Consider the following 144179-nt stretch of genomic DNA (forward strand, 5'->3'; position numbering starts at 1 on the left):
TGTTATTGTTTCCCCAGTACTTGTTACCTAAATCAGCCAAGTCTTATTAGAAGACAAAGATCTGATCTAAAACTTACTAAAGTTACTCTGCATATCCCCACTAATTTCAACTGGCTACAAGAAATTTAACTTTAAAAGTATTTGGCTAAATTTGTAACTTGAAAGGGATAGAACATTAATCCTGGGATCTCTGGGTCACATATGATGGCTAGGGCTCAGATTTCATTCCTAAAGGTCTTAGTTCAAAATTATAGTCTACTGCTTGCTTTTGGTAAATTGTCTTTACAAAGACTTTTTTTTTTCTTGTTTTGTTCATTGTTAATTTGTTCCATCAGAAATGACACTGAGTTTGCTTAGTCTCATTATTGAAGTTGGTGCTGTTTTAATAACCTTTCTCACAGTTCTTCCTCGGTCTTTTCCTAACAGTACAGAAAACAAATTTGCAAAGACAATGCCCCATTAATCAGATTGATTCTAAGTCATTAATGACCATTAATTACAAAGCAAGAATAAACAAATGTACCCCCTCAACCATTTTGTTTCCTTCCAGAGACCTCTTTACAGCCTTTTGAAAGTTAAATCATTTCTAACATAAATATGTTCCATCTCATCAGAAATATATAATTTAATTTTAATATAATATGTTTTGAGACCAAAGTTCCTATGAAACAATAACATAATTTTACCACGATAAATTATTTGTGTTTCTGTTATATTCATATTCAATTTGTATTATTTTGATTTTTATATGGTGCGAGCTAGATGATTGTTCACTGAAACACAAATTGTTATTCCAGTCAGAGAGTACAATTGCCCTACACATCAAAATATTCAAACCTTTTAATTATTTGACGGAAATAGGCAGCTGCCTTTCCCCAGCACTTCCTGAATGAAATAACATAAAATCTTTACTTCATATCAATGTTTCATATCAAATCATTAGAAATCTGTCAAAGAAATAAGGACATGTAATTTTGATAATGGTGACGCTGGCAAGTAAAAGCATTACCAAATTAGATATTATTGTTAAAGAAGGGGGAAAACAATAACTTCCACACAAATATCTTAGATACCTGTCTATCTATTAGAGTCCCCATGGTAACGAAAACTCAAGACGACTTACTGTCAAAATACTTGTTAACTTCAGTGTGTCAGGACGGGCTCAGAGAAAACTGAATCCATAATCCTTCTTTTCAGAAAGGAATAACACAATTTGCATTAGTAGGCTCTTCACACGTCTTCATTCATGTGTCCACAGTCTAACTTCAAGTCAAAGACTAGCACTTTATTATCAGTGAATTGAGCGGGAATGGTCCCCGGTCCTTATCAGAGATTTTTAATAGCACACTTCTCAATTTTTCCTTACTTAGGAATAAGCAAGAAAAAGTAGGGAACTTCTGAATGCAGGTTACTGCTGTGAATGGAAAAGGTATTACTTAATGCTATGAAGTATGCCAGTTTTCTTAATATGATGGATGGCAAAAAAGTGGATGTTTAATGAGAGAGAACTAGTTTTCTGAAAAGTAAAATAAAAAATGCTATAGGTTCTTGCATCAACAAATACAAAAAATCATGCATGGATTTTAAAAAAAGGCTACCTTTTTCATCTAAAATCATAGAAAAGAAAGCTGACAGGACATATGATGTGGGAGGAAGAGTTATTGACCGTGAGATGCAGATCACAAGGGGAAAGAGATGAAAGAAAAATTAAATGGAGAATTTTCCCTGATAGATGGGTAGTTGTCTATATTTTATATATGCATAAATAAATCGTGTGTGAAAAGAAGTGGTAGTCCGAATTGCACGTCCCTGTTAGAGTGATATGTTATCTTTTGTTTTAAAATATGGCTTACTCCTAAGGATATAGTTCAAAGATTATTCAGTCAAAGTTTAGTTCATGCATGATGGCAATTATAAATAGGGAAAAATAAGAACAGAGCATTGTAATTAAAATCTTTTGAAAAAATGCAAAGTTAGAAATAAATAAATAATGATAACCTTAAAGGGGCTGGATGGGGAATAGAGCGTATGTGGTGTTTATTTAGCAGAACATGTCTGTTGTAAGGACTGATGTGAGCACTGAACAGGAGGGAGCTCTGAGATGTGGCAATGAGACAGAGAAGAAATTGTGGGCAACGGAACCAAATTTAATTGCAGTACAGGTAATGGAAACCACACTGATCAAGAGCGTGGCGGAGAGAGAGCAGGGAGCAGCTCTGTAGAGGACCACACTTGCATGTCTTTGCACTCTAAAGGGTGAGTCCTACATTATTTCACATACTCGCATTCCAGTCTAAGCTGAAAAGAGGGAGAAGTCGATGGGAAAGTAGAAGGGAAGTAGATGCCACAAGTGGCACTGACAACTGTTTATAAAGACAATGATATACAGTTGCATTAAAACAATCCCCAAGATATATACTTTCTGGGCAGCATGAAAGAAAACATCTGTTGCAGAAAGCGCGGAGGCTTTGCATTCAGAAGGTGTTCAATCTTTTATGCGCAATTTGGTCTTCTATGCATATAAAATACATTTATAGACATTTAGAGTGGTGCCTCACATAAACTGTGTCTCCCTCGTGTAATCTCACATTGGGGTAGGTTATTGGAAGCCAGTAGCCATTACAGTGGTAATTTGAGCTGGGACAGAGTAATGGCACCACATTATGAACGAATAATGGGATACTAATGTTTGTAGTATGCTCTTGCAGTGCATAATAATGAAGGGGAAGTATAAGTTTAAAATCAATCCTTAATTAGGTGGATGACTTTCTGATTCTGACAAACACACTGCAACTTGCCCAGAACTTCAGCGCTGAATCATAGTGTTTGAAGTGTTTCTGCCTTAGGATGCACAGATCCCTACCAAGCCAAATTTCAGGACCTGTTTGCTTTAGCTTTTATTGAATAAAGCCACCTGAGCCTCTGAGTAGCTTTTCCAATCCCTTAGATTTGCATACAGTTTTATTCCTGTAGCGCAAGTGATCTTATGCCATTTGGCAGCACCCACTGCTGCAGTGAACACATGTCACGATTTCAGCAGAATGAGAAAGGCAACAAAAGGAAAACACTGGCATCTGGGGAGCAGTCGGCTTACTTTCGATCGGTGTGAGGAAACAGACACTTAGCTGCTGAAAACTATTTCAGTAAATATCCTCTAAGTGTGCTTCCAAATGTCATGGCTGGCTACCGGACACCTTGCATGGGGAGGGCAGCGTTTGAATCAACCTGTTTCGTTAGATCCAGTGTGAATGGCTCCCACAGGGTGCAGCTCTTTGGCACCCGAGGATGCAGCTCTTTTCATCTCCTGGAAGGCCTGAATATCATGAGTTAGTCATATGTGGGGGAAGAGTTGATGAAATAAACAAACATATGGAATGATTAAGTCTGCCACAGTACTTACACACTGGCCCAAATTCTGTTCTGCTGCACAGTGGCATCAGTCAGAGTTTGTGGTCACGTAAATGGAGAGTGAAGTTGGGTTCCTCAAAGCTAAACTGCAGAACCTCTTTTTTTTATTTCTACGTTTGTGGTTCTGTTTGAATAAACTTTTTGTTATTTAGGAACTTTTTTTTTTTTAAGAACAATGCGTAAGACTTCTGTGTGTGCCCTCAGGTTCAGCTGTACCAGCTTCATAGTCCATTAAGCTAAATGTCCCTGCCACCTTCGCCAATTTTATAGATGTGGTGTAAGGGTTACGGAACTCTGCTAAGTATCTAGGAAACACATTAAAATCTGAAGAGCACAAATACTGTATATAGAGCACGTTCATCAGTCCATGTCTTCAAACGTCTGCGAAAGCTAACAGACTGCTTGCCGGGCACTCTCAGCACAAAGGAGACGGGAGTTAAGTGAGGTAGGAAAACAGAGCAGCAGAAAGAAAACTGCCCATTCAGCATCTCCTTCATTAAATGCTTATATTGGAAGTCCTTCATTGAGAGTATTGTTTGAAGTTCCCCTGCGGAAGGCTTTGGGTCTTCCTAGAAATGACTGGAAACAGATTGAAAACGGTAATCTTCATGGGTCAGGAATTATTATATAAATGATTTGTCTTTTCCTATAGAGATGCATTCTCTTCCTCTGAGAATATACATTTATTACCAATCCCTCCTCAGTTTGTTATTTACTGCCTGCTCACAGGTCAGGTCAACCAATTAAATTTTATAATGTCCGATCATGATTTTAGGTCATTTAATTTAGGGCAATTAAGTAAGTTGCTAGAAATTTCAGCACATTCCAGGTCAATTCATTAAGTTTTATAATTCTTCTGAAGTTTAAATTTAACACTTTTCTGTTGAATTACAACTCTAATTAATTATCTTCTATGCTACGCATCAAAAGGACTCTTCTTCTCCTATCTTAACCTGCTAATAAACGGCAGTATTTATGAAGAGGAATGTGCCAGATTCTCATTTGCGCTAAGGTTCTTCACAAGAAATGACAGTAAAAGAGGCCTAATAGGGGTATAACATGCTTTGTCTCCCGTTTTAAAGACCCCTCTTTACTGATATAATAGATAGTTATTTTGACAATGTCTAAATAAGCAAAGATCTAAGATTTTGTGAGTAGAGAGGTGAATAAGCAATGAATGACAAATGCTAGTTCTAGGATTTAGAACCCATTATATGTATATACACAATTTTTTGTTTGATACACTGTTCATATATTACAATAGGAAGAGATATTTTCTCAGTATCCATAGGGACATGCCTAACTCTCTCCCTGTTCATAAGACTTTCTAAGGTTCGTACTTTTTCTTCTATGAGCTCCATTGTTTTTAAAAGTCAGTCTTAGCGGTTACATAAACTGCAGGGGGGAGGACAGAGAATGGGGTTATTTTCGTGTTTCTCTGACAAACAGGTATTTCCAGAAGGATGCTGACATTTCATCATCCTCTGGAATCTTCTGTTCTGGATGAAGGGTTATATTTTGTGGGTGATTGCTTCCAACACACAGAGTTACAACTTCATTCCTGTCCTGTATTGGTTTAAGCACATAACCATTCTGTCCTGAATGAAATTATTATAAGCAGTTTTGAATGCAAGGAAGGGGAGATGAGCAGTGAGCACAACTGTCCGAGGCAGGCATTTGCACAGCTTCTATTCCTTGACCTGAAAAATACAGAAGAATTACAGGAAAGTGATTACTTTTAATCAGCCACAATTGTACTATGACAGAGGATTGTTGCTGAGGATTGTTGCTGTTCCTGCATTTTTGTGACTATTCTTTTTTTTTCTTTTTTATATTCTTACTTTAGTATTCCAGTCTTATTTTTCTTCTTAAGAATGTATCTATCTAGTTGAACAGCTCCTGTATGCATATACATTGTCAGGGACAGTGGGGGCTCCCTGGGGAGCAGCAGGGCAGAAGCAGGGCAGCCAGGGCCGGTCCCACCACCGCAGCCAGGAGCAGGGCAGCCAGGGCACCAGGGGCAGCCCTGGCCCCGAGCATTGGGCTCCTCCCTGGGGATGGCGACGGACAGAGGCCAGGACGTCAGCCCGCGGATGGGGGTTCATAAAGAGGCAGACTGGAAGCTTTGCTTACAATCCAGGCATCCCAGACATTTTTTAAACTGTAACTCATCTGCCGCCTAAACCTTCAGGTATCTGCCCATCCATCATCACCTGACTACCCAAATGCGTGCAACCTCAGCACACACCAAATCGTTACACCCCACGCCTTGTATCCAGGAACAGTCTCCAGCTCATCCAGCAGAACATCTGCACAGTCACATCTGCCACCTCCTGGAACCCCTTTGTCGCTCCAGATTTCCCTGAAAGACTAATTTTTTTTTAATGAGGTGAGGGACACACCTGTCCTGCTGTCAGGGATGGCTCAGTCCATGGTGCTGGAGCTGAGCAGTCGTTCCCCATCACAGATCCGTGTCTGATATAGGCAGCACTGCTGCAATGCAATGGGTCAAAAGGCAGCTGGTGAAGAAAGCACCGTGAGCGGATGGGTAAGGAGGGGGAAGGGAAGGTCTGTGCTGAGGCAATTATCAGTTCAGTGAAAGGGTGGACTAATGAGAGAGAAAGTTTTCTGGGCCAGACAAGGTTGGCAGAACTCAGAAATGCCTCTCTTCATTTCCCTACGATTCAACTTAATTTCCTTCTGGAGGCATGTTTCTACCCTCTGCAGCTTGCAAGGGAAGAAATTGCAGTTTGTTTCCCATTCCACCCTCATCATCCACCCACTGAGCAGTCACTGCTTATTTTCATGCCCTTGATTCCAGACTCAAGCCCCCTCTCACAACCTCTCCCAAAGGGCACAGAGGTGCTGCTGGCTTCCCCCCAGGAAATCTGCTGATGATTCCCACTTCAGCCTAGGGAAATCATGCTCGCTGAGCACACTGCACCTGCTTCTGCTCCCTCCAGGACCCTCCAGGGCCACTTTCCCACCCGGGTGTCATGGCGGCGCAGGGAGAGCCCAGGCGCAGCTGGTGCGGCGGGGCTGTAAGCCCTCTCCTCCTGCAGCTCCGTGCCCTGCAAGTTCAGGAGAAGCTGAGATCAGCTTATTGGCATCACCACCTGGGTTCTGCTCAGCAAGGGGCCATGCATCTGCCCGCGCCTATGGGTCTATACGGGCATTGTTTAAGACTCCTCCTCTGGGGCAGCACCTCAGCAGCTTGCTGCAGTATGGGCAAGTGTCGCGTGGTTGATACAAGTGGCTGTGTGATCATCCGCTGCCCTCTCTGCACTTCCCACTAGCTCCGTCTTATTTTTATTCAAGGAGAGACAAAGTTGGCTGCTGGCCCAGATTTGCAGCTGCTGTCTCTAGAAGAAAGCTTACAGAGGGGAAAAAAACACAAACCAATAAACAAAACAACCCAAATTCCATGCTGAATCCGCAGACTATGCAGTTAGCATCATTCAGCCATGTAAGACATTGGAGACAGAGGAGGAGGTTAAGGCTATAACTACTTTCTGCTGTGGTGGGGAGAGTAGCAGTAGTCACTCTCTCTCCTCTAATGGTGTCCAATAAACTGAGAATCCCAGGCGGGAGTAATGCTTTTAGTTACATGGCTCTGCTGTGCAGTCCAGGAGTTACAGCCTGAAAAAGAAGGACGAAGAAAATAGGAATTTGCTGATGATGGCTTACAGAGAATACACTATGCCACTGCCAAAAAATATCCCCGCTGCCAGAAATAAATAGTGCATTCTTTCAAAAAAATGTCCAAAAAAGCAGCTTGTTTTCCCACCTGGATTGTATACAGAACAGCAGATCATAGAAGGTACAGAAAGGGTGATTCTGCACGGAGGATAATACACCTTTTCTACCATTCAGCGTTGCACTTGTGTAATATAAGCGGACTTGCAAATATTAAGTGTTGCAACAGTTAAAGGCAGTGATGGGCCAGCAAATTGTTTCAGACAAGTGCCTTCCACAGAGGCTGAGCAGCCCATTTTCAAGGTTCCCTTTGAGAAATGTTGGGTGGAATGTCCTATGCAGTCAGCAAGCAGAAAAGTGCCCTCCAGCCACCTACCCCAGTACTTCTGCCTGGTGGATGGGGTTACTTGGAGAATTCAGCTGTGTGGCATTAAGGTGGAGAGGCCCTGCCTTGAGTCTCTGGAAAGGTCTGGGTCTCCATTCTTACAGGTAGGTGAGCTTGCAAAACTGTTAAATGTTCATTTTTTAAATTGTTTAACCAGTCTTTCTGAGGAACATGATGCTCTTCCAGCTATCACTCTTCCATGAGGTAAGATCTCATGGCTACCAGCTGCATCAGAATATTGCTCTGCACTGCTAGGACTTGAACAGATGGGAAGTTTAAGGACTCAATTTTAAGGCATCAGTCCTGCAATTGGATACCCATGGGCACGAACCCCATTCATTCACAGACCTTTGCCCTTAAGCGTCTTGCTTAAACATCAGGTTGCAGGACTGGGGCCTGTGAAAAACCATCCTCATCCATTCAGGAGCCTTCCTGCTTAGTAACACATGACAAAATTTCTCAGCTATCACACACCAGTCAGACTGTTCAGGTTGGTACAACTGGATAGATTGTACGTAAGTGCTTTTTCCTCTACTTCGCAGTCGCATGATATGATTTGTAAGTTAGTTCATCACACAGTTGATGAGCAAACAATAGAGCAAAGTAATTTGATAAATCTTAAAAACATGAAAGTGTCAAAGAAGAAGATAGGTAATAAGGAAGATTTGGTGCAGAAAAGCATGGTCTAGACATGACTTGATTTAACTCACAAGGAGTCTCATTGATTTAAAAATGAAAGAGTATGAAGAGATTGTGATCTTACCCTACACTGTAATAAAGTTTAAACAGAACCATTCTAAGGAATACTAATAGAAATTACAGAGAATAATCAACCTCTTTGCATTTATGCTGCATTCATTTCAACGGTTCCAGTTCCTGTTTTGTCATTTTCAATTGTCTTGGGGCAGAAGATAAGTCTTTATGCTTAACTGTAAAGCACTAACCATGCATCTCATGCAAAATAAATAAAAAGTTCATCATGATAGGCATTCTGGGATATTAAGTAAATGAGCACATGTCTACTGCATCAATAATCATTCTTACTGAATATCCTTGGGTGTCTGAGGCACCAGCAGGGAAGAGGAAAAAGAAATAACACATCTTCAGAACTGGGAGGAAGCATCAACCAGATAATCGCATAACCATGTGTACAGCTTAAAAACCTGGCATCTTACCAGCTGAAAATAATCCTTTAGTAGTTGCAGTAAAAACAAGATATGATAATTCTGGACATGGGCCCTGCATAATATTGCAGTTTTGCTGAGATCTTCTGAAGTCAAGATCATGATGGGATGTGGCACACATCCCAAAACATAATTCCTGGGAATAGTATATGGCACTTGCACCATTGTTAAAGCATGATCTATGAAATTACAGCTGTGTTTTCTAAGGTGGGGTATTGATGGTATTTGGGAGATGAGGCCCGTGATGGTTCTATGAAGTCAAGCAGGATCTCAGCTCCTGAGCACCAGGTGGGAACTATTCAATAAGCTGGGAGCCCCAGCCCACAGGATGTCCATCAGCAGACAATCAAGATAATCATGTGAGGAGGATGAATTTAAAGCACCTAAAGATCTCACTGCTCCCCAGGTACTTGGAGACTGGAGAAAACCACTCAAATAATTTTCAAAGCCATGGAGAAACTTTTTGTCCTGTTCTTGACTTTTTTCCCCCTCACTTCCCCCCCATGACAGCTTCACTGTGTGTAGACTTACAGAGGGACACAGAAGCCTTCTGCAGATTTTCAGAAACACTGATGCACAGCTAATTTATTGGAAGCTCATATACATAAGAGTTCTCATTTCTGTACCCCACAGAGCAGCACCATTGCTTGCCTCCTACTGAGATGCCTATCACAGGCTGGCTCAGGCAATTGCTGTTTACGACAGTGTGAGAATGAGACAGACTCACAAGGAGCATTAAAACATAGCTCTTGTCAGACAAACTTGATTATTCTTTTGAGTAAGCACTACAGAATTAGTGGATGAAGGGAATGGGACAGTATAATAATTCCCGATTTCAATTTCAAGAATATTTACTTGTAAAATTAATTCAAATTGACTTGGAGTGCAAGTGGGAAGTTGCCATTAAAGATGATTGACAGGTCCTATTGAGATGAGGGGAAAGGCAAAGGGATCACTGTAGAGATATACATCAGTTTTTCAGAGACAGGAAAAAAAAGAGTTATGTGCCCAAGTTGGTGGGTTGGCCCTGGCTGGATGCCACTCTATCACTCCCCTCCTCAGCTGGACAGGGGAGAGAAAATATAATGAAAGGCTCGTGGGTCGAGATAAGGACAGGGAGAGATCGCTCACCTATTACTGTCACGGCCAAAACAGACTTGACTTGGGGAAATTAGTTTAATTTATTACCAATCAAATCAGAGTAGGGTAATGAGAAAATAAAAACAAATCTTAAAACATCTTCCCCCCACCCCTCCCTTCTTCCCAGGCTCAACTTCACTCCCGAATTCCCTACCTCCTCCCCCTGAGCGGCGCAGGGGGAATGGGGGTTGTGGTCAGTTCATCACATGTTGTCTCTGCTGCTCCTTCCTCCTCAGGGGGAGGACTCCTCACACTCTTCCCCTGCTCCAGTGTGGGGTCCCTCCCACGGGAGACAGCTCTCCACAAATTTCTCCAACGTGAGTCTTTCCCACGGGCTGCAGTTCTTCATGAACTGCTCCAACGTGGGTCCCTTCCACGGGGTGCAGTCCTTCAGCAACAGACTGCCCCAGGGTGGGTCCCCCACGGGGTCACAAGTCCTGCCACCAAACCTGCTCCAGCATGGGCTCCTCTCTCTCCATGGAGCCACAGGTCATGCCAGGAGCCTGCTCCAGCGAGGGCTTCCCACGGGGTCACAGCCTTCTTCGGGCACATCCAACTGCTCCAATGTGGGGTCCTCCATGGGCTGCAGGTGGATATCTGTTCCACCGTGGACCTCCATGGGCTGCAGGGCGACAGTCCTGGTCTTCACCAGGGGCTGCAGGGGAATCTCTGCTCTGGTGCCTGGAGCACCTCCTCCCCCTCCTTCTTCACTGACCCTGGTGTCTGCAGAGTTGTTTCTCTCACATATTCTCACTCCTCTCTCCGGCTGCCGTTGAGCAGTTTTCTCCCCCTTCTTTACTATGTTATCCCAGAGGTGCTACCACCGTCACTGACGGACTCAGCCTTGGCCAGTGGTGGGTCCGTCTTGGAGCCGGCTGGCACTGGCTCTGTGGGACACAGGGGAAGCTTCTGGCAGCTTCTCACAGGAGCCACCCCTGTAGCCCCGCTGCTACCAAAACCTTGCCAAGCAAACCCAATACAGCAACTTTCAGTAAATGCCACAGGGAATTGGGGGTCTCTCACCTGTGTGCCTTTGAAAATCTCTCACACAGGTTTTATTTGCCATCTTCTCTAATTATCTAAGACAAAGTAAGTGGGATGTTCATGAAATTCGGTTTGAAAAAAAAAAGAAAGACTCATGAGTAATTAGAAACATAGAGAAAGTTAAAATGTTTTTTGAAGAAAGTGGTCTGGTTAGAAATAATTGAAAATCTGTGCTGTGTATTTCCAGAGGGCTGACGTAACCAGGAGAAAGAGATGTTAAAAAAAAAACAAAGTAAGTCAAAAAAAGTGATTCAGACCAGGCATAAGTTTGCAATGTAAGGAGGCAGTAATAAAAGACCATACAATAATGAATTCTATATATGGAAACATCCCATCACAGTGCAGGAAGGGAATAACTTTTTTTTCTACCTCTGTCCTTCCATTACTGACCAAAACTAGAATATGTGCATTTGTGGGTGCCTCTTTCCCAAAAGAGTATTGAACAGTTGGAAGAGGTTCAAGGACAGTAACAAGACATGTTTGAAAAGACAGACCTGCACCCCGTATCAGTGGAGATACTTGTCAGGGAAATTCCAGGTAATTATTCACATAAATTTAGTGACTGAAGTCACAAAAATAGAAGCGAAGCCTACTTTCTCTTCAGGGACCAAGAGGGCGCTGCTTAATTTTTCCACAAGGATATTCTGGACTAGCATCATAAAACCTGTGAAAGACTGGGCTTAGGGAAACCGAGCTTTCCCTGGGGGAAGGGTACGCAAGGGCTTCCCGTCCCTCCCTGTCCAGAGATAGAAGCACCACATGCCGTGTCCTGGAGGGGCTTGGGGCTTCGGGATGCTTCCAAATCCACAGTGGCACGGAGGACTATTTTTAACCCTATCTTCTTTAAGCTCATTTCTCGACTGTACGTCAGGTGTTCAGTCACTCAGCAGTTACCTCCACTGCTGATGTCAGAAGCTTACTAATGTCACAGGTAGGTATAAATCAGAACAATTCAGGGCCAAAGTGTCAGTGACTGTTTTGTGCTGCATTGAATCTGATGCTTCCTTTGACAGAAAAATGACACCACGTGAAACACGTAATTCACCTAAATAGGAAGAGAAACAGAAAAAAAGCTTTTCAGGGTCATTGATTGATGGTTTCCACACTTCATCCTAGGCCAAACTAGCAATCTAGTAGGGATGAGAAATATTCCATCAGGTGTTGCCCGCTGTCAAAATTCACATTTATTATGTACAGTATACATTTATGAAGAAAACAATCTTTCAGAACTTTACCATGAGGAATCTAAGCTTTGGGCACATTATGAATTGATCAATATTAAATTAATTAATTGCATGCATGTGAAGCAGATAGTAGATAACGTGATAGTATTTCAGCATTAAATGTCGCTTTGGAATCTGGAAAGATTATTGCCTATTTGTGATCTCCCTTCCTTTTATGTTAATTTAATTTACTTCTTGCTACTGGTACTCATCTGTTCTGGGGTGACTTCTTGCTAAAAATTACACTGTATTGTAATTGAAACACTTAACATGCTCAATACTAGAACTTCATCTAATATGTGTATGAAAGATTATGCAATGTAGGATCTCAGAACTAATCCCATCAAGCTATTTCTACATTCCCTTTTTCTGTATATAAAGGAGCATAAAGTAACATTGTGAAGAAATATAGGAATTTTAAAAGGCAATGCAACACAGAGGCACAGAAATTCCCACTACCTCCATCTGGTCTATTATTGTTTTTCACAATCCCTTTTCCTTTCTTATTATCTGAGGAGAAGAGATGGCCCAGCAAGAAGAGGAGGAGTCCTTAGGGGAGGAGAAAATTCCCAAATACTTATTCTCTTATAGTCATCACTAACGGCACTGACTCCACTTGTGCTTTTCCCCAATGTGTCTTACACGATCTAATGCCTGCAGCTGGGGAGTGCCAGGGTGCCAGGCTCCAAACAGATGGGAGCACAGTCGGTGCTGAGTTTCTCTTCTGAGCACCACTGGTACTCTGTTTTCTCAGCACCCCATTTCACATTGTCACGAGCCCAGTTTCAAAGAAGGAGCAGTGTGCTAAAGCAGCAGAGATCGCCATCTTCTGCTGTGGAGCTACATGTAAGGATACCACGATTTGGTCCCACGGTCCCACAGTTTTCTGTGCAAACAGTGATAATCCAGCAGAATAAAACAATGGTCCCAATTCAGATAGAGTGGTGCGGGGTGTACCTCTGTGAAGGCTGGTATCCTGCATATGGTAGTATATCTCCATGAAGGGACATGCTGCGTGAGTACTACCTCTTACAGCTCTTACCTGCACCAGCCTCGTGCAGCCCAGCATCGCCATATCTGCACTGGGATGACCCAGTTAGCTGCAGTACCAACACACAGCAAGTGTGGATGGCAAAGTGGATGCTGACAGCATCAGCGCCTCATTTATCGGTGAATAATGTCTTTGTGGAGCTGCAGGGTGATGTTACTTTGCCTTCCAGCTTGTGCTTTATGGCGTCTTCTTGCTAGCAGTGCTGAAGGTTATTCAAATCAGCAACATTCCCAGTGTGCTCAGCTTCCCCCATCATTTTCCAGTGTGAAGACTAAGGTAGTCCCTTCTAAATTTGGATACATGTCTTCAAACAAGGAACAGCTAAGCTCTTAAATAAAAGTGATTGTGTGAGTGTCCAGAGTAACAATGGAAGAGAGGGGTAGAACGGAAAATATGAAACAGGTTGAAGATCACTTCTAGATAACAGATCCTGGAAAAGAAGAAACTACTTGACTGCCTGCAATATACAAGCTGAAGTAATGTGTGAATGCTATTTTTATGGTGAGCCATACCAGTTGTGTGATCCTGCAAAAAGCTAAAGGTTTCTTCAGAATTTCTGAGCATCGCAGAGAGCTTGGTTCAGGACATGAGTCACTCATAGAGGGAACCCAGTGTTGCCCTCTCGTTACCAAGTATACTAAATTGGGTTTTCCACCTCCAGTAGGAAGTATATTTTTGGATATCATTACTTGAACAAAGACAGCATTAGCAAGTCAAATGATTTTGCAGAAGCACTTTTTTTTTAAAGACGACCACAAAATGATGCTTTTAATACAATGTAGCATTTTTTAAAAGTTGTTCAAAGTGAATCAAAGTGAATTCTAAAATTGTATTTCAGAATTAATTTCAATTATTCTAAGACTTGTAAATTTTTATTAGTGGAAGAAGAGCTCAGAAATATTCCTTCAGCAATAGACTAATTATTCCACCGTGTAATTCTGATCTATGTTCACACATTTTAAAGGTGTAAACATCATTGTATGGCAAAACTGTATCTCTATTCCCCATCTGTTCAGTTAGAACAATAAAGTATATAAAAATTGGTGCACATAACATCCATTATGAGGTCTTAAAATTAACTTTTATAGTGAATAAATATGGCCAATGATAACAGTATTTTTGCAGCAGATTCTGATATGTTACTCTTGTGAAATATTAGCTTAACTAGGAGACTGCTTGCAAAGGAAGATTTGTTTTATTTTTGTCAGCTCCAAATCTTTAAACATAATCTAGAATATAGCATTCTATATTGCTGAACATGTTAAAAATTAAGAATTAAACTCAGCTGAAAAACATAAAGGGATATGTATTCCACGTTGAATTCCCAATACGACCATGGTTTAAGGGATTGTGTTGATTTAGAAAAATATTCTGAAAAGAAATAATTCAATTTTTTAATAAGAACTACTTTCCTTCCAGAAATATGCTTTATTTACATGTTATATTACTTCTTTGAATTTTATCTTCTTTTTTTTAAAAAAAATTATATATTTTATCAAAGCAATTATCAATTACGATTTATAGTAGCAACTGCTGACTAAAAACTACTTGGTCTTTAATGACAGTAAACTGAATATGTCATAACTGTAAAACATAACCCCATAAAACTTGAAATTAATATAAAAATCATAATTGAAATATTGAAAGACAAATACAAACTTTATTTATTATTTACATTCCTTTTTTAATTTAAGATTGACATTGTCAGTATTTTGATCTTTCTTTCCTTTCCAGGAAAACGTTATGTTTTAAAATCATAAACTTCATATGGAGCGGAATTTTAACGTACTGACCACCTCCACTGAAGTCCAGTAAAAGCCACAGATTCCCACGGTAGACTATTCCTGTGTGTAACAAAGTGAATAGCTGGAAAGAAGAGAAAAACAAGTCTGAAATGGAAAAAGAAAAAGCAGCTATCATAGAAAAGTAAGAAAAACAGAAGACAAAGGGAAGCATCAACCCCCCCATGTGCTTCTAATACACAATTCTCTTGTAACACCTGGGAATTTCCTACCAACCTTAGCCATCTAACCACCCACAAGCTCCTCTGTTCCACCAAATGTCTCAGCTTGCTTTCTCCCTAATTACAGGCTGGAATCTGAAAACTGTAGATTAATAACCATCTAGATAGGCTTGGAGCTGCAAGTGGGTGAACTGGATGAAAAGTGAGATGGGAATTAGAGAATATGACCGAAGGATTCACAGGAGCCGTTGTTTTCTCCCACTCTTTCTCTGACTATAACACATCCCAATTTTTCACTCTGAAAGAAGGAGGACAGTGTACACTGTGCAATTCCAAACCCAAAACACTTCATCTTAAGATGCCAGTGTGGTTGCTAAGTTACAGCAATGTAGTTTATCTGCCACATCAGTCACACGCCTCGTGAACACGTGGAAAGCAAAGTTATCATAAATCTTACGCTGCCCATGTATTAAGATATGTATTAAGATAATATTCTGTTCTCCTCAAGAATGAATTAAAAATGCTCTGAGGAATGTTAGGTAGTATGTTAAAAGAAAAATATTAAAAAGCTTATAAAACCATCTATATATGGACAAATGAAAATGGATGGACAGGTCAAACATACACCTAAGCATACCACGAGCAGGTACTGCCTGGAGTACTGAGAATAACTAAGAAGGGAAAACAAATCTCCAAACAAAATGGCAAAGTTTAACTGGAAGGTTCAAGATGCTGTCTGAACCTAAAAGGTATCATCCCGTATGGAAACTTAGCCTAAAAAAAAGTAACAGAAAACAGCATAAGGTGTGAGAAGTGCAATGAAGATAGATTCAAAAGGCCAGAAGAAAATTCAGTGTGATATTTTTAAAAGCTCTCAATAATAGTCTAACTTTAGACTAAATAAAACCAGAATTGTATCCACTGGAGGTTAGTAAGTCATGCTTAAACAGTTGGAAATTTCATCAAAAGACTAGGAGGCCAAATATTAAAAAAAAAGAGAGAGAAAGCAAATGCTAAACCTGTCTAAGAAGCAAGAAACTTTCAAAAGAAGGAATGGGTCTTTTGGACCTCAGAGAAAGAAGCAAGCAAGGAACATAAGGGCAGAGCTGAGAAGCCAAATGATTTCGCACTGGACTGCATCACTTCAGACTAGACTTAGCCCAGATATACTCTTTCAAGTTATAAAAAATGTTGTCAAAATCATGCCAGCTGATTAACTGAGTGGGAGAGTAACTAGCTTTAAATAGGTTAAGACAAAAAAAGTGAATGAAGTCGTCGAGCTGCTATCAGAAGTACGCAGTCTTTTTTTAAAGTGGCCTGTTAGAAGACTGAAAAGTAATACAGGCTTTAGGAATAACCCTGGAAATTACAACACAAGAAGTCCTCTTTCCTTTAGCTAAACAGTTAAAATTACCATCAGATGAAAAACATCTCTTCTGACACAATTGTACAGTTCCTGCTACAGAATACGTATGGGGATGAACCCTTCTAAATGTGTATGTGTATGTTTGTGTGTGTGCGTGCGCACAGTAATAATTTCAAGTCCGTAAGAACTCAGCAGCTCTGTTGCAAACTCCAGTGGTCCTTACCCATGGCAGCTCTGGCTGGCTGAACCACAGTCGTCTTCTTGGTGGTGTAATGAGAAAGGTATTGATTTTCCTGTATCTGGGCCGAGACGTTTGTCATGTAGAGTTGACTATTCATAGAAAACTTCTCATTTGTAAATGTAGTGCACTCTGCTGTGATATTTTAAATCTTCTATTTCTAAGCCGATTTTTGTGAACTTGTCAAATTGGAACTGCTTTCAGCTCTGTTAATAAAACCACTCAGTTTTTTTAGTTCATTCCCCGCTGCTTCTTAGCATAACTCTTTTCCTCTTGGAGAGTCTGTGCGGTGGTTCCAATTAAATGGCACTACCCTAAATATTTTTCACCCACTCTTGAAACGTGTTTTTGTTTTGGTTTTTTTTTCAGCAGAGTAGTTATGAAAACATTAAACAAAAAGTAACCATTTACTTGATTCTATTTTTAAAACAGAGAGGAGAGAACGATAGCCAAGAAAATCTACCAGATGGTTCTTTTAATAAATACATTAAAGTCTCTTTTATTTTTCTCCAATTTTAGCAACTAACATAACAGAAACTTTCAGACCATCGAATCAGTTTTCACAATCTGCCATAAGTTTGCATTTCACAGAAATAATCCTGACAAGCACTAATAGATGAACGTTGTTGGTGCAATAATAAAACAATATAAGGCATATTTACACCATCCTTACATACAGAACACTGTACACACAAAAGAATCACAGATCCAGAACAAAGTAAATTCAATCCCTTAGACGTTTTATGTTTAAAGGCTTGGAATCAAACAAATAATTCTCCAAGCAACAGACGACCTCTTGTTCTTGTGTGATTTACTTGTAACATTGTGCTCATGCAAAATAGGTATTTGCTTTATTGCATTAACATTGAAAGAACGTTGGGAATTAGTTCTGAAACCAGTTCAATTGAATTTTAAACCCTGTTTTTCTTCATCCATAGCAAGTCTGAGTAATTTTTATTGGTGACATAAAACGAGGAATTAACCGATGATTGAGATTTTTATTCAGTAAGTTCCAAAACAATAATGAAGCTCAACTGACTACAGTTTGAAAACCATCTTTCTTGCCCATGCATATTTTTCTTTGCTATTGTGAGGTGGTTTAGATGAGACGCCTTTTGTATTTTTTAAGTTTCTATCTTTTTATATATATTTTTAAAGAAACCATGTACTATCCAACATCCACTGTTCACAGAGAGAAATAAGCAGCAGGAATAGCTCTGGTGGCAGAGTTGGCCAGAAAAAGGACATCAGTAAGTTAGTGGCAACTTAATAAACATCAAATGCCCCAGAGATATGTCATGAAAGAGTTGATTACTATAACCCATATTTCTGTAAGAGTTCAGACTGCCAGGGACGTTTGCGCTCTGGAAAGTAGTCTGGAATGTGGATTTTTTTAAAATCTTGGATACATTTTCTCATTTCTTCCTCAACACTCAGCTTCTCACATACCTTCTTTTTGGAAAGATTTGTTTCTCTGGACTTGCTAATGAGAGTTTGAAAGAGTTCACTGTTCCTGCGTTTGTCTGGCGGTGGCATCCACTGCACCGGGGCCTTCTTAGACGGACGATCCAGAGTCAGAGTATTTGGCTGGTGGGCTGTGGATGGCTGAGTGCTGGTGGCATTTTCTTGAGGGGTGCTGGCTTCCGAGTGGCTGTCACAGCTTGAGGTGGACAACTCGTTACAGGAAGTCCCACTTTCACTGCCCTTGTCCAAGACTTTGTCGTGCTTCCTTCCTTCGTGGTCTTGTTTGGGGGAAACGGTTCGCTGAGGCGGTCCTAATACAAGGCGGGAAAGAGAAAGAAAAAGTATTAAGCAAGGGCTGGTTTACACAGGCATCTGATCAGCTACCATTTAGAATAAGGTGACCCAGAGTCTCGGCTGGGATAAATTGGTGGCATTTCCTTTCAGTCAAAAGACCTATACCAGACTGGTACACAGTTTGAAGGTCTGGTCCTACAGGTGTGTTCAGCTGTCAAAATCCTCACTCCTGAAAATGTTTATGGCAAGAATAACTTCACCGCCTGCCTAAGAATCCAGGTAATGAAACGTGCATAATGCTCACAGATTATCTGCAGCGGAAATCCCTGCAGGCAAGTTTAAATGAGCTCGTTTGCTATTCCACCCCAAAAAGTTTATTATGAGAAATTAGATTTTGTAGTATTATGAAAATACTACCATACAATTTGCAACCTCTTTGTTAAATAAAAATATTCCAAGGGCTTAGAAGCTCTTAACTCACCTTCCCAGAACAGTCTACTGATATTATGCTCAGCAGATGTCAAGTCTGCAGAAGCCCCGGACAGAAAAAGGAGTATTAATCTTAGAATAACAGAGAGATCGCTCACTACAGACAGAGTCTTTAGGTGTTTTGGTTTTTATTTTTTAGCCTACACTGATTTCACTGCGCTTCTTACTGTCAGTTATTATCCCAGACTTGCCTCCGTGCAAGCTCAGAATTCAGTTGTACACCTCTCACTGCACAAGCTGGCAGGGAAAAGGAGGTTATGAAGTTATTGGCAAAGAGGCGCTCTGCAACGGCTGGGAGAGCCATCCGATGGCCTGTCAGCAGGCACTGCTCAGCGCTTCACGCGCCTGAAATCGGATCTAGGCTGTTATCCTCTCCAGTATCAATTTTGCTTTGAAGTCTTAAGCAGGATATGAATGTGAAAATTAGGTGGTAGCCGCTAATTCTGTACAAGCGTTTTCATTTCTGAAGCCTTATTTCAAAACTCCAGCTGTGAAGTGAAATGATGCTATGCTGGCATCATATAAACGTCACAATCTTAATTTAGGACACTATCTAAAGCTCACAGAAATATCTACAGAGTTCAAGAGGCATTGGATCAGACCAAAGGGAAAAATTTCGAAGATGTTTAAATGTCTAAATGAAAATGAAGATTGGGACTTCAGTGGCAGTTGTGTGTCTGCTACAAATCCTGAAAGAGTCCAAACAGTTTAGGTACCTAGGTATCTTAGAAAATCTAGATTATCCTTACAGCTTACTGAAAACACCACCAGCATCAGTTAACCACTTTTGCCAGTACCAAAACTCAGGGTATGACAGTTGAACCTTGAGTTACTGAGACAGAGTTGCAAGGAAATTTTTGAGTCACTTAGTATTCTGTTTTTCAGAATTACAAATTAGAAATATAATTACAATTATAAAGAATGCAGGAGCAATATGAACACTCTAGTGTCTTTTTGACAGTGCAGTTCTATGATTCAAAGGAATCTAAGAAGACTGCAATATTTTATATGAGACACAGGGGAAAACAAAACAAAACACAAAAGGAAATAAATAATAATCTAATAACAGCAGCATTCAACAACCTGCTTTTCTTTTGCTTTAGCCAGCATCCCAGGATGAAGTGTAACATTTCTGTAGTTCACCTAGAGAAACCCATGAATAATCAAGATCCAGAGAGACAACAATCCATCAGGGCTTTATTCAGAGTAAAAAATGCAAGCGATTTTCTACTTCATTATATTTATCCCAAATATTTAGTACATGGCTGCAGCGATTTCCTTCCTCCTTCTCCTCCAGAAATACGTTCACCTTCTTAAATAGATTTACATGCCTTCCTTCTATTGTTGTATCTGGCATTTCATTTCATACCTCAAACACTATATGTATATGCTAAATTGAGAGTCAACTGGCATTATGGAATTATTCTGGCTTTGCAGCATGCGATTATAAAACTGAGTAGTTAATCAGATAGTGATTTCAGTATTGTTACTCTGATTTTCAATAACATGATTAACATCAATATCTAATCGAGTTTACTATTTTAGCTTCTCGAAATGTAACAGACTCTATGACTAAGAAACTAAAGTCTTCTGTTAACAACACCCTGTAGTCTTCAACTCTGTCTTTCCTGCCCAGTTTTTTGCTGTAACTTCATAAATCAAGATATTATTTCTAGTTGGTCTATTTATATTTATTTCTTCATTGGTACTCTTTGCTTCTCAAGGGCTCAAACGTGCAAAGTACTAAGAATCTATTTCAAAAAAGCACTGAAATACACCTTCAAGAATATCAAAAATTCCATTTCCTGCTACAAGATTACTCAGGAGCCTAACAATAGGCAGGTATTTAAATGCTTTTTTGGATCAGAGCCCTGAGGTTCAGTACCTTACAGCACTGAGCTCTGTATGCTTCACTGAATCGCCTAAATTCACGATGACTTTAATCCAAACAAAGGTTTCTCCCACACCTCTCCTTTTAAAAATTAACAAATCCTCCCTCACAAAGAATTCTTTATGTGCTCCTGCACTTCTTTCTCAATAGCGTGTTATTAACAGAAGCAACAGTTCTGCTGGGGGGGGGGGGGGGTTCTCACAATATTTTCCACCTGCTGAAACCCAAAAGAATTTATAAATACATAAGAAAGGATTCTCAAAAGATATTTGTTTAATTTTCAACATTAGGGATTATCAGCTAAATTTAGCTACATCTCTAATTCAGAAAACATGTCCTTATTGCTCTCTAAGCTGGCACACTCATTTGTGGCTGGGATTGTGTGATGGGATGCTGTCTCCACTGTACCTTCTCAGCCCTTCCAGAAAAACACCAAAATAGCTCAGTCTACCTGAAAAAGTATACTTGCTCCAATGTGCACATAAGACTAAAAAACTTCACTGATTTACAATCTGTCCCTCCTGCTCCTGCCCCTTCTAGGATCTCCCACCTGCTGCTGGTTCTCCAACTTCTCCTCCAGGCAGTTCCAGTAGACTCTGAACTTCCCACTTCTGCTTTTTCCTTTATTGCTCTTAAATGGCTTCCTTGCTCTCAGAAAGTTAGAAAGTGAGCTCGCGCTTTACCTGGACTTACTCACCACCTCTACCACGGCTGCTACTAGACTCCCAAGTCTAGTAGACCTGAGAGAATATCTCAAACACATTTCTCTGATCAGGAAAGCATATTACATTTACTTTGACTGTATTTATTCCTCACCTATGTTGTGCTCTGCACACATTTTAGCCAATATTTACTGGCAGAACTGACTGACAAAATAATCACTTGCAAGCAATTACTACAAAATATTGATGGAAAATGAACCAGAAACTTACAAACCTAATTCTCTGCAGTGAAAATCTGCTTCTGTCAGTTATGACAATCAAAACAGGAACCTGAAGAAGTTCTCCCTGGCTTCCCTGTTGAACAATAACTGAGCAACAGAGCTCCAGTCAGGAACAGAATATGACAAACTCAACAGCAAACCATCCATTGGCCAATAACTATTGGTTGAAAATTGTAACAAAGTACTTCTGGAAGCCAAATAAAGCTTAGATAGTCCTAAATTGCTTGTGGATATTCATAAAGTGCAATCTGAATAACTATTTGAAGATTTCTTTAGCTCTATCTCCTGCAACAGAGAAAAATATCACACTGGAAACATTAAAAGAAAAATAAGGATATTCTGCTTATCTTTTCAGTTTTTGTGTACACATATTTTCTTAAATATTAATACAACAGGCTTAAAATAAAGGAAATAATATTCTAATCCAATTAACCTGACTGCTCCATTCTCCTCTCTCTTTCTGTAAGTCAAATGGCCAGTTTATTACATGTGCAGTGGCAGATACACGAATAAACTTCTTCCTCACTCAGCTACTTTATTCCTACAGTGTTTCAAAGATCATTTGTTTGTTTATAAATCAGTTTATTTTTACTGCAGAATTAAAAGAAGTTGTGAACATATGCATAGATTGCTGAGGTCAGCTATCTTGGACTTCAGTAAAGCCTTTGACACTGTCTCCCACAGCATCCTCCTAGAGAAGCTGTCGGCTCACGGCCTAGACAGGTGCACTCTTCGCTGGGTAAAGAACTGGCTGGAAGGCCAAGCCCAGAGAGTTGTGGTCAACGGAGTTAAATCCAGTTGGCGGCCGGTCACGAGCGGTGTTCCCCAGGGCTCAGTACTGGGGCCGGTCTTGTTCAATATCTTCATCAATGATCTGGACGAGGGGATCGAGTGCTCCCTCAGTAAGTTTGCAGACGACACCAAGTGGGGTGGGAGTGTTGATCTGCTGGAGGGTAGGAAGGCTCTGCAGAGGGACCTGGACAGGCTGGATCGATGGGCCGAGGCCAACTGTATGAGGTTCAACAAGGCCAAGTGCCGGGTCCTGCACTTGGGTCACAACAACCCCATGCAACGCTACAGGCTTGGGGAAGAGTGGCTGGAAAGCTGCCCAGAGGAAAAGGACCTGGGGGTGCTGGTTGACAGCCGGCTGAACATGAGCCGGCAGTGTGCCCAGGTGGCCAAGAAGGCCAATGGCATCCTGGCCTGTATCAGAAACAGTGTGGCCAGCAGGAGTAGGGAGGTGATCGTGCCCCTGTACTTGGCACTGGTGAGGCCGCACCTCGAATACTGTGTTCAGTTTTGGGCCCCTCACTACAAGAAGGACATGGAGGTGCTGGAGCGTGTCCAGAGAAGGGCAACGAAGCTGGGGAAGGGCCTGGAGCACAAGTCTTATGAGGAGCGGCTGAGGGAACTGGGGTTGTTTAGCCTGGAGAAGAGGAGGCTGAGGGGAGACCTCATCGCGCTCTACAACTACCTGAAAGGAGGTTGTAGCGAGGTGGGTGTTGGTCTCTTCTCCCAAGTAACAAGTGATAGGACAAGAGGAAATGGCCTCAAGTTGCGCCAAGGGAAGTTTAGATTGGACATTAGGAGAAATTTCTTTACTGGAAGAGTGGTCAGGCCTTGGAACAGGCTGCCCAGGGAAGTGGTGGAGTCACCATCCCTGGAGGTATTTAAAAGACGTGTAGATGAGGCCCTTAGGGACATGGTTTAGTGGGCATGGTATGTTGGGTTGACGGTTGGACACGATGATCTTAGCGGTCTTTTCCAACCTGTATGATTCTATGATTCTATGATTCTATGATTCTATGATTCTATTTTAATAACAACTATATTGACATGAAGAATGGAAAATCTTAGCTCTGAAGTACAACAGTTATAGCTGGATGTAAGACATGTAGATAAGAGTTGAAGCTGATATAAAAATAGTCATTTGGAAACACAACTTAACCAACATTTAAAAAATGTTCAATATTAAGTACCTCAATCAGGAAGAATGGAATCTGTTAAAGAGATGCTACCTTTTACTGTTGGTCCAGAAAATATACATATTGGCAGTATGTGATTTGCACATGATTTTGCATGAAATGCCATTTTTTTCACATTGTTTTGCATAGGGGAAAAATCCTTGGTTTTATAGGCTACACAGGACCTTCAGTCTGGTACACAGCTATGTTAAATGCCTAAATGAACTTCTCTTCTACCTACTATCTCAAAATTACATTATATTCGGAGTGAATATATGATGAATCCTATTGTGTTTTATGATTGAATCTTAAGGATCTCCGTAAAATTAACTATAATTAATATACAATCATAGAAAAAAATTCTCATCAAATCTCACATTATGATGAACTTATCCATCTTACATAGGTAGGGTTTTTTATTACCTTTCACCAACATTCCAAGTATTACACTACACTGAATGCTTAGAGAGAAGTCACCTGTGAAATCTGATGACAGGTTATGGCTACTGTGGGAACATTTTCATTACCAGACTTTTGAGTACTTAATATCACACTTCAATGGTAAATGATTATCTTTTATGTCTAATTTCACTTTGCTTTTATTTTTAAAAAAGATTATTTTTAAGAGCTATAAAAGGATAGCTCTAAACCCTCTGACATTTTCTATGGCATATTAATGCTATTTTCAATTTTAGAAGAAAATCCTGTTCTTAGAGCCCAGCTCAACACATGAATTCACTCCCTGAGACCAGCAAGGCATTCAGCTTGCCTCTTACCACTAGAGCTGTAGGTTAAAACTAGCTTTACGGCAGGCAAATTTACAAGGGACTTCCTGACCACTGCACTCTGTCCGCTTTAATGCACTACAAAATCAAGCTAAATCCACTGCTTGGATTTAGCAGAGAGAGTTTATGTAGTTTTTTCAACTCCATACGGTTTGTCAAGGAAACTTTTCTACTTATTTTAGGTATTGCAATTTACAACTAACTTAGTCCTGTTGGGAGAGGGGAGAGAGGGAAGGCCATGCCGCACTTAATTTCTATTTTAAGGCTAATATGCAGGCCTACGCAGGAATTAAGTGGCACGCAGTCCTTAGCTGCCCCTCTGCCTATGGATGAATTTTATCCATTATGAACATCCCAAGCAAACAATATTAATAACTAAGTATGTAACGTGAGAAATATCTAAGTGCTCTTGACAAGCTCTGCTCTTGACAGCTTCCACTTACGGGAAAAATTGAAGAGTTCAGTGTAGAGATTTCAGTGGAACAATCTTTGTGTGTGAGTCTTTATGCTGTGTGGTTTCAAATCACTTCAAGTGAAAAAAACATATATTCAGTTTCCAATTTGGGTCTCATCTGGTAAAAAATTTCAAACCACTTTTTGGATTAAAGGCTAGATCCAAAGAATGCTTAGTATATAATAGTGAAGTATTTTTCAGAAAGGAGGATTGAAACTCAGCATTTCCTATTTTTCTTCCTCCTTTCAGATGAGTGATGAATTGCTGTGGATAGCCAAATGCTCACACTTTCATGTTCTTTGACCCAGCTGAGGCTTGGGTTTAGTCAATCAAAGTAGAATAGCTTCGATAAAATGAAGAGAATGTTCCCTTCGCCTTTGATTACTTCAGGGTAACGTATGCATTTGGAAGAAGTGAGTTAACTTCCCTCAGGCACAAGAGAGAATTAGTATCTGCGAGGCTTTGATTTATTTGTGTGCTAAGCCCTGAACTCTTGGGTAAAAGGCCAACACTGTTGACATATCAACTTCGGTACTTTGAGCAGAACCTGAATTTTATGTGATTTAAGAAAGCCAAGCAAGTCGGCTTGCAGATGAGACTGCCACAGAGAGATCTTACGAACCTCAGCAGGGCTTCCCTGACATGAAGAAGTAACCTAAGTTACGTTACTCACATTTTATTGAAACAGTTTTGTAAATAAGCCCTATGCTCTGGCAAAGCTTCAAATTCATATCTACAGGGCATGTAAATTGGTTTGGCTTGACTAACAAGCCGATTTTGAGCTGCGAGTCTGGGTCCAAAACTGCATTCATTTAAAAAAGTTTTAGACTTAAATGTTGACCCCATTCAAGTCAAAGACAACACACTCTGTGACCTTAAGTTACAAAAAAGTAATTCAAAAATAAAGCCTGTTCATTCTAGTGTGAATGCAAAAAAAGATCTTAGATGGAAAGCAATTTAATGGTGAAAGCAGAAAGAGTGAAAAAATCCTGTCTCTTCTTACAGAAAAAAAAAAGGAAATTAGAATGATTTCTTTAATTTTCACTACTTTACTCAGAAAGCATATTTTTACTGGCATCCCTAGAAAATTCACCTTTAGGTGAAACCAAGCAGAATTGTTGCAGATAATACTTTAGCCCCCAGATATTTGAGCAAGAACATGTGAAAATACTATGTTCTAAAGAAAACCTCACTGTAGACTTAATTATCATCTTTGCTAGAATATAGAACCTATAATAATAGGGTGTTCAATGAGTCATTGTAGACAAACTAAAGAAACGATGAGAATTTTTTAAAAAATCATGGCGATTATGAGAGATGAAGGCAAAACATACTCCTTGATTATTCTGAAATGTTTTACTACATTCAGAATTTAATAGGAAATGCAAATTTTCCCATAATATTTCCTGTCCTCTACTGCCAAGCCCATGAGGCATCTCACATGCTTTGATTCCAACACAAAATTTCAAAGTGGGAACTGCACACTGAAGTTTTCTTGGTAATGTTTAGGAGCATTAAGATTTTTAGGAGTGTTTATTTGCTGTTTCACGGGTATTTCAATAGGAAGAATATGTCTGTGATTGCGCTTTTGATGAAGCCTTTTATTTAAATCTCCTTACCTGCCATGGAAAGATAAAAAGACACCGTGTAGAGATTGCGGCTGTATTGGGCATAGCTCCCACAGGGGAAATTACCCTTTAATAGTGTTAAGCTCGATGGTGTGTGAATGGTTATGTGGTACTCGAAGTGAATGAACCAATTCATCTTTCAGATTAGGACCACATGCCTGTAAGTGATAAGTGCTTTGTCTCAAAAGAAAAAAAAAGCACACAACAACATAAAAATATTTTTCTGTCACATTTACTACCACCTGATGTTAAACTAACTTCTAGAAAGGGTACAGTAGAATGAGTCAAATAAATCAATGAGGAAAATTTCTTTGCTTATTTCCAGTCAGGCTGTATTTTAAATACAAACATTATTCACAATATAAAAAGACTAATTAATATATAGAAAGGGAACTAGATTTGTTATTTGGAATGACATTTGCAGATGACACCAAGCTGGGCAGGAGTGTTGATCTGCTCGAGGGTAGAAAGGCTCTGCAGAGGGACCTGGACAGGCTGGATCGATGTGCTGAGGCCAACTCTATGAGGTTCAACAAAGCCAAGTGCCGAGTCCTGCACTTGGGTCACAACAACCCCAGGCAACGCTACAGGCTTGGGGAAGAGTGGCTGGAAAGCTGCCCAGAGGAAAAGGACCTGGGGGTGCTGATTGACAGCTGGCTGAACATGAGCCGGCAGTGTGCCCAGGTGGCCAAGAAGGCCAATGGCATCCTGGCCTGTATCAGAAATAGTGTGGCCAGCAGGAGTAGGGAGGTGATCGTGCCCCTGTACTCGGCACTGGTGAGGCCGCACCTCCAACACTGTGTTCAGTTTTGGGCCCCCCACTACAAGAAGGACATGGAGGTGCTGGAGCGTGTCCAGAGAAGGGCAACGAAGCTGGGGAAGGGCCTGGAGCACAAGTCTTATGAGGAGCGGCTGAGGGAACTGGGGTTGTTTAGCCTGGAGAAGAGGAGGCTGAGGGGAGACCTCATCGCTCTCTACAACTACCTGAAAGGAGGTTGTAGTGAGGTGGGTGTTGGTCTCTTCTCCCAAGTAACTAGCGATAGGACGAGAGGAAATGGCCTCAAGTTGCGCCAAGGGAGGTTTAGATTGGACATTAGGAAAAATTTCTTTACTGGAAGAGTGGTCAGGCCTTGGAACAGGCTGCCCAGGGAAGTGGTTGAGTCACCATCCCTGGAAGTATTTGAAAGACGTGTAGATGAGGCGCTTAGGGACATGGTGTAGTGGGCATGGTGGTGTTGGGTTGACGGTTGGACTCGATGATCTTAGAGGTCTTTTCCAACCTGTATGATTCTATGATTCTATGAGTCTATGATTCTATGACAGAAGATATACAATAAACAATCCTGTGCCCAACTTGAATTTATTAGATACTTCACCCTAATCTTGTTTTGAACAAATAACAAAACCATACTCCTTCCATTTGTTACTTTTCCAAGTGGGTTCTGTGGTAAGGCAAAACAGTACTTAAATAGGAGAGAGCCAGTGAAATTCTGACATGGACAATTTGTTGCATTGCAGTAAAAATAATGCAAAGTCCACAGCTTTTTATTAAATATATTAATCTGAAAATTTTGAAGTCATTCTGAGAAGTGTCTTTTCTTGGAAGATGAGCTTCTTTCCTGGAAGATGATGGGAAAGATCAGTATTTTTTATATCCAACTACAAATAGAATCAAATATCGAAGATGATATTTTTATTTTGTGAAGTTAGAGATGGCTACCACATTAATGCTATGCTGGAGATGCAAGAAAATGAGATGCTTGGAATAGATAAGATACAAGCTGAATCAACATCAAAAGACTGAAAGTCAGGAAACCACCAATACTGCCAATATTCACCCACTGTGTATGATGCATGACAGATTTTATCCATTTCAGGACTATGTCACTTGGACAATACTTTGCAGCCAACGATGTCAACCCTCCTGATTATCCTTGAAGAGACCACTGTTTAGCAAACAGACTGCAAGACCTTCTGCAAAATCCCAGAAGCAAAATTTAAAAAGTCTATCCCAGCTAAAGGAATATTGTAAAGTTATCTAACAAGTTCCTAGCAGACAACACAAGCTTCCAGAGTCAACCAGATATTTCACATTTTGTGTGTAAGTTATTTGGAGAAATAGGGCTTACTGAAGCAGTACAGAATTTTCTTCCCGAAGCAACTCCGGATAAGTCATCGCATTTTTCATTGGTGGTCATAAGCTATATTAATCTCCACCAACAGCAGAGTAATAGCAATAATACAAACATTATACTAGTAGCAGCCAGACTGAGCTTGATCTTGAGATTGGAGAGTTTCGGTTATTTTACAACGAAAGCAATTGACAAATGCATTTTACATGTAGAATGGTTGAATTGTCTCTCCACCTGTAGAAATATTTTTCCCTTGCCCCAAATCTGAAAATGTAGGTACTTAAAATAATTTTGATACTTGAAGGAAATCTCAGAAATGAATGCATTCGTATACATGAAAAATGAGAACAACTTTCATAAAAAGCATGCCTTTTCCATAACTTCACTTGCTACAGTGAATAGCCCCGATGGCTTGTATTTCATTAACGTCTCGGCAACATCTGGTAGATGTGCTTGTCATTGATTTCCAAACTGTAAAGTAGGTTGATGCTCAGCTCTGTATGCTAATATTATTTGCCTTTTTTTGGCTGGTTATTTTTCAGTGGCTCACAGTTAGGAGTGAAAATCTTTTGTTCTGTCAATGAAAAATGCTTATTAGTTACTTACTAGATGCAATATTTTCCCTTATAGAAAGAGTTAATTGATACGAAAGTTCACCAAATTATCTTCAAATTATTAATTTGGTATCTGAAAGTTAATAAGACATACCTAGGGTGATATTCTCAACTTACCACAAAAAGGAGTCAGGAGAATGGTATCAAAAGCAGGACGTTTTATCATGTTGCTGTTATAAACTCCCTTAAGACTTCAGTGCTCCTTTGCCCTTACTGGTGCTGGCAGGAAGTTTGCTTCGTTAACGCTGACCACTGGAAGAGTGACCTAGACCCCAGCCCTTCCAGCTCCCACTCTAGCCCTTGCAGCTAAAAGGATGAGTACATCCTTATTCTTTCAACACCAGGATACTGAGCACTACTAGAGAATCTCATTGCCAAGGATGCAAATGGCTTTAAGTTGTTCTTTCTTAACCATTTCCTTGAAATCACCTCCAACACAAGCTTAAGGTTACATGGAAAAAAAAAAGCAAGACAACAACACACTTGCAATCACTTTATAAGGGCAGAAGTGACAAAAAAGAAAGACAATCACTCCATCTTCGCGTTGCAGAAACACATCCCAGATGAGTCTCCCTCCCAGGATTCATAGGACAAACTATAAGGACAGCTTAACCTGTGGGTTTAGATCTCAGTTCTATTTCCTATTGACTGTATTCAGAGAAAACAGCTGTCTGGCTGGGGAAGGACACTGACTCTGACTTATATCCCTGTTTTTCCCTGATATAGCCCCCTGATTCTTGGGGGTCCCTCTGAGGTTGCCAGATATTATAATTTCCCTTCCTCGCTCCCTTCCCCTTTCTTCTAAGGACATATTAATTTGTAAGTCAGTCAGGAATTTCAGTCTGTTGTCAACCACGTTGCTGGCAGCTGCCTTCTGCTTTGTAAATATTAATATTGGCTGGGCACCTGCTCAACTGTGAAATAGTCTTTTAGCCACCGGGTCTGTGTTTGGCAAAGCCCTAATCAGAGTTTTAGGCAACATGATGCTGAATCTCCTTCCACCCAGATAAGCAACGCTCTTCTTTGAACCACTCACATTTCATTTTTCCTAAATTAGTTTTAACTTCTCAGCTGTCAGATCTGGCTCTCTGTGTAGCCAAATAAATGCTTGTGCCAGAACAAAAGTCACCAGAGGGATGGGAAAGAGTATTCAAGGGAAGGGATTACACCTTTCGGTGATGGCTTATGGCAATTTGAAACATACATGAAGCAATCATTTGCCTTCTTGTGACACACACATACATTAAATATACTGATTTAATAATGTCCTTATCAAAATATGGTTTACTTTCAATAAAAGTACACATAGAATGTAAAACATGCCATCTCAAATAAGTCTACCAGTTAGAAATGTATTTCAGTGGGACTTCAGGGATTCAGTCACTTCCAAAATCACTGCTTCTCTCTTAGAAGCTCCAACATGAGTTAAAGCAGAGGGAGAGTGATTAACACAGCAATTTCAGGAATCTTTGTTTTGATATTTTCTTTTAAGAAAAGTTCAGTCACAACTCATTGGTAAGAACTCTCCTTTGGGCACTGTCGGTGGCCTCAGTCTTGGTGACTTTGTTCTAACAGCATGAGCAACAGCAAAAAAGCCAAACAATAAAAAAGGGACAGAATCAACCATCACCTTTGTGGCTTGCTTCCCCATTCTAATACTAACCAAAATTTTTTCTCGATAATTTTTATTTGTTTTCTAGCATCATCTCACATTTCTTTGTCAATTACTTTGTCAATCGCTTTAGATAAAATGTGTAATCTTCATTTCTTCCTTCCAGCTCTTTCAATTTTACAGGTTTGTTTCCTAATGGCACACAAAATAAATTAATGTTAATGTGAATTTACAGAACGTGTATACAACATGCTAGCAGAAAGTTGTCAAAATACAATGCACTGGCTTTGGCATTAGAAAAAGTCTCACATAAAGAAATATTTCAGACACCAGCAATCTTGGCAGGCTTACATGATAGTTATGATAGCACGTCAGGCAATAAGCATGTGCAAAACAATGGGAAATGCACACTTGAATCAAGTCTGCGTTTTACTTTTGATTACTGAGAACTAGCAGTGAGTTATATGAACTGGGTAAGAGTCCACAGTGAATTATCCTAAGGGTTCAAGCACTAAGAGGGAAGCAATTCAGAATATACTCAGATTATATTTGTATAGCTTTATGCCTTTCCTTGCTGGTCCCTGGGATAATAGAAATGTCTCAGTCTGCAAGAATTCTTTGAAAAGACCAGAAATGTTTGCTGAAAGCTTTCCCTAAGTAACAGTGATGGTCATCAATGAGGTCTTTCTCACTTCTGTGTACATAGCATGAAGTACATTTCAGACTAACATTTCAACTATAGCAGTGCCATTCATCTGTTTTATCATTAAGGTCTGGTACATGAAAAATAAAGTAAAACAATATGAAATTAATGGGCCATTGCATCCTAAACTATGTAAACACATGCCGATAATAACACACTACCTTTAGATCCAAATTCCTAGATCAGCCTTATGGAACATTCAAAGCATTCACTCCAAGTAAATAGCCACAGAAAATATGAAAACATATGCAGAAAACCAATATTTAAGTAAAATAAAAATTACTGAATATGTAAAGGATAATGAATTCACTCTACACACATCATCTTGTCCTCTGCAAAAAGCAAAATAGTTGCAAATCATGTAAAAATATTATATATCCATACAAACAAAATATTATGACTATACGACATAAACCCACAAATGAAGGTTGAATTCATTAAATGAACTCTTGGGAAACAGTGAAACCACACAGATTACAACTACAGTACAGTAAAGACAATGTGAAGTTCTTAACAGAAATCCTGAGTATTTGCAGAACTACATTTTTGACAAGACAGAACCAACAGCATTTAAGGGACAGGACGACACTGGTCACATTTAGAAATTCAAAGCATACAGGGATTCCTAACAGCAATATTTGAAATATTGCAAAATTTCTTCAGACACTTCTTAGATAATACTTCAAGATAAAAGTGATGTTATGTATCTTGAACTAACCTAAATGTTTCCTCATCGCTTAATCCTATAAAAGTAATAAAAAGGAAAGTCTAAAAAGGATTTACTGCTATTACTGATGTGGTTGTTGCTATTAATATTCATTTTATTTCCCTTGCAGATTATATATTCTAGTAACAGGCCACATTGTGCATAATGTAGTTGGGCTGCATCATCATTAATTAATAGATGACCTTTGCCCTTAACAGGTTAAAATCCAAGAACAAGACAAGAAACAACAGATGGGAAGAGGCAGACAGATGGGAAAGTACCAAAAAACGCAGTATTGGTCAGCACGATAGGCTAGTTGTCTCAGACCTCCAGCTGCCTAATCTTTTGTCAAAATTTATACAAGCAGCACAAAACCAAAGAGTTTTAAGGAGGATTTTGAAGGATAATAACACAATAGCTTTGCAGATGTTAGTGGTATCTTCTCCCTCAAGTAAGAAGCAGCATCAGAGGTGACATGAATGTGATCAATAGAGAAAGTCACCATGGTCTGGTTGGGGCTAAGAGTTACCATTGCAACAGCAAATGACAGGGGCTAGGTGAGGATAGGCAACCAAAGGCCTTAAGTGTGAGGACAAGCAATCCACGTCTGACATAAAAATGAGAGATTTAATGTAGGGACTGAGAAAAAAGGGTCAAGGCAATAAACTACAAAAATGATTTTTTTTAACAACACAAAGCAGATGTTCTGGAAGCAGATAAAGTAGTATTTTCCACAGCTAGATACTTAAAGTCTGGATGGAAGAGGTGGAAAACGAAGACCTTTTCTTAGAAATATAATTTAATTCTTCATATTTCTAAGCAAGCCCATTTAAGGCTTAAAATCCATGTTGCTTTTAATATAAACAAAAGCGCCCATAAGCAATTTCCATCCAAAAACAAGACCCTGCTTCTTCAGTGTATCTGAATTTAATTTTGGATATAACTCAAAATATCATTTGCCAGAAGAATTTCCTCTGCCTGGTGAAGCAGCTACATAGGTCTATGGAGCAGCTGGGTCCTGGTTGACTTTTCCATGCTTTCCTTAAGACTTTCTACAAGACTTTCTTGCCTCACCCTAGCTCTTCTCAATGAACTCCTCCCACCTTCTTGCAGCAGAATTTAAGGCATAAGCAGCATCAGACCTGTTTTGAGCAACTTTAGGCTTGTAAAATTGGTCCTACATAAATTATATACCCTTCTGATTCAAATTTGCTTATGTGTTCAACATGACGTGTAATTTGTTAGCGGAGAGATCTTGCCTGCAATATTTTTTTATTTCTTAAATCTCTCATCCCTTACAAAAATATTTTCTGTAAGGTGACTGTTAGTTGCATCCAATAGTTGCATTTACATGTGACGTTTCCATCCATGACTGAGTAACAAAGACTCTGATTACTAGTCCAGGTGAAACCAGTATTAGAAAGAGTAGGAAGACTTCATCCTCTTCTTATTCCAAATGTTTCAGATATTTATCAGGAAACACAATTAAGATACGTAACTGAGATATTTAATCACTTACTACAGTTTGCAATGAATAAATTATGCCCAGCTCAGACTGAAATGTGTTTGTTTAAACTCATTCTTTCTTGAAATATTAACTATATTTGCAAAGTTTTTAAATAATGAAAATGTTAAATAATAAAACATGGACTGATTTTTTACTATCCTGCAAATTGAATACCAAATGAGTACAGAAGGCTATTTAAAGAGAGTGACAGTGTTCTTTAGTGAACATTTCATTTCTTACATTATTCTTAGAATTTTTTTAATAAAATATACCAAATCTTGAGAGATTCACAAAACATGTCTTAGCAGTACTGAAATAGAGATACTATTAGTCGATATCTAATTTAGCCCTAATGGAGGCAAAGAAAACAACAAAAAAAGCCCTACAAGGAAAAGTATGAGAATTTCAGAGGAGAAACACACATTTATTTACACATTTTGCCCCAATCCTACATTCCAGTAAATTATCTGAAGAATGTCTCAATTAGGAGCTGAGTTGCTTTTGTAGCTTTGCATAGCAACAAAAAGAATGAGAGCAAGAAGGAAAAATACATTAAAAATCATCTTGGGAGAGTGAGCAGACAATACTATTGAAAATTTTTACATCAAATTTCATTTGCCAAACAAACCTGAGCAATTTTCATTTTATCATAGTAACCTACCTTATCGTAAAAACATTACACAGAAAATAATAACCTCATTCTGATTATCACTAATAGTTCTACCTCAGTTTGACCAAAGGCACAGTCAATAATTGTTTTACTAGAGCTTCATTAAAGCTAAACTAATTTACTTTGTCTTATTTTCTTTTCCCACTTTTGACTGAGGATTGTCAATCAGAGGATCCTCAACAGAGGATTGACCAGCAGATGGAATAATTACTTTGGACTATTATCACACACAAAAAAAGTCACTGAGTTAGAAAAGCAGCATTCGATGTATTTTAGTAAGCACTCATTTATAATGAATATAACCTTATTTTGTATTAATTGGCATTTTCATTGCATTCATGTAAGAACTATCATATCTTAGTTGTACAAAAAACCAAAACGCACAAAATGTGAAAATTAAGAAAAAGATAAATGGCAGTTGATATGAAAACACATTTCTTCTAATAGCCATAAGGCTTGGGAATATTTACTCTTTCAGAATACAAGACCCATTTGCTGCCTTACAGATGTTGACATGAGTCTGCAATAACAGTTGCAGTTCTGCATGCGGGTTTCCAACAGCAACCCAAACTGAAACCTGCTTCTGATGACAGCTGAGATGGTGCTTCTTTTCTGTCACCATCCAGAGCTGACAAAAAAGACCTCTCTATATGCATAAGGACTGGCAGGGGCCGATGATGTAGCTCTGGTGACTCAGATTTCCAAGTGCAAAGGGTACAGTTATTAATCAGGGAAAGGGCTATGTGTGCCCTTTCTTCTTACTTTTTCTATTCCCCAAAAAGGAACCCAGAATCAAAATACTCTTCTGCTGTCACATTCATTGGTCTTAGGCTTCTTATAGTGAAATATTTTGCTTCCTACATACTTGTTTCTCCTACTATTACTATTTTGATTCCCTTATAGGCTAGCTTAATTTAAGCAAGCTTGACCAATGATAGTGTATCTGTCCTATTCAGCTGAACTTTGAAGTTTCAAATACAACGAGGCAGTTACCCTGAACAAATTGTTTTGGTGTCTGAAAATGTAATTTTCTTTTGCTTTTCAACGTCAATATGAAGGTCAGGGTACTTCTGTCTCGGTGCCTGAGTTTCTCCATCTGTAAAATGTGAGTCGTCCCTTCTGTAAAATGCTTGAGGATCTACTGCTGAAAATATTATATGACAACTGGATACTAATAATATACTAGAATAAATCATACTGATTTCTTACAAAACAAATTCCAAATTTATTTTGGGGTTACAAAATAAAGTGCAGCTGGGGCAAGAGAAAGTAAAATCAAGATCATAAACTAGGTAACAGGTTTATCTCATGAAACTGTAGAAGCAGTCCCTCTCGTGCATTCTTACTAGTATTTCTGGTCTGCTAATGCATGGTATGCCACAGTATTACTGTGGCTTGACAAATTTATGAAAGCAAAGAAAGTCAATGTCCTTAGTGGAAAAGATGAATAAAAATCCAGTGATCGCAATGTTGGTTCTTCTGGCTGCTTCTGGTTGACCTTGTCTGACTTTCACTCTGCAGTCAGAAGTTTATGAAATTATCCCCTCCTACTTGTTTTTTATTAGCTTTCAAGAGCATAAACAAATGTGGAAAAGAGGAAGAAAAATATGCTGATATAGAGTCCCACATTCTTCACACAAGATATTGTAACTTACACACTTAAGATCTAGCTTTCCTGTTATCCTTAGTATGCCCGAATGGCAGAGCTTTAGAGCAAGGTCACACATGGGAGACGAACACTGGCAGGGGCTTTTATTGACAGAACAAAAACTTTGAGATTTCCTTTGAAAGAGACTGTCTGCATTTAAAACAAAACAAAACAAAAAAGGAAATGTGTAGAGAGAACTCCCTTTCCTGATACATCCTTCCATTTTCCCACAACCAAGCTCAGCGGCTTCACAAACTGGGAACGGTGACTGCAATATGGTGCTATTTCATCATTCTAGCTGGGTGTCTTCTTCATAATTATACTAACAGGAAGCAAGAGGCACAATCTTGCCTATATGTTCTATTTCTGTAGAGAAAGACTTTAAACCGGATTCATTAAACCAGTCATGAAATGCTTTCCGACACAAATACCCCCAACTGTTCCTTGTATAAAAAACAAAATAAAAGACCATTCTTCAAAGTAAGCTTAATAACTTCTTTGACTTTACTTTTCAACCTTCTGTCATTGATATATTGTTTGTTTATAATTCATCCTCCTCCGCAGATGTTCATAATAAGAAAACAGAAAACACGGGTATTTGTAATACCTAATCATAGTGGAGGTATTGCATTTTTTAAAATATGTAAGGGTCTAGAACAGAATTGTTTCTTCTCTTGCTCAGGGTGGTTTTTGACTTTTGTCTCTTGTTTTAAGAAATAAGTGTTTCCATTTCCGCAAGTAGGATGCTTGTTGTATTTTTATACAATAATGTAAAGAAAGTGGGGAAATCCACATAAGTAAAAAAAAGAATTCAAAGTTATTAAATTAACTTCCAACGCTTTTGGAAATCACCTTTTTTCTTCTTAAAATCACTTTCTCTAGGAAAAAAAATAATTTAAGTCCATGTGCTTAAAATATTTTAGCTTTTGATGAAACCCATATTTTTCACTGAAAAAATATTTCAGCAGATTTTTCTGAACACAACCAGTGCTATAAATATACCCTCCACATCTTACATCACCCTATGTCTGTGACACAACTGAACCAATAGTTCCACAGATCACTTTTATGATATTTGTCTGAAGCTATTTAATGTCTTTATACGAAAGAATAAAAGGGAGAAAGGGACAAAGAATAGGAATAATTTTAACATGTACGGTAAAGTAATTAGAATAAGAGTATCTCTGGATTATGCAGTATCTATGCATAATGCAGATACAGTACTACTAAAAATATAGATATAAAAATACATTTCTACAAAAAATGCCACTTTTTTCCTCAGCAGGTGGAGGCAGGCAATTATTTTACAATCATCATCTCCTTTGCTTCCTACTGCTATTGTTGTGCTCAATAATGAGAATTTCAATTCTGGCACACTCATGTGGATACATTTCTGGTAGCGTGGCTCAGATTCTGAATGGAGTTACACCGCTGTGAAGCCAGCTTCACGGGAGCAGTGCTGATGAAGGTGCTCTGGTCTTTCACCACGCTCACAACAGAACACAAGTTAGGTTCAGTGAGCTCGTCTCTTTTATTCTTATACATTCTTATACATTAACCTGAATGTGCGCAAGGGAGACAGCCTCTTATATTCAGCAATGTTACAGTTGGACCTGCAGGTTCTCAGCTCCTCCTCTTTTTAGCACTTTCTAAAACCTCTTGGTTTCCAAAAACTCAGAAATGTTTTCACGGTCATCTTCAAGCAGCACAGTTAGGATTATATTCTGTATTGGAACCATTGTGTTGCTCTTGCAGTTCATTTTTTATAGTTTCTGTATTTAGATTTTTTTTTAAAACATAGCTCCTAGGAAAGGATTCATCATTTTTAGATGATGAATTATTTTCTGCCTTGTGGAACAACCTCAGTAGGAGGTCCAGGCACATGCACATGGAAAGTTAAAAGCCTGGAAAGTGGGAAACTCTGCTAGGGATTGCAAGTGTTTCCAGAGTGAAGCGATAGCTGAGTCAGGTTTCTTAGGACGACATTTTGGACTTAGCTGCCTAAATCTTTTTTTTTTGATGTGCCTTTCAGTTTTCCCCTAACTGGAACACAGCTTAGAGATATTTGCTGCTCTCCTGTCATGTAAGCAATGAAAAATTTCAAGGTTCCCCCCCCCTCATGTTTCTTTGATAAAGACTTCGCTAAGCACATTGAGCGTTTCAGTTTAATGAAGCAAAAGCTTACAGCTGGGAAGTGAATGAGTGAGAGAGGTTTGGAAATGGTAGTATACGCAGTAGCTGATCAAAGACAAAGCTAACAAAAGTAACATGGGATGAAATCCATCGCAAGATCCTGCTTTACTGGGACACAAGTATGCACAGGAACGTGCGGTGCTCCTTTCCCGCCCTGCCTCCCACTGCCGGTTCCTAACGTCACTTGGTGGTGCCTGTCCATCCCTGCTTTGAAGCACCCATGTAGGAAAACGGGCGCCTGCCTCCCCGCAAAGAGGTCCACTGCAGCGCTGACCCTGAGGGTGGTGGGGCCAGGCGCCCTGCTCGGCGTGTTTGAGACGTGGCTGGATGCCCTAACGCTTGCCCAGCCTGGGTGTCGGGACACGGTCACCCAAGGCGAGAGCCCTCTCAGGGAAGAGCTGGGAGCTAACGCTCTCTAAGGAGCATCGGTGCTGACCTTCAAGACGTGCTGCAAGCCTGCTTCCCACTCATTTCTGCTCAGGGACACAAACTAGACAACCATTTCAGTTAAGTCTATTGTTTTTACTTGCGCTTTTCAGAAATAAATGAAACTCTTGCTTGCATCCAGGGACACCCTGAGAATGGGCTCAATTTATAGAGAAGCAAATATTGCCTGATGTGCACGATTTCAGACGTAAAAAACAGTGATAGTCACTGAACGGCAGTCCGCAGCATTAAACTAACCCCCTCTGTGAGCAGCATGTCTTTTCAGGATTAACAATTTATGAAGTTAATGCACATCTAAGTATGCAGCTGTCCTTTTCTATTTTTAATAACCAAAAAGAAAATGTCACCAAGTAAAGGGGAAAGAAGCTGCTTCTCAGTTGGGACTGTACATAAAACAGTGGCAGCATTGCTCTCTGTGCTGTAAAATGGTACTAACCAGTTTTGTCATGGAGCTTAAAAATACAAGATAGACCTAAAAGTTTAAACTCTCTTCATTTTCCCTTCATATTATTATTAAAGTGTTCTTCGAATAAACTTATTTTAACTGTGATCGTAAAATGAATATGACCTCACGTGTGTGGCTTGGTATAAACAAGCATTAAACGAAGCTACTTGAGATATTCCAGGATTTAATTGAATTTTCTTACTGTTTTACACAGGAATTAATATAAATAATCCCTTACTTTCCTTGGGCATTTAAGTATGAAGAATCCTCAAGTGCTTTGCAAAATTATATACGTGAAGGAAAAACTTTCAGTGTTTAAATGCAGCAGTCCTCTGAGTGGGCTTTGTGTAAATATGTATTTTTTTCTGCTTGCCATGGGTTTCTTGGACTTTGGTGATGGGTGTGCTATAAATACTTTGATAGGAATAGAATCTGCAGCTGCATGAAAAGATGAATTCTGAGCAATAAATATTTTGCTAAGACATCAGTACAACTTCTTACTCATTTGAGGAGTATTGTGAAACTTGTGCAGCAGTGATCTGCAAAAAGCCAGACAAGAAGAGGACTGATACAGGAATACAAAGGTGGCTACAGACTTGAATAATGGGGTACAAAAATAAGGGAGGTGAAGATGCACGGAAAATTGAATTTGTTAGGAATCATTCTTGAAACGAGTTTCATTTAATATTTGTAGTGATGACCTCTGCACAGAAGCATGCTGCTAAAACGTGGTGTTGACACAAAGCTGTAAGATATTACTGTTAAGAGGGAAGATCAGGATATAATACCGGAGAAATTAAGTGATGCTGAAGACCTAAATGATATAAACAGGATGAAATATGGTGGTACAAAATGCATCTTGGGCATTATTAACAAGAATTTCTTCTTTAAGCATCTGCATTGAAACAAAAGGAGAGGAAAGAATTGGTTATGCTAATTGATCACAGTTCGTCTGAACAAATACAGTCATTAAAGAAAAAGTTGTATGCGATTCCAGAACATGACAAGTGAGGCAGACCCAGAAAGAGATACTGTACTGCTCTACAAGGTAAAGGTAAGACCTGACCCAGAATACTGTGTTTAATTATGGCTTCCCACGCTTATGAAAGAAAATTTCAAACTAAAGAAATTGCTTCTAGATTTTTTTCTTCCTTTTTTTTTTTTAATTTGAAAGCCCGAAAGAAAAAAAGCAATGCAAACAGAAATTACAATGTTGGTACAAAAATAAGTTGATTTTAACCAATTATGAATTCAGAAGCTTTTTAACAAGCGAAACAAGGAGGTTTTGCAGTTTGATAAGTTTATAAACAGGATTGTATGTGGTTGCTTGTGATGGTACAAATTCAGTAAACTGGGAATTGTCTTCCAGCCACATCTCGATGAGACCCCCAAATCAGCTACAGCTTTGGAGGGAATCTGCCTATAATTTCCTTATAGGTACTTCTCAAAGGCTTTTGATAAATGAGAGGAGAAAAAAAAAAGAACAAAAACAAAACCAGGTTTTCCTTGAATTGCTTGTGCTGTGGGCTACCACATTTTTTTCTGGGAATCGCACACCTAGCAGCTTTGCAGACCTTTTGCGCTCTCAGTACACACACTGAGGGCAGCGGGCAGAAGCAATCTTTTCTCCCTTCTCGCAGCCTATGTAAAAGAGTGCCAGCTTAAGGACAAATAAATGCAACATTGTCCTGGTTTCGGCTGGGATAGGGTTAAATTTCTTCCTAGTGCTGTGTTTTGGATTTAGTACGAGGAGAATGTTGATAACACACTGATGTTTTCAGTTGTTGCTAAGTGCCCTCCTAGTCCAAGGACAGCTCCCGTGCCTACTGACTGAGCTAGGTACACAAGATGGGAGGGAACATAATCAGGACAGCCAGCCCAGCTGGCTAATGGGGTATTCCATACCATGTGACGTCATGCTCAGTATATGAAGGGTAGGCGTGATCCAGGAAGTACCGATCGCTACTTGGTTATCGGTCAGCGCGGGTGGTGAGCAATTGCATTGTGCATCACTAATTTTGTATATTTTATCATTATCATTATTATTTTCCTTTTCTTTCCCTGTTCTATTAAACTGTCTTTATCTCAACCCACGAGTTTTTTCTCACTCTTACCCTTCCGATTCTCTCCCCGTCCCGCTGGGGGTGGGGGGAGTGAGTGAGCGGCTGCGTGGTATTTGGCTGCCTGCCAGGTTAAACCGCGACAAACATGCATTCTGTCATGCCTCACAATGAAGATGGTCAGTTATATACAAAATAATTTTTGTAAATCCTGCGTTCTGCTCAGAAAAAAACAAACAAAAAAACAAACCCCCTACCCAACAGGTCTTCCTGAGAATTTGCTCTGCGGTTGGCAGTAGCACACGTATTCCAGATGTGGTGTTACCAACACCGTGATATCAGCCAAGCTCTTGGTACAGCCTGTGGGACCAAGACAATGTGCCACTCCTGACAAGAAGGGGCAACAAAATATTTTGAAGCCAGATGACAATAATAATCCAAACCCAGAATGGAAAAAATATTTCACCATTCAAACTTCATTCTGATAGGAGGCAGTTAGAAGAGCTGTGTTAGAAGAGTGTTAGAAGAGCTGCTGGATTCAACCAACTTTTATTATCTATTTATAACTATATATGCTGCTCTTGATCTTTTGGAAACTGTCTTAACATCTCTGTTTGGATGTAATGATAGCGGGTCCACCTTTTAGTGAAACCCTGTCATCATAATTGGTGAATATGTATCTGTATTTAACTCTATCCCAGCCAAAACCAGGACAGGATCCTACATGCTGTTGATTTCATAAGACTTCATCACTTCCATGGCTGTCAATCTCAGCACTCGCAATGTTATATTTCTTCCTCCCACACTAATTTCTTTAGCACAGGGCAGGCAGTGGAGCATGATGTTTATGCTGCTATCTCTGCTGATGTTGCTACTTCATCTAACGCATCTGTGATACAAGTTGTTAAATCATCACGAGAATAATAATACATTATGAAGCAGGCTACTTTATTATATAAGAACTATTCAGTAACGGTATTTTTAATGTACAGTTAATTTTCCATCATCACTACAATCTGCATAGAGCCACCTGTAAGTTTAGAAAAAAAATAAATAGTTGTATTCCAGTGTCATCAGTGCTACAGGTTATGAAGTAAATTCATAAACACAGAAACACATATTCTTGTAATTCAGTAAAGTAACTCTTTTGGGGTTATGTTAATAACCTGTACATTTCCCTAGTTTATCTGCATTAGGTATCAGTTACTCTGTTTAGAAAAAACAGTATACTATGTCCCCTTCTGGGGCAAAATGTAACATACTTTGCTTCTTTGAAGGTCCCAGCAGCAACTGAGTAGAATACAATATTCACTGCCACTGGACCCTAAATATCTGTTCATGGGAGAGGAACCTTAAAGGTTTCTTCCATATCCATCCTGAAAACCCTAAATTTATCCACCAGTGCTATGATTCCGGGGGGGGGGGAACTTAGACTTTCTAATCCCTCTGGAAGCCAAAGCAATTTATCTCTTCTTTGTAGTATATTTGTAGGGCAGATACCAGCATACATCAACACAAGTGGTCATCAACAGGGGCAGAATTCAAGGGACATATAAAAGTAGCAAGGACAGACATCCTCTGGTAGATCTTGCTGAAGGGGGACAGAGATCTAAAGCTTAAACTCTCTCTTGTTCTCTATGCACCTCTGGAAGAGGTTATTGCCCCTTGAAACAGTAAAGAAAATAATGTGCTGGCACCTCAATGGCCTCAGATCACAGCCCAGTAACCAAATCTATTAATAAAAAACAATTTCAGTGTTGGTTTAAAGTAATAATCACTAATAATATCATTCTTGTTTGGTTCCATCATAGTACATCAGAAATGTTTCTCGTATCACTGAGATACCATGTATTTCTAATGTAAACAACAGTGCAGCCTGTTAATTTATATCCTCTATTTTTTACAGGTTGTTTTGTTCAATAATCCTGTAGTCCATAGATAACATTCTTGGTGAGCAAGTCTCCTGATATGTAGCAAATACTTTACCCATTACAGAATATATTTAATATAATGGGCTTCATATTATCTATAATTTCATCATTAACACTTGCTGAAAATTAAGAGAACATGTATATAGGTATAGCACCTCATTAATTAGCATCACAGTGTGTGCAAAAAGCCCCACATAGATACTGTACATTATGGAAAGATACTGTGAAGATTATCTATTATGACTTGTATCGGGACACTAAATATTGGATAGTGCCTATGTAAAATAGTTCAATTTTACTGATATCAGTGCTGTTATAACTGCTTGCTGCAGAAATCCATTTGGCCTTGTTTTTCTTTTTCAAATTTTTATGTAGCGCAGTCCCACTTTTATTATTCTGCACAGACATTTCTGTGTTGATTTTCTTCACCCTATAGCCTAAATTAATGAAATACAATGAAATCTTTGGGTTGTAGCATAAGGCTGAATTGTGCAAAGAAAACCTCTACAGATAAATACATACTAGTAAATACATGAAAACTCAGCTACTGGTCAAGGATTGGCCAGACTGTATAACTGCTAGTAATCTTCTTTGAACAGTTACACCCAATGCCAACAAGCTCTTTTCCAGACAATGCTTGGACACGGCTTTGGAAAGAGCGTGGGTCAGGGTCTGTTCCCACTAAGGCGGTTGCACATGGCCACAGTGTTTTTGGGCGAAGAGACTTTTGGTGTCTAAATGGGGACTTTTGGTCTCAGGCACAGCTGCTTTTTTTTTTGGTTGGTACGATGAACACCGTCCAGATGTCCAAAATTGACTTAGCACTCACTTTTGCTTAGCTTTCTTCCATTCCTTCGCATGAAGAAATACTTCATGAGGGATCAAAACCATACAATCTAAATGGTGTTGCACAAGCACATCTGCCTACGTCTGCTTTGCTGCTGTTTTTATCTAATGACCAGCTGCAGAGACAGATAGTTAACGGGCATTAAGTAACCCTACAGCAGCTCTGACACTCACAACAGTTGCTTTGGGTTAAGCTTCCCACAACAGCCCCCTGTGCCTCTAATGCTGCAGCGTGCCACAGTCACTCTCCTGAAGTCTAAAGATACCTACGGGTACAAGACACTCAGGTCGAGAAGTGAGGGCACAGTCTTTTCTGCAGCGCTATCTCCAAAGGAAACGAGTGTTCATTACAGCTTAGCAAGACGTTACAGTTGAAATCGTTAGAAGTTTCTTGTTGCAAAATGTTTTGGAAAAAAGAATGCAATTCTAGCTTGAAAGAAGATTTGCATACAGGAGCTTAATTTATCAACCTGTGGGATAAATTTTGGAAAAAGAGAGAATACAGGTGGAGAAAAAGAGAAGGATATTTAAGACAATTATGCCTTCCAGTTACATACATGTTCATGCCCTGTGTACTTATCTTCTGACACGTAAAGCTTCTATTTTCCAAATAAAAAACCTCAACACCTTAATTGAAAACAAATATGTTGAAAAACAGAGGAAGTAGCATTTCCTAATCCTATAAGGTAAAGTGATATAAAGCCAGCTGACAGGATAATAAGATAAGGAATACAGTCTAATTGGTGATAAAATGTCAATATTCCAATAGATGTATACCAGCAGTCCATTAGATTTAATTAGGCTCTCTCAGCAAGCAATAAATCATGTAAAAGACAAACTGAAAAGGAAATCAGCTGACCGCTGTGAAACACTCATGGGTTGGTTTACCAAAGCTAATCTTTGGGTAAATTAAAAACTAGCACAGACATGTTAAACAGAGGATTTGAAAAAAAGACCAATGTCTAATATTAGTAGGGGATTAAGAGATTTTACATGAAAATCTAAAGGCACTGTTGATCTGCTCAGGTTTTAATTATGATCTCATTTATTGATATCATAAAAAAGTATTAAGAAAGATTCGAATGAAGGGAAGCACTAGACTGGAAAACTGGGCTTACACACAGCCCCATTCTGGAACCCGAGAATAATTAGCGTGCAGCACGCGGACGCTGAAGCTTCACCCTGTGTTCAGCAGGGCTCCGTGTAGCTGCCTCTGTACACACTATCAACTGGATTAAAACCTATAGTTCACAGGGCATGAATGGAAAATGAAATTCAAATGAATCAGCGGCCGCATTTGCAGAATTAGGGCAGAAGAGTAGCAAGTGCTGAACACACATAACCAGGTAGACAGAGGGGATATGACTATGAGAAAATAAAAGCAGTATTTCTTGGACTACTGCAACACTGAAGAGTGAAAAGCCAATAGAATTTAATACATCCGTCTGAATTAAAATTACACTTTTAGGTTGAGATCAATGATGGGATTTTATATTTCCATGGCCCTTCTCAGCTCTTCATTAAAAAGATGTCTGATAAGGAGCACATGACATTTTAAAAAGCTTTAAAAGCAAATGAAACACAGAGCACGTGGAAGCAAAAGAAGGGGAGATTTTGTGTTACTATTTGGTGGAGGCCAAGGCATGACAGGAATAAGAGGATACAAGAAAACACCCTTTCTGATCAAATCTGAAAATAAACACTGATTTTTATTTTTTTGTTTTTGCAAACTAATCACAATAGTTGCCATTTCTACTCTATTTAAAATGGATCTGATGAAACTGGGATAGGAGAGAACTGACACAGAGTGCCATTTCCCACAAGCTAGACCTGCTCTAGTCATGTGCAAAGTGCAATAAATAGTCTTCATTTATTCAAAAGTGATGCTATGACAGTTTGCTTTAACCACTGAGACAGGCATTTAGTCTGCATGTTACAAATAGAACGGGACTGGTGAGACAGGGAGGTTGAAGAGAAGTTTCTGGGGTTTTTGGCTTTTAGGAAAAATTCTATATTCTTTTAAACTTCTGGTCCTAATCTGCCCTCTGTGAAATTACAGGGAGGAGAGAAAGTGAGACGCAAAGTTCTACAAGTGTTTGTGGATTTAACTATTACTTTGTGTTTGCCTTTTTTTAACTGTATATTAATATTCCATAAAATTAGCTCAGTGCTAAAAACACTATCTGGAACAGTGATTAGCAGTGAATAATGGAGAACAGCAGCAGCAAATAAGCTTTTCATTTGTAATCCTGTAAACTCCCAGTTTGTGTCTCTCTGTGTGAGATTGCCTTAATGTCATATGAAAAATATTTAAAACTGAAGGTTAATAACCCCTCTCTATTAACTTTCTTCAGCTGCCGTAAAAATAAGTTGAATATTTGCCTTTTTAATAGTTGTGCTTGAGGTCTGCATAAAATCAATTAAGGATGAGAAATTTTGTGCTCTGTTTTTAAAATAATTAACTGATATTCATCAGTGTGATTTCCTCTGCGAAACTCCGACCTCTCAAGAGAAGCCGTATTTACTGAGGAAAAAGTGGTCCTGGAGAGTTCAGTATAGATGTGGATTGGGTACCCTGTACATTAAGCAGAGGTCTGGACTGCTAACTCCATGCTTTACAAAGTATATGCTCTGTCCGCTCAGAAGAACTAAGCATCCCGTGGATGCTGGCTTCCCAGACGTGCTTCTTTCCTTCACATAGTGAGTGCCATACCTCAAACCCAGAAGCCAAAACCACATGGATCACTAAGTCTACAACACTACTTTTAGAACAAAAGCTTAATGTAATGTGCTCCAGCTAGGAGTAGGGATTTATTTTCTTAGGTTATATACAAAACTCTTTCACCATTATAACAACCACTGGCTCAGTGCTACGCTTCAGTTTGAGACTATCCAAGTTACCGACAGCTAACACATTACACCGAGAATTATCTATGGCATATTTTCAGTGCTACACCTGAGCACCAGGGCAGTGCTAACATGCATCAAGTGTATTGCTTCTGGCATTGGACAAGCTTCATCAGCACTTGCCTGGAGATGTGCTCCACTGCACTGTGTAGACCTGTCCTATGGGAGGGAAAGAGTGTCCAAGCTCCACTATGCCTGAAGCAGCTCATTCTTCTTCATTTTCTTTTTATTAATTTGGAGATGTCCTTTATATTTTCAATTTATAGAAATGGAAGTGTGTCCATGCAACCTCTGCATGGTTACTATGCTTTATATGCATTACTATTATGTCAGCAACCAGCGAGTCCACCCAGAGAGGGAAAATTTGCTCAATGATTACTTTGGTATTGTGCAGTTTTTTGGAAGACTGGAGCTTGTCACCTGGCTCTTTCTGATAAATAAGGTCTGCTAAACTTCAGTAAGTTTCCTGATGAAGTTGATGTTTTTTCCTATTGGACAAATATATGGGAAAGGTTTCAATCTCCACGTAAATTTATTTGTTGGATCATTTTATTATTACTTTTAAGAATGAATTTTGGATGTTAGAGCATAGCCTTCCGGCAGTATTAAAGCACTTACCTATTCAAATTATTCAGTGAAACAACTCTGGGAAAATTCTTTAGTTAGGATCTGCAACCCACACATGCAGCCACTTCCTTAGACTCACTTAGAACACATATAAACACAGGATATTTTTGGTATTAACTTAAGGATTTAATTAGTTTGATTATCTAATTCCAGTTCAGTAGAGAATAATTAGCTGATTTGACCTTGCTGCGATAGTGCTTTATATTTGCTCAGTTTAAAATTATGTACAGTAGCCTAGGTTTGGTGATGTGTTTTCATAAGTGTTTTATTAAAACCTATTAATACTGTAACATTTTGTGAAATAAATAATTTGGTTTATAAATTTTGAGAGATAAAAAGACATTAAACTCTCACCTAAATCAGTCTTTGTTTCTCGCAAAAACCTTGCACTGAACTTTTCTTGACGAAGTTACAGAACAAGAATTAAGTATAATTTAATGCTTGCCAACCATCCTGTACATTAATTAAATAAATTAATCATTACAAATTATTTGCCTAGCGGGAATTGACTATTTAAGGGAGAATTTGGCATTTAAATTCTGTTTCAAGCTGTTTACGTAGAAGAAAAAAATGAAAACAAACAGCACCATTGGACCTGATCAATACATGATAGAGTAACCCAGCTGAGGAAGCACTTTGGTGACGGTTACTGAAAATTGCTCATACATTTCTGTTGATGCATATATTAAGTCTTTTAATAACCATAGAAACTACCCCAAAGGAAAGCCTATTTGGCGTTTTCTGAAACTGAGTCTGTATTCAGACAATGAATAGCATATACCACCCAAATCACCTCTGGTGGTACCTCTGAAGCATTTGCTGGTAATGGAAGAAAAGCTACTTACGTTACAAAAACTAGAGACTGAATGTGAAGTGTGCCTGTATGATCCAGAGCTGTTTAGCTTAAAGGTTACCTTCATAATCCTCAGTAAGACTGAAGCAAATTTACAGGATTGCTGAGGTTGGAAGGGATCTCTGGGCATCATCTAGTCCAAACATCCGCTCAAAGCAAGGTCAACTACAGCAGGTTGCCCCAGGCTGTGTCCAGTCAGGTTTTGTATATCTCCCAGGATGGAGACTCCACAACCTCTCTAGGCAACCTGTACCAGTGTTCAACCATCCCCACAGTAAAAAGGGTTTTTTTGTATGTTTAAACAGAATTCCGTATATTCCCAATTGTGCTCATTGCCCTTATCCCGTCATTGGGCACCACTTGGAAGGGTCTGGCTCCATCTTGTTTACGCTCTCCCACCAGGTATTTCTACACATTGATAAGATCCCCCCTCAGCCTTTTCTTTTCCAGGCTAAAGAGTCCCAGCTCTCTCTGACTCTTCCTATGTGACAGATGCTCTAAGCCTTTAATCATCTTTGTGGCTGGACTCTCTCCAGTATGCCCATGTCTGTCTTGTACTGGGAAGCCCACCACAGGAGACAGCACCCCAGATGTGTCTCATGAAAGAAGTTTGCTACTTGGGGATATTCTTGAATCTCTTGATATTAGAGGTGACAATACGTGGTTCATGGGAGACTGTGAAACTATGCTTAACATGGAAGTATGAAGATGCAATCATTAATAGATTTTATTATTAATTCCTGCTCTGTCATTAGTTTTATGCAGTTTGATTTAATTAATTTCAAACTAAATAGTTGAAAAGCGTATGATACTGCTTTTACTCATGTTACCACAATTCTGTATCACACTGGCAGGAAACTTTAGATTCTCTGAACTAAGCAGTAAAGGCCCAAGGGGGCACTACTTTTCCTACTCAGAATGGGAATCATCTAAAAGTAGCATGCAAACAACTTCTCCTAATTGATAAATAACTTCTAATTACATTTTCTCTATCAAGAGTTTTGCACAGGATCCTTATGGAGAGAACCATGTGGAAAACCAGAAGGGACTCAAGTATCACCTGGAATACACAATCTCAGTTAATGCTTCCCCATCACCTCCTGGATCAGAATGTGACTTACTGAAATTCTTAAAAAAGAGAGCTGCTTTGCTATGAGAGGAAGGTGCACACTCCTGCTGTGTCTCACCTGATCTTTTGAATCCGGTACTGAGGATTATTGCCTCAGCTTTTCTCCACTGCTTTTGCGTAGGCTACATCAACAACAGCACTAGGTTGAATGCCTATTACACTTAGAGACCATCCGCTGGAGTAGCTCTAAACATCCCGTTCTCCACAGTCTGCTCACCTTCTGTTCAGAGGCTGCCTCAGGAGAAGATGAACAAGCACATGTGTGTCCTGGTTCCAGCTGGGATAGAGTTAAATTTCTTCCTAGTGCTGTGTTTTGGATTTAGTATGAGGAGAATGTTGATAACACACTACGGTTTTCAGTTGTTGCTAAGTACCCTGCTAGTCAAGGACATTCAGCTTAAGAAAACAAAACAAAACAAAACAAGCATTGGGAGGGAGCACAGCCAGAACAGCTGGCCCAGCTGGCCAACGGGGTATTCCATACCATCTGACGTCATGTTCAGTATATGAAGGGTAAGCATGTTCCAGGAAGTACCAATCGCTACTCCGTTATCGGTCAGCGCGGGTGGTGAGCAATTGCATTGTGCATCACTCATTTTGTATATTCTATCATTATCATTATTATTTTCCCTTTTCTGTTCTATTAAACTGTCTTTATCTCAACCCACGAGTTTTTCTCACTCTTATCCTTCCGATTATCTCCCCGTCCCACTTGGGAGGAGAGGGGGGAGTGATCGAGCGGCTGAGTGGTATTTGGCTGCCTGCCAGGTTAAACCACGACAATGTGCCATCAAGCCAATGCACTCAGGCAAGGCTTACAGGCTTGTAGTGGTTTCCACAGGCTTGTAGTGAAAACCAGTGGCATACACTGGTTTCAGTCAGCATCGGGGCCACCCTTAGCAGACAGCATGCACACAGATACAGAGCCTTTGTATTTCCAGTGCAGAAGCTGCACCCAAAGCTGACATTAATGTAAGAGCTGGGATGGGGGAGAGAAGCAAGAGCTTTCTCTTGACAACTTTCTCATGGAGATTCACGACAGAGGTGGCCACCAAAGCAGCTGCTTCTTACCATTTGTTGGGCTGCTGGCAATTCATCAAAATTTACAAACCATGTATGTTAGCTTTGGGGAGAGCAGGGAGGAGCAGATTATTCTAGTCTCCATTTCTAATACAGAACATGGGAAAGGGCAGGAGATACAGGAGTTGTCCTAACAGGTTATTACATTATTTATCTCAGGAAACTTTACAACTTAATATATTGTCACAGTTACTGTGTTTGCTTCAAAGCTTTCTATTCTTCTTTCCTCAACCTCTCTTTCAGATAAAGAAGTAAAATGCTTTGATATTTTTAAAAACTAATAGTTGTAAGGAAGGAAAACTTCTGTCAAATTGCCATTTCTGTCAAAATATTAAACCATTTTTAACAGCCATACCTGATAAATACACAGATGAGGAAGAGTGTGTGCATGCGAACAGCCTTCATACCTAGCACTATTTCTTTCAAAACATTATATATTTCTCTAACCCTACAGGTGTTCATCAGAAATGTGAGCTTCAGAAAAGAGTTCAAAGAATCCCTGGTTTAGGTATCTTTTTTTGCTATCTATGGTACCCATGTGTCACTGTATCAGTGCTTATATGGCATAACTACTGTACTGTAAAAAGAAGTGTTTTATCTACTAATAGAGGAACATGGGCAATAAACATCTATTTAGAAAATGGAAAATAAGTGACTGAATTCAGTGCCTGTTGGAAGTATTTTGAATGTTACACATAACAGTTCATTTCTTTTATTCATCGACTGTTCATCCAAATAATATGAATGAGTATGTTCTAATAAAACTAAATTTAACACCTATAAATATTCAGAAGGAAAATGCTTTTCCTTTGGGGCACATATTCATTCATTTGTTCTACCTAACTAGTATCAGCATCCAGACAAATTCCATAATGAGAAATTGATATTATCCATGCGTGGTGTAAAGTTTGTAATTTATGACTGAATACTGTTTTTTATAGATATGAGGCATCAATTTCCCAGCAGTGATCCTTCTATAAGAAGCTGAAGAATTCTAAAGGTTGTACTTTCTGAAGTTCTGAAGGCTTTAAATCTTAAAGAAATTTTTAATAAAAAATTGCAGGGTACAGGAAGCCTGAAGGAGTTTTTTTAGGCTGGATGACATGAAGTAGGCTGCAGACCATGACTGCAAAGTTATATATACAAGGTACAGTGTAATATTTTGAAATCTTTGAGGTTTGCTTTTTATACTTCTCATTTTTTAATTTTAATTGAGTCACACAAACATATATGCATAAAAAAGGTTGATAACTATACCCTTTGAAGATAAATCATTACAGATTGGGGATATTTTCATTTAATCTGTTCATCAAATACCGACTTTATAAAAGTCTTGATTTCTCAAGTCTTTTAAATAAATGAGAAAGCATTAAGAATAAGAATGTAATCAAGTGCACAAACTCAATATATAGATATAGGTATATTTTCCCAGACATAATAAACTGAATTCTATAGAGAAAGTTACAAGTAAAAAGGGCAACAAGGTTAATGAGAAAATAGTTTTATAGAATCATAGAATCCTATAGGTTGGAAAAGACCTCTAAGATCATCGAGTCCAACCGTCAACCTAGCACTGTCAAGTCCACCACTAAACCATGTCCCTAAGTGCCACATCTACATGTCTTTTAAATACTTCCAGGGATGGTGACTCCACCACTTCCCTGGGCAGCCTGTTCCAAGGCCTGATAACCCTTTCGGTGAAGAAATTTTTCCTAATATCCAATCTAAAACTCCCCTGGAGCAACTTGAGGCCATTTCCTCTTGTCCTATCACTTGTTACTTGGGAGAAGAGACCAACACCCACCTCGCTACAACCTCCTTTCAGGTAGTTGTAGAGAGCAATAAGGTCTCCCTCAGCCTCTTTTTCTCCAGGCTAAGCAACCCCAGTTCCCTCAGCCGCTCTCATAAGACTTGTGCTCCAGGCCCTTCACCAGCTTCGCTGCCCTTCTTTGGACATGCAAAATATTTAAATTTCTAAATATTTAGAAATACTTAGAAAGCCCCTTCTTGAAGGAAGAAGGCTACTTACCAAACACCTTCCAGTTTACAGAATTTACCCCAGTGACTATGGAGTGAAGGAGTTACAGGACAAGGGTATCAACACTCTGACTTTCAGGACCTCAATCCAAATTTGATCAACAACTAATGCAGAATAAACACCACAAAATGAGCACTGTTTTGGTGAAATGGGTGTTTATTTCCTCCTTACTAATTATCCATGGACAGGCTGACTGGTTCATTATTAACTCAATTGTGTGGAAAAATATGAGCTGGAGTTTCTCTGCTGTGGATAAACTCCTTTGACTATTCAAAGTCAAACAGCTACACGCTTTGCTATATCAACCAAATTGTACAGGCTATGTCCTGCCTAAACATCCTAACCTTTGAAAAGTGAAAATGTAACACACAAAGAATGCTTATAGATTTTACAGAAAATTAATTATAATTGTTTATTGAGCCAAATGCCACCCTTCCCAATTTTGATGGGTAGGACCATACTGCACAGGTAGTCCTTAGATCTCTGTTGCAGTCTGTTTGTTTAAAAAACTGCTGAACTGAAGAAATAAGAAATCTCCATCCCCACAGTGGAGACCAAGAAAAACTAATACTCCAAAAAGATGTGTTAAACTTTTTTTTTTTAAATTTCAAACAATACTTAATAATACTAATAACTGAATCTCCTCTAAGGGGTTGACAAACTGTCTGATAATAGAAACTTATAGAAAGACTGGTAGTTAACTTAAATGACTGAATTTTACAGTGAATATTAACTATGAAAAAATCTAGTGTCTAGTAATAATAACCCGGTATCCTCCTCATGAATTTTACAGTTACTATGGTTATATTCTGGATGCTGAAAATAGCAAAATAATATGATATAATTGGACTGAAAGGCAAGAATGCTAAGTCCTTTATTATAACACCTGAACTCAGTAGCATGAGAAGCTACCAGCATATCCTAAAGACATATTTTGGAAAGAATTATTTCTCTTTTATATAAAACAGAGCAATTAAAAATCCTGTTCAAGTGATCTCACTTATACACACTTATCTACTTCATGCCTGCCACCATATTGTGCCAGTAATCAGCAGCAGCAATCATATTTTCTGTTCCCATTTAGATGCAGAAGTATTTTAAGCCTGTATGATGAGATTGTTTGAAATACAACCCTTTTCTCACCCGACAACCATGTCATCCAAACAGAGGTGAAGCTTTTCTGCCCTCTTAAGAAAAAGAAGCATTGTTTGTCCTTGAAAGCACATGGACACAAAAGGCTTTATTAATGAAGAGTCAGAGAATACCAGTCACCTGCTAGACCAGAGCAGTGATGGGGAACTGAAGCACAATAATCTTATGCTTTTCACAGTCACCAAAATGCTTAATCCTAGATACCCCATTTCTCCCCACTATCCCACCAGTTGCCACAGTTCACTCACCTGCAGCAGGTAAGCTAAGACATCAGGAGACAAGAACACAAATGGAAAAAACCAGCTGAAATGGATTATTTGAGTACTGAATCTCTTCGGGAACAGTGGCTAGAAGTGAGACCGAAAAGTATTTTGCCTCCTTCAAAATCAGGTTACAAATGCAGTCCCTGAGAGAGTGTGAATTTTCTGCACGTAGCTTCAAATTCTCAGTGCCCTGTTTTGTGAATCCCATGAACTCCAGTCATGGAACATTCTCTCCAGAATAGGAGAAAACACGCTTCCTTAACTACATTTGTAACTATACATCCATCAGATCAAAAAAATAAATAGCTTTCTACCTTATGTAACCTATTAGCAAACGTGTGACCCAGACTGAGCTATCAGGCTGACCGAGCAACTCTGCGTAATATACAACTGATGCTAAACATTGCAAGGGTATGGAAAAGCTGCCGTTAGAGATCAATACAAAAGTCAATGGTGACTGCACTGTAGTGTAGAAACACATAGCTTATCTTCAGTTAACTTTAAGCTACCGAGATCATATTCCATTAGACATCTAATTACATTAGCACAGAGCTCAGCCCAGCCTCACACCAAGGAATTTATTCTGTTCCTTTAGCGATGCAGTGAACTTCAGCTACAAACCCTGTATCGCAGTCAGGGCAAGGAATAGCAAAGACTGCAAAAGAAATAAACCCTATTCCTGGAAGAAGGCACTGAAGGTGTTAAGTTTACTAGAGCAATGAAGAGGTATATAAACCTTGCAGCATCATCTCAACATCTTCCGTTTGAGAGGAAAGGAAAAAATATTAATTCACCCTGAAATTCCTCCTATTCTCCTGTCTGGTACATAGGAAGTGAATTCCAACCTGTGTTGCAGTCAGAAGAAAAATAGCTGTCAAAGAGATTTAACTCTCAAGGAACAGTGTTTGGTAGGAGGATATGTTAAGTTTTATATTCTTATCAAAACATAGTGATTCAAAACAGATTTACACTTTAGGAATGAAAACTGATAGATCAAGAATGTTTAAATTATCATAAGTAAATAAAAACCATAAAGGAGGAGTAATTCACTTTCATTAATGCTTCAGGCTGTCCTTCTCTTGAGAATTGATTCAGGAAGAATAGTTATTTGTTCACTCCATCCCAGTACTACTGAAATTGGCTCTTGCTATTCAAGCAATAAGGAAGCATCCTCTCAGATCAGGCAGTATAATAAACCATCTTATGAAAGAAATATATTTGATTACTTTTAGTTTAGACTGGCAGGTCTTGAAGAGCACGATAGATTGATTTTTTCTTTTCTATATAATATGCTAAATAAAGGAATTACAAAGTATAATTTATAACCCAAAATGATCAAGTACTTGGTAGACAGCTCTGAAACAGTGTTCCCAGGGTTTCTCTCTCAACTTCTTTTTCCTGTTCCCCACTGTACCTCAGCCCCAAACACAGGACAGTCTTTCAGCAACAGGTTGCTGACACATTTCTTTCCTAAACCAGAGGCTTTGTGAATGCTTACTGCTGTCATTTCCACTTTAAGAAAACAGTCAATACATATTCAAATTATAAAAAAATTTCTGAATTCCAAGCCAATACTGATATAACCAAGCAATTATGTCATTTTACCAGCACAAGAAATGTATCTTAACTTATATCTTTCTATAACCCATTTTATTATTATTATGTTTCTTTAAAGAAAGTATAATAATATATAATAACCCTTTTGGATCTATCACCAAAAAATATTCTGTTAGTCTTCTGGCCACTTCATTGTAAGGAGGAAGATTAACATAGTATGATTTTGTTAAAACTGGTGAGTCTATGGAGTCTGTCCGAAAATAATCTGTACTTCAAGTGGAATGAGAAATATTTCACATCCTCTGCTGCAGCACGAGATGCAAAAACATTTTAAAGGAACAATATACAATACACACAAGGAAAGAATTTGCTGGAGAGAAGGAGCAAAAACTCAAACAAAAAAACCCAAACCAAACCAACAACATAAAACAGGCATCAAAGCGGAACTTGGACAGGATTATATTCATAACTCTTAAATAGATGATTCTGGAGTTTATTGCCTGTAAAGGAGGCAAAAACCTATTGGTATGTTATTATTCAAGTGTTGGCTAAACTCAACCGACATATAGTAAGCAGGCCTCCAGCAAAGTCAAAGCATTATAAATTGCTAGATATAGAAATATAGTATTAGATATTGATTTCCAATGTACTATATGACTTTCCAACTTTCTCATGTGAAGCCTCCCTGTAAGAGATCAAGAACCACAAATGGTAGACTGGCAGATTTCCTACTGATACACACAGGCGCACACACACACTGCACTTGTCACCCGTGTTTTGAGCCAAAACCAGATGGGAAACTGTGGCGTGAGAGGAACACATGTCCAAGATAATGAGCTTTGCTGAGAGAGCGCGCATTTCTGTTAAACCAGATTCAGCACATGTTGCATTGCCAAACGCTGAGTAATGTTTGGATCGGAGCTTGTTCAGAATTGAGGCAGGTTTCATCTGCATCAGCCTGAAATCTACCACCTCTGGTCTAAGAGGGAAAATTACCCTGGAACAGAGACCACCTGCAATAGGGATGCGCAGACTAGGGGCTCTTTAGTGCACCTCCCAGGGGCCCCAAGCTTACTCATCTCAAAGTACCCCAGATTCACCACCCCCTGCCTTTAAACGACTTCTGAAAATCAGCAACTCTACCTGTGCAATTTTCAGTACCAAAATACATCCTGGTAAAGATTCTTCTGCCAGAACAGTTATGCAAGTATTTCTTCATAGAAGATTAAGAAAAAGTCCAACTGAACAGCAGCAAAATCTACAGAAGGAGCCCAAGTGGCTAACCCTGAAGTCTTCACATGTTTTATTTCACTAAAGTCTTAATACGTTTCGTTTTATTTTATAAGAAGATTTATGAGCACCCTTGAAGAAACAATATCATTTTCAGATAAATTCTACCTTTATCTATTGCAACCAGAAGACAAATCAATTTTAGAATCCTAATTACAAGAGGAGACATACAAGTCTAGACACTCAATCAAAACCAAAAAAGCAATAGGGGCAGATGGCCTGAAATAAGAATTCTTTCATGCAGTGCAAAATCTCTTAATCCTTAAGACGGAAAAAAAATCAGTGTTTCTAAAAGTATTTGGCCTAAAGATTTATATTTTTAATGTGATAACTACTTCTGATGTTTTTCTTTATACAGTGTTCTGTGTAGGCTGTAATGCCAAGTATTTCCATGTTAAAGCAGGAGAATATTTTGCTTAGAACATTTCTGCAGGATGAGGATTAACAATACTTCATTGCATTAAAAAAACCCACCTCTGATAGCCTTTGTTAGAATTGCATTTCCTTTTTGGTAAGATTTCCTATAGTTTCTGTTGCGGCATACATGCACAGCCTTTATCATAACAGGGCAGCCCTCCCACCTCTCTCTCCATTCATTGTACCTCTCTCCTCTGTCTCTCTCCATTGCCTCTCTTATATCTTCCTTCCGGCAATGATCACATGCTCACAATTCCCTTCACCGGTTTCTGTTCTTGAATCAGCTGGTACTCATTAGGCCACCTCTTAATTCTTCTCCACAGTTTCTTTTCAACCTCTTCCATTTGGTGATGTCATATTAAAATCACAAAATATTTCACGAAGACAAGGCAAGATGCATCCTTGAAAATTCAGGATTTTCCCTGGGAAATCTAGACATTAGCTGATGGAGGCAAAAGATAAAACAGGGCAGCAGTTTTCTGTGTCCAGCTGTAAGCTTGAGAGAGGTGAATGATCCTTAACATAACGGAATACAACTGTGTAATAATTTTTAAAAAAAGCTATATGCTGCTTGAAAATCACGGCCTAAAGATTTTCAAGCTTTTCAATCCCTACCATTTGGCTCTGGATTTCCATAAACTTCCAAGAAAGTTTTAGGTGAATTCAAGTTCTTACCAGGGTCTGAAGTTAATGATAGCAAAATCCTCATAAATAAACTCCAATTTTCAAGCCCTGTTATACTAGCCAAATAATGAGAGTAGTAATTAACAACTGCTTCCTCAGCTAGGAACTGCTCTATACAGTCCATACAATCTCTTGAGACAAATGGCCATGGCGTGCTAATTACGATTCAAATAGATAGATGACCATTTCAGATGAGTAGAGGGTGTAAGTGCCTAAAAAACTGAATTGATCCTATGACCTTAGTTATATGTCTTTGCATGGCTGAATCTAGCGTGTTTGGAAAAGACTGATTCAACTCCTACCACCATCGATTGGTAGGATTAGGTGGAAATGAAAGCCTGGCAGAGATGTTTAGTTTGTTTGATGTTATTTCCTTAAACATATATATATGAAATAAACAATTCCTTCTAATTGCTACGATAATCTCAGCTCTTTAGCAGATAGAAGGTTTCATTATTGGGCTCAGAAGTTGACTTCTTTGACTTCTTATTTTGTAGGGAACAACCCAGATGGTCTAACCTTGCTGTTGGCAGCATTAGAGATGAAGCTGATCTTAATTCCAGTTAAAGCCTTGCTTGCTCTTTGATCACACTAAACAAGGTTGAATTTATTTTACCTGAAGGTGTACCCTGTAAAACTCAAAAGAGAAAGTGCTACAAAGAAGCAATAGAAGCATTCATAATTTAAATGACAGCATGTTTTATACAAAGGACTGTCAAGGAATATGACAAGACTATGAAGTAAATTGAATAGAATTTAAGGAATCTAATGCAGTTGGTAGAGCTAAATGAGAAGGATTAAAAAGGTAAAAAGGTAAAAGAAAGGGCAATGGAAATGAAAGTAGTTAGAGATAGATGTAAAATCACTTTAGTGATTGCCTAGTGCATTTCTAGTATTTTACAAATAAAAAATAATTGCCAATTAGGAGAAAATAGTTATTAAGAGCATAATAAAAAAGAGAATTGAAAGATAGAAACTCGAAGAACTAAAACACTTAGGAAAGAAGATGGAGCAACCTTCAAAAAATATTTCAGTTATAAGCTGAGGTTCTTTTAGTGGTTGAAGTTCTCTTACTGATGAAAACATGTAGGGAGTCTTACACAGCTAACATGGTCTTGTATAAGTGTCAGCAAAAAGATGCTATATGAAGATATCATGCAAGTGAAAATGGAGTAGCTAAAATTCTGTTTTTCCCACTAATTTCTTCAGGTTTTTTGTGCAATACTATGGAATATTGTCTCAGGTGTTTTATTTGATTTGTTAATGGTAAATAAATCGAGTTCTTTTCCTCTCTCCAGTGCATGCACATGCACACAGCAGTCTTATAAAACATTGGAACAGCAGAAGGAATATCAAAATGCTGCAAAATTGTTTATCTAAATATAAAGCTTTATGCTATAATTACCAGCAAGCTCACAAGAGATGAAACTAGAGTAGGGAAAATGAGAAGAGCCACTGAAATGAATGAAGCCATGAGACATCCCAGGGATGGTTTCTATCTGTACCCATGTCCCTAAGATGTTCTCATTTGCCTGGCAGTATCTCATTAAGATGAATGGGCCACTTCACAAGTCTTCGGAGAGTTTCTGAAAGGGCACAGACACATGAAAGAGAGAAATGATAGCATTTACCTTCTGCACCAAATGGATATTTACTGGCATGGGGATCAAGTGCTTTACATTTTAAAAAATGACAGAGAGAACCACTCAGGTTCTTTGAGATTTTTCACCTTTCTTGCCCAAACCTTCACAAGCACTTTCACTGAGAGTTTTTTTGTTTTGTTTTATTTCTTCTAATTAACTAGTTTAATGTTTCAAATTCTAGGCAGTAACAACAGGAGAACTATATAAATTTTCTAGTAATATTAGTAACTTTCAAATATAGCTTCACAACAGCTAAGTGTTAACCTAAATACCTTCAGTATGTATAGGTTTCTTTGAAAGCCCGTTAAAGCAGCTCGCTTCCTTTTTAGTACAGATACAGATGATCTGAAAGTTGTTAGTTTATCTTCAGAGTTCACTAACTGAAATGCAAGCAGTCCTTAAAGCAGCAGGATAAACCTACTATTAGACTAGCTTAACGGAAATTTCAGCCTGTTTATTAAAAAAGAAACGGTGGTAGGTAGAAAGAAATGGTGATAGGTGAAGTTCTGGTACAGCTCTAATTAGGCCAATGCAATTTCCCAGGGAGCTGTAAGGGCTTAGAAAATTTCCAGTCAATCTCCTGTTCAAAATAAGCACAGATGGTACACTCCATCCACCGCATGGTGAGATGTAACCATGCTCCTTCCCTTCTGAACCAAACTGTCTCTGGATGAAGGTGAAGATTTCCTTGCTGCCTGGGACAAATGAATTTTTCCTGATGGAAAAAAAAGGACATCCCACAAAACCAGCATCACTACTGCATCTTCTGCTAATTCTGTACGGATTCCTCCTCCGGATTCCTACAAGGAATTATAAAAGTAAGTCATGGTGCTATGCCTTCACTGCTAGTTTGAGGAGATAAAGGATTTTAGCAATACCTCCCATTTCCTGCAACACCTGTAAAGGAGAAGAGATTGATTGACCCCACAGCTATTTGATGGTTAAGTCTACACGTGATGGAACAAAAGTCTTCCTGATAGAGACAGATAATATAACAAGATGATGTTGCCTTGCAGCAACATGTTGCAGTTTGGGAGGTTCAGATTGCACGTTAGGAAAAACTTTGGCACCAGGAGGGCAGTGCAACACTGGCACACATTGCTCAGAGAAGCTGTGAAACCCTTTCCTTTGCAGTTTTCAAGACAGCTAGACAAAGCTAGGCTTATATGAGGTTGGCGACAGTCCTGCTTCAGGCAGCAGGTTGAGCTAGATGACCTTGGAGGTTCCTTCCAATCAATACTTCTAACATTCTGTGAGCATTATACACTTCCAGAGGCCAAGTTGGATGCCTTAAGGCAACAAGCGAAACCATATTTGTGGAACTGTCAGACGGTACAGAGGCATTTGAATTTGCTCCTTACGTGTGGGATCTTTGGGATTATGGATTTATTTCTAACTAGGTCCTTTAACTATGTCCTGATATTCATCAAACAGTCAAAATGGACTATTAAGTTTGTTAGCATAATAAAGCTTTAGCTTTAAGGAATCTGTAGCTCCCTTAGTGAGTTAGTGGTTTTTAAAACCATTGTCAATGGCAGCGTGTGTTACAATGCAAAAACGTAACAGACAATTTTTTTTCCTGAATTGGAATTTCTCATACCCATATTTTAACAACTACTAGATATAATATGGCAGTCAAAGCCTCAGCTGATGATATAACACACCCATCTTATGGAACATTTAAGATTTATCACTATTTTAAATTTGCATAAAGACAATTATTTATACAGCTGTATAAATAATAGCTTCATTGAATAGCCTAGCTGAAATTTATCTATACTACTGAACATACATGATTTTCAGCATTTTCAGTCTCTTGCTCTGGAGGATGAAGACTTTAGCACCACAAGATATTTTGGCACACATTGCAAACGTAAGAGTAAGGAAAATGCAGAAGACATATATATTAGCAAGTATTTAAAAGATTCAGACTTTTCTAAAGCATTTTCAGTTAAGTAGTAGGAATTTTTAAATATCCTGAAGTGTGTTTAATAAGTTGTGAAGTTACAAGCTTCATAGAATTCCATTCCAAAAAGAACAATAATCCAGAAGATCACTTCTCTTATGCTAATATTTTTCTTCACTAATTTATATTTTCCTTTGGAAATCTAGAATCATTTTTGAAAGTAAGTAATGTTTAAAAAATATTTTGAAGTTGATTCTTTCTAGTAAACAAATTTTAAACTGACTTTTATTGAAAGATTGTTTTTGCAAGCAATTTTCCAACTAAATCTATTCAAAATATCACTTGCTTTTGCATACTTTTCTAGGCTCTTATGAAAAAAATGCTATCCCCAAATATGACAAGCCTATGTTCTAACAGTTTTATAAGTGTAAATTCACCCTAAGCGGACATAAATTCCAACAAAATATTTTAAGAAATACATTTAAAGTAGATTTTACATTGAACTTTTTCAAGAAGTGGGTTTTTTTTCTCACCCCCCCCAAATTTGATAAAATATTTGTAATACCCAAGTATCAATTTTCTATTAAAAATACATATTACCTGAAGATTGCTCAATAGATGTGTTCATTTTTTAATCACTGCTTCTAATGTTTCAGTCTTTTCTGTTTAAGAACTGAAATGAAAAAATAAAAATATGCACTTTAAGCCAGTTGGGTTTAAGTCAAATTTGCATGACTAACTGTTAGAATAGAGAAATTAGCACGCTTGTAAGAAACTGAATAAACATTCAGTCTTCATGCAAAAGAGCCATATATCTATGGGCATTAATTCTGTAATTAACATAAGTGACAATAACAATGTAGAGTAGCCGAAGGACACTATTTACCAAAAGAGTGATTTTAATAGCTCACAGAGAAAGGAAGCAAAGTTGGGATTATCTCTTCTTCCCGTCTTTTAAAAATTCTAGTGAAAAGAACAGCTCATGTGGAGCCATTTAACTTTTCTTTTCCTATGTTGATGTCAGCTTTGCAGTTATACTTGGCATAACAGCTTTGATTAAACATTTTATGTAATTGTAAGCTTCCTGAGGGGACTCAGAATGGAACTATCAGGTGCTTGGGTTACATTCCAGATGGCAAGAGATTTGCTCAGCTTCACACTCCTCTTCCCACTGATGAAACTAAACCACAGTGGAATTCATTTGCAAGTAATTCCGGGAACCATCAGGTTGAATTTCAAAGAATTAAAAAAATCAGCAACTCTGCTTTTAAAACAAAGCAGATGATTTGTAGTCATTTTTTAAACAATTCCCAGGCTTTCCCTTGAGTAATTTTTAAACCCGTGTCTGCAAGCATTACACTCTAAAAGCACTGCTGTTGCATTAAGGTTACAGGTGAACTGAAATGGCCTTCTACAGTTAATCCTTTCCCACTCCTGATTTAATGTGTAGCTAAATGGATACCAGAGTCAACAACATTTAGAAGCAGATAGGTATGGTAAGGGAATGTGGAGAAGGCAGCCCATAATCAAATTCCTTTGGGCTACCATCACACCTAGCCACTATCTAGATAAACTTTCTTTACCATAGAAAGTTAGCTTCTGCAAGAGAAGGGTAGCTAGGAGGGATCTAATCTCATCTGCAGAAATAGCAATGCCAAGGTACAACTTAAGGACGTTTAGGAACAAACCTGGGCACACTGCTGCTCTATATTCCAGAGCGTGTCAGATGTGGAGGGCTCAGAGGACAATTACAATAATCGTTCTCAGAAATCCCTAATAAGCCTGTTCCGCTGTTTGCCATTTCCCTGGTTCTAGTGGGTTGTTGATTGGTCATACTTGTCTCTGACTTGCAAATAGAACATTTTAACGTGTGCTTATACACGCATAATGATACAGCTGGACTGGCTTCTGGAGTTTTCCTATCCCATGAAAATGGGCATCTGGAATGGGACTTGAGCACAGTGAAGTGGGACTTCCACCCAAAGCTTCATCCCAAAAATTCTCTTTGGCGACTGAAGATTCCTAAACTCACTGTTCTGAGTTCAGGTCCACAGCTTCTCATCATGCACAAAACTGAACCAGGCTGAGCTAAGTACCTGTTTAGCCTGAATTGGACATTCTTTTATTTTAGTACCCTAAAAGTCTTCATCTGCTGGATTTCAGGCTCAACACACAGCAACAGACTGGCTTTCCCCTTCCCATGCTCAGTAACACATGGCTGTGACAGCTTGAGGATGCCTGAGGAAGAGCAAGCAGCCGTGGAGGACTGAGTACTGTTTTTGCATTTCATCAAAAGACCGATAATAATAATGTGATTGTCCTGCAAGAACTCTTTGAAAGAGTGGCTATAGATATATATATAGACAGAGGAGAGGAGTTTGAAAAGATATTTTTTTCCTCACCCAGAACCAAAGTTTTGTCCTGCATGCTGAACAAAATTGTAATGCAGAATGAGAACTGAACTAATGCTAACAATTACAAAGAGGTTACTGGCTAAAAGTGAAGGCTCATCAGAGCTACTGCTATGTGCGGATTCACTCAAAGTCATTGCAACAGGTAACAGTGGAAGTGGTGACTGCAGTGAAATTAATGCCTGATAACCAGGACAGAGAACAACAAAACCAACTTTGTTCACCCCAATTCCTTTTGTTCACTTTGTATTATCAACTTTTTTACTGGTAACAAGGGAAGATGGAAGAGCAAATACTTATACAAAATTTAGACTGACTTGATTCTTATGTCAAAAGCTACAGCGGGAATGGGACACCTCTGAATGGACTTCCCTGTTATGCCAGTAGACTGTGGTTTTCAACTGAAGATTCATCAAAATATTGTCTGACAGAATTCATTATCCTCTGTAAAACAATCAAGGAATTTAACTATGGGAAGTAATTTGAAAAATTAACATCAGTAATCTAATGTCAGACTGTCTTACCAAAGTAAGATAAGACTGAGCAACTCTTGGATCTCAGGTTATTTCAGGACACAGCTATTTCAAAACCCAACTTCACTCTGCATAAGCAGAATAGAGAACCATTGCACTGGAGCATCTTAACATAATAACAGTATGAACATGAACAGATTAATTCTGTGAAAGACCGCTGCTTTCTTATCAATATAGTTTGCAGATATTACCTTTGACTGACAAGAGAAGAAAAAGTTAAAGCAGTATTTCACATATGGGATCCTTTGAATCAAAGAATTAAAGTAATGTTAAACACAGTAAAGGTCAGATGAATCTGATCTTGGAAGATTAGGATGATGAACTGCAACTCTTTAAAGCTTCTGAAATCTCAAAAAAAATTTAAAAAGAAAGGTCAATAAAGGATTTAGTCAATTTGCTGATGAGTAACACTTTAATGAAAAATAAATCTTATGTTTTATCAGATGATTAAAATGTCATGCCTGAACTATATTACAGATCTAGCAACATAAATGAGAATTTGAAAGAACGTTCTTTCATCTCAAATATATATAATATTATGGGACAAGTATTAGAAGTTTTAAACAGTAATGGGTAGGTTTAAAGATTTTTTCATAAAAATAATGCTTAGAAAATAACATTGTAATAATAGGAAAAGTCACCATAAAGTTAAGTTAAAAAATTAATACATACCCAAAAGGATATAACTTCAATTAAATTTTAAGTTTGAACTCTATTTTGAAATTACCATGACAGGCATTTAAAGGTATTTGTATACAGTACTGATATTTTTTGTGTACTTAAGAGCTAAACCTTAGTTCTAAGATTTTGATCCATCAGTTTGGATTTTTAAAATATGAAAATAGCAGTCCTGAATTTAAATAGAGTAAAGTCTTCACGACATAAGCATCCATTATAACCCACTGTTCTGATTGTCTTATTGATTAATAAAAAAAAAAATAGAAAAAACATTCAAGTAATCTTATGGGACAGGAAGCAACCCAACAGACAGAGCTACAAAAATGGATATTTTATGCCACTTTGGAGACTTGGACATGTAGAAGATTCTGAATTCATTCAAGGAACAACTACCTGAATTTAAAGAATAAAGGATTACCTCTTCTGTAGTTCTTACAGAAATCTTTGTTCAAGAGAAGAGTCAAAAATGGACAGAGCTTCTTTAGCCTGAAAGGAAATCTTCAGTAACACTATCAGACAGGACGGTGGACTTCAGATGATTTTCCTTGCAACTCAGCTGATTTCAATTCATTAATTTCCTCTTCTCTTATCTACTTAGAAAATTCTCTACAAGAGAAATATTTTCAAAAGAATCTCTGAAATTATTCTCTTTCCATAAATAAAACTGCCAATAAATATCTCATCCCTTCTAGAAACCACTGTGTAATTATGTAACATCCAAAAGTTCGGAAAGTTACATTTCAATGTAATAATTACTGAGACTTCATTGAATGTCCATGGACTTTTAATTTGTCAATGATATATTAGAAAAAGTAACTATGATTACTCTGTTTATGCAAAATATTATTATCTATTCCTATTAGAAGTGTATAAAGCACAGACAATAAACAAATCATTTTAAGTTACACTAATTCTTCATATAAAGCTGTTTTGGAACCTATGCATTATATATTTATTCATACTCATGTTTTGTCTCTGCCAAGACTTGTCAGAAACACCTAGGAGAGATCGTATTCTTAGCTCACCTCAGAGCAATCTTTATATTGTTAAGAATTTGTGTTTTATGAGTCCTTCTGAAACACTGTAATGGAACATAGGAAAAGTTTGCCTGTTGTGGATATGTTGATATCTTGAATTGATAAACCAATAGGTATTTGGAGAGGTTTGGGGGCATGCAAAATGCCAAGATGTTATGAAGACAGGTTAAAATTATTTGATGCTACCACACTGATGTCTACTCAAGAAACAGCTTTGTCATGCTACCCTGTTAACAGTACTTATTTAAATAATAAATAGCTGAAACTCGATTAATTTTTAAAAACTTAGGCACCATTTGGGTGTCTTCTGCATTTTCCATCTGGCAAGGTCTTCTCTGTTCAGTTTTGCAACATTTTCCCTACCTCTGAAGCAGAAAAGAGGACTATTACCTACAGTGAGATAAAATGGAAAGTCCCATGAAGAAATTGTTAATCACGTGAATAATTTCATAGTTAGATAAGAAAGATTCCTCCTTTTTTTAAGAACTATGATCAATCTGAGGCCAACACTGCCTGACTGACTTGCTAGTCATTACAAGTAATGAGAAAATTTGTGGGGAAAGATGTATTGATCATGAAACCATCTTAATGCTTATAGTTTTTTCTTTTCTTTTAATGCAGACTTGTATTGTCCATTGCTTTTAGATGTTTCAGGAGACACACGTGAACATTTCAAATAAAAATGTGGCAGCTTCTTAGAATTTTACATTACACATATATTTCAAAGAGCAATTATGGGTCAGATGGTGCCTGGCTTCTGTGAAGCTGCATAGAGCTGCAGAAAGGAATAAATCCTCCATATCTTCTCCTGTGCACCTATCTGGGAAGAACAGCAGCTCCAATACTGAATAACACAGCTGTTCTTTCTGCATTTTTGCACTGAGAGAAGTCTCTGGACTGCTTGGACAATCCTTGGGAAGGCAGAAGGAAGTGAATTTTCTGGTCTCTTTTTAACAGACGTTGCTTGAGGTGCACGTTATCTTCATGCTGTGCCTTTGGGAGGTCATTGAAAGGACATGGATTTTTCTGAAGGATTCAAAAGAAGAAAGGGAAGTAAACTGGCACACTGGGTTTGCTAAAATACTGTTTCTTGTAACAGTCACCTGTAAATATACCTGACCTTCCCCCTTTTGGATGTTCCTGTGTAAAGGAATCTGGGAGAAAAGTAAATCTCCAGCTACACTAAAAAAGAGAAAGAAAATTGGGAAGATAAAGAAAGAGGCAATTTTTTGTTCCATGACTAAGTGAAAGAAAGGACAACTCATCACTTCTAAGAAGTTACAAATATTAACATAGTCTTTACCCTCAAAGCAAATGAGGCAGCTCAGATTGAGAATGAAAACCTCCCACAGCAACCAGTAAATACAGGTTCAGCATTTTTAGGACAGAAGTTCTGGGACTGCCTACCCAAAAGAGCCATCAAAAATTTACTGAAGCTGGCAGTAGGGCAGCTTTTTTCCTCAAATAGGACTACAATGAAAACTCACAAATGCTCAAATCTTTCTAAGAAAAGCAACAATGTACATTCATTTTTTCTTAATGGACCCGTGCATCTATATCATCTTCTTATGTCAAAAACAATTTTGTGATAAGAACTTTTACAATGAAGAGAAAGACTTCAAAGACAATGAGAAAATATAGCAAAATATGTAATACAGCAAGCAAAGGGAGAGCAAGTCACTTTTGGATGCTATTTTAGGGCAATGTTTTTATTAATTAAGCTCACAGTCACAGAACATCTGTCAGCTATGGCAAAGCGTTAAGGAAGAATGAATGAAAGATTGTACTGTAGAGAAAAAAAGAGTTCATAATGAGCCGAGTACAAAATTATCTTCTGTAGACCCTCAGAAGAATAGTAGATTGTATCATATGAGGAACAAACTAAATGTGTTCATACACCCTGTATTGGAAATGAACACAGCCACACCTGGCTGAGCCAAGGGAAAAAAGCTACCTTGTGCTTTTATTCTCATGGGCAGTAGGATTGACACTTTTGGGTGGCTGAAACCACAGAGATAAATATTCATTAGAGAATATATGCATTATAAATGTAGGTAAGCCCTTTCTGAGACAACGAAGCATTTGTAGGTATACACCTTCCAAACGTGTTCATTTTTTCATGCTTCAGACAATTTAGCTGAATGTATTTTTGCTGGAAAAAATCATGCACAGCCTACCTGCACTGCTTTTGTTGCTTATTTTTGGCATATTTCTTGGAATTATTTGTCAATCATGAAACCAAGGAGCAGAAAATAGAGAATGAGACTAGGTAAATGTTTTTCAAGAAGTACCTACCAAAATGCACACATCCTGAAATTGAGGTTTAAGATGTGCATTTTTCCCTGTACAGGCCTCGTATAGTGAATAACAGATACAAGTAACGTGATTTTGATATGAATTGTAAGCAACTAATAATCTAAAAAATATTCTTAAGCCCCAAGAATTTTCACATGCAACTGGAAAGTTTCTGTGTAATCACAGTTAATGAATATTTTAACATAGAAATCACAACAGTCTAGCTTTAACTTTTATTCATGGAGGTGTTTTAAACTTTACTTATATCTCTAACCATATAACTATTCCCAGAGCTCCCTATGTAGCACCCTTTAATCATTTCTCATTTGTTATGAACTACAAGAAAGGTTAACGCTGCCCTTTCATATTCTATGCACCTCTTTTGCCAGAATAGCCACATAGCAATTTCCTTGAGCTGAGTCCCTAGCCATATTTCCTTGGTATGTGTGTATTCATGGTACAGCGCCAGACAGATTTTCACTGTCAGTTATATCACAGGTTGATGCTATACCACCAAAAATATACAGCACCACTGCTTATTGAAGAAGACAAGAAACTGAAAAGCTCCAATGCATTCTTAAAAAAGAGTTGCAGTAAAGCAGCTCTAAGTCTGAGTAGCTGCTATGTGGCTGCTGCTATAACCAGGAAAATTCTTACTTCCGCAGACTAAGCCTGCAGCGATAGAGTGGTGAATTGGGACTGCAGAGCTCACTCATCTTTTCCTTTCCACTCGTTAAGAACAGCTATTTTATTTTCATATTTCTACTCAGTATCTTTATCCTCTAATACAATTATACATTGGAGATCAAAACATGGGGAAAAAATATTTCCTTAACAATATCAAACCAATTATTAAAACTGAAGCTGGTTTTTTTGTCTTGGCCTCAAATACTTACCAAGCTTATGAATTTCCCCTAATTGTGCTCAAGGAATTAAAAATGTGATGCTAATGTGCAATTCTGCTATTAACACACTTCATCTAATGACATTTAAATTAAATATTTTGTGTGCATTTTATCCCTAAAAGTCAGGTTTATTTTTTATTTTCCAGGATAAAGCAATACTAGTTTTACATTCCAATTAAAAGCAATCATTGTATCGGACAGTTTCCAGTTGAATATTTCCCTCTCTTCCTAGTGTTTATGTGTCCCTTGGCACATGCTCCTTTCTTGTAGCAGCTCAACATTTCTCCAGTCAACTGTATAAGTCAAAGCAGGTTATCAAGTGCTGTGACTGAAGCTATGAAGGCAAGGAAGTAAAAGGTGAGGAGGTTCTCACATGTCTTTACATTTCTTCTTATTACTTCCTTTCTATATTTCCTCTTTCCCATCTTACAAAATCATTACACACTCATCAGCCATCCTGGGCCCACAGATGCTAGGAAGCAGGTACCAGCAAATCGCCGTGTCTCAGGAGAGGCTGTGCCCAGAAACATGATCACTGTGTTTGCCCAACAGGCCAACGCTGCTCAGTACAAAATGCTTCTTAGCTGCATCTGCCACAGGATAAAGCTATAATCAAAATGCCTCCCATGAGCTCTCATGTAGTATTCACTGAGATGCAGGACAAAATAAAAAGGAGTCTGACTTAAAAATTACTCATGCAAGCAACTTGTAACTATGTACAATGCTCTTCTCCCGCCCAAACAAGCTTTCTCTCCTGATCTTTTTTCCTTACAGATGAAACATCTTGCAGTTCTAGCATGACTCATTTTGTTGAATAACATAATATATATGATTAAAAGTTTAATGATGTTTTGATACAAAAGAGCATTTGCATAATTACAACAGAAAGACATGAGGCTAATACTAAATATAAAATTTTGTCACTCATTCTATACATTAAATCCAGCTAAGCTTTCACAGAGCATCTGCAAAGGTTTCCTCGAACTCTCCCAGTGTTTGCTTTGGTGTGAACTGGGTTCATCCCTCTAAATTATGATAGCTGTCAGCAACTTTAAATTATTCACAGTTAATGAGGTATAGGAAAGCCCCCAGCACTCCTGAGGTTAGAAGCACAGACGTGGTGTTAGACTGGTATTCTGTCCCCTGTGGAGGCATGATGCCTGCACGGCCGCTAAAACAGCCTTAAACTGTTCATGTGCCACGCCAGCACTGAATAGTAACGGCTCTGAAACCCATGGTTCAGACCATACTGTTCTGGGTATCCCGTAAACAGAGAAGTGGATATAGTTCCTGCTACAGAGATAACAATCTAATACACTAATAAACTAACAGATTATTAAATGCACTATTTTAAAAAATCTTATGATCAGTTTATGACCTCAGTTATACTGGTACCAATCTACTGTAACTTCTCTGTAATTCATTAACCAGTATTTTTTTCTACAAGGTTCCAGAGTAAGTATGAAATACATTTTTATAGTGCATTATATAAAAAGCAAATATCATTGTTCCCATTACTTTCTAATACAACTATTTACTTTCCTACCAAAACTGGTTTAAACAGAACATAATAATTCATATATTTTGACAAATAACTGACATATCCACTTTTACCTCAATCAGTTCAGTCTTCTGGATTCCAGCATGCTGAAAAGACATCTAGACCTCGACAACAGGAAAAAAAGTACTCATTTCTAGACATGACTGCTCAGGTAACTGATGCTTCATCTGTCACGACCGACTGGAGATGGTGATCAACCATAGCTGTGGGCAGCAGACTCAGCTGTTCCAACTCATGTAAAAACATTGCATTGTAACACAAGACTATGAAGATACTATGATAATTATCTGCTCCCTGTGTGTTGTCTTCACTGAACACTGTCTCAGTCATCTGCTGTCTCCTGGCATTTAAGCACTCCTGTGGGACTTTTCTTACCTTTCCCAAGCATGGTGATTTTCTGCAATAGCTCTGTTCCACGGAAATGGTGAAACTGTACACTAAGAGGGGAAGTCTTCTGAACACAAGACACTACACATTCACTGGAACTAGAAAAAGATATATGAACTCACTATCTGAAAAAACAGAAAATGATTGTGGGTCATAGTGACAAGAAAGTGCAAAATCAGCTGTTTTCCTTGGTTCATTCTCATTGTCTCCAGAAGAGACACCTGCTGAAATACATATATATGAAAGTACAAACACAAAGGATTGTTTTCGGTCTCTTGTAGATGAATACAAATATTTGCAATGCATTCTAAAAAAAATAAGGAAAAAAGAGAAAGTACATATGATTTTATAGTTAATTCTTTTTTACAACACTTGCGATTTAATTCTTAGCTGTACCACAGTCATGTCTTTGCCAGATTGGAATCTCTGTTAAGAAGAATCCTTAGTTTCCTACTTAGGATACCTTGACTATCTGAAATGGATACAAACTTCACCTTCTGCAATTAGGGTTGTTACAAGTTCTTTGCAGTATTTCTATAAATCACGAAATTACAAGCATGCATTAGAAAAAGTTTGTAAGAAAGAATATACATTTTCCCATAACAGATCATTCCATTGAAACAGTCTTTTGTGCAGTTTTGTAAGGCAGAAAGCAAGGTTTGGCAACAACTAGCAGTTCTCTTCCAAAGATAGAAAGCTTACAATTAAGAAGAAATTGAAAAAACATATGTAACAGTACCAGCCAGTAATGCCTATCCAGCCATGTCCCACTGACAGCAACCTTACTGCAGAATTCCTCAACGCAAGCCAAACATTTTGTTGATAGTTCCAAATGACAAATCTCATATCTCGTTTAATCTTATTACATTTACTGTTATTATTAACATTGTTTTCTGCTAATAAAGCCATTTCCTTTTGCTATAATTTTTCTAAAGAAGTGAATGATGCTTCTTTATGATACATTAAAGTAGATACATGCACTGTATTTTCGTTGTCCATTAGGCTAATATTTTATTCTGCAATAAATCCCAAAGGCCTGCTGTCAGTGGACAGCAGATGGAACTGATGAACGCATACATACCTAAGCATGGCTGCCTTCATTCTTTTTAGTGGCTGGAAAACTTCCCAAAGTAATATATGTCTTGTTCATGTATTCATCACTCATTTCTGATGTACTCTGAGTAGTTCTAAAGTTAGAAACAAACCTACACAGAAATGGAACTGAATGTATATTCCCTTTCCAGGGAAGACTTATTCTTCTGAGGTTCAACAGAAGCCTTGGGACCACTCATTAAGCACTGCTGAACGCTGCCTGTGAGGATGTGAACTTCTTTGACTTTGTGGAAAGTCAGTGACTATGTAGATACTCAGGACTTTGATGCTAAAACTGACCTTTGATAATTAGTTAGAAGGAAAAAAAGCAATCTGCTGCATGCATGAATAACCTTATCTTAATTGCCAGCAAATGAAACCAGCCTTTTTTTTAATGCCTCAGACTTCCACATACTTGCCATAAAAAGTTGTATTTGTGGTACTTGCAGGCAACAGAAGCTCAGAAGAGCCAATTAAGATGAGCAGAGCCAAATGGACACATTTTGACACAGGCAAGGACAGACTGTGAAAGAGTAAACGCTTTGATCTGAACTCCAGCCCGAGTAAGAGGGCACATATAATGAAACCTCATTACAAAGCACTGAATCTAGCACGAAAGAGTTGCCAAGAAAAGGAGACTGGGTTCCACCTCGGTAAAAATGTGAGCATCAGCACTGTGCGAGTTCAAGATTTTGGGTTATTTTCACATCTCTTTCTAGAATGAAATGAGCCGATATTGTGACATTAATGGAATATTCAAATAAATTTTATTAAATTTGGAAAAGACCTCTTTTGACCTCAGAACCTGCTATTTGTACTGCAAATTTCACTCATCATAGGAGTTTGTGACAACTGATGGGGCTCTGGAACTTGAGGGCCAGACAAACGAGGATGCAGATGAAGGCCCATCCAGGGGGTTTGCCCGAGGTGAGGCAGTCAGCCCCACGCATTACGACTGCCTCTGCTAAGAAAAAAAGGAGGGTAATTGTCATAGGTGATTCCCTTCTGAGGGGGACGGAGGGCCCAATTTGCCGGCCAGATCCATCCCACAGGGAAGTCTGCTGCCTCCCTGGGGCCCGGGTGAAGGACATTACTAGGAAGCTCCCTAGTCTCGTGCAGGCCTCCGATTACTGCCCGCTACTGGTTATACAGGCTGGCAGTGAGGAGGTTGCAGAGAGAAGGGATCAAAAGGGACTTCAGGGCACTGGGGCGACTGGTGGGAGGATCGGGAGCACAGGTGGTATTTTCCTCGATCCTTTCAGTGGCAGGGAGGAACACTGAAGGGAACAGGAAAACTCATCGGATCAACACGTGGCTTAGGGGCTGGTGCCATCGCCAGAATTTTGGCTTCTTTGACCACGGGGAGGTTTACACGGCACCGGGCCTGCTGGCGATGGACGGAGTTCAGCTGTCTCGCAGGGGGAAAAGGATTCTTGCGTATGAGTTGGCCGGGCTCATCGAGAGGGCTTTAAACTAGATTTGAAGGGGGAAGGCGATAAAACCAGGCTCACTAGAGAAGAGCCTAGGGACCGCACGCCAATGTCGGGGGAGAAATCGGCAGCCCAGCTCAAGTGCATCTACACCAATGCACGCAGCATGGGCGGCAAACAGGAGGAGCTGGAAGCCATTGTGCAGCGGGGTAGCTATGACTTAGTCGCCATCACGGAAACATGGTGGGATGAGTCTCGCGGTTGGAGTGCTGCAATGGATGGCTATAAGCCCTTCAGAAGGGACAGGCGAGGAAGGAGAGGTGGTGGGGTAGCCCTGTATGTTAGGGAGTGCTTCGACTGTCTAGAGCTCAATGGTAGTGATGATGAGGTCGAGTGCTTGTGGGTAAGGATGAGGGGGAAGGCCAACAAGGCAGATATCCTGCTGGGAGTCTGTTACAGACCACCTAGCCAGGATGAGGAGGCAGACGAAATATTCTACCAGAGGCTGGCAGGAGTCTCCCTGTCACTAGCCCTTGTTCTCGTGGGGGACTTCAACTTTCCGGACGTCTGCTAGAAATACCACACGGCAGAGAGGAAACAGTTGAGGAGGTTCCTGGAGTGTGTGGAAGAGAACTTCCTGACGCAGCTGGTAAGCGAGCCCACTAGGGGAGGTGCCTCGCTTGACCTGCTGTTCACGAACAGAGAAGGACTGGTGGGAGATGTGGTGGTCGGAGGCCGGCTTGGGCTTAGCGACCATGAAATGGTAGAATACTCAATACTTAGTGAAGTAAGGAGGGGAGTCAGCAAAACCGCTACCATGGACTTCCGGAGGGCGGACTTTGGCCTGCTCAGGACACTGGTCGAGAGGGTCCCTTGGGAGACAGTCCTGAAGGGCAAAGGAGTCCAGGAAGGCTGGACATTCTTCAAGAAGGAAGTCTTAAAGGCGCAAGAGCGGGCTGTCCCCATGTGCCGCAAGAAGAACGGGCGGGGAAGACGACCGGCCTGGTTGAATGGGGAGCTCTGGCTGGGACTCAGGAAAAAAAGGAGAGTTTATCACCTTTGGAAGAAGGGGCAGGCAACTCAAGAAGAGTACAGGGATCTCGTTAGGTCATGCAGAGTGGAAATTAGAAAGGCAAAAGCCCAGCTAGAACTCGACCTGGCCACTGTCGTGAGAGACAACAAAAAATGCTTTTACAAGTATATTAATGACAAAAGGAGAGCCAAGGAGAATCTCCATCCTCTATCGGATGTGGGGGGGAACGTTGCCACCAAGGACAAGGATAAGGCTGAGGTACTCAACACCGCCTTTGCCTCAGTCTTTAGTAGTCAGAGCGGTTATCCTCAGGGTATTCAGCCCCTGAGCTGGAAGACAAGGACGACGAGCAGGATAAACCGCCCATAAACCAAGAGGAAGCAGTTAACGACCTGCTACGCCACCTGGACGTTCACAAGTCTATGGGGCCGAATGGGATCCGCCCGAGGGTACTGAGGGACCTGGTGGAGGAGCTTGCCGAGCCGCTCTCCATCATTTACCAGCAGTCCTGGTTAACTGGGGAGGTCCCGGACGACTGGAGGCTTGCCTATGTGACGCCCATCTACAAGAAGGGTCGGAAGGAGGATCTGGGGAACTACAGGCCGGTCAGCCTGACCTCGGTGCCGGGGAAGATCATGGAGCAGTTCGTTTTGAGGGCGCTCACGAGCCATGTCCGGGACAACCAGGGGATCAGGCCCAGCCAGCACGGGTTCATGGAAGGCAGGTCCTGCTTGACCAACCTGATCTCCTTCTATGACCAGGTGACCCGCCTAGTGGATGAGGGAAACGCTGTGGATGTGGTCTACCTGGACTTCAGTAAAGCCTTTGACACTGTCTCCCACAGCATTCTCCTAGAGAAGCTGGCGGCTCACGGCCTAGACAGGTGCACTCTTCGCTGGGTAAAAAACTGGCTGGACGGCCGAGCCCAGAGAGTTGTGGTCAACAGAGTTAAATCCAGTTGGCGGCCAGTCACGAGCGGTGTTCCCCAGGGCTCAGTACTGGGGCCGGTCCTGTTCAATATCTTTATCAATGATGTGGACGAGGGGATCGAGTGCTCCCTCAGTAAGTTTGCAGATGACACCAAGCTGGGCAGGAGTGTTGATCTGCTCGAGGGTAGGAAGGCTCTGCAGAGGGACCTGGACAGGCTGGATCGATGGGCCGAGGCCAACTGTATGAGGTTCAACAAGGCCAAGTGCCGGGTCCTGCACTTCGGCCACAACAACCCCAGGCAACGCTACAGGCTTGGGCAAGAATGGCTGGAAAGCTGCCCAGAGGAAAAGGACCTGGGGGTGCTGTTTGACAGCCGGCTGAACATGAGCCGGCAGTGTGCCCAGGTGGCCAAGAAGGCCAACGGCATCCTGGCCTGTATCAGAAATAGTGTGGCCAGCAGGAGTAGGGAGGTGATCGTGCCCCTGTCCCCGGCACTGGTGAGGCCGCACCTTGAACACTGTGTTCAGTTTTGGGCCCCTCACTACAAGAAGGACATGAAGGTGCTGGAGCGTGTCCAGAGAAGGGCAATGAAGCTGGTGAAGGGCCTGGAGCACAAGTCTTAAGAGGAGCGGCTGAGGGAACTGGGACTGTTTAGTCTGGAGAAGAGGAGGCTGAGGGGAGACCTCATAGCACTCTACAACTACCTGAAAGGAGGTTGTAGCGAGGTGGGTGTTGGTCTCTTCTCCCAAGTAACTAGCGATAGGATAAGAGGAAATGGCCTCAAGTTGTGCCAAGGGAGGTTTAGATTGGACATTAGGAGAAATTTCTTTACTGGAAGAGTGGTCAGGCCTTGGAACAGGCTGCCCAGGGAAGTGGTTGAGTCACCATCCCTGGAGGTATTTAAAAGACATGTAGATGAGGCGCTTAGGGACATGGTTTAGTGGGCATGGTGTGTTGGGTTGATGGTTAGACTCGATGATCTTAGAGGTCTTTTCCAACCTTAATGATTCTATGATTCTATGACTTGGTGTCATAGAATTGTGTGTAATGGCCTTGATTTTGAGTAGGGTTTCTGGAATGCCATTTTTCAGTTTCAGATTTCCTTTTCAAGAACTTTTTTTCATATCATTTTTCTCTCTCTCAGTATATGTATCCGCTTCTGTTTCCATGCACACGCAGGGCTTCCTGAAACCCCAGAGTTTCAGAAGTTGTATGAATATGGTTGCTTTTCAAGTAAGTTTCAGTTCAGTAATAATTACAAAATTTCATAGTAGGGTTTGCTGTTTCAGCGTGGGGCAGGCTGCTTGAAGTTTTCGATATTGGCCTCCTGGACAAATACTAAACCACAATTAGGGTCCCCCACCCCCTCAGTGAGTGAAAGCCAGAAGCAAAAAGAGAAGGAAGAGAAATAAAGGAAAACCAAATGCCTGCAGCTGAATTTTGCCTCTTGTTGCATTGAAGCAAACACACTGAAGTAACTCAGCACAATTTCACCAAGGTTTGCAGTGAGCAGCAGGTAGCTGATACCGCTCACAGCTCACCGCATTGCCAAAAAAAGGGGGTGAGGCTGACAGCCACAGAACTGTAGCACCCAGAAAGGTTAATTACCTGACACTTTTTTGGAAACAATGAAAACACAGCTCTGAGTTATTATGACCTTTTTTACAATTTAATGCAGAATTTGTCAATTCTGCAGAAAGACACATGACTGAATACATAATATAACATGAAACATATAGATCCTTATTAGTCCTAGTAGTCTGAAAGCGTCTTTCTCCCTAAAAGTGTATTTACTGTTCTTCCACAGTGGTGTGATCATTTTGGATTATGAAAATATTATGGAATATTTCAACTCTCAATACAGTGTCCATACATGATGGAGCTATTCTGCTATATTTTAACAGATAGAATTACTCAATAGGTGAACTTTTAGGTTCTGCTCTCATGAGGCATTAAGGAGACACAAGTTCACAAAAGTAAACCATGCTCGGGAATCAGGTACTTAATGACTAGTCTGGGTAGACAAAGGATTTTTAAATAAATAATACTAATTCATAGAAGCATAGAATCATAGAATATCTCAAATCGGAAGGGACCCATAAGGATCATTGAGTCCAACTCCCTGCTCCTCGCAGGACTACCTAAAACTAAACCATATGACTACAAGCGTCGCCCAGACACTCCTTGAACTCTGACAGGCTTGGTGCCGTGACAACTTCCCCAGGGAGCCGGTTCCAGTGACCGACCACTCTCAGTGAAGAATTAGAATTCCAAGCATCCAAATTCAAAAGGTAAGTCTACAGTCATAACATTGGCTTTAAAGTCTTGACAGGAAGAAAGGAATAGGATTTGATTTCTTTTTTTCATCCTACTGAGGTGCACTTGTTAATCTTTTCTTTGTAACCAGTACTCATTTTAAAATATAATAAACAAGGCTTAACTTCTGAGTAATCAGATTAATCCAGAAGCTTGGTTTTGATTTTTGGAGGAACAGGACCAAGATGGGGGCAGGGGGAACATGTCTCGGTAAATCAATCATGGGACGTGTCATGAAATCTGGGGTGGGTAAAATGTTACTTTATTTATTTTTTTTATAAAAAGACATATATTCATGAATGGTATACTAATAGTGTACTAATTGTACTAATGTGTCTCTTCAAGACATCGACGTATAAATAGATATCAAAACTTCATGAAAGTAATCAGAATCCGTACAACTACTTTACAGACAGAAAAATTGGGACACAAAGGACTGAAACCACTTGACAAAGGGAGCATCCAGCAATACCCTCACATTGACCTTATATCTCAAAAATCCCACAGAAGTATTCCCTACCCAATACTGTCCCAAAAGTGGCATCTCTACGCTTACGGATTTTACACATAAACTGTCCAAGTTAAATAAAAGGCAGCTTGTTATTATCTGCAGTGTCTTGCCATTTGTTCATACATTTTTTCTAAAAACCTTGTTTCAATGCTTAGCATAATCACCTGATAAGAATCATTTTCAGCAAGCTTTAGATCGGATATAAAAATAAATACCTGTTCATATTGTCTTTCTGATTATGTAAAACTTTCAGGACTTAAATTAGAGAGAAAACACACCAAACAAATTCTAATTGCTTTGACTCTGTGTCTGTGACATCCAACAAATTAAGTAAGGGCAAAGTACAAAAAGAGAAGCGAAAAGTAGAAAGGATAATTTCAAGGTAATGATTAGATTCATTATTTACTTGTCACAAGACAGAGTAAAACTTTAAATCATCAGAAGACCCGGACATAGCACATTTGTTGTTAGTTTAGCAATGCAATACACCAAGATCTCCCTTTCAGTAACATTTCATTGTCTTTGCCCTAAGCAATGGAAAAAATCAAGGGGTGGCATAACATTAAAGCGAGTTTATCAAGCAGAACGTTTTGTTGGTATTTAGTATAAATATTTGGCAATCAGCATCTAAATTTTATGATGCAATCCTGGGAAGATTTATGTGCAAGCTTAAATTTACTCAAATGCTTACAGTTTATAGAGTGCATAAATCTTTGGGATCATGTCTGAGTCATCTATTTAATCCTTGTGATATAAAACAATGTGTCACTATATAAAGTAATGTATCATTGTCATTATTTTTGGAGTAGGAACTTTGTCTTGGAAGCTCACTCTGACCACATGGGCTGACAAGGCAACATTTCCAAAACCTCACAAGAACACTTCACACGGGAAAAGCTGGCCATGAGAATAATCAGAATTTCAGAATTACAGCTCAAGGTTTACAAATCTTAGTGATTTGGGAATATAAAATCATTTGGCTGATTATTTACAGGTTACAACTCTTGCCTAGCTATGATCTGTCACATATGACAAGAGGTTAAGTTCTGAAAGTGAAAAAACATTTGAATGGAAGCATGGCCCTAAAAAAAAACAAAGCATAAAAATCAGCCTATACTTTTAAAGGCTCAACTGTACTTTAAAAAAACAGTATTCACAGACAGCTTCCGTTCATTATGGAGCGTGTTTCTAATTTCTTACTGCTGACTCACAGCAATTAAGCTAGGAAACATAGTCGGGATACAAAGACTCTGGCAGACAACTCACCATTGGCAGATAAGCTTCTTCACAGCGGTGAATTTGGCTCTAGGGGCAAGAAATGAGGTGTCATGAAATCCTACAAAAGGAAAGTTTTCATGTGCTTTCATTTGCAAATTACAGAAAATGGAAAGAGGTGTATGGAATAATTACGCTGACAACACTATGCTTTTAGTTATAGCAGGCAAAGCCATAATAAAAACAAGCAGTTGAAAACAGAAGCAAGGTATAAAAAGCACTGGGTTTCTTTCCACCCTGAACATTTCTTTAGTGATGGAATAATCTCTGTCACCTTCAGTAAAGAAAAGGTTTGGGTAAAAAAAATGCATTGTTCTGCTAATATTAAAGCAGCATATGCAAACAAACAAACAAACAAACAAAGTGTAAAGTTGCAATGGTGCAAAGCACCACAGAATTCAAGTCATAAGTGGGGCTTCTGCATATGATCTTATGAGATAAATCATAGAATAGAATAGAATAGTTTGGGTTGGAAGAGACCCTTAAAGGTCATCTAGTCCAACCCCTCTGCTGTGGGTAGGGACACCTTCAACTACATCAGGTTGCTCAGAGCCCCGTCCAACCTGACCTTGAAGTTTCCAGGGATGGGGCGTCTACCACCTCTCTGGGCAACCTGTGCCAGTGTTTCGCCACCCTCATTGTGGTGTCCTGCAGGGGTCCGTATTGGGACAGGTACTATTTAATATCTTCATCAATGACATAGACAGTGGGATCGAGTGCACCCTCAGCAGATGACACCAAGCAGAGTGGTGTAGTCAACACACCTGAGGGACAGGATGCCATCCAGAGGGACCTGGACAAGCTCGAGAAGTGGGCCCATGTGAACCTCATGAGGTTCAACAAGGCCAAGTGCAAGGTACTGCATTGATACTCCTGTATCAATACAGGCTGGGGGATGAATGGATTGAGAGCAGCTCTCCCAAGAAGGACTTGGGGGTACTTGGTGGATGAAAAGCTGGACATGAGCTGACAATGGGCGCTCACAGCCCAGAAGGCCAACCGTATCCTGGGCTGCATCAAAAGACGCGTGGCCAGCAGGTCGAGGGAGGTGATTCTGCCCCTCGACTCTGCTCTGATGAGACCCCACCTGCAGTTCTGTGTCCAGCGCTGGAGCCCTCAGCACAGGAAAGACATGGACCTGTTGGAGCGGGTCCAGAGGAGGGTCACAAAAATGATCAGGGGGATGGAACACCTCTCCTATGAAGAAAGTCTGAGAGAGTTGGGGTTATTCAGCCTGGAGAAGAGAAGGCTATAGGGAGACCTTATTGCAGCCTTTCAGTACTTAAAGGAGGCTTAAAAGAAAGATGGCGGAAAACTTTTTAGCAGGGCCTGTTGCGACAGGACAAGGGGGAATGTTTTAAACTAAAAGAGGGTAGATTTAGACTAGCTATAAGGAAGAAATTTTTTACAATGAGGGTGGTGAAACACTGGAACAAGTTGCCCAGCGAGGTGGTGGATGCCCCATCCCTGAAAACATTCAAGGTCAGGTTGGAGGGGCTCTGAGCAACCTGATCTAGTTGAAGATGTCCCTGCTTATTGCAGGGGGGTTGGACTAGATGACCTTTAAAGGTCCCTTCCAACCCAAACTATTCTATGATTCTATGATAAATAAATGTCTGATTGGTATGAAGTGAAGAAAGAAATACTCAATGCTAGTGGAAACACTGCATAGGAACAAACACTATGTGCCTAGTTTTCTAAGTAAAAGTAGGTGTCTGAAAAAAGATACGTTCAATTTAAGTAACTATATATGTAAGGCTAGAGAGCTTACAAATATTCTACAATCAAATGCAGAAAGGGATGTAATTTTTTTTCTTATGCAGACTATGTTAATATCCTTCACCATCTTATTGCCATTTAAAACTTTGAAGCACAGAGCAATATTATTTAGAACTAGGAGACTATCATTCTCAAGGTCAGATGCTTACCTACAACCAACTAGACTTTAATCAGTGCCACTGTTCTGTGAGAATAAACTTCTCAGACTGTGAATTCTCTTTCATACTATGAAGAAAACATGAGGGTGGGAAACTCCATCTCTCCTGAATTCTATAAAAGCACTTTTCGTTCCCTGTTACTGGTCTCTATTGTTTGATTATAGTTTTTTCTCTTCTCCTACTTTTCATGTTGTCATTGATCCCATAACAAACTTCTTGCAAGTTAATAAACATCTACACTTAACACTCTTTTTCATTGTCACAAACATTATAGTGTTTACTCATTTTTAGGGGAAATGATATTATATTCTATTTTTAATAAACATTCTCCAGTGAAGGAATTTCAATATCATTGGTCATGGACCTCAGAAACCCAGACAGGAAATCACAGAGACATCTGAAGCCTGAAATGCTAATGTCTACATAAAAAATCATTATTTATTCTCATTTCTACTAGAAGAGTGGTGTAAAGTTACAGCTAAGGGACAAAAATATCCTATCAGTCCAAACATGTCAAATGTTTGTAAATTCAATGACTGTTGACAAAAAAAACTATTGACTAAAAATTATGAATTTAACTTAAAACTAACCCAGTTCAACACCTAAAAATTTGATACTGGGAAACTGTTCTATGTGAAGTATTAATGAAGGAGAGAAAAAAACCTGAAATCCTGCAAATAAATTATGAATTATTTTCTCAGCTCTTTTCAGGACACCAAGTGATGTGCTTTGGTGTCTCAAAGTTTTCTCTCCTTTAAACATAAAACATTATCATATTTTAAAATTTAATGAACAAGACATAAAGGTATTACAAAGGATCTGTGAATAATAGTTACTTCAAAAGTATTTTAAGAAGGTAAAGCTTAATGTCGGCTTTAAAATAAGTAGTTTATCATTTGCCAACAAAATCGACTACTTTTTGTTGGTGAAATTTTATTTTGGGCAAAATGTATTAAATTCTAGGGAAAATACATAGTTTATTTCCCAAAGTGTACCTAGACATCTATTTGCAGGCCTCATGCTTTGGTGCGCCAGCATCTACATTTCAAATATTAACAGCAAAATATTTTTCTATCTTTATCTATAAGTAAAGGAAGTATCACTATAGGATCACCAGTATTCATACACTTTTCTGGGCATTTGCTATTTGACATTGATCTTACCTGTTCTTCATGCCTCTCCCTAACTAAACACCTGCGTCATCCATATGCATCTCTGACTAAATACCCACTCCATGCACAAAAAAGGATTACTGACTGCTGCTCTGGACAGATATTTTGGCCTACACAGACATTTGGTTTGATGCAGCACAGCCACTATGCTCTTTTGTAGCATAAACTTCAAGGCAAAGCGCACTTCATTTTCCTACATGACACTTTCCACCAGCAGATCTTCTCCCTTTTGATACTTTCAAACACTATTTCTTCTAAATGGCTAAACAGCTCATTTTGTATTACAACGTTATGACTAGTTTCATATCACCTCTTAAAAATACTTAAGACCTATCTAAAAAATTACAGTTTTATTCAGACGAAGTTTTACACTTGAGAGCATGAACTTAGCCCCAGTTGAAATCAAGTTAACACTAAAGGAGGTAATCTCATTATCTTAAAATAGGTGTGCAACTTCAATCCTTCCAGGTTCCTCTGGAGGTATCTCTCTCCATCGACTATACAAAACTAAACACAGATGCTTTAAACCTTACCTAGATTAGATACTTAAAGGTAGCCTAAAGTTTGCAGTGTGAAGCTTCACCATGTACACATTCAAGCCATAAGCATATCTTTGAACGTCACTCCAGATACAGTTGTTGGTATTTAGCAAAAATTGAGGAATGGACAAGCTCATATACAACAAAAAGGTTTTTAAACCCAAATTAAAATAGGATAGCCAACTTTCAATGGCTTGAATTTACTAGTGAAGAAGGCCTTATTTGAACGGTGACCTAAATGCAACAATATCATAGCACCAAAGCCACCAATTCTCACTAGCAAGCCTTTATTTCAGATCATTAAAATTATATCCGTGTACATAAAAAACAAAATATTGGGATGTGCTTGAAAAATTGCTTCTAGATAAATATTTTAGATATTAATAATATATTATGACTGTTGTTTAAATTTTGTATATTGCACTATTCATCATTATTTCTTAATTATGTTTTAGCACCAGCAAGTAATTAATTTTCATCATACTTTTCTACTTGAAAGACTTCAAGAACCTGAAGGCATTCTGTGAAAGCTTTGAACTTTTGATTTCTTTGTACTTTCCATTTTTCTCCCTGTTCTGCTGGTTCACACTTGCATATTGAAAGATATAGCAAAAAGCTCACAAGTAAAAAAGACAGCTCTAGCAGTGCTAAAAACAATACAATATTGGAGTAAACAGAATGAAAAGTAAATCTTTATAAACATAGTTCATGAAGGCAACAGAGACTGTTGTTGAAACAATTTTGTAAATTGCTCTATAGAGACATTGTTGTCACTAAAGCTTGTGTATCATCTCCAAAGCTACTAAACTGAATGTCTTTGGCATTCCAGTTTTCTAAACCACGAGTTAAATTAATTCTCGAGTGGACCTAAATTACTAAGCCCTGATGTATTGCAAATTTCCCCAAGAACCTCATACTTTTCATATGAGAACCTTTCCTTTTATTCATTATAGACTTTTTGGAAGTGGAAACCATTAACTACTCCCAGCTAGGACTGTCATTTTGTATATAAACAAGTAAAATCACCCAAGCATCTTAAATTTTAGTCTTCTAAAAGGAAAAAGCCACTGAATTTATTTCATAGCATTTCCAAACAGCCATGACTACATGATACCCAGGTGAATAATCAGCTTTCTGTAGCAACAATTCAACAAAGCATGTGTAATATCTTCCAGAAATATTGTTATTTAAGAACAGGGTGTAGTTTTCAATCACCAATGGCAAGACTTGACATCTACATACTCTACTATGGATCACTGTTGGTGATATACTTATGGTGACATAGTGCACTATCTTGGCTATATTTGGTATATTGTTTAATTTAATAGTGTTACTTTTAATGTAGAGCATGTGCCCAGCTATAGTAATGATCTACTGGTGTTGCTAGCTAAGCATTTCAAAAAAGCAGCATCAATAATATTAACAGCACTACTATAAATTTTTTCATGAATTTATAAAAAAACAGTCAAGTTTCAAAGAATTAGAAAAGGCAATTAGTAAGCAGCAAATATATCTATTGCCAACAGTTTGCTTTTTCTATGCCAGTCAAGAAATGACATATGGACAAAACCAGACAGGCTGCTAGCTGGCAACTGGGTAAGTCACCAATGAAGAAGACAACGTTATAACAATCAAAGTCAGCATTTGCCATGTCAGGCTGTTGATGGGTTCCTGAAGAGATGCAAGGACTAAAGAAGGAAAGGTGAAGAGAAATCTTGGTATTGATAAATGCAAAGAAAGAGGCAATAGTAATAGTGGTAATCTTGGACTTGCTCATTTTTCCCTCTGAAAAAGACAGCAGGCAGCGAAATTAAAACAGGAGGCAGAAAATGTGATGTATGCATAAAAGGCCACTTTAAATTATTTGAGGTATGAATATCCAGATGAGATGTCACTGCTCTCTATGCAGAACATTGTTTCTGGCCTATGAGGAATAACGTCACGCACAGTTGCTCCTTGTGAAGGTGCAGCTGGTATGGTTTTGTTCATATTGCTAACCACAAAAAGTCACACTTGTTTGCTGCTGGCTTCTTCTGCAAGACATGTCCCACTCCACAAACACAACCCCGGGGCTCTGACAGAAAGGGTGTAATCCTGCGGAAGAACGAGCAGAACCAGCAGGAGCATGGCACTGCTCCTCAGAGAAGGAAGCTGTGCTCCTCAGGACAAGCAACAAGCACTCACAGCATAAAGGGCTGCCGCAGTCACTGAAATAGCGTGCTTGCCTGGAAATTAGATCAGCACAGCTGGGATGCATTGAGCAACTCAACATAAGTGCTTCTGCATCATGGGATTCGGTTTCAGAATTCTCTGAATTCAAGAATAATTTTGAAAAAAGAGAGAATATTCCCAAACCAAAACATGCTGTTCTTTCAACTGCCCATGTTTGCCATTATAGGCGCTTATTGTGCCTGCTGTGCTGAAGAACAAGGCATAAGATGATATCACAGCCAGTTACATTTCTGCCTACATCATCCATCATTGACTGGGTATTTCAGTTCCACAAATTCAGCAAACTGATGAGGGTACTGCTGCCCCCACCGTTGAGCTCTGATGAATCACTGAATGCTACAACATTGGCCATTCCTTCAATGACATGTTGTGAAGTCCGTGCTTCATCTGTGCAGTACTTCATCGCCATCCTCGTGATGCACCACCACAACACGCTGCCAGATCGTGCCATTCTACCTGTAGCAAGTCTGGATATTCACTTCCGTCCTTGGTCAACCAAGTTCTAGAAATGACCGCCACATATCCACCATCAGAACATGTTCTCCCTGAACTTTAAGAGGAAAAACTTTTGAAAAATTACTCAGAGGGGAAAAATCATATTGCTATTCCTGAAGAAGATTGTTGAGCAATCTTAGCCATGTTGCAGCATATCCAAAAAATTCTGAGTTTGAAAGCATATCCAGAAGGAAGTGATAAATGTCACTAGACAGATTATTCTGTGTGACATGCAAGATGCCATCCAAGAAGCTGTTGTCTCGAATCTGCGTTGATGCCCTTGTGTTTTTCAAAAAAGAACGCCCAGACTGTGGCAGACTCTTACTTGAAATGAGTCAAGATCACAAACACCTATTGTAGCAGTTTCTACTCTTTGTCAGGTGTGACTAATGAGTTACCAGGTCCTGTCATATCCAGCAACAGACCTGCATTTCTAATGAATTTGAGGACTTTGCCAAAAACCTCACTCATTTAAGCCATCAAATGATCAGGCTGAATAAATGATGCAGACAACTGAAAGTGCCTTATAAAGAACTCCCGAGGGATACTGGCCAACAAGGCTTGTCAGATCCCTCACCCACAGCAGGTCATGTCCACAGCTGGGCAAGGACAATCTCTGAGCAGCAGTGCTAAAACGTGGACTCCACCAGCATCTCTGTTGAACGTATGGGGTTTTATTCCACCACAGAGTGGCCTCAATTCACAGCCTGACTCTCCTTATTCTTGTTACTTAAGAAAGACAAATTGCTGCTGTGCTTGGGGTACATAGGGAGTTGCAGTCTCCCAAGAAACATGTCCAGCTGAGGGAGGTAGAAGTATTGCAGATATGTGCTGCATGTCCATGGGTATTTCATATAAGGAGAAGGAATATTTATGCACAAGGCAGACTACAATTTTGGTTGATAGAATGAAAGTTTACACAGCATGTAGGGAGATAATAAAAATGCAGGTGGAAGAGGTAAAACTGGATTTAAAGATTGTCCCAGAAACCTCCCAGATAGACCAGGCAGTAGAGGCAGGAAATAGGAAGTTATACGTACCTAGTATGTATAGTTTTGCATGCTGTGAACAATTGTACAACTGCTGACCATCTCAGTGGTGGTGTAGAGTTGGCTATGCATGGAATTACCCTGTGCAGATGTTTGAGCTTCAATGCATGTGGGTTAACCACCAAGTTGCTCTCGTAAAGCAGCTCTGCAGCAGAGCAGAGCTCCTGTCATCAATGGCCAAGGTCCTGGCTAAGATACGAGAAACTGGAGATGAGGAGGTTTTGTTCACACTACTGAGGAAATGTGTCAGCGTGTGCACAACAGGTTTCAAAGAATCTGGGAGCACAGGACAAAAATTTTAGAAAAGAGAGGTTGTGGTTCTTTCACATGATCTGGTTTAGAGGAACCAAAGACTGCCAAATGATTTATATTCTTCTGTGCTTATGGTGTTGAGCATGGGAATACTTGGGGCAAGTGAGGAGAGAACGCCATCTCTTCCAATTCCCACCCACTTTTTCTTTCAGTAAGGGGCCTCTGCCAAACGTGTGCTGATGAGAGATGAACACCTTTCAGCCCCATATAGTTTCAGAGCCAGCAGGGATGAGTAGAGTTCAATGCATGCCTGTTTACCAGCTGTTGGCAGGCGTTGCAGGAGTAAGTAGACAGAAACAACAGACTTAAGAGCAAATCAAGATACCTGTGCAGAACCCTGTAGCAGGCATGAGGAGTTCCAGCTAAAAGTGAAGATACAAGTATTGAGAGTGAGTACAAGAAAGAAGGAATAAAAGTCATTGTTTAGAAGGTTTGTTATTGATAGAAACTTTTGATAAGATTTCTCTCTCTAACAATTTTATTTGGGCTGCTTCTAAAAACTGGGAAAGAAAGTGAGGATCATGGTGCAGGGTCCTTCAGAGCTCTTATTCAACCTCTGCCTTCTCCCTCCTCTTTCTCCACCCTGCCTCTCCTATTCCTGTCAGCTTGGCCATGCCTTGTACACTCCTGGTGACACCTTCATGGTGTGGAGCTAAATCCGCTGGGGCAGCATCCATGAGGTGAAGCTGATCATTAAGAACACAGTAACTGCTGAGACAGAGAGCTGCATCTCTGCTTTCTGTGTGTTTTGTGCACACTTTACAGGCTTGTAGCTGCTTACACATTTTGGTGAGCCTAAAGGAAGCGGTATTACTTGAGGTGGATGCCTAGGTCTCTCAAGTACATCTTGTGTACAGTGAAATTAGCCCGTCTGGTCTCAAGCAGCTGCATAATGATCAAATGTAGGCACTTAGCTTGCATGAGGTGTTTTAATTGCATCTTAGACAGCGAATTTCCCATCTTTCTGTCTTTGGACTGAAGCAACTTAAACGTTCTTAAAATCAACATAGAGGGAGACTTACAACACACAGCCAACAAGAAGCTGCAAATACATATGCTGGATGGACTCTGTTGAGGACAGTGACAGTAGATTGACCTTAATGGGAGGGCGGGGCACAGGAAGGCGTAAAATGTAGTAAAACAATTATTTTTACCAACAGTGCATGGGAATGGGAAGGCTGAGGTTGGAAGAGTAGTCAGTCATGCTGTCAGGCTGTAAGTAGGGATGGAAGAGAAAAGGCAGATTAAACAAATGGGCATAGATGAAAGGCAGCTGGTTATGGTTGGAAAGATCAATGATTCAACAACTGAGAGCTACTCAGCAAGAGACAATCTTTGTGAACACACAGCTTAGATGAACTTATTATTTGTACAAAAGCTGCTTGAAACAAGTGTGAAAATAGGTCACAACCGCAACAGCCCGAAGTAGCATGGGAAAGATGAGCAGAGCACGTTCTGCTGTGAGGCAAAGAGTCAGAAGTCTAAAATCTGAGCAGATGTATGAGTGTGAATTACCAGTGAAGTGCTCTCATAACAGAAATAAGTATATATATCCTCCCTCCATTCTTCTTTTATATAAAAACAAAGATTACAATGAAAGTGTCTAGGAAGTTGAAGACAAATAGTTCATTTTAAGAGCAGAAACTTTACTGTCTTCACTGGTGGTTGTGTGCTGGTAATGAGGAATTCTGAAAACTAAAGATTTAAATATGAAACACTTTCTTATCTTTATTGCCATATGTTCCAAAACCAAATGCTACCTATGGTCTTACTAGCAACATCAAAGCTTTTGAAATTTTTGTGGAAGTCTTACATTTTCCATTTGGCTCAAAGACACAGAGGAAGGCTCTTCAAAGCCTTTGGGAATATATCACAAGCACATATATTAATAAGAAAATGGCCTGGCCTTGTAACAAAAAGACGAGCTTGCACATTATAGCCAAGTCCAGAGGGGACATATGCAGGTGGGCTGAATTACAGGTGGACTAATAAGCAAAAATACTGATACCAGCTTGTTTCCATTTCAAGAGGAGCCTGATACTACATATTAGATGAAAAAGTTGGAAATCTTTCAAAGAAAAATTTGCTTGGTATTTTAAAAGCAACTATCATTTTAGCATATTATGTGGAACTAAAGGGCAGAGGAAAAGATTTCTATTCAAAATACTCTTCTTTTTTTTTCTTACTCAGATACTGCCTGGCAGAAATGGTGAAAATGTAGATTTTAACCTTTCAGGTATCTACTTCACATGATTTCACTGAGTGTAATATTATACTGTCATATTTCTCTGTGAGGCAGTTGATGAAACAAATGGCATCTTATGATTACAGCGGTAATGCCATTGATTGACCAAGAATTCAATTATAGATGTTTCACAGAGAGAATCTGAAAGATTTCAAAGCTTTAACCTGTTAGGTAAAGTCATCTGGGCAGAGTGTTTTGACACACTGTTATTTCCATCATGGAAGTAACCAAAAAACTTTTAAGCTTTTTACATGAAGTGGAAGCTTGGTTAGATCTTACACCCTGGAAGTATAAATGACATCCTCAAGTATAAATGACTATGCTAAGCATTTTAAATGTTGTTGTGTTTTTTTTAAAAAAAGTAGTTCAAAATCTACGTATTAGTAGTACAATTTACAATTTAATTTAATGTAAAAGCAACATGAGTACTTCTCATAAGCGGATTTCCATTATACTATTCCCAAATGACTGTATCTAATATAGTCTAAAATAGAAAGCCAACTCACAAGACACAGATTGGGCTTTGAGAATCAATGGGTCTGACAGTGCCAATGATGCCTTCTGTTAGAATAAAATATAGTTTCACAGCCAAAAATTACATATGCGAATATACGTGTATAACTGCCACTCCAAAACTCATGGCATGTTACAGTAAAGCACTGAAAACAACTGACGAAAATTTTAAAATTCTGAATGTAGATGTGAAAATATCATAAAGTGGAACTTAATTAATACTTGTTGTGAAAGGAATCTGAAATGAAACAGTGTGAAATTTAAATCTCATGCTCGTTCCTATTTATTGCAGAGTGCATCTACTGAACATAAAATTCTGAAGTGGACGGTCTTAACAATTTTGTGCAGAAGAATTACATTGCAGGAATGGTTTAAATGCACTTTTCACTAAAAGCCCAAGGTGAGCAAAATGTCCAAGTTGGTAGTAGGAATGTCTTTTTGCCACTGGAAGAGATAATGATACCTATTACTAAAACACAGCACTAAGCGTAATTTTGAAGTCACATATAAGTTATAACTTTAAAATTAGCATTTTTAATTTTATTCCTACTTTTAATATAGTTTCCTAGCAAATTGGTACATAAAAAATGTAAAGAGGAAACAGCAGGCAACAATCAACTCTTGATTATATGCTCTCAGACTCTGAAGGAGTTGGATAACCTGGGTAACATGAAACCCCATATAATACAAGATACATGTGAAATTCGGCCATAAGAACACACAGCAAGGGTGCCGCGGGAAAAGGGCAGCGTTGCTGATGAGTGTGGAGCGGGGAGATCCCCCAGCTGGCACCCGGCAAGCAGTCAAGAACATATTGTGCGCTCAGCCTGGGCATGCCTGCCCTCCTCCTGAAATGAAACCAGCTCATGCCGAGCCAGCTCCGGTGTCTCTGCATCAGCGGCACGCTTAACCTGAGACTGAATAATTCATCCTCGGCTAATCAAGAGTTGACTGTATCTGGATGAGCTGAGTCCATGTATTAAACATGTCACCTGTAACTGTGGCTACAGGTGAAGGGAAGTTTTCCCTTGCCATATGCTGTCTATTGAATGGGGTTAAAATGTTCAGATCTTCAGGGCATTACCTGCTTATTCAATGTAAAGACTAAGTTAACATTTCTCATAACAAACTTTCACCAAGTATTATGGATGTTGCTTTAGCCTGCCATTTTGCTACTGATTAGGTATTAATTTTTTTAAATAAGCTCAGCATGGAGAATTAGTTTGTGCTGAACTGACTAAAAGCATTTTCTTTCTACTCTCTTTTTCTTCCTTTCTATTTCAAACACTTAAATTTATTCATGTAATTCCTCACCTTAGTTTTAATTCTGCAATGCACTACAATCTCCAGTTACTCACATGCTTGTATAGCCCTTATAAATGCCTTGCAGATTCATATTTTCTTTGATTGCATTACACTATATTTAAAGGAAATGGTAATCCCATATGTCCTAGCAGTAGATGTGAGCAGTAAATCAGATATTTAAAGTGCACTAAAATCTTCAGGTATGAGGGACTATAGAAGTTTAAAATATTACTACTAATACTTACCAAGAGAATAAGACTAATTGCTGTTATACCTCCTCATAATGTTATACTGCTGTTGCCTCTGGTGGAGACCAAACCATGCTGGCAACCCATCTGTTTAGCCTCAGTTAAAGGATCTAGAAACATTGTTACTACAAACTTTGCGAACAGCTATCAAACATACAATATGACTGAAGGATGCTGCTGAATTTACTGCCTAGTTGACATAATATTGACTGAGTATGTTTGTTCCTTTTTATTTACTCCTGCAAAATGTAGAATTCTGACAGACTACAACCAAGAATGCGCTCTTCACTCTAGCACATGCTAAATTTGTAACTTCCCCTTAAAATTACTAATATTTAATAAATAATATAATTAGTACCATCCTTTAACACACAAAAAAATATACTTTGCTTTTAAAACATTCAAATGTTTAAGAATTCTATGCAGCTAATTTTCTTGAATCACTACATTAAAGTTCAGTAATGATAAAATTCAAAAACAAGGCAACAAGCTACTGTGTAAAAATTTACAAATATATTTTAAAAACAGGATAATTTAGGGCCAAATGTACAATGCAAAGTCATTTTAACCCTAATGTATGTAGCTTTATGGCTACCGTAGTTAGTAGCACAGTTAAAAACATAATTAGACCAATACTTTTGTACAAAGAAATATGCTGCTATTATCTCAGTGGGAGATAACCCTGGCCTTTAACTTGAAATAACTCAGCAAGTTACCTTCCTGATAAACAATGCAATATTAATATCACAGTTGGGAGCAGTCCTCTGAACACTCACAGCAGGTATCAAATTTGTTGCTCAATTTTTGTTGGAAATGTAGCATTCCTTTCTAACGAGTATCTTTAATTTCAAGTAAAAGGAACAAGTAGAGCTCAAGATATAATTAAAGCAATTTTATATTAAGCTAAAGGACAAAACAATCCACAGAACAGCAAATATTAAATCACAAAAAGCATAAATGTTACAAATTATTCAAGCCACATGTAATAGTATGATGCAAGATTCTTAGTTATCAGTTATATACAACTAAGCACAGAAAATTGAAAAAAAACTCGCAAAGCCTTGGGGAAACGCTTGTGTATGAGTTCAGCTTATGCTGACATTTTAAGTCAAATTTCATGATATATTATGGTCTCGTGGAAAACCCACTTTTAAAAAAAGAAAAAGTCCTCTGTAAAAAAATATATCAGTGACAATCTTGAGCACTTTCTAGATTTTTAAAGTACAAGAAACAACGATGTTTTGAATAGGAAAGGGTGTCTGACATGGCTATTTCTTCCACTTTTGAACATCACCGGTCCTAACATGACCACTCTACACCTTTTAGTACACAACAAGATGAGAGGTTTTCTTTCTGACAATGCACGTTATTTGGTAACAGACTGAAAATCAAATGTAATGCAGATGCATAGTAGGCCACTCTACTCAATTTCTAGATTATTCCAAACTGTATAACCAAGGAATTCTCTTAGAAAAACAATTAAGTGTTCTTATCATGAGATTTCCATATCTAATATAATTTTCAATTAGCAAGTTGTGATAAATGTGACTAAGTGTTATGCTGTTCTTTTATTCTCAGCCTAATTTTACCCATACCTCATTTTGGCACTCATCATGGCTCCTCTTTCCCTTCTGTTAACACCTGAGACACAAGATCAGGGATTTAGTGCACTGAAAAACTCAAAAATGGAAAACAATGTTTCCTGAGGAAAAACAAAATTGCACTCAGAATTTGGAAACTGCTGATATTGTCTCTGACGTTTATGATGATCACGTTGTAAGGAATTTTTAGATTTTTTTTTTTAAAAGCGCCTTTTATATTGTTTCTAAAGTACCTTCGGCAATTTCAAAGAGCAAGGAGATTTTATAGCTACAGTGCTCAGCAATTTATGCACCAGAACAGTCAAAAAGAAACTTCTAAAATCCCACAGTCAGCTGCTCTTATCTACAATTGCTTTTAATTCTACATAAAATAAAGTGAGATTAATCAGAATGTCAGCTGTCCCGCCTGCCAGTATTATCTGCTGATGGAATAAACACACCACAGAAAGTAGAGCCTGTGTATTGTAACATATCCATGTTTTGCTGCACAACAAAAAAACCCCACAGTCAGGGATTTTGTGTTGCCTTTTGTGGAATCCTTCCTCCCAAAATTGCTTTTGTAATCTTAGCAGGTGTTGAGATCAGCTATATAATACATATATAAAAGATGTCCAAAAGTTATTGTTAAAGGCCTCTACTCCCTGATATATTCCCTATATTTTTCAAAAATGTCTGGTTTATATTCTTATAAAAATAATGCCAAGAAACCAATGAAGACTGACTGTCGAAGCATCTGCACAGTATGACAAACAAGACAGGATCTAAAGCAATATGTAAGTAACCACTAGAACCACATGTCAAAGAAATAGTGTATAGAAAGGAAATTTAAAAAAAAAAAGCAGCTTTGCATTCAGTCTGGCCATATTATCCTGGATCTCTAGGCTGTGAGGGCTGCAGTGTGGTTGCAACATGGTTGCAAAAAGACACGACACCTTATAGACAAAAAAGAAAAAAAAAAAAAGCAGAAACAGAAGAGGTCAAGAAAAACTTTCCAGACAATAGAGGGTTCAGACAAGTCAATAAGGTAAGATCAGAATATCATAAAAGAACTGAAGTAGTGTGAAATGTAATGGGGTGAAATGTAATACTACCAAGTGAACTGATTGCTAGGCTAATGACAAGAAATTTCTCAATTGGAGACAACAAAGGAAGAGAAAGATATGACTATCTTAATCTGGTAAACTAATATCTGCGTGATATGGCTTTGTGAAAATAATGAATGTTATCCTAAAATGTGTAAATGCCACAGCAACAATAAAATCTCATCGAATGTACTCTATACAATTCTATCCTTCTTCAGAAAATGTACAGTTAAACAGGATCAGATGTAGAAAATAAAGCTACTAGAAAGATCAGAGGAATGGCAACACTATCAAATAATAGTACCTGACAAAATCATATCTTGTTCATCCTAGCAAACCAACACACAGAAAAAATATGATTGTTCTTTATAATGGAACAAGAAGACCTATTTAAACTGAAGCAGTATCAGCACGTAACAAAAAGAATAAATTGACTCTGACTAAAGCTAAGGCTGGACATTTTAAAGTGGTTTCTAGCCAACAAAAGTAGTGATAGTGAACAAAGTGATAGGTTTTAAATGATGTACTTTTACTTATTAAGGCAAAGAACTGGATCATTAGCATCTGGAATGTCACTCCCAGGGTTACGTCCTACTTTCCTACAAGCCAACCAGTATGGATGGAAGTAGCACAGAGAGCGCAATAAAACAGAAAGCTAAAAATGTCTCAGTGAGTTATGAGAGGAAATCTGTTATTTTGTCTTTACCCTTGGTCTTAAGATACACAATGTATTCCTAAATGAAGACTAAGAGAGCAAATAATCCACCTCATCCAATTCTTTGTGATATTTGATTACTAATTATATTTTTTTCTTTATGAAATGTTTGGATAATATTTGGGTTACATTACCTTTCCTACAAAAGGACATGCAGGATTATATACAAAAATTAAGGTTCACTACTAACCTTCCTGCGGAAGACTGATCCTGTGACAAGAAGAAATAAAGGCACTGTCACTCCACTCCCTCGCAGCCGCACAAGAAAGAACTGAGAATCTCTAATCTCTGCAGACCACATCATAACGAGTGTGATCAACTGTATTTTAGCTCACAGAAATAAAATTATTATTGTATCCCACTAATTTACAAATACTTTAAAGTATTTAAAAGATGCATCAGACTGCAACTGATTCCTTGTCAGACCTTAGCTGGATCCAATCCTTCATACTCCTCCTCAGCGGAACTACTTAAGCAATTACAAATGTGCAGGTTTGGGGCCCACTGCTGTCTTTCCAGGAATTACACCAGCCTCACAGGTATTACTTTTCAGAGATTTCACTCCCAGAGAACAGAACATCAATAAGGTGTATCCATATGTCGCCAAACAGGCAACATACATTGGCAATTTTGAAACATAAAGATATGCAACCCCAATAGTTAAGTAAAAGAAATAGGATTTCAAACCTTACCTATTATGCTATATTTTTCATAACAAAACAAAGCTAAAGGTTGCAGCTTTCTTCACTGGGCTCTTCCATTCAATAAATATAGTAGATGAATACAACTTTTATGGCAATAAGTTAAATTGTCTATGCAGACTACCACGGAACACTACTGCCTTCATCTGCACGTCACACTGATTGATGTTTATATTGCCATGACGAGTCAGAACCCAGTAAAACGTGAAGCATAACTCATGATGCCAAACTGATCTATTCATGCCAGACAACAGAACTATGTAATAAAATCAAACTTTTGCAAATATTCTATACATGTTACTATGGAAATCTAATAAGCAGTCCTTTTTTTTCTTTTTCTTTTCAGGCAGTCCATTTCATTTGCTAGAAAATCGTATTTTTAAGTCCTTCAGGAAGATCCAAAATCTTTTGTAAGCTGGAAGGAGGAGTGAGGTAACGTTTCTGATTTCCTTTTCCAAAACCCATCATACTCGGAAATAAGTTCCACCCTCCAGGCAGGGAAAGGAGAATTACAAACTCAGAGTACTGACCAGATCTGAGATTCAGCAACCTCTGCCTAAAGATTTTTGGCAAATACTTCAAATACAAATTAACATCACTCCCCCATCCAAATGATGTAAAAAATGTTAACAGAAAGAAGGAAAAATATATGATACATGGTTTGCAAATGGAGGGAAAACTGTGATGAGGTTTGGAAAGAATATGGGAAAATTAGGATTTTGTCTCTTGTATCATACAAAAATCTGTTGCTGTTTTGAGGGATTTTCAATCGGTCTCTCTGATACAGTAAATAAATAGCAATTAGTACTAAAAGGTATGGATTGAAGCTAATGGAACAGAACGTTTTAGGGCAGATCTTCCATTTTGCAAGATTTAATTCAACCGATACGTTAAATGTCAAATAGTAAAGCGAGTACACTAAGAACCAAAATGACAAAATATTAGGCATGTCCATCAAGTCCAAAAAATGTGTGAATACATTGTTCTGTGGTTTGTACTACCAATTGATCAATTAAATCATCCTTAGCCACTTAGAAAACGGAAAAGCTTTCTCTCACCTCACCTTGCTCTTGTTTTCAGCCTCCTACACCTGCTCTGACATTTTGTCTCTAGAAAGTATCTCAGCTCCCTTCCTGCAGACACCAGCTCGCTTTGCCCACGCCAGCCCCAGGAGAAACAGAGCCGCCGCAAGCTATCCCGATGTATCAGAAATGGAGGAGTTGGGGCGAGGCGTGAGCTGTGCAGCCGACGACAACATTCGGCATCCCAAACTGAAGACTGTCAGTAATAAGCTTCTGAAGTAAGAAAAAGAAAAATTTTAATAGTGGTAACTGGGTTCCTCAGGACCAGCAATTTTGGATATTCAAATTAAAATGCCAGTTTTGGTTTTGCCTCCTGTCTGTATACAGTGTTGTGATAATTCCAGATAAATATCCTGTGTCTTTTGTTGTTGACTTCTTAAGACATGGCATGATTGAATATGATGTTCCCTTCCCCCTCAAACAATTCCTCTTGAATTTTAATGCTTCATGATTCTCTTGCCATCTTTGTAGAGGACAAACAAAATAAACACTCACTTTAATATTAAATTTCACAAAGTTAAAATGACAGTGAGACAATGCTAAAATTAAACACCTAAAACTGGAAAATCAAGTCTATTGCCTCTAACAGTGCGAAGGATATAAACCTATCTCACTACCTTTGCTGCTATTATTATATAGTACATTTACATGAATTGTGGTGAATCTCTGAAATGAGGCAGAAAGTTTTAAAACAGCAACAAACCACAAAATGGACAAAAATATAGACTCTAGAATCTTATTAGCTGTTATTTCATATTTTTACCTTTTTTGTATGTGTGTGTGTCTGTCTGTCTGTCTTAAGAAATAAAAATGCATAAAGCTTTAGTACTTGTATGCTGTAAGGGCAGCCACAATTTACCACATGTACCAACCTTTGAGCAGTATGTCCTGTCAGTGCTCAGGTCTTCCTATAGAAAGGTAACATAACTGGTTTCCATCTGCAGAAAATAGGCATTTGCTAAATAAAAAAAGGACACCTAAATGTGGATTTCCCAATGACAGGAGTAGCCACAGCAAGCATGGGAAATCAGAGGGCCAAACACTTGCCTTGCTGGACCTGCTGCCAGCATCTGCCTATACAGCGGGAAAACATTCATGGAGAGCTGGGTTGGTGGGAACTCAGACATCCTGAGGGGCCTTGCTGCCTGTCAGCTCCTTTCTTCAATTTAAAAAGAGGCTGCATCCCATGAGAAACTGTCCTCATGTACACAGTGAGGGATCTCCCTATGTCGCCGACTAAGCATACTGGCTCTGTGATTAATCCAGGGCAGTTAAAATGACAGCGTGAAAAATGCTAATTTGGCTATTGTTGTAGATCCTCTGGCAGAACATATTCACAGAAGCTCTGCAGACTATAGCAGAAGTTTCTCACTTCTCCACTTGCATTTGAACCTTCTTTCTAGCAGCCAACTTGGTTTCAGCTGGACTGAGGATTTGAATCTACGGCAGCAACCAAAAGTAGTAAATGGAAGTGAAGGATTTTGAGTATGTTGCAGAATTTTACTCATGAATGCACTAAAACAAGAAAGCGGTAAACAGTGAAATTAGGTATTTCGGCCCCTGTTTTAAAACACGTGAATTAAAGAAAAAGAAAAAAAAAGGGAGCATGGCATTTTATAAAGAAAATACCAATCTCTTATCTCTATTATGCCACCCAAAGAACTTGCATTGATTCGAAACCGCATGTGACCATAGGAAGTATCGTTAAGGAATGGAAACAAGGGCACCAGCTGTTTTCCATATGTCTGCCATGATGGAGATGGGAAAACAAAGACAATTAAGAAACAACCAAAGCTGCTGTCCTTTAAAGGTTTTAACTTTGCTAGAAATGAAATAAAATGCAATAGAGTGGACTACATGTTAAAAACCCCATGAGTACAGAGTCTTCAATTGCTGGCAGAACAATGTATTCCATTTAGAAGCAACTGTATAAGGAAACAAAGATTTTTAAATTAAAAAAAAAACTTAAAGGCAACTAAAGAAACAGAAACAAAAAAGCAAGGACAAAACACTGGTGGACATTAATAATAACAGCAAAAAAAAAATTCAAAATGCACACAAAAACCAAAACTAAGAAAAGAAAGGTAAAAGAAAAATGATATCACAGTGGAAAGGATAATGAATTCATTTATAAGCCTCTGAAGAGGAAGATGATGGCAAAAGGAAAAAAAAGCTGTATAGGGCCAAGTAAGGAAGAAAAAGGCAGAAATCGGGAAGACAAGAGTGCTTAATGAGTATTTTGCAAGAGTATCCATGACAAGAAAAAACATTCAAAATTGAATTTATGATAGAATGCTTTTCCCAAGTCCAATGAGTCAGAAGGATGTCTTCCAGATGATGGCTGGAGTAATTCAAGTGCAATCTACAAAACTTGACTTGTAAGTGACTGGATGGCATAAAAGCTGCAACGAGGAATGTCAACATTAATTTAGCAAAAGTAGCTCCTGTTGCTCCTGTTGTGGAGATGACACTTCAGAATCAGAAGGATGCAAGCAAAATATTGGGGATGGGAAGCAGTAGTACAAACCCATAAGCAACACTTTGTCTAAACAGAACACCTTGAATGTTTTCTTCATGAATGCCAGATTATCAAAACTGGACAGACTTGACATTTTGTTTGTTTTTGATTTTCAAAAACACAGTCACAGTAAACCCAAGAAAATAGTCTGGAAGAGCACATTGTCTTTTTGAGGAAATAAAGTTTGAATTATGGGTGTTATCATTTAACAAACAAGAGCAGTCCTTATGCTTACAAAGCCTGATTCTTGAAGATAAACCTACAATTACAAATTTAATTACAATTAAATCATGGATATGAATAAAGACAAGTCATTTGGGTGGTTTGAAGCATCCTGTCATTCATTTGTTCCTCAGATCTAATCAGAACTGCCATGTGAGTAAGGTAGAGCGAGTTGCTATTGGCTTGCATGAACAAAAAGAAGAAGGTTCCTGTTGCTTCCCAAAGTGCTGGGCATGGCTGTTAAAAAAAGTGAAAGTGGCTACAGAACTAATGAGATAATCAGATTTTAATGACACTCTCCAATTATTTTTAAAATATAGATGTCATGTTCCTTTGGTACTTACATTAAAAGTTTACAAATGACCTTTCTTCTTTTTAACTAGAATTTGATCTGCATACTACGCAGATTGGTTAGGGTCATCTCTGAAAATGCTATTTTGTTAATGATAAAGAAACTCTAGCACTGGGGTACCCAATGGGCCCCTATATCTCTGAATACTCTATATCATCTGGTCTGTGAAACTGTGTGCTCAGGAAGACTGGAACTCTGGAAGGAATTCACTTATGCGCTGTATGACTTCCTTTTTTCAGACTTCTCAAAGATCTGTACAAAGGGAAAATCCCAGTTTATCATCTGACCACAAGACGAAAGAGAACCAAACCAAGACAGAACATAAAAACAACTCCTCCGAACCCAACAATAAACCTCCCCAAGTTCAAATTTCTGCATGATATTGTTCATGTCTCATACCTTTTTCCTCAAACAGCTCCGTGTCACGCTTCCTACTGGTGTGAAGAAGCCTAATTGGAAGTTTCTGTTTTATGAAAACCTTCAAGGCATAGAATCATAGAATCATTAACATTGGAAAAGACCTCTAAGATCATCAAGTCCAACCATCAACTCAACACCACCATGCCTACTAAACCATGTCTCTAAGCGCCACATCTACACGTCTTTTAAATACTTCCAGGGATGGTGACTCAACCACTTCCCTGGGCAGCCTGTTCCAAGGCCTGACCACTCTTTCAGTAAAGAAATTTTTCCTAATGTCCAATCTAAACCTCCCTTGGTGCAACTTGAGGCCATTTCCTCTCGTCCTATCGCTAGTTACTTGGCAGAAGAGACCAACACCCACCTCGCTACAACCTCCTTTCAGGTAGTTGTAGAGCGCGATGTGGTCTCCCCTCAGCCTCCTCTTCTCCAGACTAAACAGTCCCAGTTCCCTCAGCCGCTCCTCATAAGACTTGTGCTCCAGGCCCTTCCCCAGCTTCGTTGCCCTTCTCTGGACACGCTCCAGCACCTCAATGCCCTTCTCGTATTGAACACAGTATTCGAGGTGCGGCCTCACCAGTGCCGAGTACGGAGGCAAGATATTTATATTCAAATTCAGAAAGAAAAAAAATCATTGTTGCAAAGTGAATAGTTATTTCCCTTGACAACCTAACTTGGTGATTAGAAAATTCATCTGGCAGGTGGGTGGGAGGTCTATATTCAATCATTTGTTCTCTCTGATTTAAAGAACTGGCAACTTCTACCTCCCACATAACTGCCCCAAGCATGAGGCTCACTCTCTAGCACCAAATTCCTGACAAATTCCAACTTAGCACCGTTTATTGCTTCCCCTAACTAATAAGGAATCATCTAAGTGGCACTATCAAATATAATTTGCATTGCATTTTTATAGCAAGCCATCTGCATCTTCTGCTCTGGCAGAATTATGTAATAAATTATAGGCAGGACTACCACCTTCTGTGACATGCAAAAAATGACAGCAAATAACAGCAGCGTAATTTGCAAAAGATTCCGTTTCTGTGAATGTTGTGGTTGAAGATAGGTAAACATTCCTTTGGCCTGCCTACCTTCCAGCAGTATTAATGAAATTTCAGCTACTACGGCAGATTCAGTAAAAAACAGTGAGAGAAAATTTGTTTTCCTGTATTTCAGTTTGGTTTTATCCAGCTCATTCAGTAGGGATGTAGCAAAAAATAAAATAAAACTGAATAAATAAGGCAGAAGCTGCATGCAGTCCCAGAAGACACCAAGTTTAGTTAAATTTTCTTTAAGAAAATGTATTCATGGCAGTATTCTTCCCAGCCTCGGGCAAGAGCTTTCCTGGTTTTAAAATGTGGAACTCCAGTGAGCAAGATAAAGGTATTGCATCAAATTTAACTCCTGTTAAGTATAAATTGGACTGAAACTTGAAAAAATGATCTTATTTTTGAGCAAACCCCACCATGAAGAGATTCTTCAGGAATTTTATATAAAGAAAGTTATTTCTTTGGCAGCTCTTGACTTCTTGACATTTTTTTTTCAGGCTCTTTTATACCTTCTTTCTTTCAGCTGTTTCTCATACAATCAGTCATTCCTATGTCAGGCTTCTTTTTTCTTTTTTTTTTTTCCTACTGCTACTTGTCTTTTAAGGTATTTAGTTTCTCCTGATAATGTTATGTGACTCATTTTTTTTATTTCAACTATTGATATCTATTGATATCTGCTGTTTTTCAAAGTCCTGTCTCTTCCTTTCACAGGATTAGGTGGAGGTTTCCTTTCCAGGTTATGAACACAATATTGAAAGAATGAACATTAGAGACTCAGAAAATTAATGACAAAGGTTTTTTTGTTTATTTAATAACCCTATGTTTTTAAGGACCTCATCCATAAATTTCAAACATCCATTAAATTTCAAATCACAATTTCAAGCTAAATTTCAACTCCAGGCTTCCAGCTTTTAGTTTTCACCTGTTACTGATGTACATGTTTACACTTCCAGAGCCCGTTTGTCTAATCACGATCTCCCCTCAGTCCTCACCATCGGAGTTTCACAGACACTTCGGTTAGTCAAAATACAAGTTAGTAAACTTCCAGTCTTTCACCTAACACACAATCCAGGAGTGCATCCCAGCTCAAAGGTGCACATATGTACCCTAGCTGTCTTCTAGCTCTAACACAGCAATATCTAGGTGCACCCCATCATCTTTCAGCTCTCCACCCCGACCTCTCCAGCACTTGGCTTTCTTGGAAAGAGAAGGAAGCTGTGTTTTTCTCTCACTGACTTCTCAGTATAGACAACATATGGCTCAAAACTGTGAGGCAATCTGCTCAGAGTCTGGATGCACTCTCAGCTCTAAATCAATACAGCATTTCACGTGAAGTTTCTATGAACGCAGTTCTTTGGGGACAGCACAGAGACATAGCCCCCGTTCATCTCACCCTACCGCCAGTGCAAGTCTGGTTCGATCAGCTTGAACAGATTTTCATTTGTACAAAGGAAGAGGGGAAATAATTTGCATCTTCCTTTGCCCATCCATATGTGGGTCATCATAATCCAGTCTCCTCTCTGCAATTCTTTGAGCTATGTATGTAAAAGGAAACATGAAACAGAAGGATTTCTTCCCCCCTGGACAAATTAAATCAATTCCCCTATCACGCACTAGTGCTAAGGCACTGCCATCTAGTGTGGAAAATCAATATAACAAAGAAAAAGGAAAAAAAGAAAGAAAAAAAAAAAGATATGGAGCATTTGCAACATGGCAGATGAAATTCTATCAGCTTCCATCAAAGGTTTTGAACACCTACATATCATATTCATAACATTAGTCATTCTACTTTATGAAAACACAAGCTCTCCCTTTTATAGGAAACTCCCTGACCCGATAGATTGCGATGGCTTCCATTAGATTGTACTGTGTCATGTCAGACAGGCTCAGCAGTGCCCTTAGTCCTGATAGCCTCATTTGGAGTAACTCTCTGAAACTAAAAATAAAATTCTACAGTATTTAATGGCAGGAATCTCTTGGTAGAAAAGAGCTTCTTCCTAAGTACCACATATTTTATTGCAAATTTACAGTTTCAAGACTTTATTCTCTAATTCACATTATACAGAAAGCATTGCAATGTAACAGACAGTCTGCAGGAACAGAAAATCAGAAACTTTTGAGTTTTGCCTCTGCATCTGTACTAGCTGAAGATTTTCTCCTGTCTTCCAAGAACATTCCTGGCCATACAGCTCCAAGTTTCCATTGTTTTGTGTCCTGTGCAATTACCTACAATTGTTCAATGAACATGCAAAGGATCTGACCTGTTTCGCTTGGAGCAACTTTGTACAGATGAAGTTAAGTACACATGACATGAGCCAATGGAGCATACATACGATAATTTTACAAAACTTGCAGAGATGTCATAATGATTATAAACCCCTTTATATTATTTATTATTTCTACAACTTTTTGTAATCTCTATATTATCACTGTGCTAATCAAGGCTTTTAAGTACTCAATTGACACTGCATTCTACTTCTTTCCAGAACTGTATCAAGACAGTGTTATATACTATTGGCCTGGTGCAGGTATTCTGTATCATCCTCATCTCAACAAAACCCTGTTTAGAATACAAGCTCTATCAATGATTCTGAAAGTCCATATAGCAAGATTCTGCATCCTGATAAAAATATGGTCATTTTTGTCTCAGATAATGCTGGAGAAAAACTGCTAATCTGGAGAACAAGAAAGTAAAGAGAAAATAGCTTTATGTGGCAGTGAGACTACTTTCCTATCCAATAAGGATTGGAACATCACAATCTTAAAAGAGAAATATGTGGAGGGAAAATCCTATTTAAAAAGTAGAACTCAGAAAGAAGAATATACAAAAAGCAGAGTTATTTTAGTTTAATCTTCTGTACTTGATAACATAATTCTTATGTATTTGATGTAGGATTTAGCATTACATAAAATGATGACTAAATCAATATTTATATTTTGGTAACTGTATATGCCCTAGGTCTTTACAGACACACACTAAATCACTGAACTGAATGCAAAGACTTCAGGAAGCTTTGAACCAAGATGAAACAAACAGTTCTTAGTTTGTGTAAAATAATTTAGGAATTCTTTTGTATTGCAAGCCATACTGTAAAACAAACAATTTCAACAATCTAAGCATTCTAATAATGGCCTTGGATCACTGAGGTATTTGTTTAACTTTTTAAAAATGTACAAAATAATGACAATTATATATGATATGCTAATACCATTCTGAATTATATTGGTACAACCATCTATTTCATGGATGTTATAAAAAAGAAATAAAGTATCTTGCCACGTATTCAAAGCCTGTCAATAACATAATAAGGAAAAATACTTTTCATAAAGAACTTTATTCATGTGCCTCCCAAGCTACCATAATATGACTCAGTTACAATATTGAGCCAGGATATCACAATTTAATAATGCCTTTTCTTTAAATATTTAGATTGCTAAATATAGATCGATAGATAAATAAATATATATAGATAATATATATATATATAAATATATATAGAGATTATATATATATAAAATATATATACATGATATATGATGCATAGATTTAAGATTATGCTGTATTAGATTTAAGAAATATTTGGGAATACTGTGTTATTAATGTAATTCCAATGGTAGTCTACAAATAAGGGTGGAAAGAGGGCACTGAAAAGATAGTGAAAACATAGCACAGTAGATACTAGGCTCCCAATTCACGTGATCATTCATGAATTTCAGGCTTTAACTTTAAAAATACAAAGCAATTATCCGGCCCTCAAGGTTGTGAAGAAAAGCTTGTAGCTCATGACATAGACATAAGCAGAGTTACAAGACCAATTAAAGTCTGGAGAAGAGCCTGAAAGAAGTCCTGAAATGATGAGACTGCCCATGCAAATCACTGAGGAGCTAAGCTCCATGATCCACTGCTTCTAGGTCACCACACCAGCTTAGGAGGAGGAGAAGGGAAGTGCTGAAACCCTGTGGCTGCTGTTCCTCAGGATCCCTTCCTCCTCTCTCTAGGGAACCCATCTCCACCACTCTCCCAGAAGCAAAATACAGCTAAGTCACAGGGTTTTGAATACAGAGTGACGTAAGTTTTGTATCATATTTAATGTGGACATACAGGGGCAGACTAGTTAAGACCATCAAGACATCCAAACCTTCTCTACGTGGATGTAGGTAAGCTCATAACAAGGATATCAGTACCAATCTGCCCGATCCTCCCATCACCATGAATGCCAGTGGCAATATACTGCACCTTAACAACACATGCCCTGCCCAGGAGAATAACTTTAGAGAAGAAAACATATTACCAGGCATAACTGACATAATTTCATTGACATCGAAAGTGTTTTGACAACCTACAACTGACATAAGACCTGTCTCAGTATCTTTTTATTATGCTGCTTCTCTGTGACTATATACAAATATTTATCTATTAGGTGTCAATCAATGCAAGCAATACTTCTGGTTTCGTTTGTTGTCATAAGAGAATTTTTAACAGCAAAAAGAGTCTCCAGACGCATCCCTTCAGCAATCTTTTCAGTAATGTGGGATAAGCAAGAGGAGCATCCAATATTTTTTGTATAATCCTAGTTACTAGTGCCTCATATTCCATTCTTACATTAAAATTTCAAGAAGAAAAAAAAACAAATTGTTTAAATATCCTAATAATTAACTATCTTGCCATTATGTTATGCATTCATTCAGCAATGAATTACTGAAAAGTAATTCAGCATTGTTCATGTTTGCCTTATGATTTTTTTTTTAAGTTTTCCAGGCTACAAAAAAAATCCTGTTCAGCATTTTTGCAGTTGCTACATAAATTGATTCAAGCTATGCTAGGGGAAAATACAGACCCTGAAAAGCTCAAGCAAAAAAAGCTCAAGCATTAAAGAAACTCAACACTGAGTTGATGAAAAATATCAAAATGGGGAAAAACCCAAAGAAACCCAAGGTGGTCTGACACCTTTGTGCCAGATAGCACCTACAGAATCTATCTAAAGAATGACAAAAAAAATGGCTAGAGGTTCAAATAAGGGTGATTTGCTAAATTTTTGAGATTTCTTTCTTCGGGCAACATGTGTTCAACAACTACAGTGCTATCCAAAATTAATTTTGAACGTTTTTTCAGATAGTTTCTTATCTGTGGCCTATTTAACTTTCTATGGTTTTGAATTTGGACCAGAAAGTCCTGTAAGAAACTTCCTCTGGAAGCATTTTTTTCAATTCTTACTACAAGTAGGACACACAGAAGTAAGTAAAAAAATAACATAAAGTTAAGGCTCTGAAGCTTGTGATTTTCAGAATAATCAGAATTTATAGCTCTCTAGCATCCACTTCATTTACCTGCAGCAGTTTACACTTCCTTTCCTGAGGAGTGATTTCAAATAGCCAATGCCAAGTTAAACCACATCAGAGAAGAGAATCACAGGATAATTTAGGAGGTCTCTAGTCCAACCTCCTGCTTAAAAGCACAGTCAGCTATGAGGTCAGACCAGGTTATCGGGGCTTGATCCAGACAAGTCTTGAAAACCTCCAAGGATGCACAATGTGCACAGCATCACTGCACAGCCTGTTCCAATGCCTATCTGCCTTAATGGGGCAAATGTTTTTCCATTTATCAAGGAGCTTGTAAATCTATTAAGAAGCTTGAAAGCTGAGAGTGTTATATGGCTACCACATGTAACATTTAATAGTCTTAATTTACTGATCCACAGTCTAACACCACATACTGTCTTAAACAGAAATAATGGCAACCCACTCCGAACCAGCAGTAATTACCCAGTAACTTGCAATAGTCTTGCTATATGACTGCTTGATAATACAGTAAATAGCTTTTACCACTATTGCTTTCACTGTTATAAACAGATTTAATTGAGCAAATTAATGACTAAGAGCTAACCACTGCTAGAAATCAAGATGAACTTTGGTAAAATGTCAATTTCTATATTGCTAAACCTCTAATATAACCACAGGATAAGGAAGAAGTGAAACAAGTGCAGTTTATTGCCAGTCTCGGAGATGATGAGAAGAATTAAATTTTCCAAACCAGCAGCCTAAACTTAAATTCGTCTATCCCTACTGCTTGCCTGGTACTCAAAGTGCAGATGGAAATTCTTACTGAACTTGACTGGATTTTCTGAAAATGCATTCAAGATTGCAAGCATTGATTTGGAGGTCAATTTTAGACTCATATGATCCTCAAATGTGATTTGTTATATGGTTCACTAAAAAGCATAACTGTTTTTGCTAGTGGCCTCACTATTTATGATAGAGGATAACCCTGATTCCAAAAACATGTATTAAAAAAATAAAAAAGAAAAACAGTGCATCTTCTCAAACTTCAGAAAATTTTTACTGTTTTCAGAAAGTGCAGCTAAGAAACCCCCAAGCTCCTTCATGCAAGCTCCTTTTATGCATCATATGCATGACAATATAGAAAGGCTTGCATACAGTCACATCATTAATATTAATTATAAATAAAACATTATTATTATTTATAAATATATTTTTAATTTAAAAAATAAATTATTTTATTTATTATAAAATTTTTTCCAGGTTACGAATTGCTTAGAACAGGCACTCTTTTCCTTCCCTATTTTGCAGCCAAATGTAAAGGAATATTCAGATTAACTTTACTAAATTGAAGATTACTATTAAATTTACACCACTTCAGCAGCATGGTCGCAGAAACACAATTAGTGTGCCATGCCACCGAATAAATATTAGTTAGATGCAACTCTTGCCTTACTGGTGTCTTTGACCAAGAACACCTTGCTTTCCCTGTAGAAAAATAACTCAAGGAGTTATTTCTCATGTAGTTTATGTTATAAAAAGTTCATGAAATTGTGAAAGACCCCACCCCGAACCAATGCCCTGGTATTTTGAGGCCCCGTCGCAGACCCGTGACTATGGCGCCTGGCCAAGAGGTCCTTGGAGGACGCAGCTCTTGGCTTATTTGCTGGTGTTCACAGAAAGCAGACGTGGCCACCGCAGGGGGACCAGCAGGCTGTATTGGCCCTGACCCACCCCCCGGGGCTCCCCGCACCCTGCCCAGGGCGCCATTTCAGCCCCCCGGGGCCCGCAGTTCCCAAGACCGCAGCAGGGCCGGACTCCAGCTCCCCACAGCCCTGCCCGGCCGCGGCCCCGCCAAACCAGGCCCACCCAAAGGCACCGCGAGGCCCGCACGTGTTTTTGGCAAGGATGAAAGATGTTCAGCCTTGCTCCTAAGTCCGTGTCGAACCCCTCAAATCAGAAAAGCAAAACTGTCTTCTGAAGACATGGACTCCCACAGGCCGCGCAGCTTTTATTCATCGCGTGCACAGCAATGGGATTTAGGAAGAAAGCACTGCCAGAAGTCAGTCACCGGGGATCTGATTAGACAGGCAGCGTTTAACCTAATCTCCTCTACCGCGAGCGCATTCTTCTTCCTGTAATTAAATGTGATCACAGATGCAATTATTTAGGGGCATAATTCCACCAATTTAGACACCAAACTACTTCAGCTGCAGGTGGAAAAAGTAAATACCAAAAGGACAGGAATAAAAATGTGAGTGTTGTTATGACTGGAGGCTGGACTGCTAGGCAGCTAAAAGTCATAGGAAGATATAAACTTAGCAGGTTATGAGGTAAAACTTCAAAAATTTCAATAGTCCTCAAAATATCGCATACTGAACAGCTGAAACTTTTCTGAAAAGTTTGTCCCTTCTATTCTAAAGAATTACAGGATTATTTTGAAGCCAAAGGATAACATTATCTGTTATTCCACATGTTTTTTGGGGAGCAAAACCACATAGACTTTGTCTATCTCTTTCTTAACATTTAGAAATGTTATATTCATTTATTACATCCCCAGAGACAAACCGACAGCATGAAGATCAGAAATTTATGTTCGCGAGCTATGACAACACTAAAACAGGTAAATATGCACAGCCTTCTGATTGCTAACTAAGAAAAAAAGTCTACGGGTGCTAGGAAAGTAAAAATTCCAAGCAGCATTGCGAATTACAGTGGTCTTAGTTATATTCCTTATGTAATTTTTAGTTTACTCTTTTTAATATGATAAGGCTTATCTACACATACAGATGCTGACAGTTCCTGCTCCGAAGAAGGGGTACTTCAGATGTGTAAGTCACTCAGAAAGGCAGGTCTGGGATTTGACGCCAAAATTTTGGAAGTAAGAGAGGACAGATGCAACCTTACTTGAACAACAGTCCCGTTCTATCTTGCATCATAAATAGCTGAATTATTTTGTTCTTTTTTTTTTTGAAGTCCACGTAGCTTCAGCAGTATTGATCACACTTTCATAAGGCTGTATATTGGTATTTTTAGAAGGACGGAATGAGTGATATTTATATTCCCAAACACTGGAAAGAGACAAAAATAGGTGGAAAGGCAAGAGTAGCCATGCCTTCCGCTTTGTTTCAGATCAGCTCAAATGCCACAGTAGGCATTAACAACAGAAATAGTAACAGCTGTCTGAAGAGAACAATACTGAGAAGTGACTGGCTATAAATGGGTGACTGTGAGAAGAAAGGGAAAGAAAATGTGTTCATTAAGAAAAACTAGCAAAAAGTGTTGTTTAGTTTTAGTCTTTCTCCACTGTATTATCTACACATTACGCTGATTAAATTCTTGGCACTCTATTTTACTGACTTATCTGCCTTCTAACCCTTTTGTAGTTGATTTTCATATTATTTTGTATTCATGAGTTTCAATGAGAATGGAAGAACCTTGGATTAAGAACCAGAAGCGTTAGAGAATACTTCTGTATACACAAAATAGACATTTGCCATTACTCTCAAAGTTTTGCAGGTATGGTGGTTTTAATGGGGATTTGACTAACAGAAAAAAAAATCTGGTTTAATTAAACTGTTAGTAAGAGGTTGAAAGTAACTGTTTTGCACACAGTTTATTTATATAACCATGTATCTATGCAATTCTGGGCCTTTTTTCCTCCTATTATTAAACAAATATAAAGAGCTTCACAGATACCTGAGACATATATAAAATATTCACTGATAAAAAGCCTTTGGAACGATAGTACACTTCCAATAACTTCCGTGGAATACACTGACATAGTTGTAATCCTTACAAGAACCTCTAAACATCTACGTTCGGTAAAACATAAAACAATTTCACTATAAACTTAAGTTGCAGGAGACTGTTTACAACAAAATGTGACAAGAGTCCCTGAGCACCAACTCATCCCTCTTTGGGAATATTTGTTAACACTACTAAAAGGAAAAACCCGGTAAGGATGAAAGAGAAAAGATAAAAATGCATCTGAAGGTTATTGTTGTTTGCTTATGTAAAAAATAAAATATACTGACTGATTTCATTTCTGAATCATATTTTCTGCTAATGCAAAGAGAACAACTCTGGATGTATTAAGTATAATACAACTGAACGTATGCTAAGTGAAGACCTGGAATATTTAATTTCATTAATAAAAGTTAATAATGGTGTTGATTTCTCTCTTCAGTTTCTCAGCCCACTCCTTCTCCCCTCAAAGAGATGTGCAGTGTATCTGCTTCAATGCATTAGTTATTGTTGCCGTGTGCACTTGCACTTGTGATTGAGTTGTTGTTTCTGGATTGAGTTATTCACGGTATTTTTTTAAAAAGTGTTGTGGTATTCCCTTCAAAAGCAAGTACTATTGTTTTTTATTCTACAAGCCACTCTATTTTTCTTTATTCACTAAGTGCACGTCATTGGAACAGAAAACAGGTCAGGAACAGGGTACATGACCTGAGCAGTACAAAGCAAACCTGACGAGCCCAGAGGCGGTCCGGTGGCAACCACCCGATGGCAGTGGCAGTCCCCCAGAGGCAGCAGCCCCTGTCTCTGCACCTCCTTTGCTCAGAGCCCCTGCCATAGGGTTTAGGCATCTGAGGAGCAATGGGAAAGGGAACAACTAAATTTTGACCCAGCTATTCTCATGTTGATGAAGGAACCATTGCACCAGTGGTAACTGAGAGCAGTCTTGATGCTGCTTATGGCCAGGCAGGCCCCATAAGGCAAAGAATGGGTAAATATACTGCTCCCTATCTTTGAATCCTGTTTTGAGCAACTTTGGGAAAGACAGTATCAAGATAGAAGTCATTCCATAAAGAAGAAATAATATTTGCATAAACGTTTTTAAAGCATTGTATTCATCTTGTTGCTAGAAACATGAAACTCTCATTACCACCACTGTGAATTTTACAGATGTGTGGTGAAGTCCTGAAAATATTTAGAGATGTGATGATATAAATGGAGTGACACCTTGCAGCAAGATGCACTCTTTAATTTAAATATGTCTTCTGAAGCTAAACTGTCAAAATGTAACAAACATGACAAGTTTTGTTACCACAATCTGATAAAATGCAACCAAAATGGAATGCCGTTAGTTTCTACAAGTGCCATGAAAATTACAAAACATCACTGCTTATCTCCTGCCAGGATTATGTGTGCTAGAAACAGTTATGACACCAAATAATCACTCAGGTAGTTTGAATTCCACTTTTATGTGAAAGACTAGCCCAAGACTATTTGCTGCTTTCAGTTCCGGTGAAGGTCTATCTGGCATCTGTGAATGAGACTCGAGTGTGAGTTTCACACACTGTTCGTCCCTATTTATATGATTAATCCCATTTAGGTCAAAGAAAAAAAGAAAAAGAATAAATTCACAGAATAATCCTGAATTTATACAAGGCAAAAGCTAAATGTGCAATGTCCATTACTGGTTTAAAAATAAAAAATATAAATCATAGAAAACATTTAAAGAAAAGTACTTAAACTCTACTGAGAACGATAATTTAATTTTAGACATAACACTTTTTTCTCCTAACATTTAGTCAATATATTAATTTTAAGTAGAGTATAAATTACCTCTTCTCAAAAAGAACATGCAGTTTTATCAAGCTGGAGTGAACAACCTCCCCAGGAAATCCATCATGAAGCATTTGATTTGCTAAAGCAAAATGAAATTCGCCTGGTAATTTTTTTAAGGATTTTCCACCAGACTTCCAGTGGCTTAGTTTATCAAAGAGTGCCATTAGTACTCCACCTGCTTTAAAAAATAAAGATCTCGTGAGCAGAAATTAAACAAAATCATCCTTGGATATAAAAATAACATCTGCTTGCCAGGTTAGGATGTTAGCTGGCACAGTGACTCCAGCTTTTTTCAGCAATTATACCAAGTCAAATAATCACCAACCAAATAATCAGTCTGTGGCATGGAAAAGCCCTGCAGACGTGACCTTGGTCAACTTAACTCTGTAACAGACTTCTTTCATGACTCTGGCAAAGTAATCCAAAACTGGAGATAGAAAATCAAAGGGGAACTCCAAAGCACGGCCGTGGCATTCACTTCTCCTGCAGTGACACCCAGGATCTGCCTAGTTGCTGAGACAATGCAGGGCAGTGCTAAGCTGGCTGGAGCTACACTGGGCACCGCGCCGGCCTCGTGCAGCCCAGGACCCCAGAGGCATGAGATGGGTGCACACCACCTTACGCACTTCCCTTCTTTGCCCATCTAGGTATCTGGCTCACCAAAGGTCTCGCCCCTAAACTGGTAACATACCAAAACATGACCAATTACTTCTGGTGGCTTTGTTCAGGCCATGCTGATGTTCAGCTGAACTAAGAAGAGGGCCTTTCTTTCTGCCACTTTTCTCCTCGCTCCCATAGAATATTACTTTTGACATCCATGAGAGCTGCCTGAGCAGCTTTTCGTTTCTGGAGTTCTACTTTTAAAGGTGGATCGGTGGCAGAAAGAAGATAATGTGAGAATCGATGAACTCCCGCTAGGTGCAATGCTTAGTGAATTTTTGTTCGCCACTCAAATTCTCATCGCAGTATAAAAAATTTGGTATTTGCTGCAAAGGAGAAAACCAGCAGTGAAATACCAGCCATATTATACTGAGAAAGCAAATATATTGCAAAATAGATTTTATTAGCAGTAATGTTTTAATTTTAAATCATGTGCCTGGAACAATATTATACGGAAAACTTTTGTACACATAAATTCTGTGCTTGAACAGTAGATAACTGGAAGTTCATGTTGACAATAAAGAAAAAATAAAATATTATTTGCTCATCCTACTGTAGAAAAGTAAACATTTCCCTGCATCTACTGTCATAAATCCTTGAAAATGTATGAAGTGATCTGACACCAAGAAGCAGTTTTCCTGCAAAATATTACAGATCCAGCAAAGTCAGCTTCTCCGACATTGTTACTTTGTCCCCAAGTAATCCACAAGAAGTACGAGCCTGGGATAATATCAAAACCAATGTGTTTCCATTTCCCGACATTAGAAATAACAGCTGCTTGTAGCAAGGTGCTTATTGCTTATCTAGTATTGATCCTGGCATATCATATCCAGGATAGTCGATTTTCTCAGTTAATCTCTAATTTTACTTTTAAAATACCACACAACAGTTCCAATCCTCAGCTCCAAATATTAAAGTGGCTCTACAGTACTTGAAGATAGAATTTTATTGTAATAAGAGCAGAAACTGGATATAATGATTAAAATCTCATCACAAATCATTGTATTGAGTCTCGCATATTCTTATTGAAGCGTAAGAAAAATCAAAAGGTTCCTGGCATAGTTCTTTACTGAAGCAGTGTCTTTACACTAGCTGTAGAGGAAAGGAGGTTGCTTTCATTATTTATTAAAAAGCCGAATTTGCTCAAACTTCTTTTTAATCTCGCGTTTTAAAATCATTCTCAAGTAGAGTCTCTTGGTTGAAATTATGACTAAAATCAGAATACCAGTTTCAGTAGTCTGGATTATCACATGTTCTGTCAAGTGGTAGCATAAGAAAGATATTCTCATATTACTAGTTTATGACTGTACACTTTGATTCACCCCTTTACATTCAGGGACATATATTTTGGAAGAATGACAAGATAATCTATTATATATTTATTTTTAAACTGTATTAGAGTTGAGCTGGAATCATAAGGCAGAATATCCTGAAGTTTTATGTCAGTTTTCCAAAGTCACATGACTACCTACAGAATCTCTCTTTAAAGGGCTTTGCTCAATAGTCCTACCAGAAACAATGTTCCTAGATCTTCATACTGTCAGAAATCTGAAGCTTTTCTACATTGTGCTTGTGATACTGATTTAATCCTTCATGTCTTTCTGTACCACCAAAAATTTGTACTCTAATCGTTGAAGCTCTGGTTCAGGCTCGAAGTAAACTGTCCAACTTCACCTTAACGTTCCACAAAGAAGCAATACCCTCGTTTTACTTTTGTCTTGGTCTCTTTCTCTTCCCAGCCTAGCAAGTTTCAGATACATTTGTTCCATATAAAATAGCACAGACACACTCCACATAGCAAAAAATCCACTAAATAAGCAGTGATGGATGGAGAGCAACTTGGCATGGTCACAGAACCCACCTGCAAGGTGGTTCTCATACCACTCTGCCCTTAGAAGAGCAGCTTAGGGTATCTGCTGACCCACCATCCCCTCGCTGTCCCAGTGGGATATTGAACTGGATTTGGCATTCACAGAGCAATTAACATCTCAAAGCATTTTATGTAGATGTTTGTTCCTCATGTTTCAAGTGTCATCTTCTGTTTTCTCCTTTTTATTGCAAAGACACAATGTCAGCTGGGGTTTTTTGTTGCTGTTGGGGGGTTGGGTTTGGTTTTGTTGTTGTTTGTGGGTTTTTTCTCAAAATACCATATTGTTTCCTAAAAGTTCATTGCTTCCAACTGCTTATTCCCTACTGATTATGAAATTATTATCACTTGTTTGTGACAACTTCCACAGCAACCAATGTAATCTAAGAGTGCTATGACTTCAAGTGGAAAATAAGCACCATAAATTCATGCAAATGTCACCTGTTACATACAAAAACAGAAGACAAGGAAACAGAAAATGTCACATGTGAAACAGGAGTGTCAAAACAGAATATATGTCAAAGTTTTTTTTCATGAAGTATTACCGCGTTCTTCTTACAATAAACATGTCAGTTCAGCACAGAAAGCTTCCAGCTGAGCACGATGCTCTCAACACCCATAAGTCAGATTGCATAGCAGATGTTACATGTAAAATCCATTAAGACCAATTAGATTCTACAGAAGAAAAAAATAGTAATAGCATGCACAGGCAATCCTGCATTACACAACAGTACTGAGAGATACAGTGAACCACAAAAAAAAAAAAAGACAAAAGCTTCAAAATGTAAATCGCAGCCTTTCCTCACAAAGAGACCAGCTAACAGAAGATCTGTTGTGTTACCTGCAGCCACGTGAAGCAAGGTCTCCTTACTTCTAGTATCCTGTCTCCAACTAGAAGCAACTTTTGTGAAGGCCATCACCTACTGCGCACCAACAGGTAATTAATCAGTGGTCCTCTATGGCAGCTTGCAACTAAGCAGCAAAAGAGTTTGAGCCTCTTTCCCAAACTGCATATACATTTCACGTCACATTAACTGACCCAAGTCACCCTCACATGTGCTAAGGTGAGAGCTTCAACAGCCTACAGATCCCTGTTAGCCTTGAGGAATGGAGCCAAGCTGTCAGGAGAAAAAAGGGAAAAGTTTGTGGTACACTCTGGTAGAGCCTTTTCAATACCACGTGAAAAGTTACTCCTTTTATTGGCCATTAAGAGACAGGATTTGTAATAGAGACATGGAACAGATCTGTGAGCACTTTTCAGAACTAAGCTACCAATGCAAGGTGCAAGTTAAATTCTGGCCATGTTGTAACTGCATAGACGAATGAAGCTGTCATTGCATTTATGAATGCTTGCACATCACTGGGGGCAAAGAACCTCGTGTTTTTTATAGGAATTATGCATACTAAGAAGGAAAGTCTGTCTCTGTATTTGTCAGGACATGTTGCCAAAGGCTGAAGCATTATTTCCTGGTAAGCAGTTTCAAACGACCTCTGCTTCTTCAACCAGAATTAGTCTGCAACAACTAATCCATCCCCAGATAATAAGAAATCCATAAATTAAGTAAATATATGTGTGGTATCCAAGGTGAATTTCATCTGCAGTAATATTTGAAAAAAATATAATTTCCATTTTTTAAAAAAAGATAGGTGGTCATTTCAACTCAAAATACCTACCGAAGTTTGAGAGATACTAGAAACAGACCTGAAATCTGTTCTACAAATCATAGATTAAAGGCCACCTTTGACCTTCAAACATTCCTCAGTAGCTCTCAGTGAGAAACTCATTCAACTATTCATGACCTAAGGAAATGGGTGGAATGTATATATCCTTATATATTTTTCCAATCGCTTTGCTATCCACCATTACTAGAAAACAGATTTGTCCACAAGTCCTCAGGAGAAATGGTGAAAGAGAAGTTTGTGTGGCTGCTATAGAATTACAGACCAACAACTAATACAGTTGCAGATGCTCATGCTGTAAATAACAAGTGCAAATGCAGCTAGGGTTTTTTTCAGTGGAACATAAAACTAGGTTTCTTCTCCACTAGCACCAAATTAAGTCTCAGATACTGGCCAAAACCAGAATAGGCTCCCCAAAGATTTTTGCCTTTATATTTTTTTCTGTAAGGCACAGCCCAAGGTTGGACATTGTCCAAGAGAGCTCTTGAAATCAGCAACCTCCCAGCCAAAACTGCCGCCTTTCCGGGGTTCATGAGGACATGTGGCAAGGAATAAATTGAAGAATGACTGCTCTTCTCATTGTATATTAAGCTCTATTTGTGAGTGAGGAAGGAATATGGTCCTGGCAAATGCTGTTGGAGAGCCTACAGCCAGTAACCCTGACCACTCTTCTCACCCCTGGAGCAGAGCCCTAAGGCTTCCAAGGTTTCCTCTCCCTTCGGTGGATTCTTGTGCAGCTGTCCAGCAAAGTAACAGCAAGCACCCAACCCATCCAGGGCATTTAATAATAATAATAAAGTGTTGTCTTATCAATGGTCTCCATCAATTGGACATTTAGTCAGTTTAACAAAAAAAAAAAACACCAAACAAAAAAAACACCCCTCCAAAAAACTAAAGCATTACTTCAGGCATTGTGTTTTGCTTGTTTCTCTTCCCATTTTGGTGATTTTTTAAGTTTCATCTCCATGTTGCTATATTTCAGAAAAATCTATCTAATCATCCAAAAACGTATAAAATTATTAAACAAAAAGGTTGCTAAATGCATAACAAGCAACCAAAATATGCTCCCCATCCTTTCAGCGTACTTTTACCTCAGCCATTTTTTTGCTCTCAGAAGTAAAAAAAAAACAAATACACCCAAAAACATTAGGCAAAAACATAATTTGGTACAGTTCACTGAAAATTTAAGTAATTAACTGTTTTACTTTTCACAACATCGTAAGCTAGAAGACTAAAAATCAAAACAAAAATCATGATGTACAACATCCAATTCATCCCTGGCATTGTTCCACATAAATCAGCGGTATTACACCAGGGATTAATTTGGAACACGGATCTGAATTAGAGCACTGTTCTATACAGCAACCTCATCATAACATACACACAAAAAAAACCCCAAAACATTATGAGCACCACAAATGCACACAAATAATTATGCACCTAAAAATCTGTTTCTGAGCAGAACAGGCTGGGCTATTTCATAGTCTTGATAATAACAATAAGGAATTTCTGCTATTTTGAATATCAGTACATCCACTTTTCTCTGAAAGGAGATTTAATAATCATGTGAAATACTTGATAAAAGTCCACCCAGAAGAATGTAAAGCTCCTCTACAGCTCAGTTTTTACACATCCTAATGAAATATGGCCGGCAATAGGTTATGCAATGAATCTTCAAAAACTGTTTTAATATAGTTTTGAAGATTGATTTGAAGTACTTAAGTCTGCTTAGCAAAGGATGGTCACCACCTATATAATATACAGCCATGTAAACTATTTAATGAATTTCTCCTCCAAGTAGAAAACCATTCCCATTTCCCTCCTCTATTAAATAGCGTGCCTAGCTCCAGTTTTGCACACAAAACAGGTTGCTTCTGTTTAGCTGCCCTACTGGTGAAGTTAGTTAGAGGCTGCATCTCCCACCTCACCACAGAGGTAGGCAGATGCTCTACCAAAGCACCCCTCCTGCGCTCAGAGAGTGTGAGACCACGCAGAGGCAGGAGAAGAAAGAAGTGAATGGAGAACACCTCTCTTCCACAGCCTTACTCGACTCCCAAACCCGTCAGTAAGGTTTAAAGGCTGCCTCTGCCTTTCAAAGGCAAATCTCTGCCAGGGGCTGGTGCTCTCCATCCAGCTGCGGTTTCATTACCCGAAACCCCTGCCCAGCCAGTGCCCTACATAGCACTACATACTTTGCTGGATTGAAACTCATTCGTCATCGCTCGATTTTCCTATTTGCAAGTGACCTGAAACCTGTAAGGCTACCCACAGCCAACTAGCGGAGTTGCTTAGGAGCTGTGTACTGGCTACGGAGTGGTTTATTTTCTGTTTTCCATTTTTTTCTTCCCCTTGGAGCCAGACTCTTTCTTGCTCCCCGGGAAGTTGGCTGCGCCCTCGCTGCCCCTTCCCTCAGGGAGACCGTGCCCAGGCGCAGTGCGCTCACTTGGGAACGAAACGCAGCGATAAAATATTAAAACCCTTCCTTGCTCGGGGCTCCGCCGTTGCAACCTCCGCACCGCTTCGCTGGGAGGGAACGCCGCAACCCTGCGCGGCCGAGCCAGAGCTGCGCCCGCACCTCGCCCGCACCCCCCGCCTGGCCAGCGGGGCTGGGACCCCCCGCCGCCGCAGCCCCCCGCTCCGACACCGGCGCGACGCCCCCTGGGAGACCCCGACGCGGGGCAGAGGGTGCGGGGGGGCTGGTTCTCCCCGCGGCACACTCGGCACCGAAAGGTGGGAGCAGCCCGGAGTGCTCCAAGGAGCGGGGGGAGCTACGCCTTCGCCGCGCTCCGGACGGGGCACTAGGCAGCCCTGTCCCGCCCCCCAATGCACAAAATAAAATATGAACTGTGGCGGAATGAGAGGGGAGAGGGGGCAGTCCCAATTTCTCTCGAGCTACATGTTGCTTTGGGACAGCAAGGGTTGGAGTGTGGGGGTGCAGATGTACTTTCTGGCCGCACACTGCCATGCATCCCCCGGGGATGGGGGGGGGCGGCAGGGGCGCGGGCAGCACTTACTGAAGAAGATGTACTCGGTGTAGCTGCTCCAGATCTTGTCGTCCCTGTACTGGTTGATGAAGGCGGCGGTGCCGGTGGAGTTGCAAGCCACCATGTGGAAGCCCGCCTCGGAGAGCCGGTCGAAGGCTTGCTCCAGGTAGGTGAATTTGAGGTAGAAGCGGGAGGTGTACTTCTCGGGGGGGCGGTCGGGGTCGCGGCTCTCGTTGAGGGTCTCGCCGAAGACCTCCTTGGCCAGGGCGATCCTGCCGCACACCATGATGCGGGCGACGCGGCGGAACTTGGCGTCCGCCTGGTTGTCCCGCACCGTGGTGTAGGAGCCGCGGTAGCCCACGGTGAGGAAGCCCGAGCGCTTGTCCAGCGCCGCCCGCTGCAGCCGGTCGCTGCTGCCCTGCGAGTTGCTGTCCTCCAGGTCGCTCTGGCAGCCCTCGTCGTTGAGCGAGCTCTGCTTGGTGACCTTGGGCGAGAGCAGTTTCACCAGGTCGCCCAGCTGGAAGTACTCGGCCTCCCGCAGGAGCCGCTCCTTCTCGGGGAAGTGCTCGGGCAGCGCCAGCTGCTTGTCCCGCAGGTAATCCAGCACGTACCTGAAGAGGAAGCCGTCGCGGTCGATGAAGAAGCGCGCCCGGCTGTCCCTGGGCAGCTGGCGGGCCGCCGCCGGGCCGCCCCGGCAGGGGGAGAACATGGTGGCCAGCGTGCTGTCCGGGACGCTGAGAAGCGTGGAGTGCCTCGTCACGTACACCTGGCCCCCCACGTTCAGCTCCACCACCTCGGGGAACGGCGAGCCCGACGGCCCCGACACCATGTCGCTGATGGGCAGGATGCTGCCGCCCGCCTCCTTCAAAGCCATGGCTGCGAGCGGGCGGCCGCGAAGGAGGGTCTCCCTCCTAAAAAAGGCGGCCTCCCACCCCCCCTCCCCTCCACCCACCCCACCCCTCCTTCTTCTCCTCCTCCTTCCCCCCGCCGCCCAGCGCGCCCGGAAGCGCCTGGACGGAGCCGCCGCTCCCGCCGCCCTCCGGCACGGCAGCGGGCGGCACGGCCCCGGGGCGCGGCGCCGGCCCTCACCGGCCCCGCGGCGCCCCCTCGCTGCCCCGGCGGCGGGACGGACCGCGCTGGGCTGTGGGCTGGGCTGGCCCGGCGCGACCCGACCCTACCGCTGCCCCTGCCCCGCCTCGCCCGGCCGCGCGCTCCGCCCGGCGGCGGGGGGCGCGGGGGCCGCAGCCGCGCTGGCCTCCAGGCCGAGCGGCCGCCAGAGCCGGCTGCCACTTGGCAAAGCGCTGCCGCGCTGCCAGGCTCGGCCCAGGGAAGAGCCAAGCCCCTACCCGGCTCCTCCCCTCGGCTGGGTGGCTTTTTTGGTTCGCTTTGGACTTTTTATCCCCCCCCTTAAAAACCTCCCAGCCTGCCCCAGATCCCTCTGCCTCCTTTATACTGTCGCTCCGGTCGGCACTTGCAGAGTGCCAGAATGATGCTCATCCTTCCAAAAGTAGCATCCAGCAGGATGTGTGTGACAGCATTTTTCACCATCTTCCCTGTATCAGCATGCCTTTACCATGAGGGAAGGGGGGGGATTTAATTGAGGGCACAAAAGAAACCAGTGCTCAGCTGTGCTGGTGGTACAAATCTGACAGGCCCTGGTGGGACACAAATGCTGTGTTTGATGTCCCGCTGCTTCGCTGGGGCACAGCACACTGGGATCTTGATTTTCAGAGAAGCTTAACGTGCTCTCTAGCTTGACAATGGAATTGGGGTGATTCAGAGCAGAAAAGAAAGTCAGCTGCCATTACGATCCAGATGCCAGACACGGATTTTGATTTGGAACACGTTAGCGTCTGGATTCTTGGCCGCAAAGCAACTAAATTTGTACTCTGTTTAAGCAGTAGATTGTTTAATTTTTATTTATTTGTTTTTTAGCTGGAGCCACAACTCACCTGCATCCAGATTTCTGATGCATGTACTTTCAGGCTGTGCTGCTGGAATGTGTTAGAGCACAGACCTGTGCCCATGTGTTGGATGAGAGATGTACGATTGCTCTTGCCAGTAAAAAATGAGGCCTAAACCTGACTGCATTTCTCTGACTACCCGCGCCGGATCTAAGTGTGACACTGTGGTGCTGGGTCATTCATGCATGGCAACACTTTAGCTTTGTTTTTTATAATCCTTTAAAAGTTAAGGTTTCAACCCATAATTGTGCCACATAGAGGCAGGAGCCCAACTCGTTCTTCATTTTAACAAGGGTCACTTCAGGCCTGGGGGTAAAAGTCATCAGCTTGCAAGTAGGTACAGTTGCAGTCTGTTACCTCCTCACTAGCATGCGGTGATCAAGACGACCAGTCATCCGAAGCTTAGTGGCATTCGTTAAACTACTCCTGTAGACTTCTCACTTTTAAAGCAGTAACATAGACGTCTCTACAGGACTTCATCCTACCTATCTTAGATACCTCCTTTCAAGGTGGGATGAATCAGTCTATGATGCTACCTTCCTCTCTCCATTTGCTATAGACAAACCCTAAACCTATGTTTAGAGAGAACTCCTAGCTTTTACGTGGCTAATGCTAGGGGAGGCACATCCACCACCCACCCATTGGGTGGGGAGTGTTGGAAAGACTGAGCAAAGACTCCTAGAAAACTAGGTAAGTTGACTTCAAACATAAGAATTATGAGGGAGTGAAAGGGCTTGTAACAGAGAACAAATGTGCAGAAAAGATTTCTGTGGTGCCCCTTCTTGACCACTTACGGAAACCGATTAATAGTTTTGAAAATGGGGATGACTGTAAGACGCTAAGTAAAATTCTCTCTCTTTCCTTGGTTATTTCATTTGAAATGCTCTTAAAGGTCAGAAAAATCATTCAAACTGCTGGGCACCAAGAAAGCAGGGCATTGTTGTTTATTGACAATTTTGTCATATGTTTCTTTAGGCTCAAATCCTTAAGGCACAAGAGGAGACAGTATTCATTGTCTTGTTCTTGCCTGCAGGGGATATTGTTTCTCAATTGAAATATTTCTGCTGATTTCTAAGAGGATAGATTTTACATCCACCCTCTTCTGTGTAACACGGAATAGTAGTTTGCCCATGTCTAAGACAACTTGTGCCAGAGCACTGCATGGCTGTGATACTGCAGCATCGCACCGATGAGCAGCACTGAGCTACTGCCATACCCAGTGCAGTGCCATTAGCAAGGGGACAATGGCATTTCTTCCTCATCTCCAGAAGCCCATGGCTACAGCAGAACTGTAAACCTTCTCTCTAGTGACTTGTGTTTGTAAGAATATGTAATCTAAGGATATGTAGCTTGACAAATGTTAGAGTGAGATCATTTACCACATAGGATTGCCCAAGTTTGGCAGGTTGCATAGAAGTCATGCATAAAATAAATGTTAACATACTACTCAGGGAAGGAAGAAATTTCTTCTCAGGATTATCAAGGAAAGAAGGGAGAACCAGTGCTTCATTCTTTCTAGGCTCAACAGCCATTGCCTGAAGCACTTGAAAAATCCTTATACCAAATGCTTGCAGTGACTTCTGTATTAAGCTCCTGCATGCTGCCTATTACTTGGGCATGTTTTCTCTCATGGTTTCCTCTGTGAATAAGTATATGCTAGGACCAACAATGTCGTCGTCTGAGTTGATGAAAAAAGCTCATATAAACTCCAAAGGTAATTTTTCATGAGAACAGGCAGAGAGAACATACTTGTGCTCTGTGGGGTAAGAAGCATCTTCTTACACGCTTACATCATGTGTAGCGCAACAGCGTCCTGCAGTGCCATTTGAGTGAAGTCTAAGGCCAGTACAATGGAAACAAGTAAATCTGCAAGTACATAAGTAAGTATCCTTAAGCTTCAAATATGTGAAGGTTTCTGATGCTTAAAGCAGAGAAAAAAAATGCAGGTGAAAATCTGCCATAATCTGTTTCCTTATCTGTGGGAGTGTTTTGAGATAGGGCTGAAGACTTCATGTAAGGGAGAATTTTTTCTGGAGATTCCCTTAGGTAGGCACATTGGTGCAAGCAGCAGGCAACCACAACACCCCCTTGGAAAGTAGCCTGGAGGGGCACAGGCAGGACATATTCCTCAGCAAAAAAACTTCTTTTCAGTGTAGTCCTTCCTGCCCTGGAGTCATTCAGTGTGCTGGTCTGACCAGGCTACATGATGAATCTAGATTTATCTGAGAAGATCATGCTGAGAGAAGGGGAAACGACAGAAAGGAGGGTCAGGAAGGTCATCCAGACCACATCATGTAGATCAAGCAGGTCATCCTTATGAAAAATTCATGTAGATAAAAGTATGCATTTACTGCTGCTCAGACTGTCCAGTTCTGAAATGGAAATTAGGATATCAGGAATTAATACCTTTACTTGGCTTATTGCTCAGTCAGGTTTTGAATTGATATACCTGGCAAAAGGTAACTTTTTTTACATTTTAAAAATGTTTCAGTAATCTCTTGTGAAATTGTACTTGGTAAAAACTGTTAAATAAAACATTTAGGGTTTCTGAGAAGGAGAGAGGTGGAAGTGAGAGTTTCCTTCACAATAGACTTGTTTTAAAGACATACTGCTGCATTACTTAAAAAAAACATAAAAAATTGTTCACTAATACAATCCAAGGTGATTCCTGCCATTACAGTCTTATTTTTTAATGTCACTGGATAACATGAAATGAAGGATACATAACCACTTTTCCAATTAAATTCTGAAATACATGTTATTTCTCTACTGAAAATGAACAACAAAGTAGAGGATAATGCACAAGAGAAGAACAAACACTGAAATTGGACACTTAATTGGAAGCTCTTAGAGAGAGAATGATGAAAATTCTGTAATCCCATCAAGTTAATAAATTAGGTGAACTTTTTTAGTAAGGAGAAGATTCTTCTGGCAGAAGTCAAAGGGAATTGTTCCTTTGTCCTGAATTGCAGGATCAGGCAGGAAGAGTAGTTCATCATGCAGAAAAAGTTCCAGATGATTACTATGAGCGGGTCTGCAATAATTACAGAAATCACCTAATAAGCATTTAAGATGATTATGTTGTTTTTCAAAAAGTCATCAACCCAAAAAATGACATTAAAATTGTAGACAAGAATGTGACAAACTGCCAGCAGAATCATATTTCTAACACTGCTGTACTCTGGGTCTGTGAGCCCTATAAGTCTTGGCCACTTTCATGATTCTCTCCTCCTTTTGGTTGTCATTTCTGTCATTTTCCCAATTATTAACATTTCTCTGTCAAGAATTCTAAGATCTCACTTGTTCCTTTATGTCTTATTCTCTGTTGGCAACAAAGCATCATTCCAAAGAAATGGCTTTTCTAAAGACTCTGAGCTTGTCAATTTTCCATCCACCTAACAGTGGTCATTTCAATATATATGTTATGTTTGTTCCTTATTAGCTCTTCTCTATACCACGTTTTCCTTCTAGTCCCAAAATTCATCTTTTTTCAACCTTAAAGGTATTTATAAGTAACATTGCATTATTCCAAAATGATTGGAACTCTGTCCTACAAGAATTTAGAAATGTTTTTATGTATGTAATTAATTCTCAGAGTTAAACAGAAGCACTTGTACGTGTAAAGTTAGTGCTGTGGGAATTTGTACTTTCAGGACCTAAGCAACATTGCATACATTTAGATTAGTATTATAGATTATTTAGTTGCACTGCTGGGACTGAAATCAGAAGAAATCAGTCTGCACGCTTGATTCTGAAAATGTGGGAACTTTCTTCTTTACAGTCTGTAGTAATTCATTGCTCTAATTTAAGTTGCATTTGAAACATGGCAAGTAGTTATTAAGGTTTCAGAGATGATGCATTCTCAGGAAGAAAAGGTTTGGTGAGAAGCTTTGTCAGTCAGGTTAATCAAGGAAGAATTTAGCAAGTTTTGCTTCCCAAGGACTGGAAGTTTCAGTCACTAATAGCTAATGTATTCTAGTTGTTTTCTGACAGTATGTACGGAGGTTACCACTGTGAAGTCAGCTCCGTCATACTGTGGCTGAAGTGATTTGTTTGAATTATTCACAACAACAGCTGCATTAGCTTTATCTGACAAGTTCTTTGGGTCCAGAGTAATTTATGAAAGTTAAAATAAAGCTTGTTCTTTTATACTGTAGCTGTTTGGAGTGTTCCCTACACTGTGCTACAATACCAAAGCAAAACCAAAAGAAAGAATAACCCCAGGAATTATAAGGCAGTCTAGCTTCATTAAAATATTTCAATTATATTATTTTATCCAAACACACATGAGAATAATTTGATATTTTATGTTATTGGATTTGTTCCATGAAGAATGCACAATTTCTTTTTCATCATTAAGATTAGCACTCAGAATTAGTGTTCCCAAAGTACTTAGGCTCATAGTTCCTTTTCAGAACAGAAATGTGTCTTCTATGTGAATCTCCACTAACCTAAATCTAACTAAATTCTAACTTCATTGTAGCAAACTCTACATTTAGCATATTCTGCATATAAACACCCCCAGAGCAACAATCTGTTAGCTTGCTGTTAGTTAGGCCTAATAGCCTGAACGGATACGCAAGTGTATCCCAAGTATGACAATGACATTTTTCTCACTTTTCTCAGTGTAGGCTGTATTTAGATTTGAATGTACTATTTTTTTCCTTCTTCATTCATTTATCTTTTTAAAAAACATCTTTTAAATGTTGATCAATGTGAAGTGATCTCCATAGAAGTACTGCGTATTGATGTTCCGCTCAGCTGCTCATTTCTTTCTTATTCTCAAGCAGCAATTTCCCAGAGCCTCTAAAATCAGCAGCCCAACGGAACAAACATATATATCTGGTACCATATTGTTTCATTATAGTGAAGTTTGGTTATATTTCCTTAACACCTGGCTCCTGAATGTTAAGCATATAACATGGTCGCTTGCTATAGCAACAGATTTTATGCAACTATGCTCCTTTTTGCTATTATCGGAACAGGGAATCTCACATTCTCTCACTGCCACTTCTTTATGAACCTAAGTTGAATCAAATCCAGAAACATCAGGTACTGCTAGCGCATCCGTGTAGTGGTACACACTTGTGCTGGAGCAGCTACAGTCTGACTGTAACTGTTTTGTCAATATAAGATTTTAATTTTCCTGTATTTTGATAGAGTCTACATAATCACAGTTCCCTTTGGCTTCAGCTTGTGTTTGCAGTATTCAGGAGTTCTGATAAGTAGGCACTTAATGTCTGAGTGGGTATATATCTACAGTCTAGCACACAGAAATTAATGCAGCAGTGTGTATTTCAGAAGCTCCCTACAGTAGGACAAATTGTGGCTCCACTAAACTCAGTATAGATTTTTCCTGTTTGCTGTAGGTTATTTAATATTGGAATGGACGATCATAATGATCTCCTTTTTCATTAAGGGAGAAAATATCAAAGGAAATATAATACACCATATTTTTTCAGTATAAGATTATGCTTGAGTCTTTAAATGCACAAAACCAAGAAATGTCATGTTTCTGGTAATATCCTAACTTGCTATATTGTACGTCGACATTTCTGTTGGCTAAGTGAAAAAGGAAGAGGAAATGTTGGGCATGGCTCTGATTCTGCAAAACACTTAAGGCCAGATCTATAATAAGATACACAAGAACCTATCCTGATTCACTGAAATGGATATGAGTGAAGTGCCTAAACAGGAGGTAAGTGCTTCAATACCATTTTGGCACCGGACACATAAACACTTTTGCAATCTGTGAAGAGCCCCATTGGCTAAGATGAGAGTACTGATCAATGTAGAAGTATTCACAGGCAATGCAGGATCAGAGATTATAAGAAGTCTTTGCTTCTGTGTCAGCTATACTGATGTTTCATTAGTATGAAACAATATTTATATAGAGCATAAAATAATAATTCATAATGCTTTAGAGCTTACTGTCTACCCATTTCATTCTGCTAGAGACAAAATAGCATAGTGAAATATGAATATTTGTTTGTAACTTGCATATATTTTTCTTCTTTCTTTGTGTACTTGATATTTTCTTCCTGATGTTCCACTGAAGAACCAAATCAGAATGTAAAGATTGAATTTATTTGTCATGCAGGGGGCTGCATTCACAAAAGAAAGCTGCAGAAGATATTATAATGATAAATTAATGATAGCTTTAAAAGAAAAATTATGAAAGTGACAAAGCTCCAAAGAATAGCACAGTAAATTAACACATGTGAATGTAAAAGTCAGTATTAAGTACTAATAACAATGTGCATTTGATTTTGCAGCCAACGAAATTGTTGTCACCATCAAGGTGACAAGGTGATAAAAGCCATAAAGGAAAAAGAATAAAGTAAAATTTGTAGTGGTGGACTGCCCAAAAGGATTTAGAAATGGCTGCTCCCCACATCTGAGAAGACAATTAAAAAAAAAAAAAAGTCAGGATTTTCACAGCTGCTAGGAAAATAGACAGAGACACATGAACACATGTGTATAAGGGGCCGATAACACCGTAAAAGGCATGTTTCAGTTGAAACACTGTACCATGGTTTTTTCCTTGCTGTCATGTTGATTGTTCTATGTAGTGATTGACAGACTTCTTTTTTTTTGTAAGGAAGAAACATATTAACAGGCATATATATAAACACATATATTTATTCTTTATATTAAAGTATGTGATGTAAAATACTGTTGATGACCTGTAAGTAACAACTGTAGTGTAAATAACTACTGACCTGTAAATAACTGTTCCAAGGTTTTTATATCAAAAGAGGCAATTATATTATATATGTATTTAAGAGATTAAAAGTCACCCAACTGCCCTGTCTACTGTGAATTGTTCCTTCGATTCCTGCTGACCCTTTCTGATTTAATATATTAAATGGGGGAGGAAAGACTTCTAGAAATTATCTGAGTGCACCGGTAACTCAGGGTTTTTTTTGTATTCTACTGTTAGAAGAACATCTTATGATCAATAAGATAGTATCTTATAGTCAGCTGAACCTATTCAAGCAAACCCAAATCTTTCCTGAATGTGGCCTCTCTAACAAATATGTACATAGAGAAGATGAAAACAAAAAAAGAGAGTAAATGCTTACAGGGAAATGTACTTTTTGCGGTGGAAATGTGCTATATAAGAGATTAATGGGGAATTTATAGGCATTAATATACAGTAATGTAAGCTCAATAATAAAAGGCTGTTACAATGCCTTTATATAAATGGAAAGAAGTCTAACAAAGTAGGAGGAGAATGTGGAGAGAAGTAGGATATTATAGGCCTAACTTAAATCTGGCTCGAAGATTACATTAACTGGGCTATTAACAGTAAAGGATATAGACTAGATGAAGCCAGCAGAAATGTGAAATGGGAAGTCTGTGAAATGGGAAGCCTGCACCGTTCTTGTGAGCAACAGCTCTTAGGAATGAGATTACTTCACCCCCTTTTACTTTGGGACAGAGAACCTGGAGAAGGGTAAAAAATGTTGTAAAATCGGCTTACATCAGCCAGCAGATTTAAAATGGAGAGGAGATGTTTGGGTTTTCCTTCCAGTTGGTCCACTCCGTGCTATGAGGAAAGGCAGAGGGGAGTCAAAGGGTTCCCTTCCGCATGCTTTCCCACGGCAGGTGTTCGTATGGGCATTGATTTGCTTGTTCCTTGAGCGAAGAACAGCGGCAACCTGGTCATTCCTAAGGCTGCAGTGTCATTCAGGGTTGAACTTGAATCACTCTCAGAGAATAAACTAGTTACAAGAATATGCTCTATGCCGCCTTCTCCAGAAACAGCAGCTCGAGTGTGAAATGACTGAATAAATGAAAAGGCATATGGAAAGGTCAAGAGAGCTGTAGGAGTAATGGGAAATTTCCTTAACCTCGTCATAGATTTGAGAGAATCAAGTGGAAGAAATGAAGCTGGTAGTGTATATGTGGAGATAAAACACAGCCGCTATTTTCTACATAATAAGTTTCAAAATACTTTTAGCACAAATACTGCTGAGAATGATAAAACCCACAAATATGGAGAAGTAAGTATGGAGGATGTCAAGCATAAACTTGAGATTAAAAGAAAAAATAGAGGTGAAACAGAGGTGTGTCCTATTAAATACCAAACCAACATGTTTCAGGAAGTAATAATTAAAATCCAGTGGGTTGAGGTACTAGGGAATTAAGAACATGACCAACTAATTTTGGATTTGACTAATAAACCTTGTCTGAATGCTGGTTTCAGTTTTATGAAGTGCACTTCATATTATAAATCATGAAACATTACAGGTATAGCTCATTTTTCCATCTGCTGGAAATTGGGAATTGAAGGATCATATTCCTAAAACCCGCAAAACATTCAAATCTTCAAACTGACTTTTTTTATACTTTATTTATTTATTCTTTGAGTATGTTGCAAATGCATCTTAGACCTGTGGTTGGCAGCCTATGCTCTGTCAGCTCTTGGGTTCACCAAAAGCAGAATTAATGCTATGAGGTTGAAGTTTACTGTGTAGTAGGTCATGCCCCTTTGCAGGGGATGCTAATCAAAAAAAGTTGAAACCACCACCTTAGCTGAATATAAGATCTATCTTCCTCACAACAGGTGTAAGTGGCCTACTTTTATCATCTCAGAGCTTTTTATAATGTAAAATTATCAAGTAAGGTCCTCAGTTCTATTGTGGGATGTTTGCACCACTTGGGTAATGAAAGGTACTGTAGCAACAACTCTATGCGGAAGAACCTATTGACAATTCTTCACTGCTCCCATCTGTTCTTGCAAGGATATGGTATGCAGCTCTTCAAGGGTAGCATAATTCAGAGTAGTCCAGAGGCTGTTTGAAATGGTGCAGTTGCCTACGTTAACTTAAAACTAACTTTAGTTCTCATGTGTTTTAGTGTTGTGCAACAAATTACTGCAAACACCTTTTGTAACTGAGTTGGAGAAGGAAGCAGAAAAAACCTTCAGTATAATTTTGTGGATTAATTTTTCAGATTGTGACCTACATGAATACTTACACGCTTTTTCTTGGTTTAATTCCTATCTGCCAAGCTGATGACAGGTTTTGCTGGCACACATAAGAGCAACTTCACCTTTCCAAAGTGAAATATAACTTATTTCTAAGATGCATGATAGAAAATGAGAATTGTGCTAAGGCACAATATGATAAAGGAGCATATTCTAATTATTTATCCTAGAGAGACTGCATTGCATGTAAATCAGAGGAGAATTTGGCCTATGGGATCATGTTTATCTCTGGGAGAAAAAGCACACCTTTTTCAGTAATGTTAATCAAGGAATGATTGTGGCCAAACTTTGTATGTGTGGAAGGAATATGGTCTCAACCAGTTTATTCATCGTTTATGCATTATGCTGTGACATATAATTAGATTTCTACTACATAGCTAATCATAGGGGCTGGCTTCAGATGAAGTAGAGAGGCTGGCTGCCACCCATGCATTTTTACTGCATTAAAAGAAAATTTGTTGATAGTGCCAAATTCATATTCATAATACCTGTGGTTGAGTGTCCTACCTAGGAGCACATAACACCACATTTTAACAGTGTCATGACCAAAGGATCGACACCTTTAAACTCTTCTATTTGGAATGAGGTAGAGACAAAATACTTTTGGTCTTCTTGAAAGCTTCCCAGTTTGGTTTTCTCATGGTCATGCTTAATGTTATCTCTATTAGTTCAGCGATGGTAATGGGCTCAGGACATAGATCAGAATGGACTCTGGCCAGAGGAGCCTACTATGGAGGAGAGGTAATAAATTATGCGGTGGACCAGATATATTCCTAATAGAGCAGTGCATCAAATACATTTTCATACTGATGGGTAATAATACTTCCTAAATAGTTGATTGAGACTACCTGGTCATTGAGAGGCATATTTCTAGGGAAGAAAGTGATTGCTTTCGATAGCATGGAAGTCACCTTGGAAGAAGGCATCTCTGTGTTCCACTGATCTATAAGAATAACCATGTGGAGACAGAAAAGGAGAATGCCACAGAGTAGGACAGCAGAACAGAGATTTATCTCTTACAGACTTGAAAAGCAAAGAAATTGAGTGAAAACCTAGCCTCCCTGAAATCGGCTGCAAAACTCTCATTTACCCTGATAGGACTTTGCCTGAGAAATCTAGATTGTATCTCAACTAGAACTCTGATTTTTAAAAAAAAATCTAAGTAGACAAACTCACAGTTATTATAATGCAGAACAATGACCTAAAGACTTCAACCCTGATATTAAATAACTTGCTTTCCCATCCTCAGCCTTTGCTAGACCAATGCTGGCTTGAGGGGATTTGTTACACTTGGATGAAAAATGTGAGACAAAAAGCTCAATGAATCATGCAAAAAAGCAGTGAAAGTGCTAGGAGGTGCAGAGGGAAAGATTGCCTGTTAGAGAATTAAATAGAAGGGAGAGTGGAAAGGAATCATTTTTTGAACACATAAAAATATCACCTGAAACAAAAACCTCCAGCTCTACAAAAATGTACTCTGGAGACTTTAGGGAAAACTATTTTTAAATGCCGTTTTTCCATGTCTTGCTTTTATAGAGGTTTATATCTGATCTATAGCTATTAATGATGAAATCTTCCCAAGTTAAGAACCAGTATTGGGCCTATGTACTCCTTAAATCTCGCTTAAACCTTCCAAATTGGGTGTGAGACAATAAAATGCTGTGCACTGTTGTGAATAATGCCATAGAGCACATTTTCCAGTTTTTATAATGAAATTGAAATACAAGTCATTTTTTCTTCAAATGAGCAGTGAAATACTCTCACCATGGGTCAACAATGCCCCATTGTTTTGTTATCACCTGCATGCTTTAGGCAAATATTTCATTTCATATTCAGTTGCTATACTGCATAGGCTCGTTATACAGAGAGTTGTCTGAGTTAGGTTACATTTATATTCAAATGACAAGTCATGATTCATTTTTTAAAAGATCCTTTGATAGCGCTAAATAGCCTGATTAGAAATATATCATTACGGTACATTATGTCAACCAAATCTTTATGAGGCAGCATTCAGACTGCCTTTAATGTTTATCTTCAGTGACGTCCAGAAATGGAGACTGAAGCCAAGCATGGTCATGCCGAGAATGGAAATTTGAGGAGTCTTTTTCATTTGTAATAAACACACCCAGCTGGGAGCACAGCTGCTAACTAAGGAACCAAAGCTCTAGCTTCCTGCTACCTGGGAGGGTCTAATTACAAAAAACACCTAGACTGGCTCTCAAAACTACAAATGCAGGGTCAGGATTAATTTAGGTATGGTCCGGAATGCTATCAACATAAGGCATCTAAAACAACATCATATCACTAAGCAGTGGGATATTTTATACAGTAATATAAATCCAAAGAGCTATTAAATGAAACTAAAGTAATGTACTTCCAGGGGTATTTAACTTCAAAATCCTAACTGACCCAGTTTGCCTGATCTCCTTTTACAAAGCCATTTGGAAAAAAAAAAAGAAAAGCCACACCAAGCCAATCCACAGTCTCTTCTTAAAAGTGGAAGTTTAACACTTAAGCAGAAAAATAGCCCTTTTCAGTCCAACTTATTTAGCAGATCTCATTAAATGAAGATCTAGAAAAATTAGATAGAAAAGTACTACATATGGGTCCATCTTCCTTATTCTTGTTATAAAAATAAATGTTAATGATAAACTAGGAAGCAAAATTGTATTCACTATATTTAGATATTCTTCTAATTGCAGCACAATGTCCTGCATTTTGAGAGATTTTAAGATAGTACAGGAAAAAGATTTTATAAAAAATAAAAACCCAATTTAATTAGTGTCTAGTGAGATGCCAACAAACATGGATCAGTTGTTCCAATAGGAGGACCCCTACTCCAGAAGTCTGCAAAAGGTTTCCTTTGCTTTTTGTGCATCAATAACTACATTTCTTTATTCATCTACCAGAAATGGCCAGACTCTGTCAGCCGCTTTCCTCTACAGAATCATGAATATTATATCAATCAGGTATATTTCATCATAAGATTTTGCCATGGGGCTTTCTATCTGGCAATTAAATCTGTATTTTGGATGGAATTTGTCTTGCAGGCTTGCTGATTAAATCACTCCGTTTTATCTTTCCTCTTTCTGTCCATTTCTTCTTATCTTTCTTTTCATTTTTCCTAGTGTAGGATACAGAGTGCCATAAACACTTAAATATTAAAAAGTTTAATTACTGTACATATGTTGTACTGTACAAAAGAGAATGGGCAAACCAATTAAAGCCCAGATATGGCACTTAGAGATAATAATATGAACTGAATATGTTTTGTCCAATGAGCATGCATCCTTAGTATATCAGTAAAGTAAATAATCAATTAGCAAGCGATAAATGAATGGTGAGAGATGGTAACCAACAGGAGGATGCACGATATAATGCGCAAGAAGATCCTTTCTGCATTTTCTCTGGTTCCTGCCTTACCTGTTCTCCCGTTCTGCACCTTTGTCTCCTGTCAGCCCCCCTTTACTATCTGCCCGTCTTCTTTAAGTTTCAGGGACCTCCCACTTTTCTATGGGAGTGTCAGGAGACCTTCTATAGGAGCAAGAGGTAAAAATGCTATTTTTCTTTGCTTCAAGAATTGGAGGAAATGTTTGTAAGAAGGGCAAATCTTTCCTCTCTCTCCCCACCTCCTTTTGCATAGCAGGAGGAACTAAGAAAGGACAGACAATTGTCCCAGAAGAAATTAAGAAATTGCTCTTTTCTTAGCTGAAGCGGGCTGCTGCTTCATGGCATATGCGCAGGAAGTCTGAGAAGCCAAAAACCTTCACAGAAACCTTTTAATGCTCTTACTTTGGGATTACTTTGTCTGGCATTTCACCAAACAGTGAGGCATGCAAAATTTCATGGAGGGGGTGGGGAGATTTCTACTTTCTTTATCCCTTGAAGGATTTTGATCGCTCCCGAGTTGTTTGGCTTCAACAGTCTGAAGATTCACCGGTATGCGACAGAAGTCTTGTAGGACTTCACGAAGTGCTGTTGTCCACACCGTCAAACCTCTGCGTGACATGTTGTAACGTGCTTTTCATGCACTCTGCTCTTGTGCAGCTGCAGAAGGACATCACGTTCAGACAAACTAAGGCAATGTTTGCATGCCAGAGGTCTGTTTAAATGAGATTCGGATACCCCCAGTAACTACAAATCACATCCAAAGAATAGGTTGATCCACACTGATTTTTGATATGGGGATTTATAGTCACCATGGTTTTGAAAAATGGACGGCACTAAGATAATATGTCTCAAGTGCTTATGGTCTTTTCCTTCATGTTCCATCATAAGGTCATAGCAAAAAACAGCAACAGTTCAGGCATCTATCTTTCAGACAATTTAAAACCTTCACCATAACTATCACTCTTAGCCTCTCCAATCACTTACAATTTCATTTTCATTCAAAATCAGAGTTGAAGTCCAGATATGTTTCAAATTCATGCATCTGTCATTAAAGGATACAATTCTTTCTTGTGGTCTGCTCCCCAATGTGATTTTCCTTCATTACAGTTACTAAGAAAATAATTTTCTCAAACACTGTATTAAGTGCAGTTTTGCCCCGTCTTCCCGTTCTTGCAGACACCCCCAGCACGTTCTGGCGTGCGTTCCTGCAGCTGCCTCCACCGCTCGTCATGGGGACTCTTTGAGGGCTGGTCTGAAGACGAATCTGAAGAACGTGTGGGGAAGCACTTGCAGACTCGAGCAGCTCTGATGAACAGCCTGGAAATGAAAGGGAAACAGTTAAATGGAGAAGAACATTATTTGCCCTTCTTCCTATTTTTCTACCATTAGGGTATGTTACAAGAGGGTTCAGGACTCAGGAATAGATGCTGACTTATGAGAATGGAAGGCACAGACTGTATAAGCATTTGCAAGTGTGCTGTGTAGGATCAGAGGATAAAAGCAAGCTTAATCATTTTTATTAATTGATCAGCTGCAAATCTGCTTCTTCTAAGTGCGTAAGCGTTCTATTATCTTCTTTCTAGGCATCAGCTTCCTATTGATATTAATGAGAATTATGTGAGCTTAGTTATGGTGATATTAATTTAGTTATAGAAAAACATTTTTCTGTTCTAAGCAATCTAACTGTGATTTCCTAGGACATACATGTACCCTTTTTTCACCAACAGATGTGTGTGTTGGTTTGCACTAACACTTCCTAAATACAATATGGTATTTATTTCAATATATAGTACGGACCTATCCTTATTTCCTTATTATTCTTATTGCTTGGAATTTGGAATTCAGCTTGATTATGAATATGTGATACACCTCTACCTCATTGGAATGATCTCATATTGAAAATTTCCTCCTGTAGAAAACAGAACTACAAATACAAAGTGTTTTTTTTAGTGACTTATCTATTTCTACTATTTCTAAATCTCTGTATCAAATTGTTATTACCTGGAGTTATAATTCCCTAACCACACCTTATACCTGTGTTGCCCTAAATTTCTGCTAATTTAGGAGCTTGATTTCTGCTGTAGATGGATGGGGGGATAAGTGTTAATTGTTCAACAGGCTCAGATAAATTTCTACCAGTTGTTACCAGTATAGTAATGGTATAGGCAAAAAGAAGTCAGGATTCCAACAAACCCCAACCTTCCAAGTGTTTTTTACTTATTTGACATGGGAAATAACATCCCCATGAAAATCCGTTTTGTACTCACAGCCAGATGATATCTTCCTGGTGCAATTGGGCCCTCCTTTTTTATGCAGGCATACATATGACAATCATCTTCCATCTTGTTCTTAATCAGAGGAAGACTCAGACTAAAAATGCAAGACAAAAATCTGCTTTAACCTACTGCAGAGATTAAATGGTGAAGATATAGTTAATGGTACTTTGTTAGTGTTGAGGAAGGTTGTTACGGCAGCCAAAAGACACACACCTATATATCATAGAGCAGCGCAACATCTAGCAAAAAACACTTGGTGCTGCCAGCTTCCTGGTAAAAATCCCTCTTAAATCACAATAAAAGACTCAATCCCTAGCATAATACTTTCTGAAAAGAAAAATATGGCCTGCCAGTATCCTGCCTTAGCTGGGAGGTAGGGAAGATTTCATCGACTGTTTATCAGTGTTTATGTCCATGCCCTTTCTGTACAGATGGAAATGTAGTGAAGCAGAAGCTATTTGGGGAATATAAGCAGGCTGGCAAAGACTTACAGCAAGATATGAAAATAAAAGGCTCAGTCCTGTGTGTTAGAAATGGCAATGCAAACTAGCTCCAAATCTGGGACTTTTTCAAGTGCTGTTAGTTTTACTTTTGCACAGTTTCTAGTCTTGGATTTCTATTAATAAAAGTTCTTAATCAAATGGTTGTTTTATACTTCAATTACATATAGATGGGTAGCTGACCAAGAAGGAAGAAAAATAAGATGTCAGATTACTGTGTCTGAAGGTTTGTTGAACTTTCATAAGACTGTTCAATGTGCCAGTGTCAGTGGTGGCTTCCTTCATGTATTTATCTGGCTCCTGTACTAATAAATTAACTTGATGTCTCCCGAGGGATTGACACAGTATGACCTTGGATGAGAGAGGATATTTTGTATTCTATTAAATATGGCATATCTCTGCAGTCTTTCAGAAGTGTGTGTTTCAAAATATTGGAAACAAGAATTGAAATCATTAAATACACGTACCCAAACATACATAGTTACTTTCTCGTGAAGGCTAGACAAATCATGGAAACACAGAACCAAGGCAAGAAGAAACCCCTCAGACCCCTCTACAGTCTTGAAGTCGGTGCTTGGCACATGCAGCTCAGCTTGACAACAGGCAAGCAAGGAAGGAAAGGAAATATATGGATGTGCTACAGTCCCCAAGGTATTAACTTCTCTGGGCTCTGCCTCAATCTTTGACTCTGCCCTTCCTCCACCTCAGGTGCACTGCCAGAAGGCGTTACCCATGTGCACTACAGTGCTGATCCAGGACTTACTTACACTGCTCTTTTCCAGAGGAAAGCCTACTTCAGAGTGGCTGCCTCTGCCCCTGGCACAGAAACTCTTCTCATCTGCTTAGCAAAAGTAAAGGGTTGAGCTGAAGTAGTTAAAGTAGGCATCTTACTTTATTTAATTTAAAACAAGATGAAATGCAAAATAAACTCTGAAAGTGAAATGTGTGTTTTAGGACAGAGTATCTCCAGAGTCCCTTAAGCCCTTCACAATTAAAACATCATGACAGATTTTAGTGTTTTGGAATCTGTCCCTTTCCCTTACTACTTCCACAAAAGCCTTGAAGTTCGATATAAGGAAAAGTTTTTAGGTCGTCTAGTCTGTCCTGTGCCAGGCTTGGATTATGTTCACTGGTATTATGCCAGTTTTCTAGCCACCTCCAGAGCAGCAGCTTATTTTTTCTCTTTGTCAAGGATAGTGTTTCACTGGCAAGAATAGTATGAAAAAAGATACTGCAGTATTTTCTATGGAGGCCAGCCAAAAAAAAAAAAAAGTTGGAGTAAGGGAAAGAGACTGAGAAGAGAGACAGAAGAGGAAATAATGAAATAGAAAAGAAGGAAAGAAATATGGCAACAGTACAGGAGAATAAATAAGACACTAAGAAACAAATAGAAAATTAGCAAGGAAAATAGCAAAAATCTAAAAAGAAAAAAATTCTTAAAATGGAAATTATTGGTGAAAAAAAGGGGGAAATATTTTTTTTTAAAATCCTAAAATAGCGTTATGTTGGCACACAACTGCCAGAAAGACAAGAAGATAAGAAAAGCTTGTCATCCTTTTATTCCTTGGTATTTTCCTGCCCTGTACCAAATAAATTCTTTGCTACACTTTTTTTTCCTGAGTAATTTCTTTTTTCCTTTTTAGCCAGGTATCTTAAGCGGTATTTTTCTAGATTATTGGGGCATCCTCTCACTACTACTTTCTTGCTGTGGTGCATCAACCTTCGTTATGCATCAGTGCAGTGATGTACTCATAACGCAATAGCCACTGTCTTTGGCTATCTAGTATGATCATCAGTTTTAATACATTTCTTTTAAGTCATTTTTTTTTCCTGTTCGAAGAGATGGAAAATAATAACAGGGACTCAAAGAGTGCACAAGGACAAAACCAATAACAATCTGTATTTCAAATGAAATGAGAATTATTAGTAATTTGCTTACCTTTGGATATCTGAAACGATAACAAAGTTTTCATTATTAATCTGGGAATAAAAGTACAGGACAGTCAAGGATGGGCAATCATTCTGAATCAGACCTCTTCCATAAAAGTATTAATTACTACAGGGGAGTATAGCTGTAATCCAAGTTTGTCAATATATACAAAGACATTATTAGGCACAGTAAAAATGTGGACCTTTGCCAAGATATTCAAGAGTAATTTTCCAAGCCTTATTTCTTTTAACTAACCTTAAGTTCTTTCTGCTTTGCTGAAATATGGTTTTTGTACTCCCACACACAAGGGTGGCATTGTGCCCATGAAAATTTTGGTCATTCATAAACAACTTCCTTTTTCTCTCAGAAAATTTTGCAAAAAACTGTGTTATAAACATTCAATTCAGAAGTGTGTATGTACATCTTTTCTGCTCTGTCACCACAAAACTACAAAATACTTCTCAGAATATGTAGAAACTAAGTATTTGTACCATAAGGGCTAAAACACAGAGTCCAAAGAATCACCGATGTCCCAGAGGTGTGTAGTGATTGGGAATTTGTCCCAATTTTATGTGAAAATTCCCAGGACATCAGCTCTAGTTGATCATTATTACAGGCAAACACATCAAACCAAGTCTTTTAGATTCCTCTCGTAGATAAATACTCCATTTCTTTTTCATGGCAATATTACATTGGCATCTTATCTTTATCTGGTGACATGCAATGAGTTATTTAATAGAAAAGCAAGTATTTCTACTATTCTGTCATTTCCAACAGAAAAGCTCATTGTTTATAAAAGAAATTCTTCCTTTAAGCCCCTAAGTTCGTGCCCTCACTTTTAATATTGTTAAACTTCAGCTTTGCTTTAGCCTAAGGCCAGTTTTTTAATATGATATTCCAGTCCTTCTCTAAACCAGAAATATTTCTCATCTGATGTCCCCACATTTTGCAGCAAAAATTGTGGAAGCACTATGAAAGTTGCAATACAATCAGTATGACTTTTCTAATACAGATGAGATGTACATACAGGGAGTTGTTTTGCTGCTTGCTGATTGAGACTGCAGGTTTTTTCTGCTCTTCAAAAACATTGGCAACTGAATCAGTTAACAGAAAACTCAGCCTCACACATCAGTGTTAGTAGTTCTTTTCATGTCATCTTTCAAAAAGTTTTCCCTATATGTTTTATCACAATTGGTAAAAATTCAGGGTGGGTCTGCCAAATAACTTTCTCATGATCTATAGCCAACCAAAAGAGCTCATGTTTCATACATAAAACTTCTAGCTGAGAGAACCAAATCCTTCACGATCCTGAGGACACTGTCTTGGGTATTGGTGGGCAAGGAGCATGAATTAACAAGAATTCTTAGAGAAGCCTTCCAAGAAACACACTGGCCTACAGGTGAAAAAATACAGCAGGTCCTTGAAATATATGTATAAATAAAATAAAATTCAAATAACATCATAAGCTCTCAAAACTTATTAGCCTGCTTTGAATATCTGAAAAGTAAATCCTGTTAAATCCCACATATGCCTGCAACCATATGCAGAGACTATAACAGAGTATAGCATTGATTGGTTTTTTTTCCTATGTGATTTTGCTTCTAGTATCGTCTTTCTCCTAACATTTCTCTGGGTGAGCACCTCTGAGGTAGTTTCATTAGTGGTAACAACAGTGAGAGTGCTGTTTCAAGCAGGAAATAGTAACCATTTAAATAACACACTGCTTACAGCTGCTTAGCACAAACAAAGTAAGATAATACAGTGGTTAAACTCCCCATAGCCATTACAACTTGCCTATATTTATGCTCCATTCTACATGCTGAATAGAGTACTCAGGACAAAGCTGAAATGTTCAGGCTGTTGCTTAGATACTACTTTCACAGGCTTCATATGAAAAATCTACGTATACAGGCAAATAACTAGATAAGAGTTAATAGGCTGAACCCACAATGGACAAACACAAGTCATTTCTTTTACACTGTATTTGGGAATGGAAGAAACAGATGTGGAATACATAGAACACTCACACTATGCACAATGAAAATATTTATGCTTTGCTGGGATGCCTCCTCCATGCACAGATATTTGGGGCCAATCTATCCTAATGAAAACAAGTTATGTGAATTTGCATGAATTTGGGTCACTCGGTTTATCTATGTGTATTTTTGCTGTATGGGGTACATACCTGAATATCATGTTTGTTTGCTTATACAGGAGTCTCCTATAATTTGTGACCTTGCAACAACAGATCAAAACCAAGATCATATCCTAAAGTTAGAAAATCACCTTAGTCACATACACTATAGGCTTTATTTCCTAACCCAGAGGAGTTGAATTTGCAATGGTTCACCTACTCTATTCAGAATGCCCAAATTATATCTAGTGAAAACTGCTTTGCTAAAAATAGATGCTGTTCTGCATAAGTATTAGATTGGTTCCTGCTATGCTATTTCCTGGGGGGGGAGGGGAGAAAAAAGCAATTTTGGTATGTGTTCTGCTTTGCTAATATCCAAAAATTAATTTGTTAATTTTTTTAGCACCAATAATTCATGACTTGGAGCAACACACTGAACAAACCGAGTGTTATGTAAAAGCTGACAGTTACAACATCACAATACCAGAGCATTACCTATTAGGTAGTTATGGTGACACATACTATTCTTGGGATACACACCACAAATTATATAGGATCTTTGAGTAACTCCATTTTGCTCTATTGAGCAAAATGAAATGACTACACAAATTACTGCTTTTTGCCTTTTGTTATATTTTTTGTTAATCCCCTGCAAGATAAGTGTGTGCCTTCATAGGCTTTGCATTAAAAAACAATTGTGAAAGCAACAGAAGCAGAGCAGAATTCAATACCCAGATTATACTGGAGGAAAGAATAGATAGCAAAATAATTCTGAACTAAAAAAACAGTTATGTTTTGTAAACAAATTTTGTCTCCTTGAACTAGCTTTTAATTGTTTATTTGGTCCTGCCTTAAGCATTATTTTTTATGTCAGCTTGTCATTTATTTCATATAATTACTCCAAAGATTAAAAAAAATCAGTCAAGATATTTAAAATGGCAAATCAATCTAATTATCCACATTAAATGTACTTTCCATCAATTTCCACTACAAAAGAGTATAAACTAGCTGCTACATACCACTTCTGTTGCAACTTCAAGATGAATAATTACGTACATATGCCATTTTTTATATTTCTGAACCTGACTCTTTTACCTGGTAGTGAAAGGGGACAGAGTAACTACCGACAGAAGTAACTGTCTTTAAAATACTTCTACAAAGAGTTATTGTAACAAGAATGACATTCCTTACATTATATACTGTCTGCAAAATTATCCTACAGTAGATTATCATTTTCCAGACATGGGTTTTGGTGAGAGAGACTGAGTTTTAATAATTGATTTCAATGTTTGCTTTTATGAAATGAGTCATGTTCAAATATTATCAGTATAAATATGCTTATAAAAAAAGAACTTCATCTTCTCACCAAGAATCACATCTCAGCAGAGGTGATCAGTATTGTTTGGTTTTGTTTTTCTCTAAAAGAATATTATTAAATATTATATTTTTATACTGAATAGAATCATAGAATCATAGAATCATTAAGGTTGGAAAGGACCTCTAAGATCATCGAGTCCAACCATCAACCCAACACCACCATGCCCACTAAACCATGTCCCTAAGCGCCACATCTACACGTCTTTTAAATACTTCCAGGGATGGTGACTCCACCACTTCCCTGGGCAGCCTGTTCCAAGGCCTGACCACTCTTTCAGTAAAGAAATTTTTCCTAATGTCCAATCTAAACCTCCCTTGGCACAACTTGAGGCCATTTCCTCTCGTCCTATCGCTAGTTACTTGGCAGAAGAGACCAACACCCACCTCACTACAACCTCCTTTCAGGTAGTTGTAGAGCGCGATGAGGTCTCCCCTCAGCCTCCTCTTCTCCAGGCTAAACAACCCCAGTTCCCTCAGCCGTTCCTCATAAGACTTGTGCTCCAGGCCCTTCACCAGCTTCGTTGCCCTTCTCTGGACACGCTCCAGCACCTCCATGTCCTTCTTGTAGTGAGGGGCCCAAAGCTGAACACAGTATTCAAGGTGTGGCCTCACCAGGGCCAAGTACAGGGGCACGATCACCTCCCTGCTCCTGCTGGCCACACTATTTCTGATACAGGCCAGGATGCCGTTGGCCTTCTTGGCCACCTGGGCACACTGCCGGCTCATGTTCAGCCGGCTGTCAAACAGCACCCCCAGGTCCTTTTCCTCCGGGCAGCTTTCCAGCCACTCTTCCCCAAGCCTGTAGCGTTGCCTGGGGTTGTTGTGGCCGAAGGGCAGGACCCGGCACTTGGCCTTATTGAACCTCATACAGTTGGCCTCGGCCCATCGATCCAGCCTGTCCAGGTCCCTCTGCAGAGCCTTCCTACCCTCGAGCAGATCAACACTCCCGCCCAGCTTGGTGTCGTCTGCAAACTTACTGAGGGAGCACTCGATCCCCTCATCCAGATCATTGATGAAGATATTGAACAGGACCGGCCCCAAAACTGAGCCCTGGGGAACACCGCTCGTGACCAGCCGCCAACTGGATTTAACTCCGTTCACCACAACTCTCTGGGCTCGGCCGTCCAGCCAGTTTTTACCCAGCGAAGAGTGCACCTGTCTAGGCCGTGAGCCGACAGCTTCTCTAGGAGAATGCTGTGGGAGACAGTGTCAAAGGCTTTCCTGAAGTCCAGGCAGACCACATCCACAGCCTTTCCCTCACCCACTAGGCGGGTCACCTGGTCATAGAAGGAGATCAGGTTGGTCAAGCAGGACCTGCCTTCCATGAACCCGTGCTGGCTGGGCCTGATCCCCTGGTTGTCCCGGACATGGCTCGTGAGCGCCCTCAAAACGAACCGCTCCATAATCTTCCCTGGCACCGAGGCCAGGCTGACCGGCCTGTAGTTCCCCAGATCCTCCTTCCGGCCCTTCTTGTAGATGGGCGTCACACTGGCTACCCTCCAGTCGTCCGGGACCTCCCCTGTTAACCAGGACTGCTGGTAAATGATGGAGAGCGGCTCGGCAAGCTCCTCCACCAGGTCCCTCACTACCCTCGGGCGGATCCCATCCAGCCCCACAGACTTGTGAACGTCCAGGTGGCGTAGCAGGTCGTTAACTGCTTCTCTAAATTATTAAATTTCCTTTATTAAATACCATGCTTGATTTTTTCTCAACTT

The 144179-nt window shown here is 39.2% G+C and overlaps 1 protein-coding gene across 1 annotated transcript; it reads right to left on the reverse strand.

Annotated features, from left to right (window-relative positions):
• Positions 1-17909: 17909 nt before the first annotated feature.
• KCTD8 (potassium channel tetramerization domain containing 8) lies at positions 17910-120772 on the reverse strand. Its single transcript, XM_075148994.1, has 2 exons — positions 119929-120772; positions 17910-18473 (listed from the first exon to the last, which is right to left on the reverse strand). Exons 1-2 carry the CDS (start codon positions 120770-120772, stop codon positions 18013-18015), a joined length of 1305 nt encoding a protein of 434 aa, XP_075005095.1. The 3' UTR covers positions 17910-18012.
• Between the last annotated feature and the right edge of the window lie 23407 nt (positions 120773-144179).

Source organism: Calonectris borealis, chromosome 4 (assembly GCF_964195595.1).
Source record: "Calonectris borealis chromosome 4, bCalBor7.hap1.2, whole genome shotgun sequence".
Classification (NCBI taxonomy): Eukaryota; Metazoa; Chordata; class Aves; order Procellariiformes; family Procellariidae; genus Calonectris; species Calonectris borealis.

Coding starts and splice junctions, on each gene's coding strand:
- KCTD8 (XM_075148994.1), bottom strand. CDS start 120,772: ATGGCTTTGAAGGAGGCGGGCGGCAGCATCCTGCCCATCAGCGACATG. Junction 18,474..119,928: donor CACCGAGTACATCTTCTTCA/GTAAGTGCTGCC, acceptor GCCTTGTATTAG/GACCGCCTCAGCGAACCGTT.